The 144179-nt window shown below is 36.3% G+C and overlaps 4 protein-coding genes and 1 non-coding gene across 22 annotated transcripts; 1 reads left to right on the forward strand and 4 right to left on the reverse strand.

The window, feature by feature from the left end:
* Positions 1 to 2177: 2177 nt before the first annotated feature.
* On the reverse strand, positions 2178 to 19860 carry LOC18436432 (Plastid-lipid associated protein PAP / fibrillin family protein). Of its 3 annotated transcripts, XM_020668589.2 has the most exons (9): positions 18260 to 19860; positions 18064 to 18171; positions 12141 to 12272; positions 11829 to 11924; positions 11010 to 11090; positions 3088 to 3174; positions 2943 to 2998; positions 2731 to 2850; positions 2178 to 2596 (listed from the first exon to the last, which is right to left on the reverse strand). In XM_020668589.2, the coding sequence occupies exons 1-8, from the start codon at positions 18503 to 18505 to the stop codon at positions 2733 to 2735; spliced, it is 924 nt and encodes a 307-aa protein (XP_020524248.1). In that variant the 5' UTR covers positions 18506 to 19860; the 3' UTR covers positions 2178 to 2596; positions 2731 to 2732. The 3 variants fall into 3 exon arrangements, 2 of the variants coding, with proteins under 2 accessions (XP_020524248.1, XP_088702800.1); XR_016040705.1 differs by lacking the exon at positions 2178 to 2596 and having other exon boundaries at positions 2598 to 2850; positions 11010 to 11104; positions 18260 to 18846; XM_088846674.1 differs by lacking the exons at positions 2178 to 2596; positions 2731 to 2850; positions 2943 to 2998; positions 3088 to 3174; positions 11010 to 11090 and having other exon boundaries at positions 11829 to 11985; positions 18260 to 18846.
* A 2110-nt stretch (positions 19861 to 21970) lies between these two features.
* On the reverse strand, positions 21971 to 24812 carry LOC148780448 (uncharacterized). Its single transcript, XM_088846673.1, has 3 exons — positions 23296 to 24812; positions 23076 to 23203; positions 21971 to 22989 (listed from the first exon to the last, which is right to left on the reverse strand). The coding sequence occupies exons 1-3, from the start codon at positions 24119 to 24121 to the stop codon at positions 22930 to 22932; spliced, it is 1014 nt and encodes a 337-aa protein (XP_088702799.1). The 5' UTR covers positions 24122 to 24812; the 3' UTR covers positions 21971 to 22929.
* A 2564-nt stretch (positions 24813 to 27376) lies between these two features.
* Positions 27377 to 33643, reverse strand: LOC18436433 (cyclic AMP-responsive element-binding protein). 3 transcript variants are annotated; one of them, XR_016040706.1, is made up of 4 exons: positions 33474 to 33643; positions 31272 to 31344; positions 29503 to 30032; positions 27377 to 27730 (listed from the first exon to the last, which is right to left on the reverse strand). XR_016040706.1 is itself a non-coding variant. In XM_088846675.1 (2 exons), exon 2 carries the CDS (start codon positions 31291 to 31293, stop codon positions 30847 to 30849), a length of 447 nt encoding a protein of 148 aa, XP_088702801.1. In that variant the 5' UTR covers positions 31294 to 31344; positions 33474 to 33643; the 3' UTR covers positions 30578 to 30846. The 3 variants fall into 3 exon arrangements, 1 of the variants encoding a protein (XP_088702801.1); XR_016040707.1 differs by lacking the exon at positions 31272 to 31344; XM_088846675.1 differs by lacking the exons at positions 27377 to 27730; positions 29503 to 30032 and having other exon boundaries at positions 30578 to 31344.
* An 11427-nt stretch (positions 33644 to 45070) lies between these two features.
* LOC148780449 (U6 spliceosomal RNA) lies at positions 45071 to 45172 on the forward strand. The gene has a single exon (XR_016041810.1). It is a non-coding gene; the product is annotated as a U6 spliceosomal RNA (small nuclear RNA).
* A 7197-nt stretch (positions 45173 to 52369) lies between these two features.
* Positions 52370 to 120527, reverse strand: LOC18436434 (uncharacterized). Of its 14 annotated transcripts, none has more exons than XR_016040717.1 (9): positions 119206 to 120527; positions 117265 to 117552; positions 113553 to 113644; positions 98147 to 98282; positions 84323 to 84660; positions 83801 to 83930; positions 81324 to 81388; positions 81171 to 81215; positions 52370 to 52861 (listed from the first exon to the last, which is right to left on the reverse strand). XR_016040717.1 is itself a non-coding variant. In XM_088846676.1 (5 exons), exons 2-5 carry the CDS (start codon positions 117501 to 117503, stop codon positions 84529 to 84531), a joined length of 687 nt encoding a protein of 228 aa, XP_088702802.1. In that variant the 5' UTR covers positions 117504 to 117552; positions 119206 to 120527; the 3' UTR covers positions 84147 to 84528. The 14 variants fall into 14 exon arrangements, 1 of the variants encoding a protein (XP_088702802.1); XR_016040716.1 differs by having other exon boundaries at positions 113553 to 113727; XR_016040710.1 differs by having other exon boundaries at positions 83855 to 83930; positions 113553 to 113732.
* Between the last annotated feature and the right edge of the window lie 23652 nt (positions 120528 to 144179).

Raw genomic sequence — 144179 nt, forward strand, 5'->3', positions numbered from 1 at the left:
TAAGAAGGAGATTTTCTTTGAATCAAGCTCGAGGTCGAGTTTCTCCCAACCCCAAGAGAATGATGTAGAGAAAATAATAATAATAATAGTTTTTTATTATTATCAGGATTTTTTAGTTTATCTTTAACTTAAGAATAGGAGGTGCGTAGGGATAATTAGGTGAGTTTATTTTGTCGTGAGTTGATGTCGATCAATTGGGTTGGTTAGTTTAGAAGTATAAATATAATAAGGTTAGATCTAGGGGTTTTATCTTTTCAACAATGGGTAAACGTAGGTGGCACATGAATTTAAGAGAAAAGATAGCGATGAGAGAAAATAGACTAAAGGAGATAAAATAGGAAAGTCAGATGTTTATCTTTTTCTTCTTTTTTTTAGTCTATTTAAAGAGATGTTTTCCTTCATTGTAAAGATGTGAATAAGTTAATAAAATTTGGTCTCGTGAAGAGATTATTTTTGGGGTGGATTCCCTTGCAGACCTTGAGAGAGAGCATATTCCCTCAACCTTTCTTTTAGTATTTTTTTGGTTTTTATTTTCTCTATGCATCAATTGGTACAAGAGTTGCATCAAAAACCCAACCCCATCTATGTTGGATTTACATCATATAGATTTCTAGTGTTTTCAAGCCATCTCTCTCACTCTCTATGGGTTTACATCTATGGTTCCTCTGGAAAGGAAGACATTAATGCTCTCAACCCAACCCATCTCTCTCACTTTCTAGGGGTTTGCATTATGGTTCCTCTGCAAAGGAACACATTAATGCTCTCAACCCAACCCAACCCAACCCAACCCATCTTTCTCTCTCTCTCTCTATCTCCTCTACAAAGGAATATATCAATAATTTGAAACCCAATTTTCTGTTTGTTTTGGTTTTTTTTTTAACAATCATTTTTTTTATATTACAAATATTTACACATATAAACCAGGCAAATCTCTCATGGATGGAAGCTGAGAAAAGTGCATCCAAACCAAAAGAGTATGAAATCATCTCTCCATCTGTCACCAACAATCAAATCCCTTCTTGTCTCTTCCGATCACAAAGTCTGTTAAAATAGACATCGAGAAAGCTTGATAGGGGTAGAAAGAGAAGTATGTGGATGGAAAATTGTATTGAAAAATTGCCATAAAACTGTTACAATGCTACACAATATATGTGAGAGAGGTGTTATAAAAAAGAAGAGTGGGAATTTCAAGATATTATCTGAAATTGCAGTAGTGTGCATGGCCCTTGAACAATTAATCATCTGTCGTGGTGATTGATAATGGGTAAAACTTTTGATGTTATCTGAATTTCAAAATGTTACCTAAATACATTAAATTAAATTTTGTCGGGAGCTCTTGAGGAAATCCAAAGTTGGTCGGGATGGGTGGAGTAGTAAGGGACTCAGGTGGGTAGGTTTTGTTTTCCTTTGCATGTCCTTATGGTTACTTTATTGAAAATATGGCAAAGCTCGATGCTCTTTTGCAAGGTCTGAAATTGGAGACGAATAGAGAAGCTGGGGCCTTTTGTGTAGTGGAATGTGACTCCCTCAATGTTATAAATTGGGTGTAACAAGAGGAATAGACCACTGTGGATGTTATTGTCGGTTGAGGCAAAAGTTTCGGATATTGGTTTGGAGACTTCTTTTCATTAGGTGTATGTATAGAGAGACTAATGAAACAGTGGATGGCTTGGCTAAGAGTGGGGCATTTTTATATTCTTTGGAAAGAACTTACATATGGGCTTGAATTAGTTGGTATGTTTTTTGTATTTGTTGTATCCCTGAGTCATCATTATCATCGCAACCTTTTTCCAACTATATGGAAACAGCAAATACACGAATCCTGATTTGCCATTCTGTTCTGTCAAGAGCTATACCCTTGATGATGTTATAAGTCTCCATATCTTTTCTCAGTATTTCTAACCATGTCATTTTTGGCATACCCATTACCCTTTTTGAGACTTCTACTTGAACCAACTCACACCTCCAACTGGTGTTGTATTGAATCTGTGTTGCAAATGGCCAACCCACCTAAGTCTAATGGCTCTCATATTATCGCCTATTAGAGCCACATAAGTTCTCCTATATGTATTTATTTCAAATTCTATCTCTTCTTGTATTGTCACTCATCAATCTCCATATCTTCATCTCAACTACATTCATTCTATAGTATGTTGTTTCTTGACCGCACAACATTCTGCCTCATAAAGCAAAAATGAATCTCACATTACCCTTTCAGCTTCATTAGTATGCGGCGAGCACATAAAATCCTGATTGCACATCTCCATTTCGCCCACCCAACTCTAATTCTAAAATTTTAGGCTACATCCCTAAAATTTGATGCTCAAAAAATTACTCTTCGCCTGTGTTTTATCTAAGGAGCAAATGGATAATATGCTCCTGCAAGAGCAGCATATCCTTTCGTTAATACAGTTTTCACATACAGATGGTGCCGAATACATATCAACCCTATATTGTTAACAATGGACTGCTGAGGGTGCATTCCACATACGAGTGGTAGATTGTGTGTTGGTAATATTTCCATTCTTTCTTTTTGTATGAAAAAGAATGGTAGAAGGATCTTCGTTTGACACTTCTTTGTTTGTGTGAGAGAGTACTGCACCATACAAAATAAAATCTCATTACTTTCCCTCAATATTTCTGATTTAATCTTACATACTTTTGATTATGATATGTTGATATATTCACAAAATGACTGCAAAAGAACAAAAAAATTAGAATGTATTCTGCCTTCATAGCGTGTGAGGTTGCGCTCTAGTGAAAACAAAAACACCCCCGCCACCAAGTGCGCGACCCAATAGCATATCTCTATCCAAATATGAAAGGTAATACAATCCTCCGACTGATCGCCTGCCATGCAATTTGATATCAATACAAATCTTTCTACTCTTTTTCCTACACTTTAATCATTATTAATTGACTCCTTTGAAAAAAAAGTGTACCTGTCTGGGCTGCTTAAAGGAATTTGTGCTTTGAAACTACGAATGAACTGCAAGACCTGTGGAGTTGCACATTAATTTTCAACGAACAAAGTGAAACACGATACTCTCTCTCTCTCTCTCTCCTCATACATGCCATTTATAATACCTCAAAGGTAAAATATGTTCTTGGGAGAAATGCAGGGGCGATCAGAGCCTGAAGCTCTTCGCTGATCCTTATATCTTCAACACCCACCTGCAAGTAAAAGTTCGTTCGAGTAAAAGCCATTTCTATTGTCAAAATACATTGCACAAATAAGACAAATTGCTAGTAGCGACACAGACATGATAATGTAGCATCAAGACCCACTATGAGAAAGCAAGTGTGATGTCTTCAAATGGACATGCTCCATGAAAGATGCAATATGAAATGTGTAAAGGGTTCTGGCTGTAGGTACATGTAATGGGACATCCTAGTGGAACCGTCTAAGAAAATTCTGCGTAAAGCACATTACAAGGGGCAACCATATCCAGTTGATCTTTGTTATCTTTGTTTCATTTTACTGTTCAAAGGCATTATCATCGGCTTTAAGAGTTTGCAAATGTGTGTATATACACATTCTCAAACTTGAATGAGTGGTAGAAACATTTCTCCAAGCATAGTTCATATTTACAGGGTCATTTCAATCCAGATAGTTTAATATTCTTTTGCCCTTTTTAATCAATTTGTCTATCAGGGGAGGTTCTTTGATAAAACCCCAGGAGGACTTGTGTCATATTCATGAGGAACCAAACCACTTGAATACTTATAAACGCCCATGTATTTCATGTGAAACGGGAAGCTACTGCTAAGAAGTAAGCAAGACTTTCAAACTGTCCAATGGATGGGGAGTACCCAACCACAAATACCCTATCAAAACTTAGTGCTTTGAGAACAAAGAGAGGCTTCCAAAGATCAGGACCGGTATTAGGAAGTAAGAGTGAAGCCCTGACAGCAGTGGCATACAAACTGCACTATGAAGTTCACCAGAAGGAAGTGCATGATAAACTTTAAAATGATATATGAGCAGACCTTAAAACTATGCCACAAAATTTTGTACTCTCTTTTGTCTTTTTTATCTTCTTTCAACGAGCTCCGCTCATATATCATGCCATCACAAGGCTTTCCTACACCGAAATTGCATCTTTTGGCATAGTTTTCAGGTCCACTTTACTTTGATTGTTTAAGTGTTTACAGCCAAATCCCGAGAATATTTCTGCTTATAATCCCCTTTAATTTATCCTCTGAATCAATTAATTTAATAAATTCGAGAGAGACTCATGGGATAGTTGAATTACAATCCGGAAATGAATTAATCTTGAGAGACCAATTGCTCTTCAGATTGTCAACAGTGTTGTCTAATCTTTTAGGCCAAAACGAACATTTCTAAGATAATTTAAACGAAATAAATAAATATTTCTTAATAGAGCAGGCCCCTATTGGCCTAGGCTCGTATCAGGTTGCAGGTTGCTTTACACCATTGCCTTCTCCTCGTTGAAAGAATTTGCTAAAATAATTGTTGACTTGAAGATGAACTAGCATTTTAGGGATTAGGTTCCTAGGCCTAGGATTTGTGGCTGCTCAAGGTTTTCTAGGGTTTTCATGGCTATGAGGCTAGGGTATTCTCTCTAGGTCTTCTTGAGATTCTTTTAATCGCCCTAGGGTTTGTGACGTCTTTTGAATGCCTATGAACTGCTCTGAACTTTTCTAAACTTCTATCAATTGGACTTCTAAGTCTAGAAGAGGGTCCTTTTCTAGGTTGTTTTACCCTGCTTTACGCATTTTTGTATCATTCTAGAATCCTAGAACAATCAGGGTTAATATGGTGCTATGCGATTTGTGTCGTTCATTGTACAGCACCCACGACGTGATTTGCTTCGCTATCTCGTTTCACCTCGTTTTGCAGGACGTGTTAATCCTATCTTGATAGGGATGTATTTTGGATAAATTTCTAATGTGATTTGGATCCGACACAGTTCTAATCTCATTTGAGTCCTAATTGTTTCTATCCTAAAATGTTTTTGGATAAATCCTAATAGTTTTAGGATACCTCCTAGGTAGCTTTTAGATTTTCTAAAAACTATGGACTATGGTTTAGGTTTTTAGGGACTATAGGTGAAAGCACCCTAAGATCTTCGATACTAGTATGGTCCCTAATGGCTTATTAGGCTATTTTAGGTTATTGTTCCAGTGGTTTTAGGAAATGATTGGCTTAGGCTTAGGATTTGGGGTTCGAATAAGGCACAAATTTCAGGTTTCAGGCTAAAGGATTTTAGAAATACAACCAATTTCAAAAGTGGTGTCTACATTAAGGTTGATGCCTCGTACAAACCTCACCCTTTTTGGAAAGACGTTCTAATCTTGGGAAGGTTTTATAGTCTCTGCACAGAGTAGTTCCCAAAAAGAATCAAAAGGGACATTTGAACTTTTAAATATGCCAAATAAGTGGGTACAAGTAGAGAGGTTTTAAAGTCCTTCCCTAAATTCTATTATTTTTGGAGAAATATATTTTAAAGAACTGATTTTGAAAGTTCATCCTAGATTAAGTTATACACTGTAAAACTCATAGAAATCTTATTTTGGATGTTCCTTTATCAAAATGGAAAAACCTAGTGCCTTATAGAAAAGAGAAACGTAAGATGTTTTCTAAAGAGAAAAACCCGGGTTTTGGGTTGAGAAAGAGGAAACACAAAATTGCTACCATTTTGTCATGAGGTGTATGGTTTCTAGAAAGAAACATGGCGCATAAGATGATCATGTGGAGTTAAGTCTACCTTTAGGTTTTCTGTAAAGTATTCTCCTGTGAATTTCTTGTAGGAAGAAGTCATCCTTTTCTTTCAATTGTACATTATATTCTCTCTTTTTTTATAGTTATAACTAGTGGTAAATTTTTTGTAGGAAGAAGTCATCCTTTTCTTTCAAGTGTACATTATATTCTCTTTTTTTTATTGTTATAACTAGCGGTTGAAATCTTGCAGTGTAGTTATAGAATATTTTATGGTATTTATTTAAAGTTAAATCCTTTCCGAGCCTAGTGTTGTAGTGTGAATCAATCATGCCAATTTTTTAAAGCAGTCTTTCAATATCTTATGGACAAGATAGTTACTCAAGACGCCTCATCCAGTGTCGGTCACAACTTACAAATCTAGAAGCGACTCAATTAAGACAGTGATAACATGTATGTACCCCACCTTAATGGCTTCTACCATGAATCAATTACTCTAACGTGGAGAATCTATTATTTCTCTATCCTTGTTTTCCCCCTTATAATGAACAAAGCATTTACCAAATCATTGAATAAAATATCAAGTTGCATCAAGTGCAGAAATACATAACCAAATAAAAAGAAGAAAAAATGGAATCAAGGAAGATAGAGCACAAGAAGCACATAGGTCAATGAGTAACAGTCACAATAGAGGAAAGGAGTTCACAACCTTTGGCACACAATCAAATCACACAACTCTGCAGGACTACAGAACATGACTACAACAATCATGCTGTCCTGGAAGCTACCCCAGATTTGAAGGACCTATTTCCTCAAGAGCAGTTCCATCAAAGTTGAGCTTCCTAGGAATGACACCTCAAGATACCCTATACTCATCTTCTTTTTTGATTATTATATCTTATTGTAGCTTCCGAGGAATGGTATGCATTTGTTCAGATATCAATTCTCTTGTAAGGATTACAAGCTTTCAAAATGAACCCTTAAGAAAGAGACATATGGGTGAAAATGGGTTCATGAGACAAGTTAGGGTCTGCAAAACATACAGGGCAAAAAACATAATATGGTTGCAGTGGAATATCCACAAGATTCAAGAATACATTACAAGAAGGCTTCCACCCCGTAGCAGCAAAAATGGCCACAGTGAGAGCAGAGATTAATATAGGAGTGATTGAATAGTGATATGTTTGTCAGCCTTGTATTGAATCTAAGTAAGTTGACCATGGCTCCATTTTGAGTTAATGTTTGTCACCCTTCCATATGACTTTGATAGTCTTGAACAAAGGACCCTGAGTTAAACTTGATAGATTGTAATCATACCAATATGATTTAACTAGCAGCATAAGAGATTTTCATGATGGGAAGCATGATTTTATGAGGTATACAAATACTTCTAGATGTGGTGCTATTTTGATAAGGGAAAGCTTTGTATGTAACCCTACCCACATACAAAATAAATGTGACCCCACTTCTCAGCCGTTCGATCTGAATGGATGGCTACGATTGCCTCGTGTCTTGATGTCACGCCCAAATACTGTTTAATTTTTAATATTTTTCTACAAAACATTTTTGAGTGAAGTTTGGGGCATCCCCTCTTCTTATTGGGGTGCACCTAGCAAAAGAAAAAAAAAAAAAAAAAACTTCTCATGGAAATAAAGGATTAAAAAGGCCCTGCAAGTTTCAGGGGTATTTTGGTAAATTTTCATCATAGAAATATTTGTTATTAAGTTTAATCATGTGTACTCCTGTTAGATGTACAGATGCTTGAAATTTTGCAGTAAAATGTTTTATAGAATAAATTAAAAATCCAACACTAAGTTGTCAGATATAGATTTGACAATCAAGAGCCAACTCTACTCAGATCGGACAGTCGAAAGCAAGGGTCACAAATACTTTATATGTGGGTGGGGTCACATATAAAGCTTTGCTTTTTGATAATATGCAGTAATTCCATACACATGATTCCACCAAGCTATCACATCCAAAAATTCCAAAGCTTCTTTTGACATTGAGATGGCTGACACCAAGTTGTCACATCCAAAGATTCCAAAGCTTCTTTTGACATTGAGATGGCTGACATATGTTGTCTCAACATATGGACATAATTTGATTTCCAAAGCAAGACTCACCAATAGCAAGATATGGAAACCATACTTAAAACTGATCCGACATAGCATGTGAAGGGGATCATCATCTGGATTGCATTGAATACAAACATCTGATTGAAATGGAGGCTTTTGCTTTGTACAATCATTAGCATACGTACTCCTTAGTAATGGTAAATTGGCTTTTCATGCCAAACTTAATCACCTACATGATACATCATCATCATCATCATTCTCTAAGGCTTATCCCAAGTATTTGGGGTCGGCTACATTACTCGTGTTCCTTTAATCTTCTTTATCAAGGCCATACCCTCAGTAAGACCAAAAGTCACCATATGTTTTCTCACTATTTCTATTCATATGCTTTTGGGTATTTCTTTTGCCTTTTTAGAGTCGTCTACTTGAACCAAATTGCACCTCCTAACTGGTGTTGCATTAGATCCACGCTGCACATGACCAACCCATTTAAGTTTACTTTTCCTCATCTTATCTGAAGCCACACCTAAGTTCCCTTGTATATATTCATTATAAATTCTATCCTTTCTTGTCTTGCCACTCATTCATTTCATCATCCTCATCTCAGCTACGCTCATCCTATAGATATGTTGTTTCTTGACCGCCCAACATTCTATCCCATAAAGCAGGTTGGTCTTACAGTTCTACATAACTTCCCCTTTAGTCTCAATGGTATGTGGCAATCACATAAAACTCAGGATCACATCTCCACTTCCCCACTCAGCTCTAATTTTATGTGCGACATCTTCCTAAATCTCTTCTTTCTCTTGGATTATCGAGCCTAGATATTGAAAACAATAATTTTTTGGTATTTCTTGATGATCAATCTTAGCTACTCACTTTTTTTTCTTATTATTACTAAACTTGCATTCCATATATTCTGTCTTAGTCCGGCTAATTTTAAAACCTTTAGATTCTAAATCATCCCTCCAACATTCTAACTTTGCGTTGACACAGCCTGTAGCTTCATCGATCCAACCGTCATCTGCGAACAACATTTACCATGGTACCTCTTCTTGTGGGTGCCTGGTTAATTCGTCAATAATCAAAACAAAGAGATATAGTCTTAGTGGTGACCCCTGATGTAGGCCCATTGTCATGAGAACTCACTTGTTTCTCAACTAGTTGACTGCACACTAGTTAACGCTCCCTCATACATATCTCTAACTATGTTAATATAGCTTCTAGTGATGCCATTCTTTTCCAATACCTACCAAACTAAGTTTCTACGCACCTTATTGTATGCTTTCTTTAAAACAATAAAGACCCTGTGGAGGTCTTTTCCCTTCACTCTAAACTTCTCAATTAGTTGCATAAGTAGGAAAATGACTTCAATAGTTGACCTCCTTGGCATAAAACTGAATTGATTTTTTGATACAATCGTTTCACACCCTTGTCATTACAGCACCACTCTCTCCCATAGCTTCATAATGTGGCTCATAAGTTTAATCCCTCGATTGTTCGTACAGTTCTGTATGTCTCATTATTTGTTATAAATAGGTACCATAGTACTTTTTCTCCATTTGTCTATCATGTTCTTTGTTCTCAACACCTTGTCGAACAGTTTAGTAAGCCAACATATGCCAATCTCCTCCATGCACTTCCAAACCTCTATCAGGATGCCATCTGGTCTTAATATCTTTCCTATCTTCATCTTTCTCAAAGCTTCTTTCGCTTCAGATATTATAATCCTGCGAATGTAACTATGACCTCCACCCTCATTGTGTCAAAGGTTTCTTCTAACATTGTGTTCCCAAAGCGTTCGTTATTTAACAATTTTTTAAAAGTATTCTCCACCTTTCATTGACCTCATCATCTTTTACCAAGATCCTCCGATCCTCACTCTAATACATCTAATATGATCTAGAATCCCTACACTTCCTCTCTCTCATTTTTTCCTAGTTTGAAGACATCTTTTTCACCATTCTTGTCCCCAGTTTATTAATAGATTATCATATACTTTAAGCTTAGCCTTAATATTTTCTTAGCAATTTTTTAGCATTTTTATGTTCTTCTAAATTTTGATAATTTCTATTATATTGCCAAGCTTTATAACATGATCGTTTTTTGCTAATAGCCTTCTCAACCTTCTCACTCCACCATAGATTTCTTTGTCAAAAATATTTTTCCTCTAGTTTCTCCTGAAACTTCTTTTGCTACTGTCTTAATACAATCGACCATCTCATTCCACATAACAGTAACTTCGTTCTCAGAATTCTATTTTCCTTCTTTCACCAATTTATCCATAAATAAGTCTATGTTCTCATTTTTTAATTTTTACCACCTAGTTCTTGGACAACTATTAGGGTTCACTATTACCACGAGCCTATGTTGTATTGTCAAACTCTCTCCTGGAATAACATTGCAGTCATTCCATGATGGTCGATCTATCTTCTTGATTAGAAAGAAATCTATCTAGCTTTTATATGACCCACTCTTATAGTTATTAAATGTTCAACTCAGTTTTTAAAGTAGTTGTTTGCTATTGCTAGGTCATAGGCTATAGCAAAATCCAAGATAACCCTTTATATCCTCTACCATCTTTTCCTAAATGACCATTTAACTCCTTTCCTGAAAGGTCCTCTCTCCATTTGGTATTTCTTGGACCAGTTCATCCATGTCCTCCAGAACTGTCTGTTAATTCTATCCTCTAGTCCTACCTACACATAAGAATTAATTACATTAACTATCTCCTCCCTTAGTACGATTTTTTATTAATAGGGCTTATCACCTACTCTCTGGACATTTACTATTTTGTCTTTTAAATCTTTGTTTACTATTATGCTTATGCCATTTATATTATTATCTTTTACTATAAAACAAAGTTTATATCGATCACTTCTCTCTCAAAAAATATATCCACCAATTTCCTTAACTTTTTCCCTTTTCCACTAAATGAAATTACGATAGATAAAATCGATATTATATGAGTGTGCCTTCGAAATCCAAGATCTATTTAAGTCATTAAGATTGCCTTTAAGTAAAAACTACTGTGTATCTTCAGACCCATAACAAATTATTTCTATGAAGCTAAAATTCTATATAGAGAAAAAACAGTGAAACCGCACATTCAAAGAAGAACAATACTGTAACTTGGTGCCAAAACTCAACATTGTATAATCATGATCCAAGTGTGGCACTTTCAGCAGAATATGCTTCGAAACATAGTGTACTGACGTACAGATCAACACTAGAAGCAAGAGACAAACCTCTTCAAATCGAAGGTGTATATTTCGCGTAGAGACAACTGAAAAGTTTGCAGTAACCAACAAAGTTGCTCCTTCGTTTTTCTGCAGAAAATAAACTTTAATGATAAATAGAGTCAATTATCAAAACTTGCTCAAGTCTTACAACAATATTTGCCCCAATAGAACAAACAAAAGAAAGGCAAACAATAATGGTTGTGAATAATTCTGATTCGCCGAGAATGTAAGATAGCCTAGAAAGCAAGTTTTCTGAACCACCAAATCCTTTATTATGTGGAATAGTGGAAGTGACCACAACAACACCTACTTTGGGCATTTTAATAAATTCACCCACCACTTTCAGACAACCAAAATGGACACAAGTAGCATGAGTGGAAATAGCTCATTTTTACAAATGAGTAACTGAATAACTGAATGTACCATGAAATTAAATAGTATTTTTCACAATTAAATATTTAAATTGATGTAAGATTATTGAAGGAGGCAATCTTATTGTGGTTGATCATGAAACTATTGAAATGATTGCAAGTGAGTGACCAACCATTTCAAAATGTAATAGAAAGTTGTACTCACTCCAAAATTAGAACACATGTTACTCATGCCATCTAACATTCTGTGAATGCTCAGAATTCTCTAATTACCTGGATTCTGGATGGGTCCATGACTAAGAATCTAAATAACTTAACAGATGCATTTCTTTTCCTTGCCATAAAGCATGGCTTTTTTTTTTTGTTTCTCCTTACCATCAATCAATGATATTCCCATGTGAAGCTAGGCTTGAAATAGAAAGTGCAAAAGCATTTAAGTTAATGAATGACTCACTTCGAAAACCCCTGAAATGCTCCAACGCACAACATTTCGCACAATTCCTCCATCATTACGGTCTCGGCATTCAAACTTTTGGAATATCTGTCCCACCTAAAAATATAGTGCAGTTTAACTAACAGGGTCGCTGCTTGCAATACATAGATTTTGTGCACTACAAGGTGCCCCATCATAAATAAACAAACATCAATATTTTATTTTTCCAAATAATTGCAGCTGATCAGTTGTTCATCATTCATTAGTTCAACTTATGAAATCAAGATCAAGTGGGAAAAGCAATGGTTTATGAGAGAAACAAAGATTTAAAACCTGAAGGAATGGAAGTTTTGCGGACTCTAACAATACAAGGACATCAGAGGCAGAAGTATACTGCAAGCGCCATGTGCCATCTAGCTGGGGAAGATCAATTGGAGACCCAGCATCAAACCCTTCAACACTAACCTGCTCTATCAAAAACCAAAGGAAATCAGAAAACACTCCAGAGCATGAATTACACAATGTGAATTTAAATTACCCAACAACTAGATTCTCAGGGAAATAACCAATTTACCACTAATCTAAGAAAAGGACAAGGGGGCCACCCGCCTTTCAAAAAAATGCTCATGAACCCAAATGGAAGAACCCAAATTAATTATCTTCCAGATTTTGACAAGACTACTTCAAATTCAAAACAATTCTGACAAAGAAAACACTGAATGGAATTGTTGTAAAATCGGGATAACCCAATCACCCCTTTTGAGCAAATCGGGATATCTCAAATCCCACTAGAAGTAGTGGGCACTATGCCACAATGATTTTAACACTTAAATAACATGCCCAAGATGCAATAACAAGTGCACTATAATTGAGAAAAATATAGAAACAATAAAACAAGCAATATGGGAATCTTCAAAGCACAACACAAATGAAAATAGAGAGGGGCACGCACATTTACGTGGTTCACCCAAGATGGGCTACGTCCACGGGCTAGACGGCAAAGATGTGTTCACTAGCAAGAGGAAAAATTTACAAGATTGGGGTTATTTAGAGTTACCTCATATAATCTCAAGGAAAGCTCAAACAAAAGAACTTCCTACCACAAAACCACCTACAATAAACTTCTTTTTTCGACTCACCGATGCCGCGAAGAAATGTCGAAAAAATGGCCTAATATGAGCCCCAAATGGTGGTGCTAGAGTTTTGTTGCAATACCTCCAATTTCCAACCCCAAGCTTCTCTCTCTACCACTTCCCTTTCTCCCTCACTCACCCACGTTTTCCTTTCTAAAACCCCTTTTATGGGCCTCCACTAAAAAACTTATGTTAGTGACAAAAATACCCTCTAATAAGAGGGAGAATACAATACGGTGTGATTTTTTTGCATCATATCCCAACAATCTCCACCTTGATGCAAAATCACAGCCTTGCCTTGCCAACCCTTTACTTCTTTCCTTTCTTGAAACCTAGAGAAATTAAGCTCCATTCTAACTTCTCTACTTGGATAGTCTTTGTAAGCATATCCGCAAAGTTGTCTTCGGTCTTGATCTTGACCAATCGAACTCTTCTATCTTCAAAAACTTGCCGGATATAATGATATTGAACCAACATATTCCTTGACCTATTGTGGTGAACCGGGTTCTTGGCTAAATGAATATCACTCAAATTGTCACAAAATAGTTCCATTGGCTTGCATACAATGCCTATCTCACCCATCAATCCTTGAAGCCACACAACTTCTTTTCATACCTCTGTTGCCGCCATGTACTCGGCTTCGGTAGTTGACAATGCTACCATGTTTTGGAGCCTTGACATCCAATTAACCGGTCTACTTGCAAACCGAAAAATAAATGCGGTAGTCGACCTACCTCGATCAAGATCACCGGCTACATTTGCATCCACAAAACCTTGCATTTGGGTTGAGCCCTTGCCAAATGTGATTGCATAACTAGTTGTGCCTCTTAAGTACCGAAGCACCCATTTTGTTGCCTCCCAATGCACCTTTCTGGGGTTTGCCATAAACCGACATAAAACACCAACCGCATACGCAATTTCCGGTCTTGTACATACCATGGCAAACATTTAAGTTCCAATCACATTTGTATAAGGAATCGTAGCCATGCTTCTTCTTTCTTCTTCTGTCTTCGGACTTTGCATTGAAGATAATTTGAAGTGAAGCGTTAGGGGTGTCTTCACCGGCTTTGTATCTTTCATGCCAAATTTTTCAAGCACCATTTCTATGTAACCCTTTGAGATAATGACAAAATTCCATTTTGTCAGTCCCTTTCAATTTCAATCCCAAGGATTTGCCTTGCTGGCCCGAGATCTTTCATCTCAAATGTTTTGCTCAAAGAACTCTTGAGCTCATCAATTTTTGCCTTATCTTTGCACACCAAAAGCATGTCATCCACACATAAGACTAAAATCAAGTATGTACTATCATCAACAAACTAATAGATGCAATGGTCATACTTACTTCTTGTGTACCCAAAGCTCATCATGAACATATCAAATGTTCTATACCATTATTTTGATTCTTACTTCTTCAATTTGCACAAAGTCCTTCTTTGCCCTTCTTTATAAAGCCTTCCGATTGTTGCATGTACACTTCCTCTTCAAGTTCTCCATGCAAAAAAGCCTTTTTCACATCCATTTGCTCAAGCTCTAAATCATGCATAGCAACTAACCCAAGCACTAAGCGAATTGATACCAACTTGACAACTGGTGCAAAAATTTCATCAAAATTAATTCCTTGTTTTTGTGAAAAACCTTTTGCCACCAATTTTGTATTATATCTTTCAAGCTTTCCATTGAGCCCCTTCTTTATCTTGAACACCTATATATAACCAACGGCCTTTCTACCTTTTGGTAACTCCACGTAATCCCAAGTCTTATTTCTTTGAATGGCCAATATCTCCTTCCATAGCTCTTTTCCAATGCTCGGTACCATTGCTATCAATGGCTTCACAGAATGATGTTGGCTCTTCATTTTCGGCTATCAAAGCATGCAAAGTATCTGGATCCACATAATCTTTGTTCACCCGGGTGCACAAGTTACTCTAGTAGAGTACCTATGTGCCAAAGACACAAGTTCATCATGATGGCCATGTGGTTCTTCATCTTGACTTCCTAGTTCTTCATGCTCTTCACTATGATCAATGGGTATATTCTCATAAGGCATAGTTGCACTTGGTGGAAGTATTTCGGGGTTGCTTTTAAATTCTTGGCTCTCTTGTTGCACTTCTTGACCATTGTCCGTCATCATCATCCCTTTTGCCAATACTTTGGATTCATTAAAATGCATATCATGGCTAATGATTATTTTTCGGGTACTTGGATCCCATAACCAGTACCCCTTCACAGCCTTGCTATAGCCCACAACGATGCACTTCTTTGACCTTGGATCTAATTTGTTCCTTTGGCAACTTGGACCAAGTGCATATGCATCACAATCAAAGAATTTTAAATCGGAGTAGTCACTTGGAGTTCCATACCATCTCATCAAGAGTTTTGCTTCCCAATACTACCGAAGGTGATCGTTTGATAAGATAACAAGCCTTTGATATGGCTTCCGCCCAGGCTGACATTGCTTAACATGCACCTCGCACACTCCAACAAAGTGCGATTCATCCTCTCGACCACACCATTTTGTTGAGGATTGTAGGTATTTGTGTAATGCCAAGTAATTCCCTGGGCCTTGCAAAAATTTTCGAACTCCTTTGATACAAACTCTCCACCATTATCGGTCCGAAGGACTTTGATGTGATGCCTTGTAGATTTTTCAACTTCGGCTTTAAAATTCTTGAATACACAAAACACATCATTTTTAAACTTGATAGTTTTGATCCATACTTTTCTTGAGAAGTCAACAACAAATGAAATAAAATATAATGCACCTCCATAAGATGTAGTTGGTGAAGGGCCCCATACGTCCGAGCGAATGTAATCAAGTTTACACTTGCTTGTATGCTTCCCGGCCCTGAAAGGTTGTCTATGTTGTTTCCCATAGACACAATGTTCACAAAATTCGGATCCATCAATTTTAAGTGTAGGAATAAATTCCTCTTCATCAAGACCTCCATACCCTTATCACTCATATGCCCCAATCTTTTATGCCATAGGCGAAATGGAACTTCCTCACCTTTGACCACAAAATTCACTTCATTATTTATTATTGTGCTTCCTAATAACTTGTACAAGCTCCCAATTAGGACTCATTTCATCACAATTCGTGCCTCTTTTGATATTTTGATTACTCCATGTTAATCGGTGAACTTATAACCTTCCGAATCTAGAGAAAAGAGGGAAATCAAGCTCTTTTTTAGTTCTGGTACATGCCTAATATCCTTAATTGCCTGAATAGTCCCATCAAACATCCTTAGGCTAACCGAACTCATTCCAACCACATTGCTAGTGGAATTATTATCCATGGATACCGATCCTCCTTTACATGACTCACATGAGTCAAACAGTGATCTATAGGGGTACATGTGATGGGTGGCTCCACTATCAAGTACCCAATTTTGATAAAATATTGAATTATATGCCACTATCAATATTTTATTTTCAATGAACCCGGATGTAGACTCTTCAACTTGATTTGCTTCATTCTTGGATTCACTTGGCTTTTCACCTCTTACATTAGGAGCTTTGGAAGAATTCACTCTATTTCTTTTAAAACAATTCTTCCTTATATGACTGGGCTCCCACAATGACAACACACATTCTTATTATTGGGCCCTTTAGATTTTAATCGAAATCTTGAATTACTTCTTGAATGATTCCTCAATGAATCACCCCATTCATTCGATTGACCTCTTGCCACAAGAGCTTCCATCTTTCATTGTACCAAAAATACCTTCTTTTGAAGTTCATCGGCAAGTAAGGCACTACACATCAAGCCCAAATCAAGAAAATCCTTTTTACTACAGCTCAATATAGTAACAAGGTTATCATAAGATTCCGACAATGAACAAAGTAAGGTGACCGCCTTATCTTCGTCATCCATTCTTACACCAATACTCTCAAGTTGACAAATGATGTTATTAAACTCATTCAAGTGTTCCGACACATTTGCACCTTCTTTCATTCTCAAGGAATATAATTTCTTTTTAAGAAAATTTGGTTTATGAGAGATTTTGTTTAATACAAACTTTTCAATCTTTCTCACAAATCTTTTGCTGTCTTTTCACCAACAATATTAAACAAAACTTCATTCGCTAAACACAAGCGACTAGTGGTCGGTACCTTCATATCGAGTTCGTCCAAATCATCATCGGTCAGATTTACCGGTTTCTTATCTTTTCCAAGTAATGCTTTGTGTTGCCCTTGATGTATCAATAAACCTTGTATTTTTAATTTCCAGATTTCAAAATTATTTTTTCCATTAAACTTCTCCACCTCAAACTTGTGAGATGCCATTTTCCCAAAAATACTAAACTAATTCCTTGAGCTTTGATACCACTTCTTGTAAAATCGAGATAACCCAATCACTCCTTTTGAGCAAATTGAAATATCTCATATCCCACTAGAAGTAGTGAGCACTGCACCACAATGATTTCAACACTCAAATAACACGTCTAAGATGCAATAACAAGTGTAATATAATTGGAAAAAATATAAAAATAATAAAACAAGCAATATGAGAAATCTTCAAAGCACAACACAAATGAAAATAGAGAGGGACACGCACATTTACGTAGTTCATCCAAGATAGGCTACGTCCATGGGTAAGACGGCAAAGATGTGTTCACTATCAAAAGGAAAAAATTACAAGATTGAGGTTATGTAGAGTTACCTCATACAATCTCAACGAAAGCTCAACCAAAAGAACTTCCTCCCACAAAACCACCTATAATATACTCTCTTCTTTTATTCATCGATAACGCAAAGATGGCGAAAAATCAGCATAAGATGAGCCCCAAATGGTGGTGCTAGGGTTTGGTTAACAAAAACCCTAATTTTCAACCCCAAGCTTCTCTCTACCACTTCCCTTTCTCCCTCACTCACCCACGTTTTTTTCTTAAAAAAACCCCTTTCTATGGGCCTCCACTAAAAAAAACTTATTTTAGGGACAAAATACCCTTTAATAAGAGGGAGAATACCTTGATTTTTTTTTTTTGCATCACATCCCAACCTGAATGTATGTGAAAATTGGAGATTCTCCAAATAGAAAATGGAAAAAAGAAATACATAATTGAATCTACTACCATAATGAAAGTTGTTATGGCATTAATGCGGTAGAGAGAAAAAACAACCAGAATTTCTTCAATTTGAGCGCGTTGATCGGGCGTGGCCACAAGCCCGCGCTGTGTGTCCTGCACGGCTGTCAACAAGTCGAACTTGCTTTTCTCCACATTCCTAACCTGTACATATAAATACATCAAAAGCACCCCCAATATGTGATGTCAATTCTTTACAGGTTCAATGCTAATGTAGATAGAGAGAGATTACCGTAGTTGGGTTGGTGGCAACACATTTGAAAGACGGGAGGCGTTGTCTCTTAGCAATTTGAGTGAAACGGTAGCCATGGCGACCCGCAGTAGAACACGATGTAATAATTCTAACACAAAAAAAGTTTCCCTCCTGTCTTCCTATGAGACTGCTACTAATGGTAGTTGGACGGTGACGATGACCCCACGATCTGGTCGTCCTTGCAAAAACAAAAGACGAAGAGCTCACAACACAGCAGCAATCCATGGAATCAACCCGCAGCTGCCATTCGTGATTCACTGTACTCTTATGCTCTTCTTCTTCATATCCCTAATCGACGGCCGTTAAGCAGTCAGAGTACCTACCAACGGATACGATGTCATCGGCGCATCTAGCGAACAACTGGCACGAGGACGTCGACGTTACCTCAACGGCTTTGGCTTGGTAGAGATGGACGGCGGTGTCCCCACTACAAAAAAGTTAATTGAATTGCACGCACCATCTACTTCTCTTCACCACCGTCCATTGCATAAACGGCGATAAGTATGCTTGGGCATTCATAATTTGGAAAATTATTTCATGGGGCTGCACTGCGTTTCTACATATGCGGTCCAAAAAATGTAAAGCATCTTTTTTAAAGATGAATGTAAATAGGTGTTTCATCTAAAAATAATAAAAATCAACGGTAAAAATGTTTTCTTACTATAAATATTATTTTTAGTTTTTAAGATTTATTTATTTTTTATATTCATGATCTTCATGTTAGAGATTACGTGTCCCTAAAATTTAAGTCTTAAAATCTATCTTAAAAATAGATTTATTAAGAAGCCCGCATTTCTACATATGCGGGCTTGGCCTTATAAAAACCAAGCCCTTATAATTTTCCCCAAGTCTCATCCTACAAATCTTATCCTAATGATTTGGGGTCTCTTACATAATCATATTTCTCCATTCTACTCTATCAAGTTTTATATTCTCAATAAGACCAAAGTCACTATTATCTCCCCTCATTATTTCTATCCATATTATTCTCATTACTTCTATCGGTATTAATTTTTCCCACCATACCTCTTATAACTGTCCATCTCAAAGTTTCCCATTGTCTAAAAACGAGAAAGGTAGTAGTTCCTGAGGGTTCGATCGTATTTAATGCGCTAGTTCGTTGGGGTTGTTATTCTTCTGACTTATTAAGGGCTCAAACAGTGTATTTTATGTGCATTTTCGGAGATTCAACTTGTTCAATTTCGAAGGTATAAACTAACTCCAATAGAAAAAAATATTCCAAATTGCACATCACTAATACTCAAAAAAAAAATCCCAAAAGATTGAACAGGACGCCCATTTTTGAAGGTTGAGATCCATGTGCTCAATGTTCATTTTATTTTTCTTTTAAACATAACCAGGTAGAATTTTTAGAGACCGTCCGGTTTTGTGAGGCTGCAATCTACGCATTAGAAAACTCAAGATATAAATACATAATCGGAACCTCGCATACTGATCTTCTAACGGAGTAGCTTATAATATTAATACACGCAGGAAATGGACTGCCTCGAATCGCTCAATCTAATCTTCCCCGCTCTAAGAACCTGAAATTTCCACGCGATTCTCTATGCACACAATTTTGTTAATGAAAATTATATAAAAAAAAAACACCTCAAGATTATACTTTGTAGCGATTCTCTCTCCACACAATTTTATTAATGAAAATTATCCAAAAAAAAAAAAAAACACCTCACGACTGCACTTTGTATGTAACTTACTCGGCCTAATTTTTTCTCTCTAATTTTGTCACTCACTTTTTTCTCTAAAATACACTTTTTATTCAAATACCCCCAACCAAATAAAACATAAAAAAATGGCTAAACTCCCCTCTTTATTATTTCCCTTTACCCACCCCTAGCTCTCCTCTATCCAACTGAAATAAGAGATCCAACCTAATTTTTTCTCTTTAATTTTGTCTCTCACTTTTTTTTCTCTAAGATACACTTTCTATGCAAATACCCCCAACCAAATAAAACATAAAAAAAATTGCTAAACTAGTCGCCTTTATTATTTTGCCTTACCACACCTCTCTCTTCTATCCCACTGAAATAAGGGATCCAACCTAATTTTTTCTCTCTAATTTTTTCTTACTTTTTTTTCTCTAAAATACACTTTCTATACAAATACCCCTAACCAAATATCTCCTCTATCCCACTAAAATAAGGGATACAACCTAATTTTTCTCTCTAATTTTGTCTCTTACTTTTTTTCTCTAAAATACACTTTCTATGCAGATACCCCTAACCAAATAAAATATAAAGAAATGGCTTAACTACCCTCCCTTATTATTTTGTGTTACCGACACTTTGTAAATACGGTCTTGTAGTAAAGGGTCCGGTCCGGTAGTAAGGGTCCGGTATTGTATAAAGTGAAATACTAAAATACACTTTCTATACAAATACCCCTAACCAAATAAAACATAAAGAAATGGCTAAACTACCCTCCCTTATTATTTTGCCTTACCGACGCTGTGTAAGTACGGTCCGATAGTAAGGCTCCGGTATTGTGTAAAGTGAACTAAAACATGTGTAAGTACCGTCCGGTAGTAAGGCTCTGGTATTGTGTAAAGTGAACTAAAACAAGGGATCCAACATCGTGTAAATACGGTTCGACAGTAAAGCTCCGGCATTATATAAACGGTCTGACAAAAAGGCTCCGACATTGTGTAAGATGTGAACTGAAACAAGGGATCCGACACTGTATAAATACGGTCCGACAGTAAAGCTCCGGCATTGTGTAAACGGTCCGACAATAAGGCTCCAACATTGTGTAAGATGAGGTTCCGGCAATGTGTAAGGTGAGATAGGCTCCGGTAAGGCTCGAACATTGTGTAAGCTGAGGCTCCGGCATCGTGTAAGGTGAGATAGGCTCCGGTATTGTGTAAAATACGATCCAGCAGTAGGGCTCCGACAATGTGTAAAATGCGATCCAACCGTTGCAAAGGACGGTCCGACAATAAATGTTACTAGATTCTAAGGCTCTGCCACTATATAAATGGCGGTCTGGTACAACTCAATTTCAGACTCTGATACTATGTAAAAAGCGATCCGACAGTACTCAATTTCGATCAAGTAGTTGTTCACTCCGACATGGTCCAATAGTCATCTTAGGGCGGTCCGATACTTGTTCGCTCCGACCATGGTAGTCCAGTGTTACTCAATTTTGGTTGTTGTCTTAAGATGGTAAACTTGTGCACTATGGTGCGTTTCGACAGTGTGCTACTGAGGCTCAAAAATCAACATCAAATAGAGAGACATTTCCTTCTAAAAAAATAACATTTTTTCCTTAAGGGGTTATTTGCATGGAAAATTCGTTTTGAGAAAAAAGTGAGTAAAAAAGTTAGACTTAAGGTTTAAGTTGATTTTTTGCAATTTTCTCATTTTTTATTATTCTACTTGTCATGCATAAAGCGAACAGTTTTAGCCAATGGTTTAAAAAACGGATCGGTGACCTGGATCGGACACCCAAAAAACCGATCTGGATCGGCGAATCGACGATCCGGATCGGGAATCGGGTGAATCGGTCAGAATAAAGCTTCAAAAAAATCCGAAAAAATTATTAAAATTCATTATAATTATTGTTTTTTAGGAATTCAATAAGAAATGAGGGTACTCCATTAAGAATTTTCATGTTTTTGCATGAATATGCGAATATTGATATTTCTTTCCCTACATGAACTACTATTTAGCATTTAATTTACATCACACAAAAGGATAAACATAGAATTATCATGGAATAAGTATATCAACATACATGCACTACAATAAAGCATAAAATTAGTAACATACGATCTAAAAATAAAATGATAGACAACGTTGTTGTTCTTCTTGGTCACGCTGGTGCCATTGGTTGAATTTGTTTGACAATTCATTGATTCGATCTAAAAACGAATCATCGATATTAGCAGGCGTCTGACTATTCCCAAATCCCTGAGTGTTAGTGTATTGTTGTGTTTTCAATCCAAAATCCCCGAAGCTTGTCCATCATTCATGCTCACCTACATTGTCGTGCTCATCCCTACACTGTTGCTGTTGGGATTAGATATGTGAATAATATGGTTGGGATAGGGTGGCCTCAGAATCATCATCTCTCTCATTTTCTCTTAGATCCCCTTCCCACTCTCCCTCATTAGGTGCAATATCATCGACATCTCCGACGAATTGTGGATACGTTGGCTGGCTGCTTCCTCTTTCATGCTGCTCATCACTTTCTTCAAGATCTTCATCATCGATAGCCTCAAGGAACGCTCTCTTGTGCAACACTGACTCCTCCTCTTCTACTACCCATTGGTCTGCTGTGTTTGTGACAAATATTATGTCTAAGTCTATCGGCCCATAGTCTTCAAGCTTCCTTCTTATTTGTCGCTCTCGAAGGTTTAAATTCTAATGAGCGTAGACTAGTTTATAAAGTCGATTCCTCTTAGTAGTGTGCAACCATTGGAACGTACGCCAGTTGCGCTCACAGCCAGTAGCAGAACATGTCTGGGAGAGCACGTGATTGCTATCCTTTTTAGGTGAGGTGCATCAGTACCATATATCTCCACCATTCAGTTGGATTAAAATGCAAAAAAGCATTATAAGGGCAAGAATAATTCATAAGATTAAATATATGAATGAACAAAATATTAGCGAGGGGATAACCTAGATCCATCATAGTTCGAGAATTCCTGGCAAGTCTAGTTCCGAAGGATCATCCCTATACATAGCAAGCTAAAACAAATATATTACGTTTTAGTGCATTATTCCATACAAATATAACAACTCAATGAAGTTCTTACCAAAACATTAAATAATACCTCTTGTATCGCAGCTACTTGGTTTCGATGGCTTCTCTTCAACCTTGCAATAATGTATCCGACCCCGTCCATAATCTTGTAGGGTTGTTCAGGTGTCAAATAGAAAAATTTTAGGTTGAAGTAGTAACCTACAAAATATATAGGTAGAAAAATGTCATTTACAATTTCATAAAAAAATGATTTAAAATGAAACGTTGTAATGATATAAATATATATTTACCAGCATAATGAATTGGACGTCCAAATTTGGTGTTCCACCTCCTTTCTATAATCTCGATCACTTTGCTAGCACAATTACACTTCTCCTTAATAGCTGATTTCGCCCTCTCAATACCTTCATAAATGATACCCATGGTAACTTTCTTGTCAGCATCCACCGTTCTTAACACCGTGACCAAAGGGGCAGTGGCCTCTACAACACTGGAACATCGAGACCAGAACCGCCTATTTGAGACTATGTTGTCCACTTTTATATCGGTATTGGACTTCGAGAGGCGGTTATTTAACCACTCTTCGCAGGTAAACAATCTCTTTAATGCACCTTCAGATTCTCGAATGGAGTCCACAGCTAAGTAATCGGTCGCAAAGAGGGTTATGGCAGGCCTGATTATCTCTTTTTTCTTAGAGTGTTCTCTAAACAGAAATAAAATTTTAGAGTGGTTGTATATAAATCTCGATACTAACTTTGCTTCCTCTAGAGTCTCCTTCACAATTTTGATCTCACCGATCTCTTCTAACGTAAGATCGATGCTGTGTGCAGCACACGGGGTCCATACTAGATGCTTCCTCTTATCCATCAACTTGATGCCCGCAGAAACACATGCACGCGCATTGTCCGTAATAAACTGGACTATATGCTTATCTCCTACCTCCTCCACTATCTGATCATATAGTCGTACGTAGAAGTTTGCATCCTTCTTCGTCCCTGATACGTCTTTGCTAGACAAAAAAGCTGTACCTTTTGGGGAATAGGCCAAGAAGTTTAAAAACTCTTTTTTGCTAACTTTATTCAACCAACCATCACTCGTGAGAGTAATGTCTGTCATTGGCCAACTCTGTTTCTATTCTTCAATCCACTTTTTAACTTCGTCCACCTCTTCATCTAATATTGGCCCACTGAGCTCATATGTCGTCGGGGGTTTTACCCCGGGCCGGACTCTCTGGATTGCACTGACCATAGGTGGAAAATATGGGTTATTGGCTGCATCAAAGGGAATCCCTTTATCGTAGAACCATTTACCAACATATCTCCCCAACATATTTCTTGTACCTTTAACCATGCCTTTTAGGGTCATCTGTTGTGACTTAGGCTTTGAGAGAAATGGGTATTTACGACCATGACCTGCAATACTGGCACTCCTAAGTAACCTAGAAACAATTTCTTCAACATCTGATTCTCCTTTATACATATTGCCACCAACCCCTCCATACATATTTGAGCTGGGCCCACCATACATGCTCGAGCTGGACCCGCCATGCATATCTGAGCTAGGCCCACCATGTATGTCTGAGATAGACCCATCGGGCATTCTAAACCCACGTTCCCTCTGATATTGTTCATGTAAACTCAATCTTGTGGCCCACTACTTATCTTGTGGCCCACTACAATATTGTTCATGTACCCCACTACTTATCACTGTTTGACTGTAATTACAAATAATTTTGTCTTTTTTGTTAGGATCAAGTCTGACATCATGTTGCCATGCAGGGTCTTCTGCAGATCTTGACATGATTCAACTGTTTTAAGACGTAAAAAATATAAAATTAATCTGACAGTTCAAAAAGAAAAATAATCACCATATGTAGTGATGATATGTTGCGGTAGTTCATGTAGTCATATTTGTTGTTTTTTGTTATTGCAAAATACCTCTATTGACAATAATATTTTCGTACATATCAATTACAAATATTCAGGATAATATAATACAAAACGCAAGCTCCAAACAAGTCTACAACTCAATTATCAAGAACATATATTTTTTGCATTAAAAAATTAATAATAAAAACAATTCTTCACAGAGCCAGCTAACATCAGTCATTCCAACTAAAAAATACATGAACAACAGATAAAAAAAATACAATTTTACATTAAAAATATAATAACATGCATTTTTTTGCATAAATAATCTATCAACATACAATTTTTTCAACAAAAACTTTAACAATAAAAATTTAAAATATGGTTTAATACCTCATGATAATTAAAACCTTCTCACGATTTTCACATCTTTTTTTAAAATCATCATTTTTCAAAAAATTCGATCATGGATAAAAAGAAATGGAAAAAAAAAAAGTACAGCAAATTTTCAAAAAATTCAATCATGGATTAAAAAAAAAATTCGATCATGGATTAAAAAAAAAAATCACAAATTTTCAAAAAATTCGATCATGGATTACAAAAAAAAATTCGATCATGGATTAAAAAAAAAGAATTACAAATTTTCAAAAAATTCGATCATGGATTACAAAAAAAAATTTGTTCATGGATTAAAAAAAAAAATCACAAATTTTCAAAAAATTCGATCATGGATTACAAAAAAAAAATTCGATCATGGATTAAAAAAAAAAATCACAAATTTTCAAAAAATTCAATCACGGATTACAAAAAATTCTATCATGGATTACAAAAAATTCGATCATGGATTACATAAAATTCGATCATAGATTACATAAAATTCGATCATGGATTACAAAAAAAAAAAAAACATCAAAAAACATAAAATTCGATCGTGGATTACAAAAAAAGAAAAAAACAATTCGATCATGGATTAGAAAAAATCAATCATGGATTACAAAAAATTCTATCATGAGTTACAAAAAAAAAAAAAAAAAATCGATTATGGATTGAAAAAAACAAACATTTCGATCATGGATTACAAAAAATTTGATCATGGATTACAAAAAATCCTATCATGGATTACAAAAAATTCGATCATGGATTACATAAAATTCGATCATGGATTACAAAAAAAAAAAAACAAAAAAAAAAAAAAAATTCGATCGTGGATTACGAAAAAAGAAAACAACAATTCGATCATGGATTACAAAAAACTCTATCATGGGTTACAAAAAAAACAAAAAACAAAAAATTCGATCATGGATTACAAAAAAAAAACAAACATTTCGATTATGGATTACAAAAAATTCGATCATGGATTACAAAAAATTCTATCATGGGTTACAAAAAAAAAAAAAAACAAAAAATTCGATCATGGATTAATAAAAAAAAAAAAAAAAACAATTCGATCATGGATTACAAAAAATCGATCAAGTATTACAAAAAATTCGATCATGGATTACAAAAAAAAAAAAAAATTATGTTCTTCACAGAACCATCTTACATAAGCCATTTTAACTAAAAAATCCACCTTTAAGTGAATAAATTACATCCAATTGAGTACATTTTCTGATAAACAACAATATAAGGAATCAAAACCCTAAATTTTGAACCCATTATTTCTTATATATCATGAAAAAAAAATCAAAAGGCGGAAAAAAAAAAAAAAAAACAACGAAAATTTGATTCCATAGACATCTCTGTGTTCATCTCAAATTTCATGCTGTAATTGACCAAATTACATAAAATTGAATATGTTAAATCAAAATAGTTACAATAAAGATTAAAAACCCTACAAATTGAATTCATTATCTTCAAAATATGCAGTGAAATTAATCATATGACGGAAAAAAAAAAAAACCCAAACTTCTTACTTGATTTTGTGAACCGGAGCCTTCAATCTCTAAAAAACTTTGTTTTTCTCAACGATAATCACAAATTAATAACAAAAGGTTTTGATGAACACCTTTAAGATCAAAATGCCTACAAAATTTGAAAGATTCATACCCTATTTGACATGAAACACGAGGAAAAACAGCAACCCTAAAAATGCAAGTTTCGTGGTCCAAAAACACCAAATTTCTCAACCATTTAACCCGTGTAAAAGCTGAATAAAATTGTTTAAAACCTGTAAATTAGATCACATGCCAAAAAAAACAAAAAAAATGATCAAGAAATGACAAATTTCAAAAATCCCGTAAAAAACACTGTGCAGCCCATATTCTTCACGAGACTCGCCGATTCCGTACAGTGAATTGACGAGTCACTGTGCAGAATCGTCCAGTTCTCTCTAAAACCGGACGATTACCGATTTTTTTAAGGGTTTGATCCCTCCATGACGAATCTCGAGTCGAACCGGACGAATCCGATTCAACTCGACGTTTTTTTAAACACTGGTTTTGGTTTTAGTATTATACAAGCGAGTGAAGAAAATAAGAATTCGCCCACAATGCTTCACGAGTTCTACTTTAAAACTGCCCACCTATAAGATTGAAGTCTATGCGGTTACAATGAAAATGCCATCCAAAGTTTAGTTCGGAAAAGCCACATATTTTTGGCTCAAATTACAAACAGTTGACACTAGTTTCACATTCTTCAAATAACAGTTTGGGCTCAAATTACAAATATTTGACACTAATTTCACATTTTTCAAATAACAGACGCAAGGTTACAATCAGTCTTCCCTCAAATGACGAGTGTGTGCCTCTCTGTCTCTCTCTCTCTCCAAAGCATCTGTAGCCAATTCTACATAAAGCACTTGCCTGTAGTTACTTGCATCAGCCACTTCGTTACCAGCACATATCCCACGCTTGATTTGCTTAACAACAGAAAAATATATACATCAGGTATCGAGGGAGAGAGAGAAACCACATGGACATCATATTACCACCAGAGTCATGCAAATGAGAACAAATAAAATCCCGCTTCGAAGATGAAACAAAAAAAAAAAACCTTAAGATAAGCCACTATGAAATTTTTTTTTTCATCAGTACAATATCAACACTATTTCCCCCCCTATAAAAAATGCAGATGATATGAAGCACCTCAAATACACAAAAGGTACTTACTCACCTAATCCAACAGAATGTAAAAATATCATGAGTACAGGCTCAATTCATCAAGAATCAAGTTCATTTCTAGATCGCATACATGAATATAGATGAAGGGATCTAGCTTTTTTGCCTAAAATGGGCTTTTTAAGAACTGGTCTAGCACAAATGTTTCCATAAGAAATAGATTTAAAAGCAAAAAAGACTTCCATGGCTATAATTAATCGCTCAGATTTAACATAAGAGCGCAGTTTTTATAAGATATCAACATCAAACAATCAAAGCAAGTCTCACTGCTAGATCTTGCTAAAAGATGTACTTTTGGTGCCAGAAACCCATAAAATGGCCTAAAACTCTATTTTCCTTCCTAATTATTTCCAAAATTAGTGTAGATCTTAGCAGATCTATGAATACTAAAAATTTTGAAAACAACGGTCCAGAAAATATGTCACAAGATGTAGTATTTTTTGACCTTAAATCTTTTTTTTCGCTGATGTCCATATATCTTGAGGTTGACATGATCAATTGTTGGGCAGTTCAATGTGGGAACAACTTTTTCCTGTGGATGTTTGAAGTACACCTTAATCGTACAATATAGAGTTGATTGGTTATATGGAACTTTTTCCTCACCAAAAATGCAACCGAAATAAAAGAAATGCCTTCAATATTGATAAATGTCATGCCATTTGTGGACAAGATGTATAATAAATTACGAAAGAGATTCTACAAACGGTCAAGCTGATGCAACAGTGGGCTGTTTTCAAAACACAGCCACATAAAACTCATTAGCTAGAGGGGTTTTTAAGCTGAATTTCCACATCATCTTTCTTTGATTAAACAAATAATAATTAAACAAAATGAATGCAAAGAAGTGTTGGGATCCTTAACAACTTGAGATTGTACAAGTCCATTGGGCCATGGAATCTTTTCTTTATATATATGTAAAAATGTTACTTGCACAAACACAAATATTAAGGTAAATAAATGGGTTCTCTCTCCTCATATAATGGGTGGCAAATATGCAATGGGGCAAATATAAAAAGAAGCTTCCCCCCTTTTACAAAATATGGCTCCAAATGGGAAGATAAATATCAGGTTCTCCCCATCTCAATAGAAAGGTAATAGTACAACGAGAAAAAAATATTGAGCAAGTAGTTTATTAAAAGTAAATGGGTGAGTTTTTATGAATTAGATAAAAAGTGAAATTAGATTAAATGATAAGAGCTAATTTTTTTTATTATCAACAATGGAAGGTTAAAGAGTTTCTTATTTTAAAAAAAATAACAAGATCAACTTTTAGAAGAGGCATAACAGCTGCATGTGACAATGTTTTAGAATAATCTCTTATTTTAGTTGTAAAAGCTGCATACTAGTTATAGAATAGATGATGCAAAAATCATATAATGAGCATAGGCACAATACATGTTACATGATGTGTATCACAAAGAGAGAGAGAGAGAGCTGACAAAACCAAATCCAAAATACAATACAAAGAAATTAATAAAACCAAGCCCCAAAATAAAAAGATGATGAAACTCACCTGCTTCCCAAATAAATGTTAAGGGGTTGTGCTTCTTATTTCCTTCATATTTCTTAGACATCTCTTTCCCATTCTTTTTCTTCCTCTCCATCTCCTAGCCTCGCCTTCTGCTCACACTTCTCTATGATGTATTCTGGCTCTTCATCACTCAAGCATCTTGCAATGCTCAAATGGGAAGTACAATAGAAGCAGGGCAGGAGGATGAGCTTTCATGTCTCTCAAAAGCCTCATTGGGAAGTTGTCACATGCAACTTTGAAATATGATCACACAACCAGGAGCATCTTTTGCACAAGCTAACATAGAAACACGCAATGGCCTCTCCTTGAGCATAAACATCGGAAGATGGCGCTTCCACTGAATTGAGTAACGTATATCATTCCATTTCAACAGCTCACAACAACCGACCTTTCTCTGTAAGCCATGGGCCAGAGAGCCTATAGAGCAGATCCAAACAGGATAGGTTTTACATACAATTTCCAATCAGACGAATATCCAATGGTTTCCAATCAAGTCAAATGAATTTGTCAGCCTGCACAGATGCATGAACAAAGACTGTCAGTAATAGGCAGTTTTTCAAGCCCAAAGTGTGCAATATGACAAAAATTTTCTTCTGAGTAATAATACTAAAATATAAGTATTCAGTCCCAGCAATACAATATTTTTCGCAACCCATGGCATGCATATACCTGAACTCCTGCAAAATAACATACATTTCAGGCACCTCATTTCATTTCAATGGAAAGAGAAAAAGGAGCAATATGGACAAGGAAATGTCCAATATTCATCTAAAAAACAGAAAAGAAGACTACCAGTTCAACCCATAAAGTGGCTTTTCTTGAATTTGAAAGAACCTGCACTCTTATTAACAAGAGGCCACCAACAATACATATAAGATAGCATAGGAAACCACCAGTTGTAGTAGCATAAACAGAAATTCAAAAAATGCAAACAAGAGATTGATGTAACAAACAATGAGTAGCAGCTCAATTGATACATACATGACTTCCATGAAGTAATTTAAGAAAGAGCAAATAGCAGTTTGAACAATGCATACAAGATAAGGTAAACAAGAGGTAGTCAAGCTAATAAAATATAAACTATATGTCCGAGAATTGGTTAAAGTTACATGACCAGAGCCCTAAATAAGTGAAACATAAAAAACAACATAGTTGTTGCTAGAAATTATTCAGGAGTCAGAGCGACCCATTCAAAAGTTCCTCTCTAGACCCCAAGGTCATCTTATGAAGTTCTTTTCCCTAGATCCCTCACCCAAGAGTGAGTAAAATCAAAACGAAAAAAAGTACAGAAAAAGAAAGCATAAGGGTCCTTTAATATGTACAGTACTAGCTCATATCCATGCCATCTCCCATTTGACTACAGATTGGAGACATGGCAGTGAAAGACCTCTCAAAGGGTGAAGGATGCAGACGAGCATCCCTCCTACGCTTAAAGGCACACCCATCAGTATTCTCCCCCCCTTCGAGCCTCCTCCTCACACCTCTTACTGCCTGCTCTTCAGCTGGTGTAAGAGGGAAAATTTGCCCACTAACTCTGCAAAAAGAGCTATGGTTGTCATATACAATCCTCTGATTACAATTCTTATCGCAAATGTGGGTGAGCCCAGTCAGTTTGCATCGATAAATGTTCGCGCACATATGTTCATTTTGACACCTTCTATCACACTTGTGACTCGGAATAGCTTCCTCCTGGTTCAAAATACTGGATAAGTAAATAACATTTGATGACTCGGCAGCATTCATCAATTTACCATAAACCTCCATGGTCGACATTTTGCGTGAGCTTCAGCTTTCAGATACTAGTTAGGTATGGAAGTCTCTACTCTGCAGGTCAAGAAGCGGTAAAGACGTCAATCAAAACGTGTTTATTTAACTGTACACACAGGAGAAAGAATGTGTATGCCAACCCATTACATTCTTTACTAAAATGACAAAGAAAGATGCCTGTAAGTCGTAATACTGCTTTGTTAGTCAAATCCTCCAAAAACATGGTACTCTAATACAAAGACAGGCTAATGAAACACAAACTGAAAGTAAAGAGGAATCCAAGAGGATGCAATATGGAATGGATCTCAATATGATAACCACACTCAACTATCAAACACCTTCTAAAACTCTTGAAGGAACCTATAAGGTTTACAAAGACCAAACAGCATGATTAAAACCACAATCCCAGACAATTTCACCAGAAAAAGAATGTGTGTATGACTTGCCTTATAAAGTCGCAGCTTTCCATCTTCACAACTCAACATCAAGAACAAGTGCTTTTTTTGAATTATATTGATGAGAACATGCCATAGAGGAGAACTTTTCTAGAAGAATAAATTTATATGGAACGTCAAAACACATTCTCCATTAGTCCTCCATCGAAATAGAAAAGCCACAGATCAAACTACGGATGCTCTTTGAAGAAACAAGATAGAAAACGGCGATGTAAAACACATTTTGTCCTCTTAATTCTAGGAGCACTCAGTATCCCACTCAGGTCCGTCAACTTGGTTTGTTGAATAGCTACAACACTTTCTAACTTCTCTCCCATTGATTCATTCTGAACGAATGGAGCTTCTTGAGAAAATAAGCAAGCAAACAAAATGAAAGTATTTATCCTCTTCATTCCAAATACACTAGGCACATCAGTCACCTAGGAGTGTTGCGAAAATAATAAAAATCCTCCCTATCCCATGTTCAGTTTCTTTATGATCTTGCATTGGTGTTGTTGAAATAGGAGATGAGTGAGAGATGAAAACACTAACTATTTCAGAAAGGGTGCAGTTGGCATACAGATGCATCAGTAGCTGTAGATGTAAGGTGCACCTTCAAATTTTATCATGGTATATAATTTGATGTAAAATGTTCTTAGGATTATCTCAAAATCTATTTTTATATCTAATTATAAAATTTTAAATTTCAAAAATAGTTAAAATCAAGTAGATCTATAAACATATGAAAAACTTGAAAATAGACAGTGTAGATAATATGTTGTAAAATGCACAATTTCTGAGACTTAAAATCTTTTTATTTTTTATGGTCATACATCTTGATGATCAATCAAAGGGTTTTTCAACATTAAAACGACCTTTTCCAATGGATTTTTTAGGTGCATCTGTAGTTCTACATTATAAGGTTGCATCCTTATATAAACTTTTTCTTAAATAAACTGACTGCAGCAGTCGGAACCTCCCATTAAAGATAATCCCGTAAAAGCATCAAATCACTATAAGTCCTCATAAAACGAGTCAATTGACTCAATTCTCTATAAGCACAAAAGAAAAATTCAAATTGACGCATGAAATATCCAAACAGCGGGAAAAAGGAAAAAAAATTGGACACAATGCAAGCTCTAATCAATATCACAAAAGCAGGACGGAACCAATTGCGGAGATAAAGAAACAAACCAAGAATTACAAGTGCAAACAAATAATGCACGAGAAACCCCATTAAGATTCAATGTCACGAAAGAAAGAAAAACAAACTACAGATACCCAAAACTGAGCATCAGCAAGTTGACTACAGTACTGCACAAGAAAACCCTAAAATCAGACCCAATGCCTCCAATTTCACACAATAATATAAGAAACAATCTCCAGCCAAACAAAAACCTGACAAAAGCAAAATCCTACAATGACAAACATGAACCCTAAAACCACACTTTCATGCAGCTAAAAAAGCAGAAACTATAATAACAAAAAGAAACTCTAAAACTATACTTCCATGCAACTAAAGTTGAAATTACAGTAACTGAAATTAATGCCCTAGAACCAGAACCCATACGCATAAACCCAAACAACAGCATCATCTAGCTATAACCAAGCATGCATTCACCCATAGAACAAAAAAAAAAAACATAAAAACCAAGTAACTAAAACACCAAAATGAACAAATTTCAATGAACCTCAGCAAAAGGGACATAAATCATATTAGCAGTACAAGAATCAACAGCAAAACCTACACACCTCTGCAAAAACTCGAGCTCTCTCAGAACTGGAAGCCGAAACCCTAATTTTTCAGCAAAATAAAAAGACGAACTCCACCTCCACCTGCTCCTCCGAACTCTGACCTAACCTAACCCTAATCCTAATGCTTAGGACACTGACACCGACCGGATCAAGCAACTGAGTCGTCCACCGTTTCCGCCCTGAGACCCATATTTATAGCTCTCAGGGAGCGCGTAGATGAAATGGATGTGAAATGAGAGTGAAATAAAAGTGAAACTCACGTCGGACAGGGGTTACGAATAGATCGCGTGAGATTTGAGCGAAATTTCGGTGGGACCCGTAGAAAAGTTCCCATTTCACGATTAAATCGGCGATGTTTTGTGGGAGACGCGCCTAATCGCCGCGATGTGTTACACGTGGGTCGAGTGTAAGTCAATGGGAGACGTAACAGTTCGTTCAATTTTTGGAGTTGATGACGTGGCCGAATTTGTATTGGCAAGGTGATGCCACGTGTGCACAGCAGGGCTCAAGATTTTGTCTCCTCTCATAATTCGGAACCGGAGTGTTTGGCCACGCTTGTTTGAGATGTCTCCACTCATGTTTTGGGTGGCAGAATCAAATTGTCACATCTTTACCAAATGATTGATGGTGCCACGTCTAATGATAATAAAGGATTATCAGCACCGTCGAGTTAAATGAGTCGATGGTGATGGGTCGATAGAGGGACCATATCTTACTATTGTGACGCGAGGTAATATCATAAATCCTTATCACCGTCCAAAAAATGGCTGCAGTAGCTCATTTCACACGTGGTGGGCTCCATGCGTTCTCTATCAGCGTCCGTTAATAGATTGACGGTGATGGCACTTGTTACCGTGGATTTCAATATACTCCCAAATTCACTCGGATACTGTTCAGATACCAGAAAATATATTGTCTGTGAAATATATTACGGGTAATACATTACCTGCAAATCGATTGTCGGGTAGTATTTAGATGTAACTTGAGAAATACATTGCTACAGTTTGGCTATGTTTGGAAGGAATATGAAAAATGCATTACCATCTAAATATGAAAAATATGGCTATGTGTTAGCTAACAAGATTAGATTTTGGTTTCAATATGATAAGTCATTGGAATAATATGATTGGAATAACATGATTTTATTGTGATCGCTTTATTTTTATTTATTTTTTATAGAAGTCTTTCAAATGTCTCCATATATAATTTCAAATAAGCAATAAATTTATGATACCAAAATCAAAATCTTGATGGTACAAGTTAAAAAATGGGAAAAAGTTTGATTAGTAAGCTACAAGGTTTAGTAATTGCTGTAGAAAATTTTGAAGCATTGGAGAAGACTAAAGATGTATCTTATTTCAATTGAGTTTTTACTAATATCTTGTGATGATTATGTTGTGTATATGATTGTGTTGTGTAATTTCTCATTGATTACCAATTATTATTTTCATTACTTTTGTTTTTATACTACAATCGGCTACAACCCAAATTGGGAATAGAGGGATGTATGAATTTTTTTATTATGATTGCCGTAAAAAATTGTCCCTCATTAAGTTTTCAAATCAATTTAGATTTCCCTTTACTTTCACGTACCGATTATTAAAAAAATTTGTTTTTATAGGAGAGTCATATAAGGGCTACAACCGAAATTGGGGATAGGGGATATAGAATTTTTTTTATTATGATTGCAATAGAAAATTTTCATCCTACATCTGTTCAAATCAATTTAGATTCTCCTTTTCATATTCTCTATTTTCACTTTGTACTTACCTTAATAATTATACAATACCCGTATACTTAAGAGGAGGGGAATGTTTTTTTTAAGCGGGAATAAGGCAGAGATGCACGCGAAAGATTTGTAAAAGATTACCCGTCAACCTCATTATAGATTTTGCACCCCTCACCGACGTAATGGATTTAATGATTTTTGGGAAATATTGGGTAATGTCTTTCCATTTCCTTATTATTAAAGTGTACCCAAATAGTGTAAATGTCTAGTTTCGTTGTAATTTATTTTCATGTAATAGATTTTCATATACCCAAATAACTTTTTAATATTATAGCCAATATTATTATTTTGAGAATATTATAAATAAAAAAAAGATACAAACAAACAAACAGCCACGATTACACTTTCTATGCAACTTACCCTAACTTAACTTTTCATCTCACTTTTTTACCCAAACTACACTTTCTATGCAAATAAAAAACAACCAAGACTACACTTTCTATGCAATTTACCCTAACTTAACTTTTTATCTCACTTTTTTACCCAAAGTACACTTTATAGGCAAATACCCTCAACCGAATTAAAAAATAAAAAATGCCTAAACTACCGTCTCTTACTTTTTATTTTATACATGCCTCTTTGACGTCTATCCCATCAAAATAGGGGCTTCAGCATGATCCGGCATTGTGTAAAGTGCAGTCCGCAATAGGCTTCCGAAACTGTGTAAAGTGCGGTCCGACAATTGAAAGGGTGGTTCGACAGTTGCAAAAGGTAGTCTGGTGTTATTGGATTCCAAGGCTTCGACGTTAGGTAAAGGGCAGTTGGGTAGTACTCAATTTTTGTCCGATAGTTGTCTTAGAGCTGTCCGGCACTTGTGCACTTTGGCAATGTGATAGTGCGCTCCAACAATGTGCTATTGGGATCCAAAAGTCAACGTCAAATCTGACCAAAATGATATTTGTGTATGGGGATGGGCGTTTCCATTTAAAAAATAAACTTTTTTCAAAAAGGTTAGTTAGGATTAAGTTGCATAAAAAGTGTAGTCTTTGGGTTTTTTTTTTTTTTTTTTTGCAATTTGTCCTATTATTTTTTGTTGTTTTTAAGACTAAAATACCCTTCTCATCTCTTACTCTCTCTACCTATCACCTCTCTTATTGTGTTTCTACCGTCCTCTCTCTACCACTCTCTACTCGCCCTCTCACTCTCTCTCTCTGTGCCCCCACTCTTTCTCCTTTCCCCACCCTCTCTCTATCCTTTCTCTCTACATACCCTTTCAGAAATTATAGAAACCTGTCATTATTTTTTGGTACAATGTTTTCCTTCTTTTTTTGTGTACTCTATATTAGAAATATAATTTATTGTATATGTTATTTAATAGTATACAACTTTATAACCCAATAAACACATTTTTCATGGTACTTAAGGCTCAAATATACAGAAATACAATTTCTCACATGTTATGAGAACCAAGTTTGTCTCGGCTAGATCGGGAACTACTACTTTGCAATTTGTAACTCTAATTTCTAGTCTACCATTATTCAACGCAATCTTCAACACCTCAAATCCTAAAGGCCCCTCAACCACTCCAAATCAACGGGCCCCTATGTAAGTTGTTCCTTTATTGAAGGTATGTCTCCCTTTCCAATTTCAATACAAATTTTCATCATAAATTTCGTTGCAAATTTGCAACTTTCGTTGGTTTTCTCTCACCAAAATCTCAACCTTTCAAATTGCAAAACTTCCTTTACATCGTTGCAAAAACTGTTACCATCGTTGCAAATCGTCTTTGAAATTTTCGTTGTTGCAAAACCTTCTAAGGCCCCTTATTTGCAAAATCTTGGCCTTCTTGTGGCAACTTGAGAATCTTGTTGCAAATTTCGTCTCGTCTTCTATATTTGCTCAATCCAACATCAACACTGTGTGAAGCGGCTAATGCCTTTGCAAAGCTATATAGATTTATGTACGGTTGGGTTCAATCCCGGTAGCTTAGGATCCAGAAATATGCAGCCCTCCAAACACTCCATGATTAATGATCAAGAAGGCAGTACCAATTATGCTAACATCCGAGCGCAAGCAAAAAAAAAAAAAAACTTTTGGAACAAGAACAAAGAACCTAAAACTCTCTTTCTACAGCATGAGCAGATTTCCAGCATCAAAACCCTTGGTGAGCCGGATCTGAGACCAGCCTTTAAATCCGCTTCTTAAAATGACATTTGAAAACTGCCAATCTGCACCATCTGCGAAACAGCCACCCAGTCGTGTTTCGACTCTCTGATCTGCCTCTTTGCTGAGTCGTGTTTCAACTTTCTGATTTGTTTTGGATCTTTCAGTTATCAACTCTGAATCTAAGGTCCAATTGTGCTTGTTGATCCACCGTTGATTTTTGTTGGCTCTTCCAAGTACGCCCCGTTTGATGATTGAATTTCTCGATCCTAGTTGATGATGAAGTTTTCCGTTACTCGATCATGTTTAATGATTGAGTTTTTCGTTGTTCAATACTATTGGGTGATGGAGTTTTCTGTTACTCCATCTCATGTGATGATCAGGTTTTTTTTTCGTTATTCAATTCTGTTTGTTCCATTGTTTCGGATGACTATTGATTTGCTGTTATCCGAGATACCTCTGTTCGAGGCGTCGGTTTCTAAAGATTGCTAATTTGTAGCTGCTGAAGCTTCTTTTGTTCATGCTTTGTTTTTAGGACCTGCCTTTGGTCGTCCAAACTCAAATACTCAAGTTGCTCTTCCCCCTCTTGAGTTTGAGGGGGAGTGTGGAAATTATAGAAACTTGTAATTGTTTTTTAGTACAATTTTTTTTTTTTTGTATCCCATATTAGAAAGGTATTTTATTGCATATGTTACTTTCTTTAGTAGTAACAACACCAAAAACTGAAGTTTATAATGTTTTAAATATCTAAAATTTTATGAGATCATAGATTTCCGCATCGTGCCTATACCCGCTTGTATATTTACTTCAACACCCAAATTTCAAGCGTTACGCATTTAAAAATCTTGCTAATCCAAATGATTAGAGCCATCTTCCTCACTTTTCACCATTTGTACTCCCCTATTACACTACCTGCATCATTCATCATAGAAGCCTCTGATATTAAACACTGTGCTTGTGAGGCTTCAATCAATTCTCTTTGTGGGCAGCTGCAAAACCCTGGAAACAAAACTTTAATCAAACACAGAAGCAACCAAAACCCTAAAAATAACCAGCTGAAAAACTCTAAAAAGTAACCAACCGAAAAACTTCAACCCCAAACCACATCAAGGACTTTAAACTAAACCTAAGCAACACAAACCCTTCTAATTATCAAGCTGAATAAACACGAACATCAATCTTTACTGATCTTAAGCAATTGAAACCTCATATAAGTTAAAAGGCCCCATATAAGTAAATTATAATTAAAGGGAAAAAACATATAAAAGAACAAGGAAAACGAAAAGAACAAGAAACGATACCTTGTGTTGAAGGAAGACCAAAGGGATTATTATTTTGCCCAAAAATCAAGTGGAATGAGATGAAACCAAGAGGAAGGCTGGGTATATTTCTGAGTTTACAGCTCCTAGGAGTGGAGAAATGCGTCGATTTCCATGAGAGTTTGGTACAACAAAAACGAATGATTTCTTGATCCTGAGGGACCATATGTTCGCTTGATCCCTCAGTAAAAACCACGAGAGAGTACTTGTAGTTTTGGGATTCCACGCCTCTTATGCTGAGTGATAAACTTTTCTTCGTTTTTTTGGGTGATTCAGTGGGGATGACACCCCTTTACCCATTTTAAATCGGTTTTTTGAATGTTTTAGGAGAGAGTGGAAGCTTAGAAAGTGCAGTGCCGATTTGGGCTCCTACTTTTTTTGATGAAAATGGAGGAAGAGACCTCCTCATCATGGGCCTGACAATACTATCCCCAACTTCAAGCTATAAAATTAAACATTGGATGGTTATAAATAATTATGACTGCCTTGTGCAATAAAATGTCTCATTGTATGTCTTCTTTTTATTAAAATAACTATAAGACATGAACTATTTAATATTTTACCAGTTTGATACTATTCTAATATAAACATAAGATCATGTAATTTTTATGGGCGCGGTTTGTATAGAGCCGAGGCTCTAAACAATCAAAGTCAAACACACTTTCAAATAGTGTCGAGAAATGTAGTTTCAATATTATAAATCTTTGTAATAGCCTTAAAATATATTTTCATCTTTAATTATAAAATTTAAAGATTAAAAAATACTATAGATCAAGTAGATCTATGAAATCTTGAAAATCTCAAAATTTGACGGTCCAAAATTGCATTACAAGATGCACTACTTCGAAAACTTGAAATCCATTTTTTTCTTTTGTCCATGCATCTTGTGTCGAGATGATTAATTTGGTGATATTTGGCCATCAAAACAACTTCTTCTAGTGAAAATTTTGATGTGGGTTCTAATTTGATTGTTTAGAGCGTCGGCTCTATGTAAACTTTTTTCATTTTTATAGTTGTTTTTAACTAAAATAAATAATTATAAATGAAGTGTTATATTGTTCATCTCCCATAGGTAATTGGATAATTTTTCAAAAGATATTCAAATTACACTCTCTATGTACATCATTACTTTTTTTGAAATGTTACTAACTTCTTGTTGCATAATCAGTTAAGCACAACAAAAAAGAACAATAAGAACTATATGAACAATTAAAGTTGGTGGAGTTCATCAAAATACATATTACAGACCAAATATTTAACACTTTACCGATATCGTTTTTCAAAAAAAAAAATTCAAAATACCTATTGAGTTGGAATAGAGTTGAAAATGCGTAACGTGCTGGATTGTTCAAAAGTTAGACATATTTTGCTGAATTTCCCTTAAATTTATGCTCACAGTACCTTGTTCATTCGCGTTGAAAAAAATTAAAATACAGTAAGATCTAAGCATAGAAAAACGTAAAATCCAATTTTCTTTCCAAATAATCATATATTAATTAATTCCTCCTTGGATACCAAAATTTTAGATAAACAAATCCCCTAAGTAGTTCCTTTACATGAGAGAATAAATGTATAATATGATCCTGCGAGAGCATACTAGACAAAGATTTACAAAAACCACCCTTCCCGTCGAAACTTGGGAAATATTCCGTCTTCTCTTGAGATGCCCTTTTTTTTTTATATATATATATATAGACAAATACACAAAAATAAAAATAAAAATAAATTATAGGTACCTTTACCCCAGATTTATAGAGAATATATAGTTTCCTTTCACGTATGTTAACTATATATTCCCTTTGGTAAACCCAATTATGGGGTAATTTTAGGTCCTTAAAAATTTGAGATATAACCTTCAAGACTCATAGACTAACCTCAGAAAAAAAAAACAATTGCATGGAGCTTCTTTATACACTTAAAAAGAAGAAGATTTCTCATGAACAAAGACCGTCAAATTTGTGACAACGAAAACATTGGAAAGCTTAAAATTCAAAATTTCTCATTTGAAAATGATCATTTAGATTTTTAGGTGGACCTAATATTTTCAGATTGAAAGAAGGGTGTAGTTTGCATACGGATGCATCCGTAGTTCTACATATAAGGTAGCATCTTTATATAAACTTTTTCCTAAAGTGGGTGGCCTAGAGAGTGGAAGTATGGTATGCTCCCGCGGGAGCATAGCACGCGCGCTCCTCTCAGATGCTTCTCTGAGATAAAATTATGGACGGACTGGGAAGAGAGAGTGCTCACTGTTGGAAATAGACACATGAGAATGACAGGGGTACGGTTTCGATGGGTTATGGCTTCATGGACGGTCAAGATTGTCAAGTGTTCCCCCATTTGGCCCATAAGCGCCAGCTAATAGGCCCAAGCCACCAAATAACTATTCAATTTGAACAAATTTTATAGGTTTAAAATTGCTATAACAGTCTTGATGAAATTGCAACTTTCAAAGAAAATGTATTTGTTTATTAATCAAAGTCTAAATGAGGTTTTTCCTTGATTAAGTATTATTGGCTGAGTAATTAATTAATCTTTTTCATCTTTTATTTAGTAGGTGATAAGGATTGTGTTGGAGTCCTCACCTAGTCCAGTGAGACTTGGGCTCCCAAATTATACTCTCATGTACTTCTATGGGAGCGTTATGTATAATTATTCCCCAGGGCCAACAAACTATTGAGGGGAACATTTTTTATTTAAAATTTTAAGATTCACTTAAGAATCATTGGATGGCCATACAAAAATAAAATAAATAGATTTTAAGTTATAAACACTTAGACCTGACCATGCAAAAGTTAAACAGTTTCTCTTGAGTTTTAGAGAAATTTGTTTTTAAGTATATACAAAGTATGATTTATGATAAGATGTGGTAAAGTTTTATATTAGCTGTTTATCTATTGCAACCCACTTCTTTGACCCTGGCTTAGGATAGGTTAATGGAAAGTTTAAAGTCATCCATCACCTTTATTATGGGATGGAATGTTGGACGGTCACGAAACAAGACATCCATATGATGAGTGTAGCTAAGATGCAGATATTGAGATGGATAAGTAACAATACAAGAAAGAATAGAATTTGGAATGAATACATATAATATAATTTCAGTGCATCAATAGGCGATAAGATGAAAGAACGTAGACTTAGGTGGGTTGGCCATGTGTAGCGTAGACCTAATATAATATCGGTTAGGATGTGCGATTTGTTTCCAATAGAAAGCTCTAAAATTGCAAGTTGAAGACCCAAAATGACAAAGATAGAAGCAGTGAAAAAAGATATTGTTACTTTTAATCTTGGCCTTTGATAAAATAAAAATAAAGGAAGAAGATTCATATAGTCAATACCAAATAATTAAGATAAAGCTTGGATAATGATGATGATGAAATATATATAAAAAAAATTTAAAATTTCTTTAGATTGGTGCTAGGTTGAAGATGTTACATCCTTAATTCTGGGGGCTTAAAAGCACCATGAGATTCGGTTTTACTCCAGGAGTGCATGCAGGAAATGCTTTGGGATGGATGGAGAAAATGCTCCTTTAAAGGCAAAGAATCTTTTGACCTCTAATACCTCATACATCATGAACTTAATGGGGGTATTAAAAAAAATTCACCCGGTAAGATTATGGCTGAATATTATGTTAGTCATCTAACTAATGTATCTGTCTTGATTTTCAAGGGATTTAGGATCGGAAATACGTCTCAAATGATTAGAAATCGATTTTCGCTTCTATGGATCTCTAAAAATAATGCAGAGATGGCCTTCGAATAATTAAAATAAATGATTTAAAAAGAAGCACAAAATAGACCATTTTTAATGTCCATTTTTAGATGAAAAAAGTTTATATAAAGGTGAGGTCCTGAACAATCAAATTAAAGTGCACTTCAAAAACTCATTATAAAATGTTGTTTCAATGCTAAAAAACACTCAATCTGATCATCTCGACATCAAGATATATAGACATGAGAAAAAATAGATTTCAAATCTTGAAAATAGTGCATCTTGCGATGCAATATCTAGACTATCAAATTTTTAAGATTTTAAAGTGTTAATACATCTGTTTGATCTACACTATTTTTTAACTTCAAATTTTATAATTAGAGGAAAACAATTTTTCAGGCCATCATACATATTTATGCTACTGAAACAACATATTTTAGCACTACTTGAAGGTGCGCCCTACTTTGATTCTCGGATACAAAGATATCAAATGGGATACATCAAACTGGCATATCCAGTGACCCATGTGTGGTATTTGAAATGTCTTCCCAGTTATATCGTGAATATTTCAGATAGACATCTTAAAGAATTAGAAAGCCTAGTATACTGCGATGTGTGATTTGATCAAAATTACAATTCTACAGGTTCAAAATGAAAATTTCTCATCTCGTTCAATCTAATTGGGATGCCTTCAGCTCTAACATATCTCCTAGGAGAAGTAACATGAAGCTCATAATTAGGGGTCTATTCAATACTTCCAAATGAAAGAGGAATTGATCCATAGTCGATTCCGTAGCGGATCAATCAATAGGGAATTCTAATTGTACCCGTAAAAAAAAGTCTTTCGTAGAACTAGAACCAGCCATTGTATTTCTTTTAGTTTAAAAAGATGTTTTGTTCAAATAAGCAGATATTACGATTGTTCCGTGCTTTGGCCTTATGCAAACCACACTCGTTTTGGATTTATGATCATAGTGGTTGAGAAGACAAACTTATACCAATGTCATTTCTAAGATAGGCTCACTATGACAGGCACGTCCCCTTGTGCACAAAATTCATACCCTTAAGATGAGCATATGATTTTTTTTATTTTTTATTATTTTTTAATAATAACACACCAAAAAGCTTGTCAAAATACATTTAAATTTTTAACAATGTAACCATGTATCCTTTGTCAAATATTCCAACTCATGGTCATATACATTCTAATGGACATTTGAATTAAATAACAAATATTTTAATAAATTTCCCAAATTATTACATACATTCATAAGAGGAATGGCCAATAATTTACATAAACAAAATAAATTTCATAAGATTAAATAGCGTTAGCCTCTTTGGAAAGTCCTCCACTTTTTTTTCTCTCTCCAAGTTTGTGATTTTTAGAGGGTTCATGTATCTAGAACTTTAGAGAGAGAGAGATGATGCATGATTCAAGAGAGAAGAGCGAAACAGAGATTTGGGTCATGATGTAGAGAGAGAGAGAGTAGAGTTTTGATGGGGACAGATTTGATGTTCTGATTAGAGAGAAGGGAGTGAAAGTTTTGATGCCATGACATCATGGTTTTTTTGGGAGAGAGTTTTTTATTTCGTGATTATTTTAGAGGGAGAGTTTCGATTTAACGATGTCTAATTAGATGGGTACAATACATGAGGAAGTTTAGTCCCACATCTACCTTACTGAAAATCATTGATTAGTTTATAGGAGTAGGGTTTCGCACGCTTAGCCGACTCTAGGTAGACCTCCGATAGAGTTGGAACGAGGCGAGGTGGATTAAAATTGCTCTACACGAAAGATGATACGTTCAACTCAACAACTAGTTGAACTGATTTGATTTTTTTCATATTTTACTTTTGACCTTTTTATTATATATATATATATATATTTTTTTTTTTCATATTTCACTTTTTACCCGACAAATCGCCCAAAATTTTTTTGTTTTGGAAATTTTTCTTTTCATGTTTCACTTTTGAGAAATAATCCTATTTTTAATTATTTTCATATTTTAGTTTTGACCCGAGAAATAGTCCAATACTTTTTGTTTTGAAATTTTTTTTTCATATTTCACTTTTGACGTTCCTATTATATTTCACTATTTTTCTTTCATATTTCACTTTTTACCCGAGAAATGGTCCAAAAAAAAATTTTTTGGAAATTTTTTTTTTTTCATATTTCACTTTTGACTTCCTTATTATATTTCACTTTTGAGAAGTAATCCTATTATTAACACTAGTAACATTGCATTACAGGTGATATTTATTATTAATAATTGAAACATATTTATCATTGAAAAATATTTTTAAAGTTTATATTATCTATTTTTCTTTTTTTCTAGGTTTTTTATTTTTTATTTTTTTAATTACTTTTTTGGAGATCAAAATTAATTATAATTATAAGATTCAAACAAAACATATATGATTTTTTACCAATATCTAATTTTAATAATTATTAAAGAAATATATGTCTAAAGAAATCGTACTTAACTTGAGGGAATCAAATATAATTTATAAATATAATATTCTAATAAGAATAAGTTATTCTCACTTAAATTTAATTTGTTTTTTATTATAATTATAATCACAATACACGAGGAAGTTTAGTCCCATATCTACGTTACTGAAAATCATTGGATACTTTATAACAGTAGGGTTTTGCATATTACCTCGTCTTTCAAGAGACATCTGATAAAATTGGAACGATACAGAGAAGATTAGAATGGCCCTGCGCAAGGATGACACGTACAAATCAAGAATTAGTTCAACAATTTTTTTTTTTTCATATTTCACTTTCGACCTTCCTATTATATTTCACTATTTTTGTTTTTATTTTTATTTTTTCATATTTCACTTTTAACTTGACAAATGGCCCAAATTTTTTTTGTTTTGGAATATATTTTTTTTATGTTTCATTGAGAAGTAATCCTATTTTTAATTATTTTCATATTTCAGTTTTGACCCGGGAAATAGTCCAATACTTTTTGTTTTGGAATTTTATTTTCATATTTCACTTTTGACCTTCCTATTATATTTCACTATTTTTTTTTTTTCATATTTCATTTTTTACTCGAGAAATGATCCAAATTTTTTTTTTTTTGAATTTTTTTTTTTTTTTTTTTTTTTCATATTTCACTTTTGACCTCCTTATTATATTTCACTTTTGAGAAGTAATCCTATTATTAACACTAGTAACATTGCGTTACAGGTGATATTTATTTTTAATAATTGGAACATATTTATCATTGAAAAATATTTTTAAGGTTTATATTCTCTATTTTTCTTTTTTTCTAGGTTTTTTATTTTCATTTTTTATTTTTTTAATTGCTTATTTGTGGATCAAAGTTAATTATAATTATAAGATTCAAACAAAAAATATATGATTTTTTTACCAATATCTAATTTTAATAATTATTAAAGAAATATATGTATAAAGAAATCGTACTTAACTTGAGGGAATCAAAGATAAATTATAAATATAATATTCTACTAAGAATAAGTTATTCTCACTTAAATTTAATTTGTGTTTTATTATAATTATAATCACATTACATTATTTTAAATATTAAAAAATAATAATTACAAATATAATATGAGTAATGATCTTATGAGACCCTCCCACTTGAATTTTCTAGATATCTGTGCCAAATTTAATAATGATCCTTTAAATTCCTACACACATGGATGTGGGGAGGGTACTCATATAATATATCATATTTATTATCCAATAATGAATATAAAGAGGAGAGAGAGTATTGTTATAATTATCGAATCTAATCTAATAAAAATAAATTATTCTTACTAATACCTACTATATTGTTTTTACCAATATGTAATTTTTATAATTATTATAGAAATATATTTGTATAGAAATCGTACTTAAACTTGTGAGAATAAAAAGAATTATAAATATAATATTCTACTAAGAATAAATTGTTCTCACTTAAATTTAATTTATTATTGATTATAATTATAATTATATTATTTTATCATTTATTATAATCATAATTACATTACATTATTTTATAATTGATTATTATAAAATAATAATTGTAAATATAATATCTATCATATTTATTGTCCAATCATGAAGATAAATACGAGAGAGCGAGTACGCATGAAAAACTAATAATTTTTAAACAGTTTTTTTTAAAATAATATAATAATTACAATTATAAAATCTAAATATAACTATCACATTCTAATAAAAGTAGATTATTCTTACTAATACCTACTTTTTACAATTATTATAGAAATATAATACAAAAAACTCATCCAAAACATAGTAATTTACTGATTTCCTAAATTCAAATCCTACACAATTGGAACTTTAAACCACAAAAGCCATAGAGAGCAACTCTCTCTAAGAGAAGGTCATCATCATTCAAGACTCAAAGTCTTTGACACTCTGACATGATCTGGTAATATAACCACCATTCATTTCATACAATCACATAAAGAAGAAAAGTAGCTACCTATATTTGAGATCTAGTTAAGAAACAATTTAAGACAAAAATTCCATGGCATTAGATACAACTAGGAAGCTCACAAAGACATAAGAATATGAAATATTAAGGAACATAACCTAAGTCTTAAATACTTGCAAGTTATAGAGGACTAACATAAAATGTTATTGGGTGAGCACAAATATTTAACATTAAGAATGAGCAAAAAATTTATGCAATATAAGTTGCATTACTTAGTATCAAGTCCAATTTGGATGGGTAGGTCGCAATCAAATTGATGGTTTCCGATGCAGCACGTTGGAGCTTTAAATCATAGGTGTCGAGATAGCAACCAAAAATGTTCTTTACCTACAATGAAATAGAGAATAAGAAATCAGTAGAGAGGGAGAGAATTTAGAAAACCATAGAGAAAAAAGAGAGAAATATAAGGCGATCATATAAATAAGAGAGAGAACAATGAAATACAGAACGAAAAAGTAGTAGATAGGGAGAGAATTAGAGAAAATAGTAGAGAGAGATGAGAGATATTAAAGACAATCATATAAGGAAAAAATTTATATAAAGATGCTACTTTATAATGTTGAACTACGGATGCCCCTAAAAAATCCATCGGAAAAAGTAGTTTTAATGTTGATTGATCATCTTGACTTCGAGATGTATGACTATGAAAAATAAAAAGATTATAAGTCTAAAAAATAGTGCATTTTACAATAGATTAGCTACACCATCCATTTTCAAGATTTTCATATGTTTATAGATCTACTTGATTTTAACCATTTTTAAAATTTAAAATTTTATAATTAGATATAAAAATAGATTTTGAGATAATCCTAATAACATGTTACATCAAAATTATATACGATGATAAAATTTGAAGGGCACTGTACCTCTACACCTACGTAAGCGTCTATATGCCAACTGCATCCATCATATAAATATGAGGGAGGCAGTGGGTGACACATCTTAGGAGGGAGATATATTTTTAAAATCCCATATAAATAAGAAGAGGAAAATTATACTTATCTCTATAAAAAAAAAGTATGGGATTTGATGCGTGGAGAGAAAGAGATTTAATATGCGGGGAGAGAGGGAGAGAGATGCGTGGAGAGAGAGGGGGAGAGAGATGCGTTGAGAGAGAGGGGGAGAGAGATTTTAGAAAAGAGGGAGTAAGAAATATAAAAAAACTATAGAGAGAGAGAGATAAATTTTAAAAAAGAGAAAAAAAATTATGAGGGAGAGAGTGAAAATTAGGAGAGAGGAGATTATAGGAAAGAATATCTAATATAAATTTGAAAATCATGTTTATCTCTTACTAAAAATGAATTTCACCATCTATTAATTCTCTCTATTAAAAAAGAGAGAGGGAGAGAGAGCATGTATAATTCTCTCCATTCCAAAGTCCGTATTTATATTACTTTTTAAGCAAATGCTAATAATATTACGTATTTTTTCATGACCGTTTATTTGTATATTTTGGTAGAACCACCCCATTTTAATATTCATCTTTAAAAAGGATGTTAATAGCTTCGGGGACGCAAATATAGAATTTCGTCCCTGGTGCTAGCTACAATTTTCTATATTTCATATCACGTGATACGCCATAATAATAGTTTTATGTAGGTGCTCAATACATGATTGAGAAGTGTCCACTTCTAAGATTTCAATGTCATACAACTACTAAAAATAAAATTGAAAAGTAAAATGTAATCGTAACCATTTTTTTCCTTATATCTAATCTTGACCGACCGAGGTTGCCTATGCAATAGGCAAATTAAATTTGCTACTTCAATATTTAACGAAAACTCTTGGGGGAAAATTTTCATTAAAAAAATAGCATTTAAGGCGTTGATCCATATTTTTGGGTGCATTACGCTAAGGTCTAATGCTTGGGTGGTGGTGGTTTTTTTCTCCTCCATGTTTGGCTTATGGGTCCTATGTTCTCAACATCGGATAGATAGAATATTTTGGTTTTATTTTTTTGGTTTTAGTAGTAGAGATATTTTGTTAGATATTTGGGATTTTTTCAAGTCTGAAACATTGGACAATCCTAAACTTGCGTAGTCCAATGTCCAAAACATTGGACAACCCTATTATAAGTTATTACCCCTAGTTTGGGTCGGTCCAATGGAGGTGCGCCTTAATTGCATGGTTCAAGGTTGCAACTTAAATATTGAACTCGTCAATTTTTTTTTCGTTTGGAGCAGTCTGATGTTGATAACATAGATAGCTGTTAAGCCTATCTTTTAATTAGATTTATTTTGAGTGATCGGATATTAAAAAAGAGAAAAATTACATATATATTCATTATTTTAAGTGTTACTACAATTTCACCTAAAATTTAACGTTAGTATTGCTCTACCCATTTTATATCCGTTATTACAATATTTTGTCAAAATTTTTAAAAATGACCAAATTTGAGATAGTTATTTTTTTCTATTTTCCTTAATAAAGATGCCCAAAAAGTAATTTTTATTAATTTTCATTTTTTTTAAAGAGAAATAACACTGAAAAAATCAATTCAACTTTTCAAGTTGGATTAAGGTCCTAAATCTCCATCTACTTTTGAATTACTGGGCGCCATGTCTTTTTTACTTTGGTATTTCTCAAATATAAAAAAAAACAAGATAAAAGAAACCCAATTTGTAACAGAATGATTTATTACCAATATATTGCAATGGGAAAGTATAGAATGCGACAATTACCTTTAGTACATGGTGGTTACAATTGATATTGACTATTGGATGTAAAATTGGATTGCTGCATTTATTTCATTGACCAAGCTCAAAGTTCAAAATAAAATTTTTCAAACTTTGTGACGCACCCAGTAATTGTGACATTTTTGTACAAAAGATAAATGGTCTCATTGTATATTATTCTTTTTTTTTTTTATGTTTTTTCTTTTTGGGTAATTCATTGGGGAAGATAGACCCCTATCCATTTTTTTCAATGAATTAGGGAGTTACATTTTGAAGGTGTTAATTGGGGGGTGTCAGCGGTAGGAATGGATACCATGATATGATACCATTTATTTCAAAATATATATTTTGAAATTTGAGTTTTCAACATTTAGATCTCACCATTTCAAAATGGCATGATCATTCAATCTCAAGACATCTTTTTTACCTTTTCTTTTTTTGTGTAATTCAATGGGGAAGCAGGCCCCTATCTATTTTTTAAGTAGATTAAGAGTTAGCTTTTTGAAGGTGTTAGTTGGGATGGTGTTAGTGGTGGAAATGAAGTTAGTAGATGGTGTTAGTGGTGGGAATGAAAACCACAATGTGGTGACTAGGGTGTGGGATGCTACCACCAAGACCTAGCCGTTTCGCAAACAAATGAATTGCATGAAATTATTATATTTGGTCCAAGCCTTTTGAAATGTTAAGGGTGGGAATGGAGGGTAGGACAATATGTTTTTCAAGTGCATAAAGGGGACAATCACGAATTTCTTTTTATCGAGGTTAATCTATTAGCCGAAGAGATTACATCCCCAAATTTTACGGCCCTAAAATGAATTCTAAGTGGGATTAATTTGGTAAATCTCTTTGTATTAGGTTAGAAAATGGATATATTGATAATTCAAATTACTACATCTACCAAAAAAGATCATCGTCATATCCTGATTCTAATTTCAAGAAAGAGATGGGGTTTTACTGATTAACCTACTTCCAAGCAGGTAGCCGGTGACCCACAAGAACTTTGTTACAATCTATTAAAAATCTCTCTCTCTACACGAGCAGTTCTCTCTCATAAAAATGGCGAGTTAGAGTTCTCTCTCTACCAAGCCAGGAAAAACCAAGACAAATCTCCTCCGCCTTCCCTGCACGAGTTTCTCTCCCTCTACGCGACCAGGGATGAGTTCTCTCTCTAAAAACTAGGATAATAAAAAAAGAAAACAACTTTTTCTCTCTCTAAATATCATGGCAGAGGAGGCGTGGAAGTTCTCTCTTTAGAAGAGCAGCTCTCTTACAATAGCCATGCAAGGCATACAGGAGCTGTCGCTCTAAAAACCAAGGGAAATGAGAAAAGCAATATCTTTCTGTCTACAAACCAGGGCAAAGAAAAAAAGTGAATCTCTTTCTTTCAAAAAACTAGGGCAAAGAAAAAAAGTGAATCTCTTTCTTTCAAAAAACTAGGGCAAATGTATTCTCTATCTCTATCTTAATATTATGATTTCTTTCTTTAGTTTCAATGAATTACTAATCTGTGAAATGGAAACACGCAAGGTTCATGTGCCTTCTTCTTCGGTAGAGCCACAGATATTCGAGAGAGATGTACCTTCCTCTCTATAAATTGTACACGAGCAAGACATAAATTTTGGGTAAAAAAATAATTATTTTTCTTTATAACATATAAAACCTACTCATGATATTTGCAATGGGTATTCTTAAAAAAAAGGGTTATAACTAGTGGGTTGTGGATCTCTTTTTTTTTTAAATTTTTTATGTTGTGGATTTTTTGAGTTTCCAAAAAGAGAAACTACCAGTTGCAGCTTAGCTGATTTTGAATGGCAAAGTATCGGTTGTTGCTTGGAATTTTTGTAGGTTCTCCAAGTGCCTTACAGTAGAGGTTCAAGAAGGATGAGTTGCTATCAATTCTATTGCTGAGAAAGACAGTGCGTTACCGTAGAGGTCCAAGAAGGATGGGTTACTATGAATTCAGAATTCTACTACCGAGCTAGGCAAGGTCTTTTTTTGAAGAAACTGAGCAAGACAATGTCATATGTCAATCCATTGTTAAGGATATCTTGTGTTTTGGTTGCTTCTTAATTTGTAGTGGATGATTATCATCAATAGAAATTTGGTTTTATGCTTTCTATGTGCCAAAATTTCCTTGGCATTCTTCTTGTTGATGTGTTTGTGGGTATTTGTGTGAGAGAGAGAGAGATGAGCAAAGAACTAGTTGTTGATGTGTATTTGAGAGAGAGAGAGATGAGCAAAGAACTAGTTGTTGATGTGTATTTGAGAGAGAGAGAGTTGCCGAATGCCCTTTGTATGGCCCTTCAAGGGCCATTGTGCATAAGTACTTACGCCTTTTGCACTGATAATCATTAATTTGGCGCTTGGCATGAAATTGGATGTTTGTCATGGTGACATTTCTCATATTGTTGGATCTCTTGGTGGCTGCATCAACATGAAATCCAATGCCCACGATGCTGCAACCAAACCTGGCCAAACTTGACGGCATCTCATTTGCCATTCCAATCCCCTGATTGTTCAGTGCCCAAAATTTACAAGGAAACACGCAAATGAAGAAACCAATGAATTTTGTGCTTTGCTAATATTCCCTAATGCCTCTTTTAAACAACATAAATCCCAAATCTTGTATGCAACTTCTAAATCGATATATAATAATTTGAACAAATCAAATCAGGCTTTGTTATTCATAACACAAGTAGTTCATCAACTTTGCACAAACTAATTACCAAGAGCACAGATTGCATTAAATGAAATATATAAATGTCTAGGAAAAGAAAGAGACGTAAAGTGATCTACATTTGTGGAGATGTAATAAAACATATGACCACTCTTTTTATAAGGAGAAGAAAGGCCGGTCTGAATACCACGTGACTATACTTATCATAGTAAGTTTCACAAATACAAAAAAAATGACGCCATGAAACAATAATGTAGGTAACTAGCTTGCAAATATATGCTATGGAGAAACCAATTAGTAGCTCCCACAATAAAAGGAAAATCCATCCCCACATAGGCTACTGCTCTTTTTTTTTTTTAATGTGTTCATTGTTGTAATAATATAAAGACTAAACCAACTACAAGTGTTAGGCAGCCCACTAATAGGTTGTTGTATGCAAAAACCCGTAAAGGGGCTCAACAAATGTTTTACATCCAAAATATAAACAACATATTAATATACGAAAAATGGGGGACCATGTGCTCAAAATGTTGCCACAAATCCCCTATTTGTTGTCTTATGTTGCTCCCTATTTAGCGAGAACGTCGGATGGTGAGTTGGGCTATATGTTGTGGTTGTATCAAGCTGCATGTAAAGAGTAAAAATAATCATCACCAAGCAAAACTAATAATAAATTATCATTAAAGGGCTCCAAATTTTATGGCCAAAATAAATCACAGATATATAGAAAAATTGATCATGTGAAACAAAAGACATTTATCTAGCTTGCATGTATGTCATTGGGAAGAGTACCATAATATTTAAAGCTATCCTATTATGACATTTAGTATGATATTTAACTTGCTTGCAAGTATATCCATCTATTCTCTTTTCTTCTCTATAGAGAACTTCAGAATTTGAACTCCAATTAGAGTCATACATGTTTAGTAAAAGAAAAAGGCTAGAGTATGTATCTAGAAAAAAAGAAGCAAAGATGATCTTAGTAATATAAAGAAAACGATGTTTTTCCTCGATGAATTGAAACCTACAAAAGCAACATCACAATAGAAAATCTAGGTGACCAAATTTAATTATCATAAGGTAGAAAAAATTTAAGCAAAAGGATAGCAAATCTTCCATTATCAAGAATAAAAACTGTACCGCTAGAAAAACCTCCTAACTTCAACCCAAGAGATATTTCTCGACATTGTATCGTTCATTTTACATTAAGCCCATTTCACTTGCAGTAGAAGTTATTGTTGTGCGCGGAAGCTCTAAACCTAACAGGTTGATTTTTGGCAAATAAAATACGAGAAAAAGAATCGACAAAAAAAAAAGCAACAAAAATAAGGTAGGAAATAAACAACATAAAAAAGAACAACAGGATTTACGTGGTTTGTCACAATTGTGACTACATCCATTCGCGAAGATGATCAATGTTTTTCATTAAATCAAAGAAAGAAAATTACAAGGCAATTTACTTGAGAGAACTAGAGATTTAGTCTCCCACAAAATCAAATTTTCTCTTTCTGCAAAACCCCCAAAAGTTTCCCTCTATTTTTCTCTTTGCACTCTCTCTCTATAAGAGATGACCACCCAAAAGTGCACCTATGTATGGCCTACTTTTCCACAAATGCTTTTTTTCTTTTGAAAAACATCTTTTTTTTTAGAGAGAATAAAGCCCCAAAAAACAAGTAGGTCAAACCAATTTCAACTTTCATAACTTTATTAACAAGAAACTTTATCTCTATCTATATGGATCTAAGGCTCTATCCTAATACAAGTAGGATTTATCCATAAACTTAGATCCTAAATAATATGCTCTTTTCAAATAAATAGAAAACCTAAATTAAAGGAAACCAATCCCTTAAAATTAGGGATTCAATAATTCAAGATAAATATCAACAAATCTCCACCTTAGCTTGAATTCCAAAAGAAATTCTCATCAACTATCTTCTCCACACACGTCCTCATAGGCACTTAGTTGGGCAACACATTAGTCAAGTCCAAACATAGCTTGAACTTCTATAATGGAATCGACTTTGTCAACATATCTGCAACATTATTATTGGTTTCAATCTTAAGCAACAAGATATCACCTTCAGTTATGATTTCACGAATAAAATGCTATCTGACATCAATATGCTTCATCATTGCATGATATACTTGGTTCTTTGCCAAATATATTGTACTTTGATTGTGACAATAAATAACAGTCCCATCCTGTCGTAGGCCCAAATCACTTGCAAGCCCTCTAAGCCAAATGGCTTCTTTTACTGCCTCATTAACAATTATGTATTCTGCTTCAGTCACCAATAAGGCAACAACGGTTTGAAGCATCGACTTCCAACTGATTGAAGTTCCTACAAGTATAAACACATAACATGTAGTAGATCTCCTACAGTCTAAATCATATGTAAAGTCAGCATCAATATAAGCAACAATCTTATCACCAAACTTGCTATCTCTATCAAACGTCAGACCTACATCTGATGTACCATTTAGGTAATGCAGAATCCAGTTTACGACATGTCAATGCTCCTTTCCTGGATTAGCCATATAAGTGCTAACAACACTAACGACATGAGAAATATCTGGTCGAGTGCAAACCATTGCATGCATGAGACTTCCAACTGCACTCGCATATGGAATACATGACATGTATTCCTTTTAAGCATCTGAACTTGGAGATAATGTTGCCGACAATTTGAAATGTACAGCAAGAGGAATACCCATGGGCTTCGAATTTTCCATCTTGAATCTAATGAGGACCTTCTTAATGTACTCTTTCTGAGATAACCACAATTTATGTAACTTTTGATCTCTATGAATCTCCATACCCAAAATTTTCTTTGCTGAACCTAAATCTTTCATTTCAAATTCTCTAGCAAGTTGAGTGTTCAATTTACTGATTTCTAAAGAACTATTTGCAGCAATAAGCATGTCATCCACATAAAGCAATAATAGATGAACGAACCATTAGTAAATTTATTAAAATAGACACAATTGTTATACTTTCTTTTGACATACCCTTGTCCAATCATGAATGTGTCAAACCGTTTGTACCACTGCCTAGGAATTTGCTTTAGGTCGTACAACGACTTCTTCAACTTGCAGACATGGTCCTCCTTTCCTTTGATAACAAACCTTTCTGGCTGAGTCACGTAAATATGTTCTTCTAACTCTCCATGAAGGAATGCAGTCTTGACATCAAGCTGCTCTAATTCCAAATCAAACAATGCAACCTTAGTTAGTAAAACCCAAATAGAAGTGTGCTTCACAACAGGAGAGAAAATATCATTATAGTCAACACCTTCTTTCTGCGCATAGCCTTTTGCAACCAAACGTGCTTTAAATTGATCACCACCAGTCTTAAGTGACCCATCTTTCTTCTTATAAACCCACTTACAACCAATGATTCTCTTGCCTTTAGGCACCTTCACAAGATCCGAAGTACGATTCTTTTGAAAAGATTTCATTTATTTATCCATGGCTTCACTCCACCTGTTACTGTCACTATCATGTGTAGCTTCTTTAAAAGTGGATAGCTCTTGACTTGTGGCAACCAATGCATAAGCCTCCATGTCCTCAAAACTGTATCGCACAACTGACTTTAAAAAATATTCTTTCTCTTTCCAAACTGAGGCTCTTCCTCAAGTGGAGTAGATTTAATGACCTTCTCATGGTCAACATCTTCCTCCACTCTCTCACAAGGAATTTCTAGCACATTATTTGGAGTATTTTCTAGAGTTGTGAACTCCACCTCCACTGTATCACTGCTGCAACAATTTTCCTTTTCAGCACCCTTCTGAATGTGCTTAAACATGACATACTCAATGAATTTGACATCACAACTGACAATAAACTTAAGCGACGTAGGATCTGGGCACCACATTCTATTGCCCTTAAGCCCATACGCATAACCAAGGAAAATATACTTCTTTGATCTTAGACTCAACTTATCATCATTCACATGAACATAAGCATGATAACAAAAAATTCTTAAATGAAAATAAACAGCAAGTTTACCAAACCATACATCTTCTAGTGTTTTGTAACCATACCTCTTCAATGTGTAAATCCACACCTTCTTAGATAAATCATCTATGAAGGAAACAATTGTGACTACATCCACGAGCGAAGACAATCGAAGTTTTTCATTAAATCAAAAAAAGAAAATTACAAAGTACCTTACTTGAGAGAACTCGAGACTCAATATCCCATACAACCTTATTCTCTATAAGTTTCTCTTTCTGCAAAACCCCCAAAAGTTTCCCTCTATTCTCTATGCTCTTTCTCTCTCTACAAGAGAGGACAAACTCAAAAGTGCACCTATGTATGGCCTACTTTTTCACACATGCTTTCTCTCTCTAGAAAAGCATCGAATAAAGGCCCAAAAACAAGTACAATCAAACCAATCTCAACTTTCTTAACTTTATCAACAAGAAACTTTATCCATATCTATGTAGACCTAAGGCTCTATCCTAATCCAAGTAAGACTTATGCATAAACTTAGATCCTAAATAATAGACTTTACTCAAATAAATAGGAAACCTAAATTAAAGGAAACCAATCCTTTAAAATTAATGATTCAAGAATTCAAGATAAATATCAACAATTATGATACTTGACAATGACTAGAAGTCTACAACTATAGTTGTGCCATTAGCTCAAGAGTTTGTTGATTGGGAACTAGAAGAATTTTAGAGCTGAATAAAAATCAAGCAACCCTTCAAATAAAATCCAATCATCAGAGGAATAGAATCAAATACAATGTTGTTCTACAACTGCCATTAATCCAATAAATAAAATCAACTGCACAATATTCAAATATGGTCATTAGCTGCTGCTAATCCAAACACCCCTTTGATTTCAACAATATCCAATCTTGTTTATTTTCCATAAATTTTACACCCAGAAAATAAAAATGTATCAGAAATATCGACAATATATCAAAAAAAAAAAAAACCTTAATTGAAAATTGCAATTACCATCTTGCAAGGGTGCAAAATCCCTTAAAATTTGAAAAAAATTTGTGCATATGAGTTTTTTGGCACATTCATCACACCACATCTTGCTGGCTAATTCACATGTGCATGTGTGTTTTTCTTTAGAGAGAGAAGGGGTTTTCTTGAGACGGAGATGGGGTTTTCTTGCTGAACCAACAACAACCACGGGTGAGAATATGAATGGTGAGCATAGGACAAGGAGAGAGAAAATGGAGAGAGAGGCATGGGATAGCGAGAGAGGGGTGGCACAAGATTAATATCAAAACCCAGGGAGAGTGTGGTAAACACTCCATATAAAAATTGGCAAATTTCGTAGTTTTCCTGAACCCATAAGACCACACTACTTCAGTAGGCCCCTAAACCATAAACCACCACAATCTATGGTCCCATCTTATGATTCACACCTAGTAAATCTTATAGTTTTAGTAGTTATCCATTCCACACCTAGCAAATCCCCATCTTTTTTTAGTAGTTATCCATTCTACATCTAGCAACTCTCCAACTTTTAGTAGTTATCCATTCCACACTTAGCAAATCCCCATGTTTTAGTAGTTATTTATTCTACATCCCTATTAGGTCTTTAAGGAAAATAAAACTCATGTCCCTTTTTTTTGGGAAGGAGGTGGGACGTGGGAGACTTGGGGCACCTCTTAAAAAGGTGGAATGTGTAGGTTAGAAGGAAGGAGTTGGGATGTCGGAGGCCAGAAGTTAGAGAGAGAGCTCAGACAAATAAAATCCTAGACCTAAGAAACCCTAGTTCTAAGCTATCTTTATATCAGAAAAACCATTTAACCAGGCTAAGGCCTGGTCAATACTTGGAGAAAGAGAGAGAAAGAGGACACCTTAGCCTGGTCAACACTTGGAGAAAAAGAGACAAAGGGGATACCTATTATGATACGGGCGAGTCCTCAAAAGCTCGGGAGTCCCAGGCCATCTGGCCTTGTTTGGTATCGTTTCTTACTCTTTTATTATTTCTTTTTTGTTTTATTATATTTTAATTAGAAATAGTTAGTTTACTGTTTTTTATTCAGTGTTTCTTATTTCAGATCTATGTTGGCTTTGCCACTTATCTGAGAGCAGATCTGCTCATTTTTTAGTAGTTCTTGCCTCAGATCAGAATTCGATTTTTGCCACATTCTCTATCACTTTTTAAAATTAGTTTGTGGTGTTCAAATCAGAGGGATCTTCTGAAGATCCCTCTGATTTTGTACTATAAACAATTTGGCGTCCACCGTGGGGCATTTCGAGCTAGATCCGTTCATAAAAAATGAAAATAAAAAGTAAAATAAAAACAGTCCCCGATCTCCTTTTGAGGGCCATTGTTTTTAAAGAAAAAAATCCAAAAAAAAAAAGAAAGAGAAAAAAAAATCTCTTTCCATGGGAAAATCTCATTTTATTTATTTCTCATAATATTTTATTTATTTTATTTTATTTTTTTTGTTTATCTGCTTGTCAGTAAAAAAAAAAAAAGGGAATTTTAAAATGCATTTCTTTTATGTTTTGGGATCGGTTCATAGTATGCACCACTATCACCATTCCCACTTTCATTGAGTCTCTTCTCTAGAATTATTTATTTGTTTATTTATTTATTTATTTTATTTATTTTTGTGGATTTCTTTGTTGTGACATTCTCGTCTTCTCTTTCCAAAAGATGTCCATGCTCTTTGTTGCTTATGATTTGGATGGCTAAAGCCTATACATTCTTTTTAAATATATTACTTTTTGGTGCTTATAATATGGCTAGATTAGTTTTGTTGGTGTTTTCTGTTGCTTACAATTTGGTTAGATTAGCTTTGTTCGCAATAAAATTTCTTATCTCTTGTTGAGAATTATTTTGTTAAAAAAAGAAGAAAAAACCTTATTTCCGTTCTTTGGAGTTGATTTTTGTAAATGGTTACCAATTTTAATCTTCTTTGATATTCACGGGATTTTGTTATCAATTTTAATCTGGTTTGATATTCACAAGACAATTTTTCATATCAATACATGACTTCATATTAAGTAGGAGAAGGTGTGTGGGTTGTTAAGATAGCAACTAATACCTTGAGATGAGATTTACTTAGATAGCAACTAATCCCTTGAGAGGAAATTTATGGAAGATTGAGATAGAGATGGATAAAGAAGGAAGATTGAGAGAAAAGAAGGAGAAGAGACAGGGAAATAAGATTGAGAGAAAAGAAGGAGAAGAGACAGGGAAATAAGATTGAGAGAAAATAGGGAGAAAAAGATCTTCGGAGGGAGATCGAGTGAAAACAGGGAAAAAAAAAAAAAAAAGGGAAAGAAGACTGAGAGAAAACAGGGAGAAGAAAAAGGGAAAAGAGATTGAGAGAAAGTAGGGAAAAAAGATCTTTGGAAGAGAGATCGAGAGAAAATAACGAAAAAAAAAAAAAAAAAGAATGTGAGAGATAGAGAAAATTTTAAAGGCGTGGGAGAGAAAAAAATCTTTTTTTTTTTTAAAGTAACTTGTCTTCCAAAAAAACAAAAAATAAAATTAAGGCCTTTCTCATTTCTAAAAAAAAGAAAATTTGCTTTGCAAGAAAAAAATAATCTTAAAGCTTATTTGGTTTCAAAAACAATAAAAATAAAAAAATATTTTGCTAAAAATTACTTTTTTTTTAAGCCACTTTCTTTTTCAAAAACAAAAAACCAAAAAAAAATCTTTTAAGGGCATCTTGCTAAAAAAAAAAACGTTAAAGACCTTTCTCATTTTCAAAAAGGAAAGTTTATTAAGAATAAAGTTTTTTTTTGGAAGTCTCTTTGTTTCAAAAAAAACAAAAAAAGAAACCTCAACAAAAAAAAAAAACAGAACTTTCAAGGCCTTTGTTCTTAACAAACAAAAAAATCTCTCCAAAAAAAAAGAAGAAAATAACATTGTGAAGTCCTATTTTGTTAAAAAACAAAAGAAGTCAATTTCGTCAACTAAAGTTGTTTTTTTCTAAAGCAACTTCAGTTTCTACAACAAAAAAGAATCTTCACTTAAAAAACAAAAACAACTTTATGTCTCTCCCTCTTTCCAAAAAAAAAAAAAAAAGTCAAAAAAAAAATTCTCTTGCATTTCTTTGCTTATGATTCAACATTTGCCGCTTCTCTCTATTCATTAAAAAAAAAAAAAAAATCCAGGGTCACCTGCACTCTCTCTCTAATTGTACCCTGATCGAGTTGCCCCTCGACTCGGGGCACACTCGACTAGGCACGGACTGTGCCTGGTTTCACTGTTTTGACTTAATACTTTCTTAGGGGTTACTTACCCCCACATCTGAATTGTGCTTTTGGTCAGTCAAAAACCCGACTCGAAGCACCCCTCACTTGACCTGATTTGTGCCAAATGCTCACATTTTTCTTGCATTGTGTGTTTGCCTTTCTGCTATTTTTTTTTCTTTTCACTTGCATGCTTCTTTACACACTCTTGCACACACCGGACAGGGAATGCTCGGGAAACCAACAAATATTTTTGAAAACCCCCAAAATCCGTAATAACTGCACGAGGGGAACCTAGTATTGAGAGCTGAGGCGGTTGAGATTCGCGTAACTTTAATTGTGAGCGCCCCTCCGCACCGATCTCTGGGATGAGATCTGCTCAAATCTTAACAAAAACTGAGTTATTTTTTAGAAGGTATAGAAAGTGGGGTCGCTTGAATTATGGGCTCAGAAAAATCCCAAATTTATACAGATTCGGTCTTTTTTTGAGTCCATTGGTAGCGCCAGCTCCAAATCTGTATTTTAAATTAAAAATACTTCTAAATTTAATTAAATCTAATGTTGAATTAATTTCCAAAAAAAATAAAATAAATCAAAGAATTAAATAAAGAAAAACAAACTAAATAAAGCAAGGAAGTATACTTACCTCTAGGGACCCGAAACCTGGAGTTTCGGGCTTGAATCAGGTCACTCTTCCAACTTACCCACCATCTCCGTTTTTGGATGCTTTTGCTTGTTGGAATTGGTATATCTAAGGTTCTTTTGACCTAGATCTAAGGTTCCTAAGGCAAGGGAAAAATTTGAGAATTTTAGGTAGGGCCTACCTAGGCTTTTCTTAGGATTGGAGGATAATTTCTTTAGTTTTCTGAAAGTTTTGGGATCTCTAGAGGTTGAATATGGCTTTTGAGATTTTCTCTAATTTTTTGAGATTTTTGGGAATTTTTTCTAATTTTTTAAGAATTTTCTAAGGGTTTTCGTAGTTTTGGTATTTTTGAGCTGTTTTTCTAATTTCGAGAATTCTAAGGGATTTCTTTGTGGTTTCTTCTCTTTTTCTTTTGGTTATGAAGAGGGTATTTATAGGACTTCATTGGTGATTTCTTCCAATTTTTTTTGGAGTTTGTAGGATTTATCTTGAAGTTTTAGCTTTATCTAATTAAAGAAAACACGTTTACTGCATCATCAGATGCGTTGACTACATCATCAGCCCACACGGACCAAATTGTCATTTATTATATATTTTTATTTGTAGGTCTGATTCAGGCGAATCTTGAACTGTTGGAAACCTATTGAGCTGTACTTAAAGTTGAGATAGGATTTGGATAGTTTTGGGTTAATTAAATTGGGTCTAGGTTGCCTATGATCCGTTAGGGTTTGTGTGATCCTTTAGGACCAAAATCGAGGTTTTTAGGAGTTCTCTTCACCGGAATTTCGAGGAGGTGTCTACAGTTGCCCTTCTTTTGCATTCACCTGAGGCATCAGGTGAATGACAAAGAAGTAGACACCTGAGACACAGTGAGAAGGAAAACATTTTTCGAGGGATCATTCTTTTGAATGACCAGTACCCTTTGGGTAGGCAGTATGCCGATGGATGCTTTTGATCTGTAAGACATCGAACTGACACTGCTATCTTTGAGTCAGTGCGGTTGAGAGGTCTCCGACAATCAGGATCCGAAGTAATAGTCAACAGGAACCGAATTATCTTTGAGCCGGTGACACTCCTTGTTGTGGTCACTCCAATGCTACCTGGGAAGATGTCAGTGTAGTCATCTTCGACTTTAGACCTTTTTCTTGGGGTCTGATTCTCCAATCGAATGGGACTTTGATTTAGAATAAATGATGGGATGATGAATTTTTAGCTAATTGAATTTCTTGTTCGCCTTCGATTATGATTCTTGGGGTCTATAGGTTCAGGCTTTTTGGTATGGGAACCTATGGGTTGGTCTCTGTATTTGGTGGCTGCGGACGCATCATATCCAAGCCTTCATGAAACTTCTTCGTTTTTTTAAAAACATTTTAGAACGTTTTAAAGATAGATTGAATTTTGAAACATAAACAGAGTTTCGGACTACGTTTAACCAAAGAAATTAAGGTTTTTGAAAACTCAAAAAACACATAGGGGAAATTTTAAATATAGATGAGAAATTTTGAAAGGCAAGTTTTTGGTAAGCAGTTTAGGCTCATGCTACAATAGAGCTATACCTTCTTCTTCTTCTTCTTCGTCTTCTTTTTCTTCTTTTTTATTTTTATTTTTTTATATGAGCTTGTTGAGCCTCTATTTGGGACTTTCAGGACGAAGAATCACTAAGTACTTCCTCATCTTCCAATCTTGTCTCTTATGTCACAATACAAGGAAGACCTTTTCTTGTTTTTTCGAGCAAATTGGTGTCTTGGATAATATGAGATGTGCCCCAGAGTGCTCAAAATATCCTTGGACTTCCAATTTTGTTCTTCCACTACCATTCTTTTGAAGTTCAGATAGTCGAGCCTCTTCAATTTTTACTTAGACTGATGCCTTCCTTTGCTTTCTGACGCCATTTTGACTTGAGAAGAGAAAAATTTCTAGAGATTTTGGAGAGGAGATGAAAAGATAGAGAAGTTTTATTTTTCTATCGCCCCGGGGTCCCTTTCTGGTGTTCAGCCCGATAGCCTTTTTTCCAACGCTCGGGATTCTTTTCGGATTTTCAGCCCAACGGATTTCTTTTTTTTCTTTTCTCTGCCACTAGGGTCCCTTTCGGGTGTTCAGCCTAGTGGCTTTTTTCCGACACTCGAGATTCTTTCGATTTTCATCTCGGTGGATTTTTTTTTTCTTTTGAAGAAGAAGAAGAAGATGATGATGATAATGATGAAGAAAGAGGAGGAGAAGATTCAGTGGCATTTTTTGTTTTCTTTTTGTGGCGCTTCGTCCTAAAAAACATATAAGAACTCGATCGTCATTCATTCTTCCAAATGGCAGGGAGGTCCTAGTCATGGTTATCCTTAGATTTTCCTTGCCTCTAGTTGGTATCTGATACTTCCTTGACAAAGGTTGTCACATTTTTATAATGTCTTTCCTCCTTGGATTGCTCCACTCGAGCCTTGATCTTCAGACTCGGAGTCATTTTCAGCTTCCTAGTCCTTCAATCTCTTGTTGGGGTTGGCTAAGCTCATCTTTTTTCCCTTTTTTTTTTTTAACTCCTTAGGTTGTCAATACCACGGAGTAGACTGCCTAAGCAGAGCATGGATGCCCCACTTAGCTTATTTGAAAGGGAGGCAAGTGATCATCCCACATCTTTTCGGTAATCTTTTTCAGTTGCAACTTCATATTGCTCTTGAGGTCTATATCGTTTCAAGGCGTTCTGGGAGTCGTCAGATAAGGTGTGAGCCTCGCCGATTACCCCTGCTTTATTTTCATCATCAAGTGAGGGTACCCTTATCAAGTGGTTTTGCATGGCTGCTCCTGTAGGCTCTTCTCCATTTGATGAGACAATCAGTATCTTGGATGAGACTGCATCTACAATATTTTCATCAGATGGGGCAGTCCCTATCAAACTGGTGGATAGGTCTACTTCTGTTGGATCTTCTTCTTTTCTTTGAATATGGGGTGCCCCAAGTAGTGGAATCATGCCTCTGCCCCTATCATTTTATTGGGATCATTTCTCTTTAGGGAATAGTATAATTTTATCTTTAATGTCTGGTTCTTCATCCCATATAGGCGCGTTATTCAAGAAATCATGTGAAAGTGGCCCAGGTGGTCCCCTTAGAATTTCTAGGGGTTTGATTTCTTTTAACTCTTGTAGAGGTGTTGAATTGAGTGGCATGGAAGAAGCATGTATGAGATCCTCATAAACTTAACATTTAGGATATCTCTTCACATATTTCCAACAGTCTTCGACCATAGTAGTCCAGTAGGATCCTTGTCTTCTGACTTTATGAGCTAGGAGTGTTGCCTCTGAGTATCATCTTCCGTTGTGTAGTTCTTTCAGTACCGCGTTGACCTCTGGTTGGTCAATACACCTTAGGAGGATTCCTTCAAAGGACTTCTTGTAGAGGATGTTGTCTTTGATCAAGCAGTTGATTGAGAATCTTCTTAAGACGTCCCTGTCTCTCTTTGAGGCTCCTTCGAGATACGTTCCTTCTTTGAGTAAGACTAATACATCATGATACCATGGCTTAGCTTTGACTATCTGATTGGCCTCGAGGGTGAACACTTCTACTTCCCTCTCTTATTCTTGTTCTTCTTCTTTCGAGTCCATCTTGGGAGGAGAAAGATTACTCTTGTGTCTAATGTAGAATTGTTGGACACTCATTTGGGGAGGAATGTTCACCATTGATGCGAGAGTGGGCAAGGTATTAGCAAACCAGTTGTTTTCCCGAGTCACATGTTGAAAGGTTACTCTTTTGAAAACTTTACAATTGAGTCTTGGTAGAGCTTGAGCTTTTTATCTCTAACCTTCCATTCTCTATTGATTTGATTTATTACAAGCAAAGAGTCACGCACGACCCATAATTGTTCAATTTTGAGTTCACGGGTATTCTCGAGACTAGCTATTAAGGCTTCATATTCTGCAATATTGCTTGTACAAGAAAAAATGAGCATTATAGCAGTTGGAAACATTATTTTCTCTAGGCAGCATAGGATGACTTAGACACCAGTGCCGTATTCATTCTTAGCCCCATTAAAATATAACTCCCAAGTGGGATCCTTAGTGACAAAGAGGCCCTCATCAGGGAAATCCGTTTTGATGGGGACACAGTCAAGTAAGGCACACTTAGCTAAGTGATCGGTAATTTCTTGCCCTTGATTGATTTTTGAGTAACATATTCGATATCAAATTCACTTAGGAGCATTCTCCATTTGGCTAATCGTTCATTTAGAACATGTCTTTCTAGTAGGTACTTGAGTGGATCCATCTTGGATATCAGCTGGATGCTATGAGAAAGCACATAATGTCTCAACTTCTGAGCTGCCTACACTAAGGTTAGACAATGTTTTTCCACATCCAAATATCATATTTTATAGTCAACCATTGTCTTACTGATGCAGTAGATGGTATTCTCTGTTCCTTGGTCATTATATTGTCCTAACATCGCCCCCATTGTCTTATCTGTCATAGCAAGGTAAAGGAACATAGGTTTATTGGGATCAGGTGGACTCAAGATCGGTGGGTTAAAAAGGCACTTCCTTATACAGTCAAAGGCTTTTTGACATCTCTCATCCTAGATAAATGGGGCGTCCTTCTTTAACAGATGATTGAATGGACCACATTTATGAGGATTCAGCTTTAATTGATGCTCTCGAAGTTGGTCAAATACTCTTTTCAAATTGGGAACGTACGCATCCTGAGTTTTGGATTTGACGAAGATGTCATCCACATAATCTTCCATAATGTCATGCATCAAGTCATGAAATATAGCAGTCATGACCCTGTGGTAGGTTGCCCCGACATTTTTAGGATCGAAAGGCATGACTCTATAGTAGTATGTCCCCCATTCTTTTTTGGGTCTTCTTTCGTCATGAGGATTTGATTGTAGCCAGAGAAGTCGTCCATGAAGGATAACATCCGGTATCCAGTAGTGTTGTCAACTAGGGAATCAATATTTGGAAGAGGAAACTCATCCTTAGGACATCTTTGTTCAGGTCCCTATAGTCGATACAAATTCTGAGTCTCTCATCTTTTTTAGGTACTACTAGGATATTGGCTAACCAATCCGGATGCTCCACAGGTGAGATGAACTTTTCCTTTAAAAGTTTGTCAATCTCTTCTTTTATCTTCAACTCCAAGTGAGGCTTTTGTCGCTGTAGTTTCTGTTTGATAGCTCTTGCCCCTTCATGGAGTACAAGATGGTGTCGTACTAATTCGGGATTTAAGCCAGACATATCTTCATAGGACCATGCAAATATGTCAATGTATTCTTTTAAGAGGACGATCTTGCCTTTTTCTTTTGATGACAGAGAGCTTCCAATTCTTGTGATCTTTGGATCTTTCTCAGTTCCTAGACTAATGTCTAAGGTCTCCTCGACAATAGCAGAAGGGCTACTATCGAATCTTGTATTAAACTGCTCAGTTTGAAACAGAGTTCCTCAATGGGAGGTTCTTCATCTACCTCGAAGTTTTCATCGGCGGGTGAGTGTTCATTTGTTTTATTTTCATTTTTTTCCTTGACTTCGTTTAAGTTTTTACTAGGTTTTTCTAGAGTCTTGACTGCATTTTCTACAATCGGAAAGGTAATGGTGTTAGAGAAGCTTCGCGCAGGATACCTGTTTTTTGGCACAGGGACTTGAAAGTGTCGTTGTATCCCCTTTATGGATTCAATAGATAAGGGAGTAATGCTTCAATTTTCAATAATTGCCCTAGTTTGCTTGGGAGTCGAGGAGGTGGTAGCCACAATATGGGCTCCAAGTGTAAGCCGAGAAAGTTGTCGTTCTAACAACTCTTCTTCTAGAGGAATTATGATCTTCGGTTTTGGAAGAGATTCAGTCTTTCGGTGGTCACGACCTTGAATTCCTCCAAGAATAAAACTTGGAAGCCAAGAAGATTTGAGTTTGTATTGAAGCTTAGAAAGTGTGCAATCCAACCCTCTTCGATCGTTGGTGTCTACTTTAGCATGAGCGGAATGAGTAATTACCGCAGCAATACCTTGCCCATTTTTTCCAAGGCCAGAGTCGAGGCAATCCCACTGAGCCAATAACATATTTCATGCTGTGGATTAACCGAAATCATAATTACTGTAACAAATTTTAAATTTTTTAGACACTTCAAGCGTTTTATGGATCATAGCGTAATTTTCCTTACATCTTAGAAGTGGGATCTCTTGGATTTTCAAGTTTTCAGAGAGTTTCTCTTTTATTGCTTTGACTGCATCTGAACGTATGCGAGCCACTCCTTCAACAGTTGGGAACTTCAGGCATTGGTGCAAAGTGGAGACCACAACAACATTTTCATGTAGCCATGACTCGCCAATGCGTATATTGAAAGAAGGTTCAATGTCAATGACATAAAACCTTACTATTTGGACCACCGGCCCAATCTTAAGAGTGAGAGGGATGATCCCTAAGGTTTTTCTTTGAGCCCCATCATAGGTTGCAATTGAGATGTCTGAGACCTCAAGCTCTGTTTGTAATAACCCTACTCTTAGAATAGTTTTCAAGGGACAGATGTTCAGGGATGCCCCGTTGTCACCCATCACTTTCCTGATTTTATAACCGCTCATAAAAACAGTGATATAAAGTGGATGGGTGTGAAAACGATCGAACCCCAAAGGTATGTCATCATGAGTAAATGTAATGAGGGTCGGTGCCGTTAAAAGATTGATCATGTTGCTTAGCTCTTTCGGTCTAATATGGGCAGTCGACTCAGTATCTGAGTAATCACGAACTCCAGACATGACTAGAAAAATATGCAACAAAAAATCTTCTCTTCTTTTTTTTTTTTTAAAGAAAAGAGGATAATGTCAAGAAAATTATAAGCTATGTAGATAAGGTTTAAGAAAGAGAGGAAAGAACATAAAGATGAAGACGAAGAAGGGAGAGAGAGAGAGACATGTGAGAGATAGAGAGAGGGAAAAGGAGTGGCTTAGATGTCACTTGTGACCTATACCTCTATGTAACATTAAATAATAATCCTAATTACAACTAATGGACAATACTGTCCTTATTTAGAGACATAAGACAAATAAGGACTAACCAAAAAATAAATAACAGTTCAGTCCATCAAATACAATAAAGCTTTTTCCTTTTATTTCCAACACTCCCCCTCAAGCTGGTGCATAGACATAAATCATGCCCAACTTGCTTGTGATATCATGTAACTTGTCTTGTCCAACGGCTTTGGTGAAGATATCTGTAAGTTGATCTTTTTACACTTCACATGAGGAGTTTGAATGATCTTGACAGCAAACTTCTCTTTGATAAAGTGTCAATCTACTTCAATGTGTTTAGTCCTTTCATGAAGTATATGCTTATTTGTCATATGAATGGCTGCTTCACTGTCACAATATAGATGCATGGGAAGCTTAACTCCAACACCCAAATAACAAAAAACACTTTTGATCCACATTACTTCGCAACTGCCATGATCCATTGCTCAGTATTTTGCTTCAGCACTAGTTCTTGTTTGTTTTTTGTAGCTATTAAAGGCCTTATGAGAGCATGTAATCAATTTTTTATATAGTGGAACAAAGAACTCCAGTGGGAGTATGGTCCAGAGGGATCGAGTTGGCAAATGTTGTTTGCTAAGACTTAAACTAGGCTTAATGAGCTAAGCCAGTCGAGTTACAAAACCCTAAATACCTGGGCATGGAGCACAACCAATGAAGGTTAGCAAGGTTAACCCCTTGATGAGGTTGGAATTGCCCAAGGTAGTGAACTAAGGGACTGTGTAAACCCTGTGTGTGATTGGTGGGCCTTCAAGGATGAGGGCCAAAGCCTTATCTTAAACCATTACACGACATGTACACATGATAGCTGTATCAGGAAGCAAATCACCATTGAAGGTGATACGTGTACATTTGTGAGAGATAACCCCCATATGCACCATATATGTTGTGTGTGTGCACAAGTCTGTGTGACCTTGGACTTATCCCTAAAGGGGAACCTATAATCCGTAGACTAGGATTGTGTCCCCTCACCTATTGGCTAACTTTAGTAGGTCAATCATGAACCCTCTATGATAGACTGTGGATCATGAGAACTACTGGGTTAGTTTGAGAAAATGGGAGTAGATTATAGTTCCTGTCATAACATGAAGTGCTTTAGTAATTTTGATATTCCTTAACACCGTTGGATCCAAATCCCATTAAATTAATTTAGAATTAATTAATTTGACCTTAAATAATTTTTAGATTAATAGAATGAATTTTTAGAAATCTCTGGGTATTTTTTCCTCAAAAAGAACCTATAAATAGTCTAAAACTGAATTTTCAGTATTTAATTAATCAGATAGAAAAATAAAACAGTAATCATTTTCTATAAATCATTTTCGTGATTTGAAAAATAATAAAACATATGGAGGCCCATTATGGTCCATAGGCCCCACCATAAAATTGCATGTGGGAGGTGCGTGGAGCCTACTTTTGCCTCATGAGAGGCACGCCCCACGTAAAGGAGCCTCTTTCCTATTTTGTGGTAGACCATCAAGGCACTCAATCAATTTGAAACAAATAGAGAAAGTTTTGCAAATTACGAGATTTGAATTTTCATATAAAGCATGTGTAAGAGAACTGTACTTCCAACTTTGCGGGGTTGGATCTTGGTCATCCATTATCGGATCGATCTAATTTTTGGAGGGTCTCCTTAGGGCACCTCAGATAAATAACTGACGATCAAATCATAGTTGTGTAGGTCTGACCAAAGTTTGATTGTACTCCGTTTCGAGCCATTCAATTTGGCTGTGCTCCTTTCTGAGCCATTCAATTGCCATCTTAAGCATACAACTTGCTCCAATTTTCTTCGTTTTCGACCAGGGGTTTCCTCTCATCACTTTAGGAGTCATGCTGATTTTGAGCTCAATCTGAAGCTGCTTTTCTTGAATATAACCAGTTCTGATGATTCTTACAACATTCCAATGGAATTCGAACCAAGTGGGGTTGCACTTGGCAGGCCACCGTTCCTGACTTATTTCTTTGTTTCTTTTAGTTTGCTGCGACAAAAGACCCTTTAGAAGGAAGAAATCCAGGGTTTCACTTCCATGGGACCGTAGTCTGGTACTGTGCTCCACAACCACAACCACTATCGGTCGGTGACTTTATCGCTTCAAAATGGCTCCAAACACGTGGATGCTAGTTAGACCTCACGAAACTCACTCCTTTCATGTCTCTCATATCTCTCTCTTCTCTTTTCTCTTTGTTGTCTATATTCTCGTTTTTTGAGAATGATTTTCTCTCTGACAGTCCAAACACCTGAAATTTGGAGAGAAGGCTTGAAATCCTCTAGATTACAAGCCCACCAAGTTTCATATCGATTAGAGATCATTATTTATGACCTCCCTTTATATGGTGGCCAGATCAAAGGGGCCTTCAATTCGCTAGCATTTTAGCATTTTTAAAGAACATGTAAGCCACTGAAACATTGAAACTTCATGAAAATTGACTGGAAGGTCCCTTTAGCTGTATCTTGAAGACCCTCCAAGTTTTATCCCATTGCGAGACCATATAGTGGATATTTGACGAGATGCTTCAAATCACCAGCAGTCCAGCTTCCAAAAGAAAACATACTACCCAGGTGTCCAACAATGATGAAAATTGGTGAGAACTTTTCCTGCCTTGTATCCAAATATTTCCCAAGTTTCATTCAATTTGGGGATGGTTTGATGTGGTTTCAAATAGACTGGCAGTCCAATTCATACAACATGTAGGTTGCCGAGTGTTGGGGTGTTCAGCTTTCACTATAGAACTTGACCTTAAGTCGCTTGTACGCTGTGAAAGAATTGAGATGTATGCCCCAACGATTTGTGCCATATTTTACGGTAGACGTGCCCACATATGTCGATTCCCAGGATTTTTTTGTGATGTTTGGGCTGATAAGGCCTTCCGATTAATGTCCTATTGGGCTGTCTTAAACCCTCATGATGTAAAACACAGACACACAGAAGTAACAACATGGAAGAGTAGCTTCTTACCTCTTAGAGGGTGAAAAGAATTATCAAAAGCAATCTTGTCCAACAATACCGTCAATTATATGAAACCTTTTAATAGCGTTTAAAAACTCAGTGAGCCTACCTTGGACCCACCCTGGTCATTTAGGCTAAGAAGGGTACTGGTTCTGAAGGCTTTCCAACACATACACACAGAGCCCCCCACCTGGCGGGGGGTTGTAAGACACCAAAAAACAATTGTAGCCCTATTATGATGCCTGCTTTGACATCCAAGCAGTAGATCTACAAAGGAGAAACTAAAAAGCCTAAGATTTGACAGTTCTTGAATTTGAATTTTGAGTTGATGAAAGAATTTGGAAAATTGGATCAAGTAGAACCAAAATTCAAGGATTTCAACTTTCAGCAAGCATTTGAGAATCGATTTGCAATAAATGAGAGATTTGCAGCCTTTCTTATCACCATTTACAATTCTTTCCTCAAGATGTTTGAATTTATATAGTAGTTTTAAATTTGGTATTTTATGCAGTAAATATAAAAAACTAACTATTTTGGCACTTGTTTCTTCCTTTTTCTTTCCATCTTTCAAGAATTATGTCCAATTTTTACAGTTTTAATTATTCTTTCCATGTTTTTGCCCATATGTTTCTTTTTTTAGAGACCAGGGTGCGTCTCGCCAATCGAAATTTTTAGCCTTTTTTTAGTCCATTGGCTATCTCTTTATTTATTGTAAGGTGGCCACATGGATTTAGACCTTCATACGAAATTTGTTTGTCTATATTCGGGTTACACCCCTATCAGTCCAATAGCCCTACCGCATTTTTCTCCTCTCCCCCCCCCCCCCCCCCCCCCCCCCTTCTCTCTTACCTCCTTAGGCCAAGTTTTATGGCAGGCTACTTATTTGGCAACTACTTGGACTATTTGGTTGGAAGCAACTGCACTATTTGGTTGGAATGAAACAACAAAGCTTTCTAAAGCAAAGCATCCCACACCAATGCAACAATCAACGGATTAAAAGAAACCATTATTTTTTGGACTCGTTATAGCCAAGAATTTTGCTACTTTTTTTGGTGGCTCCCCCACCCGTGCCCCTCTTTTCTTTCACATCCTCAGGCCTGGTTCTATGGCGGGCTACTTTTTTGGCGACTAATTGGACCATGTGGTTGGAAGTAATTGGAGAATTTGCCCCAAATAAGGCTGTAGCCCTATTTTGATGCCTTCTTTCACATCCAAGCAGTAGATGTACAAAGGAGAAACTAAAAAGCCTCATATTTGAGAGTTCTTAAATTTGAATTTTTGAGTTGGAGAAAGAATTTGGAAAATTAGATCAACCAAAATTCAAGGATTTCAACTGTCAACGAGCATTTGAGAATCGATTTGCCGTATAAGAGCGATTGGCAGCCTATCTTTTCCCCATTTACAATTCTTTCCTCAAGAAGTACGAATTTATAAAATAGCTTTGAATTTGGTATTTAATAGCTTTAAATTTGGTATTTTATGCAGTAAATATAAAAAACTAACTATTTTGGCATGCTTTTATAAATGTAATTTTCCTAATGGCGCTTGTTTTTTCCCTTTTCTTTCCATCTTTTAGGAATTATGTCCAATTTTTACATTTTTAATTATTCTTTCCATGTTTTTACCCATTTGTTTCTTTTTTTAGAGACCAGAGTGGGTCTCGCCAATCGAAATTTTAAGTCTTTTTTTAGTCCATTGGCCATCTCTTTATTCATTGTAAGGTGGCCACATGGATTTAGACCTTCATCCTAAATTTGTTTGGCTATTTTGGGGTTACACCCCTATCAGCCCAACAGCTCTATCGCATTTTTCACCCCCCCTTCTCTTACGTCCTTAGGCCTAGTTTTACGGCGGGCTACTTTTCTAGCAACTACTTGGACAATTTGGTGGTTGAAAACAACTGTACTATTTGGTTGGAATGAAACAACAGAGCATTCTAAAGCAAAGCGTCCCACACCAATGCAACAATCGACAGATTAAAAGAAACCATTATTTTTTGGACTCGTTATAGCCAAGAATTTTGCTACTTTTTTTGGTGGCTCCCCCACCCGCCACCCTCTTTTCTTTCACATCCTCAGGCCTGGTTCTGTGGCAGGCTACTGTATTGGCGACTAATTGGACCATGTGGTTGGAAGTAATTGGACTCTTTGCCCCAAAAATGGTTGTAGCCCTATTTTGATGCCTTCTCATCCAAGCAGTAGATCTACAAAGGAGAAACTAAAGAGCCTCAGATTTGAGAGTTCTTGAATTTGAATTTTTGAGCTGGTGAAAGAATTTGGAAAATTGGATCAAGTAGAACAAAATTCAAGAATTTCAACTTTCAGCGAGTATTTGAGAATCGATTTGCCGTATATGAGCGATTTGTAGCTTTTCTGTTCAACATTAACAATTATTTCCTCAAGACGTTTGAATTTATATAATAGCTTTAAATTTGGTATTTTATGCAGTAAATATAAAAAACTAACTATTTTGGCATGCAATTATAAATGTAATTTTCCTAATAGCACGTGTTTTTTCCCGTTTCTTTCCATCTTTCAGAAATTATGTGCAATTTTTACATTTTTAATTATTCTTTCATGTAAGCCTATTTGTTTATTTTTTTAGAGACCAGGGTGCGTCTTGCCAATCGAAATTTTTAGCCTTTTTTTAGTCCATTGGCCATCTCTTTATTCATTGTAAGGTGGCCACATGGATTTAGACTTTCATCCTAAACTTGTTTGGCTATATTCGGGTTACACCCTCATCAATCCAATAGCTCTACCGCATTTTTCTCCCCCAAACCCCCCCCCCCCCCCTCTCTTACTCCTTAGGCCTAGTTTTATGGCGGGCTACTTTTCTGGCAACAACTTGGACTGTTTGGTTGGAAGCAATTGCACTATTTGGTTGGCAAGAAACAATAGAGCTTTCTAAAGCCAAGCGTCCCACACCAATGCAACAATAGATAGATTAAAAGAAACTATTATTTTTTGGACTCGTTACAGCCAAGAATTTTGCCACTTTTTTTGGTGGCTCCCCCACCCACCACTCTCTTTTCTTTCACATCCTCAGGCCTGGTTCTATGGCGGGCTACTGTATTGGCGACTAATTGGACCATGTGATTGGAGGTAATTGGACTATTTGCCCCAAAAATGGTTGTAGCCCTATTTTGATGCTTTCTTTCACATCTAAGCAATAGATCTACAAAGGAGAAACTAAAAAACCTCAAATTTGAGAGTTCTTGAATTTGAATTTCTGAGTTGGTGAAAGAATTTGGAAAATTGGATCAAGCACAACCAAATTCAAGGATTTCAACTTTCTGTGAGCATTTGAGAATCGATTTTCCATATATGAGCGATTTGTAGCCTTTCTGTTCAACATTTACAATTCTTTCCTCAAGATGTTTGAATTTATATAATAGCTTTAAATTTGGTATTTTATGCAGTAAATATAAAAAACTAACTATTTTGGCATGCGATTATAAATGTAATTTTCCTAATAGCGCTTGTTTTTTCCCTTTTCTTTCCTTCTTTCAGGAATTATGTCCAATTTTTACATTTTTAATTATTCATTCCATGTTTTTGCCCATTTGTTTCTTTTTTTGGAGACTAGGGTGGGTCTCGCCAATTGAAATTTTTAGTCTTGTTCCATTGGCCATCTCTATATTCATTGTAAGGTGGCCACATGGATTTAGACCTTCATCCTAAACTTGTTTGGCTATTTTCGGGTTACACGCCTATCTGACCAACAGCTCTATCGCATTTTTCTCCCCCCCACCCTCCCCCCTCCCCTCTTACCTCCTTAGGCCTAGTTTTATTGCTACTTTTCTAGCAACTACTTGGACTATTTGGTTGGAAGCAACTGCACTATTTTGTTGGAATGAAACAATAGAGAATTCTTAAGCAAAGTGTCCCACAGCAATGCAACAATCGACAGATTAAAAGAAACCATTAGTTTTTGGACTCTTTATAGCCAAGAATTTTGCTACTTTTTTTGGTGGCTCTCTCACCCACCCCCCTCTTTTCTTTCACATCCTTAGGCCTGGTTCTATGGGGGGCTACTTTTTTGGTGACTAATTGGACCATGTGGTTGGAAGTAATTGGACTATTTGCCCCAAAAAAGGTTGTAGCCCTATCTTGATGACTTCTTTCACAACCATGCAATAGATCTACAAAGGAGAAACTAAAAAGCCTCAGATTTGAGAGTTATTGAATTTGAATATTTTAGTTGGTGAAAGAATTTGGAAAATTGGATCAAGTACAACCAAAATTCAAGGATTTCAACTTTCAGCGAGCATTTGAGAATCGATTTGCCGTATATGAGCGATTTGCAGCCTTTCTTTTCACCATTTACAATTTTTTCCTCAAGATGTTTGAATTTATATAATAGCTTTAAATTTGGTATTTTTTGCAGTAAATATAAAAAACTAACTATTTTGGCATGCGATTATAAATGTAATTTTCCTAATAGCACTTGTTTTTTACCTTTTCTTTCCTTCTTTCTGGAATTATGTCCAATTTTTACATTTTTAATTATTCTTTCCATGTTTTTGCCCACTTTTTTCTTTTTTTAAAAACCAGGGTGGGTCTCGCCAATCAAAATTTTTAGTCTTTTTTTAGCCCATTGGCCATCTCTTTATTCATTGTAAGGTGGCCACATGGATTTAGACCTTCATCCTAAACTTGTTTGGCTATTTTCGGGTTACAACCCTATTAGTCCAACAGCTCTATCGCATTTTTCTTTCCCCCTCCCCTCCCCCCCCGTTCTGTTACCTCCTTAGGCCTAGTTTTATGGCAGGCTACTTTTCTGCCAACTGCACTATTTGGGTGGAATGAAACAACAGAGCTTTCTAAAGAAAAGCGTCCCACACCAATGCAACAATCGACAGATTAAAAGAAACCATTGTTTTTTGGATTCGTTATAGCCAAGAATTTTGCTACTTTTTTGGGTGGCTCCCCCACCTGCCCCCCCCTTTTCTTTCACATCCTCTGGCCTGGTTCTATGGCAGGCTACTTTTTTGGCGACTAATTGGACTATGTGGTTGGAAGTAATTGGACTATTTGCCCCAAAAAAGGTTGTAGCCCTATTTTGATGCCTTCTTTCTCATCCAAGTAGTAGATCTACAAAGGAGAAACTAAAAAGCCTTCACAATTCTTTCCTCAAGATGTTTGAATTTATATAATAGCTTTAAATTTGGTATTTTATGTAGTATATATAAAAAACTAATTATTTTGGCATGCGATTATAAATGTAATTTGCCTAATAGCACTTGTTTTTTTCCTTTTCTTTCCTTCTTTAAAGAATTATGTCCAATTTTTATATTTTTAATTATTATTTCTATGTTTTTACGCTTTTGTTTCTTTTTTTAAAGACCAGGGTGGGTCTCGCTAATCGAAATTTTTAGTTCTTTTGTAGTCAATTGGCCATCGCTTTATTCATTGTAAGGTGGCCACATGGTTTTAGACCTTTATCCTAAACTTGTTTGGCTATTTTCGGGTTACACCCCTATTAGTCCAACAGCTCTATCGTGTTTTTCTCCCCCCCCCCCAACCCCTCTTACCTCCTTAGGCCTAGTTTTATGGCGGACTACGTTTGGTTGGAAGCAATTGGACTATTTGGTTGGAAGCAATTGCACTATTTGGTTGGAATGAAACAGCTAAGCTTTCTAAAGTAAAGCATCCCACACTAATACAACAATCGACAGATTAAAAGAAACCATTATTTTTTGGACTCGTTATAGCCAAGAATTTTGCTACTTTTTTTGGTGGCTCCCCCACTCGCCCCCCTCTTTTCTTTCACATCCTCAAGTCTGGTGCTATGGCGAGCTACTTTTTTGGTGACTAATTGGACCATGTGGTTGGAAGTAATTGGACTATTTGGTTGGAATGAAACTAAGAAAGCTTTCAAAAGGGAAGCATCCCATACCAAGGCAACCATTGATAAACTGAAAGCAACCATTATCATTTTGGCTCGTTATAGCCAAGAATATTGTTTTTCTTTGGTGGCTGAGTTTGATAGAACTGGAAACACCTTCTTCGATCCAAACCAATGACTACTTCCAAATCCTCTCTTTGGACCCCATCTGTTACAAGTTCTGTGAAACTAAGATTTGATGGCTCCTTTCTTGGGAACCCTGGTTTGGCTGGTATGGTGGCATATTCTGAAATTGCTCAGTCCAAACAATCCATGCTTTTTCATGCCTAACAAGACCATAGTTACCACGATCTTCTAAGGAGGGGTCGCTTCCGCTCCGGGATCTTCTTTTGGTGCTCCAAAACATGGGATCTCGATTCCCGGTGATTCCTTAATATTAAGGATCTAGATCTGGAAAAATCATAGATCTCGATCCATATTTTAATAAGGACCAGATCCGTATACCATAAATCGTTGTTTCATGAGTAAGCGGAACCACAAGATCTCAATTCCTTGTGTTTCCTTGATATTAAGGATCTTAATCTGGAAAAATCAAAGATCTTGATCCATATATTGATGGGACCCAGATCCCTATACCAAAAATTATAGTTTCAAGAGAAAGTGGAACCGCAATTCCACCAACATAGAATCAAGTATTATATACTTTGGGTGCTAGTTTTAACAACACACTCCATATATTAATGGGACCCAGATCCCTATACCAAAAATCATCGTTTCAAGCGAAAGTGGAACCGCAATTCCACCAACATAGAATCAAGTATCATATACTTCGGGTGCTAGTTTTAATGACACACTTTTTTGTTCATATAGAATGAAGTGTAGATCTCCATTTTTTTATGACCTACAAAACTTTCTAATTCTTGATTTCTTATATATCTTACAGTTCAATACTTTACACACCTTGTGAATTGTGACTTGTGTCTAATTTCAAAGAAAGGCAACAAGAGAGGGCAAGGAGAGAGAAAGTCCACAATAGAGGAGTTGAGATAGTTTGTTCTTGACTGGTTTCAGTGCACCTACAATTGTTTACAGAGCAAATCAGAGTGATCTTCAGAAGAAGATCCCTCTAATTTGACACCTTAAACTGATAAAAATAATGTGTGGTAGAGAAAGTGGGACAAATAGAATTCATATATGAGGCCAGATCTGCCCGGAAACGAGCAGATCCAATCTCAGATCTGTGGCAGAGTCAGCATTGATCTGAGAATATGAAACACGAATTTAAAAAGCACTGAAATACTAAAATACCAATTAAGATAAATTAAACAAGAAAAGAAGTAAGAAAGAGTAAAGAAATATACCCGATCGGGCCATCTGGCCCGAGATCCCGAGCCTTCGAGGGCTCGCCCGTATCAGAACCGACGTCCTCTTTGCCTCTCTGATTCGGATGTTGACCCGCAAATCTCTGGTTTCAAATGGTTGTTGTGCCCTAAGGATGGTTTAGAATTAGGGTTCCCTAAGTCTAGGTTAAGATTTCTCAGGCTTAGGGTTAGGGTTTCAGGCTTAACTTTCTCTAAGAAAGTCTGGTCTCCCCTCTATGGCCACGAAAATGAGGTTTTAAAAGGGCCAAGGATCTGTTGGGAAGGGCATCTTTCCATAACCAAAAGAACCTTCAACCAAAGATACCATTTTTGGGGATCCGGATTTGGGAGACACGCCTAGTGTCGCTCAAACAAACATGGTAAAAATAACACAAAAAGGCAAGAAAATCAACGTACATGGAATTTTCTAATTTGGGGCTGAACAGGGCTGGGTGTCGCCCAGGTCTGGGCGGCACCACTCGTGTCACCCAGTCTAGGCTGGCCGACACTCCCAGTGTCGCCCAAACCAATATTGGTCAAACTTTGAAAATTTTCACTTTAGGTGTGTTCCTCAGCCTCTTGTGAAGCTCTCAGATAAATTTGGATCAAAAAGGATTTTTCTACTATTTTTAATGATTTTTTTGGTAAAACAGGGCGTTTGCAAGATTTTGGATCAAAACAGGGTATCTGCAAGGTTCTGGGTAAGCAGAATGGTTCTGAGTCACAAGGTAGGCTGTGTGGGCTATGGATTTAGTTTACTACGATAAGTGTGGTCCTAAGGGTTCAAGAAACTACAGAATTTGCCAGATTTAAAATGGGGTATCTACAACAATAGGGGAGTTAAGAGAGTTCATTATTGACAATGTTGAGAGGGAGAAAGACCACAATGTTCCCCAAGGAATTTCAAGAGAATAAGAGCCCATATAAGTCCCCAATGAATGGATTTCTTAACCAGTTGAAGAAAGCTAAGAGGAGAGAGAAAGAGAGAGATCGCAGACGACACAAAGTTCCATTCGTGCCAAAGGACTTATTAGGTATTACATCATCATATAGGTTTTTAGTATCACTATTCCATTGATAACAAAAAGTCCAAGAAATTTTCAATAACATGATTCTTATATACATTGATACTTGGGTTTGTGAATTTGGAAAAGTTAAAAATACTATTAAACAGAACTCACTCCTAGATTACAATGCAGTGGATATTTAGACTTCGGGAACCTAGATCCTAACAGAGTGAAATGCGATCCCATTGCGATAGGGATCCACTCCTTTGCAGTTATGGAACTTGATCCCTAAAAGTCAGGGATCTCGATCCCTATATCTATGGAAGTCATTCCCTCAACCACGGAACTTTGCGGCTTCCTTGCTATGCGCTTCCGCTCCCGATCCCAAAGCATTTCTTTCTCCCACCCATGGTAACTATGAAATAGGACATATAAACTCCACACTGGCCTAGGATATGGCTTTGCTCAGCGAGCTAAACTATTTGAAGCTAGCCAGGGCACCCCTTTGCTGGTTGAAGGGAATTAAGTGAACGTCAAAACGTGGCTAATAGAATTACTTCCTATTCTTGGAGGCTGCAACCATCTTCGATCAAAGTTTCAATCTTAGAAGGAAAATCCTTTAAGACATATATGGCATGAATCAAACTTGGATGTTAACTCTCTTGCCGAAGATGGTGCTTCCTAAACCCACCTCAGAAGAAAGTTTGTTTCCTTTTGGGAATTTTTGTGCAAATGACCCATGTACCATGGTCATGTAAAGTGCACACCACTTAGCATTTGTAATTTGTATACTTTTATACACTTTATTAAATACAAAAAGCTACTTTGCGCCAACCACACCCCCGCCCCCCCCAACACAAAACACAAAAAAAAGCAGGCTTTAAGGCTTCTCAGTCTCTGATCTACACAACCAGTGGCATGAAACAGTAAGCTCAGCTCCAAGATGCCTTCAATGATAGAACTGGCAACCTCCAGAAGAAGTTTCAACTCAACTTCGAAGGAACTAGCTAGGACAAGCTGGTTAAAGTGGTGTTTTTTGCACCGACTAAGGTGACATAAATTCAACAACTGGGGACCTGTTGAAGTAGGTGATTCAAATGACGCTGAAACATGATCACTGCTGACTGATCTTCACCTCCAAACGATGCAATGGCAGTCAGCGGTAGCTAAAAGGGACTCCAAGATTATGATAGCATGGGCCACCAAGGTAGCAACCTATCCATAGAGAGTTGTCCGCCATATTCCAGGAGATTTTATTATTGAGGTAAATACAGACATGGGTTTTGCTCATATATTGCAAGAATTGAAGTCAATTGCTGACTCGTTGGCCAGAGTAGTTATGCAAAGATAAAATGCAGTTTGATCATGGGAGTTATTTTTCCAGAATAATTGATACAGGCTAGCCTTACCATTTTTAAACACACACAGTTACAAAAAGAAATAAAAATGGTGACTTATCAATAAAAAAAAAAGGAAAACGAAATGGACACAACAACAGCATGCATTCAGCAAAAGCATCGTTAGAACGCTAACAAAGTCAAAATTGCTAGAGAAAGGTTAGGTCTTCAAAAGCTAACAAGAAGCAAAACATTGGGTAGATTCTGATTTTAGAACAAAGTTTGAATCGAGATAGTTGACAGCCTTTAATTCCATTAGCATGTTACTGAAATAACAGCAAACAATTGTTCGGTTCTTTGTCATTGCATTTAGCAGAAGCCATCAGAGTAAAACAATGAAAATCTCCAACACTTGAGAAAGTTAATCATTGTCCTTCATAAATAGAACTCTATAAATGACGATACATACATAAAAGCGCAATCAATAATATTCACATGAATCATGATATCAACTTTTCAAGAGTTTCATGAACATAATTATGAAAAAGAAACAGATTAATTCATGTGAAATGTGACAAGATCACTAGCTAGAGCAATAAAACATACCGTATCTAGTATACGAAATGAAAGTCTTGTGTGAGGAAAGATAACCTGCAATACATTAGTCAGTTACTTCGTGATATACATGTATAAGCATTTTAAGACTCTAAGGGATCAAGAAATCAAATGTGATTCTTCTTATGACATGCTTCAACGTACTGGCAGATCAGGAAGGGGAATCCTCTCGTATATCTTAAGTTGCAAAGAAGGAAGCTCGTCGCAATCTACACCACATGTATGATCCATTTGGTCAGTATAAAGTAAAATTAATTCTTCGAATGCTGGCTCCTGGAGCAAATTTTGAGCATGAGAATTAGTAATATCTCAACAACAGGATATACCTTTGAGTACTGGAGAATCATTAGTAACCACATTTACCACCGAGATCATTCGATATGGACAACAGTAGAACAAAATAGGAAAACTAGGGCACCAACTTAATGTACTAGGTATATGTTTTCTATTGTACTCACCTTGGTTATTTATCTTGGGGGCTGAGACTTGTTTTGATAGATGTAGAGCCGTTAATATGTTTCCACAATGACTTTTCACCATATTATGATATCATTTTAAAGATATTAAACATTTCAAATTCATCCTTAAAGAAATTTACCAAGTGTATACAGTGGATTCATCAGGAGCGAAAACATAATATAAATAGGAATGGGTGGCTGAAGACCCAAACAATAAAATTAACAAGTATAAAACAGCAAGAACATAAACCAATGGAGAAGCTCTGAGCTTCCTTAATCCTTTTCCAATCACCTTCCACATCATTTGATCATTTACCTATCATACAATTAGAAGCAAGACAAATGTTTTCCCTTGTGCAGTGACCTTGATCCTGTGCCTCATTGAAAACATGATTGCAAAAACTTAAGAATAGCTGAAAATACTCATCAAAAAGGGCTTATACATTCGTATCCAATGATGTCAATAGTACTTTCTAAAAAAATAACAATTGTATCAAACTTAGGTGGAGGTAAATTTTGACCAGGGTGAACCAGATCCACCTAGTTGTGAATATGCGGGGAAAACATGTAGGGTGCTGCTTAATTGGGAAATATCAGAACTCATACCAGCAGAATAGAATAAAAGCCCCCAATCAATTTCATCTACTCAGATCACAAGTGGCACATATGAATCTGGTCTAATAAGTGCAGGTACCAAGAATAACAGCAGCGACTTCAAACAGAGTCAACTTGTGGCATTAGATGACGACATGAGTTCATCAGATAATGATCTTGCAGAGATTTGACTTGGAGTTAATTTGGCAAGGGAAGAGAAGTGATTCGACTCTTCTGTCAAGTAATCTTTTTAGAAATAATTTAAAAAATAAAAATTCACAAATATATCGATAAAAAAGCAGTTTTTTGGCCGGTAAGGGTTGAAGAAGCCAAATAAAATAGTATAGTATTTCTAATCAAGCTTTTCTGGGATAATGTTTATTTGGTATTGATAATGCCATTGACAAAGAAAATCATAGTTAAAGAAATTTAATTGTGCAACAAACTATGTATTTGTGCTATACAAGTATGTTCAATCCTCCACAAATTTTAAATTTCAAGAGCAAGTTATGTTGTACTTTATGTCTTCAGGTAAGCTAACAATGAAGAAATTTCCTTTGAGTTCTCAATTGACATGCCATTATCAGTGTTCATGAAGAACTTACAAGCGCACTCTTCTTCTCTCCATCATACTTATGGCACTTCTTCTTTCTCTCTAATATGTGTCCCCTCTCTCTCCCCAACAGATGCTTCTCACTCCATTGTCCTCTCTCTTCCCTATATCTCCATTGAATTTATTGCACTCTCTCCACATTTACGGCACTCTCATTCTTCATTTCTATATGGCTTCTCTTTAACCCTCTCTCTCTCTCTCTCTCTCTCTCTCAAACCCCACACTCTAGGGCTGCCCAGGTATCTAGATGCCTGTCTAGGCGGCAAAATCCACCTTTTTGAACATTGGAGAAGATTAGGAGGAACATAAGGAGTGAATGAAGTTCATTATTTCATAAGCTGGGTAGAAAAGGATTTACTTTTATATTTAAATCTAAAATTCTTAGTAATTAGAGGAAAAAGGCAACCCTGACCACTCACCAAAGAGCCCCTAATGTTTCTTTATAAATTACAGACTCAGGTCCAAGCATACATGTGCACACTCACACTCACACATACACATTTAATATTGTATTTTGCTAAGTATCAAAAAGAGCCTGGCAATGCAGCAGGACATGCTCTCCCAGAAGCATGTTGTCCTTGCAGAACACTTTTCTTTAATGATGTAATGGGGCATGTTTTTGGTTTTCATGTTAAAAGGAGAGATGGTTTCTCCACAGATTCTGCATATGGATCCATACCTTTTGCTATTGCATCTTCCAGTTACTCTATTGTAATCCATAAAATTCAAATTATAACAGGCAAGTAGGATACCACATACCAAAAATTGCTAAATCCTAATTCTTAAACAACTCTAGTGGATATATAAAGCATGATGATAAACTTGTTTAACAACTAGGATTAAAAATCTGAAACTGGAAGGTTTCCTTCTTTAATTCTACACAAAAGGCCATATTTGGGATAATATAGCAATAAAATGAAAACAAAATATTTCTTAGAACATATTCAATGGTATACCTGAAGAATAGATTGTGAGAAAAGAACAGATATTGCAGCCTTAAGAGTCCTTACAATATCATTTCCACAAGACTCGCTCGTTGCAGGTTTCCAGATATCACTAAGTGAAACCCTTGGCAAGAAATTTGGCCTAATGACAAGAATTGTTATAAGAAAGAGACTTGTCCAGTTTGTAAGAAATTTCAATCTCAAATATACATAATATTGCCACAAGAAGGTCAAGTACGTAAATTAAAAAATCCTAACTCTGAGTTAAGATACCTTAGATTTTCTACTAATAATACTGCAAAAGTAAAATCTTTCCAATAATATTCAAAACTAGAAAACTAAAACTATAGTTAACATGGAACATGCAAAACCTTGACCATTATATTATATTTCACCAATTATCTTGCTCCTAATATAGGAATCACTCATCCATGACATAGAGACCAGGAAGCCTTGGGATGGGGATGAGAAGAGTGAACAAGAGGCAAACTATGTTTCTGAGTACGGTAGTAAACATGATCTAGTTACTCAAACCTTAGATGAGGCTCTGAAATTGTACTTTCACAATCAAGCACAACAGACACAGTTGGCAATGCAGGAAGGAATCCGCTCCAAACGAGCAACTTCCTAAAAAGTATTTCACGAGGTCCAACTGATGACAAAAAGTCTTCATATCGAGAGACAGCTTTTTGTGCAGCAAACCATATTGGGAGGTCACTATCTGATTGTAATTCAGCTCCTTACAGGTCACCATGGGATGACCTTTCATTTTCTGAAAACAATTCCTTTAGACGAGAAGGCGTCTTTAACCAACTCCGGATTCCCTTAAACAAAACTTGGAATTGTTCCATATCACCAATTCTGCACCATGTCTGACAAAAGGAGAAAAGGAGAATCATTAGCATGAGGCCACAACAGAATCCATATATTGTTATACACAGAGGTTAAAACAAATATGGCAAAAATAGATGAAAACCAATATCACATTTCATGTAAGAAGAACAACACTGCATATTCTATTTAAGAAATAAAGAGATAAGCCCCCATTTATGCATTTGTAATCCCCAATAAACCCTTGGGTCCACAGAAAGCCCGTGGATCCCTCAATAGCTTAAACTTGGAAGTGAAACCCCCTCCTATCTTTTCTTCCATCCAAATTCCCATCCTAACAGTTTTCTTTTAAAAAATCATCCATACTACCCCCCCTCCCCCTCCCCCCAGCCCCTCCAAAAATGATGTGACAAAGTCAAAGAAGCACAAGAGTTTCATGTTAAGAAGCCAATCTCTCATAATGTACAAAAGCGGTTGACCGCAGGTCCAAGCTTGAGATGGAGATCTTGCATCATCAAATTGTCAGAGACTCCAATTTTCATTTGTTGGGCTTATATCCTCCAATCCAAAGTCAGCATTAGAATCAAAGGTATCCGGCTTTTGAATATCCAAGAAATTGATTTTTGTTTATTTAAAAATCCCATTTCAATAAAATAAAATATCCAAAGAGGTCCAACAATTCATTTTAATTCTCTAAAATATAATTAAACATATTTAAGTTGATGGTAATTGGATGAAAAGAGTTAGGAATATCACAAATATACTGAGGACCCCATCCTTTTTAGAAAGGATGCATCTGTCATCTTTTCAAACGCACCCAATAGTTTCCATGACTCAGAGCCCTTCGCAGGGGCTCATGCTTGAATAATCAAAGTCAGTCAATAAATAAAGTAGACACGTTTTTAGCCCATAGATCACAGGTTCCTCCCTAAGGACAAGTCCAAACACGATACCTCATAGGTCCTTCCAACACAGTTCAGTGTTGCAGAGAGACATCTCTTCGGCACATGTACACGACACACACCCTCACTCAGAGGATTGTTTCCCGGACGGCTATCTAGTGTACGTGTTGTATGATGGTAATGATGAAGATTTAGCACTTGTCCTCTACGGCCAACCATCGAATGCAGGGGTAACACTTAGTCCCCTCACCAACCACCTTGGGCACATCTCCCACCTCATCAAGGGATAACCCCACATTGAAACCCTTATCGGTTGTGTATAAATGCCCAGGGCTATGGGTTTTAGACATTAACCTGAGCCATAGCCCATCAAAGCTCAGGTGAGTCACGATACTAATAATACACCTCACAATCCACTCTGGAGCATACTCCCACTGGAGCTATGATATCACTATATAAATAATTTCAGTACATCCTCTCGTAAGGCCTTTATATGGCTACATAACCCCAACATTTCTAACCTTACAAGGTATTAGAGATTCTACCCACCTCTTTAGAAGTTTGATCTCTTCATCTCGAGCATCAACCAGGTGATTTCATGTGCAATACCTTGTTAAGAGCCATAAGTTGAAGTAGCAGTCTTAGGGCAACATCGATCTGCTCTAATACCAATTGATGCATCCCAGAATGATTTTCTATTTCTTTATGAAGCACAATCAGTTCAGATATGCATGAATGATAAAGAACAAGGAAGTTATAGAGGGAAGATCAAGTAGAAACATGTGAAAGAGGGCTGGAATCCACCCTAGAGATCACACCCCCCCAAAGGAAAAGGGAGAGCGGGAGTCGTGGATTGTCCCTCCTTCCAGCTGTATCTCATTCAAAGTCAAGCAAAAGTTGGCCAGATATGCCTTATATAAGATTTTTTTCCCTCCCAAAACCTGCATGGTGCAATACCAGCCCTTAGATAAAAGGTAGAAGTACTACAATGTACCTACAACTAAAGTGACTTATAAAACGACCAAACCAATTTTACTTATTATAAATAACCCCTTCTACTGGCTCCCTTTACTAAGATATATCACATTTGCAACTTATTTGAGGCCGCTTTCTTCCTCTTGTATTGTTTCTCTCTCTTTTCTCCAAGTACTCATTAGTTACTGCTACTACATCACCTTCAATGGAGTGAGAGAGAGAGAGAGAGAGAAATCTAGTTTGTAGAGGAGAGAGAGAGAGGTAAGATTCACCCCAAGGAAGAGAGAGGGGGGGAGAGAGGTGGAATACTTTTGGGTGGAATGTATTGGAATTATGTCCTTTCAAGGCCTTAAATTCTAATATTTTCAATGGATCTAGATTTCAGTGGGAGTAAAAGAGCGACATGACTCTAGGATCTTGGCACAATGGGACCAAGAGTCATGGAACTCCGATTAACTTATGAGAAGGATTTATATGCATGGGAGGTATTGAGAGGGTTACCTCTTAAGTCAGGATCGATTGTAATGTCAGTCACTCATAACTAAGTGATGGACCATGGTGGTATGATTTTTGTGTTTATATGAGCTCGATGACAAAATAGCGTTGTATGGGAAGGTGAGGGCCAATAAAGGACATTGGCTTAAATCCCTAACTCTTAGAACCTTCTCGTAGCATGTGCGTATATTGTCGCAATGTATGAGAAGCCGCTCTTCCAGGGATCCACTAGATGTATGCACATGTGCCAAGAGAGCAACCCCCACACCATGTGTGCATGTCCTCTAAGGTGTGCACTTGAAATTCACTTATACTTGGAGATTCAGGATTACACATTGGTTTGACTTTGATAGGCTGAGATCATGAGCCCTTGATTATACACTATGGATCATGAGTCTGCTGGGTCAAACTGAGATGGTGGCTTTGGATTCCGAGTCTAGCCGAGTGGAGCCCTCCAATTCATAATTCTACTCCAAGGATCCTAATTTCCCTTGTAAATTTTTTTAAACAATGCTAAAATGATTTATTTTGAGGGAAAATCATTAGAATATTTTTCACGGATTTTTGAGAATATTTTTGGATTTTTGGGCAAGAAAATCATTTTTAGAATTGTTTGGGGTAAATGACAAAGAAGGACAGTACCCCGAGACCCACATGGGACACCTAAATGGCCAATGGGTGTCCACGTGGTGGCTTAGGGGGCCCCACATCACCCCACATAGAGGATGACGTGGGGGTGACATCAACCCCCCTCAAGGGACCCCCCATGTCATAATGCAGTTTTGTTTTATGCTATGGGATAGTTTTATGTAATTTTGTGAAATATTGAGATTTAAAAAAAAATCTTTTTAGCACATGCTGAAAGCAAGGGGTTTGTGCACATGTGTGGTGAATTAAAGGAGGATATAGGCGTTTAAATCCATACCACACATCTTTATGGCATGATGGTGGATGGTGGGCTAGGATCAAGCCTCTCTTGTAGCTTTTAGTAGATAATATGGAGGGCCAAAATTCATTAATCTAAAAGCATCTCTACACTTAAGGGTTAGAAAATTATAAACACCCCCTTGAGCCTTCATTTCACACATGAGTTCACTTCATCCTTTCTCTCTCCAAAAGTGGTACGCCATAGTCTCTTTGTCTCCCATTGTGTGGTACGCCCAAGCTAAAGTCTCCTCCTCCTTTCTCTCTCTAAGTGTGGTCTTCAAAGTTAGGATGAGAGAAATCTCCATTGAAGCTTCTTATTACTCCATCAATGGTGATACAAAGCTCAAATTTAAGCCATGGATGATCTAGTCTTCAATCCTTCAACAATTGAGTACAATCTCTTTCTTTTTCTTTAATCCATTTGGTTTCTCCTTTCTATAAATTCTCAATTACATAAACATCCCTTCATCCTTTGATAATTAGATCTTTGATCCCTTGAATCATCTTTGATCTCCCTTTATCTATATAGTTGAAAGCATCTTCTATACATATTTTGACATAGTTTTCATGAGCTTTCTTCCTTGAATTTTGGGGTAATTTTGGCTGATATTTCTCTGAGATTTTCATGATCATATCGATCACTTAGATCTTCTTTTTAATCCCTTGAATTGTTGGTTTCATAAGAGGAGACTATGCAGAAATTTTGTGAACCGAATTGTGAACTCAATTGAATTGCTTTTGTGATTTAAGAGCCCAGTTTTCTCCCATGATTTTCCCACTTGATTTGATCTTTAAATATCTACAAATCATTCCATGTTTTAAGTGTGTATCTGTAGATGCTTGACTTCCCACTCGATTGATGATGTGTTGGCCCAATTTTGAGGTATGCCCTCGCATGTCACCCAATGGCACATAGCTAAACCAAATGCCAAAAACCGGGCACCCGAGAGCTCTGATTAGCTTCCCATGGTCATGATGCATTGCACACTTGAGCATATATATGTTGAAGTAATGGAGATCATGTTGTGATGAGTTTTATGAGTTCATTGATGTATAATGTTTCCTTGTAAGTTTGAGTGGTACAAAATTTCCAAATGCACAATATACATGTATAGGTTGATAATTTCCTTTCGTAGCTTGTATTGTTCATGTGTAAGGGACTCTAATTGAGTTGTATCATCTCATTTGAGTGTATTTTGAAGTCAATAGCTCACTATTGTTATAATGACATTGCTGTAATTTGATTTTGCAAGTTGTAATTTCAAGTTTATTGGAAAATTTAATGTATTGTCTACATTGTAGTCCAAGTCAAGAGAATTGGTTTTTATACACTCACAAGTGGTATCCGAGCCAAAATTCTAAGAGAGGTCCCTTTGAGTCATTTTGTGAGTCCATGTCGATAGTTACTGAATTGCTTAAAGAAGAGAAGTTCAATGGGTCGAATTACCTCAAATGGAGGAGGAAAGTGGGCTATGTACTCTATGAGGAGGGTCTCATCCCTATGATCACTTAAGACCCTCCAAATGTGCCAAAATCTAATGCCACTCAAGCCAGATGTGATGCCTATGAGACATGGAGCTCCAAAAATCAAAGTGCTAGGAATGTGTTCTTAGCCACTATGTCCTACACTTAGGAAAGAGAATATGAAGAGTGTAGGACAGACAAAAAAATCATTGAAAATATGAAGAAAGCCTTTGATATTCAATCTTACTCTCACAAGGTGATGAGCATGAAGAAGATCATGGATTGCCGGATACCAGATGACTCGAAAATTGGTGATCATGAGAGGGATTTTTGCAATATAGTGAAGGACATTGAGTAGGCCGGCATAGCATTTGATATGCCAACTCAAGTGACCGTCTTCTTATCCACTCTGTCTCCCTCATGAGAGAATTTTACAGCCAACTTGGTGGCACGTGATACCCCCAGGACTCTTGATGATCTCACATTCTCCCTGAAGCCAAGGAGGAGCGCTGGACGTGAGCATGCATAGACCTAGGACTATGGTCCATATGATAAACTCTAACCGTTCCTCGTCTTCTATTCCTTCCCATCATATGCATGTGAATGTGTGTGGGAATGCGCTAAATCAGAGCAAGATAACGAAACCAAAGCAGTTTACATCAGCACAAATATAAGAAACATCATTTTATAGGCATTTAAAACAGAGAAAAAAAGTAAAAATAGCATTATCAATAAACACTTTACAATCAGTAGTTCAGTAATAAGCAATGTTGCAATAAGCAACACAAACTCAAGAAATTCCTTCTAAAATACATGCCTTAAAAATAACAATACCCCCTTCTAGTACACATGGTGCCTAATGCTATGGTTTGGGATCTTAAAGCATGATATCCACTTGAAAATAAAACATTACTTTTACTTTTGTGGTCATTATTAACAAGAAACTATTAAGTCTTATTCAATGAATTATATAGGTATGCATTGAATTTATAACTCAAAGGTCATAATCCTTTAAGTATCTTTTGCGAGGTGTAGTAAAAGGAAAATGGACTAAATTATACAAGGTCAACGAAAAAACAAAAAGGGCGATTTGTTTGAAAATAGAGCTAGCATATGTTCTGGATGTGTCATTGGTGTGCTTCTATGCATTCAATCACTATGATGACTATATTACTATTGGAAACTATCTATGAAGTATTAAAAGTGCATAAACAAGTCCTGCTGCTATAGGAAATTGTCTATAAACATTGTATAAACAAGTCCTCTTACTAATTGGTTTCCAAGTAACTGAAATCATAATCCATAGATTATTGAGATGAGGTTACACAAACAAAATCATACTTTGTGATGGAGATCAGGAATGCAAACTAGTTTGGATGGAGATTTCATGGAGGTCGAAACAAGATTCTATATTGAATGAATCACACTTCTGACTTCTCTACTCCTATGAACCAATGTTCTATACGGTGTAGAATCTTAATTCAAAACCCTAACGAAACAAGATTCATTACATGTAGAATCATGTATCAATTGACATGGAATCAAGATTTAATCCTCGTTAGAATCCAGATTCGATCTATTTGGGAGCATCTACCCACAACTAGTGGGTTCAAGTTTCTTTAGATATGTTGGATCGAGATTCCAAAATTAAGGAATTGAGTTTCCTTGGGTCCAAAAAATATTTTCTAAAGAAGTGTTGAATCGAGATTCTAAAGGAATCGAGTTTCTTTGGATTAAAAAAAAAGGGTTTCCGTGGAGATTCCTTAACAGAAATGTGGAAACGGGATTTGAAACCAGAATCGTGAGGTCTGAGAAGAGATTCCGGTAACTATGGTCTTAACCTTGAATGTGGATGATATCCTTTTGGCTAGTAGTTCCTTAAAACTAATAAGGGAAACAGTCCTTGTTATTAAATAATTTTGATATGAAAGACTTGGGAGAAGCATCTTTTGCATTGGAATTAATATAATAAGAGATAGAGCAGACCAGATTCTCCAATTATCTTAAGCTACTTTTTGCAAGAAGATTCTTGAAAAGTTTAATATGAATGAATGCAGGCCTATTAAAACACCTATGGAGAAAATAATTAAACTAAGCCTTTGTATGAATGAATAATGATGAAAGAAAAGAAATTGAAGGTCAACCTTATAGAAATGTCGTAGGTTCCCTTATGTCTATAACTATGGGAACTAGACCCGATTTGGAATTCGCACAAAGTTTAATGGGTAGATTCCAAAGTAATCCAAGAATGGAACATTGGAGAGCCATTAAGAGAATGCAAAGGTACTTGAAAGGAACTTGTGATTATGCTCCTACATATGGGGATGTTGATATTCTTAATGTTTCGGGCTATTCCGATGCAGATTTTCAAGGAGATCCGGATGAGCTTAGATCCACTTCGGGATATCTATTCATGTATGATCGTGGTGCCATCTCTTAGTTGTCTAAGAAGCAAAATTCAATTGCATTATTGACTATAGAATCTGAATTCTTAGGGTGAGATGTAATCCACATAATAGGACTGTGGTTCCAATATTTATTGGCCAGCTTTGACAGGCCAATCTTGACCGCTTGCACATGACTGTAGGCCATGGCCTCGTTGAGTTAGTTTGAGAAGATAGTTGTGGATCACAAATCTTGCACAGGTGGAGTGCCCCGACGATCATTTTTTCTTAACCCATTGGTACCAATCCACTTCTAGAAGTATTTCTGAGTGTTTTAGATTTTTCTTAAGAACACCAAAAATATTTTTTCAACTTTATTTATGCTCCTGTAATTTTTAATAAATTGTTTAAATGGTTTAAACCCTAAAAGGACGTTTTCAAAACTTCTACAACATGTAGGGCATAGTGGGACCGATGTTCATTTGTTTGTTTTTGTTGGGGGGGGGGGGGGGGGGGCGGTTGAGGGCGTAGCCCCCATACGTGTGGGATGCACAATGATGTGGGATGTGGGGCCCACGCGCCCCACAAAGATGGACATCCCCAAATCTCCCAGCATTTTGGGAGATCTTGTGGGGAATCCGAGAGATTTGAATAATAATTGGCTTGTTACAAAAATATTGGAAAATCATAAGAAAAGATTTTGCGACAAAATTTTGTGGATGTACAAAATAATTTGTTTGTAAAATATTCTTTCAATCTTTCAATTTTGACTAAGACTCTTTGAATTTCTACAATTCTTTTGTGAGAGAAAAAGGAATTAAGGAGAAGAGTTTTGATTGGTCATATTCTAGATTGATTCATGGGATAGGATTATTAAATTCCTCTATATATTATGATGGCTGATTTCAAGAATGGATGGCTCTGTTTTGTTTCTCTCTCACCTCATAGATTACTAGTGCACTAATCTCAACATGTGAAGCATCACAATCCAACTAGAAGATAAGCCAGAAAGAGCCAACATAGGAGCCTCTGTCATCTTTTGCTTCACTAACTGAAAGCTTCTCTTGGCCTCATCCATCCATGCAAATGCGCCCTTCTTCAAACAATCAATGATAGGTGCTATAATCAAACTCAAGCCCCTAATACACCTGTAAAAATTCACCTACCCATGTAAATTGTGAACATCATGGATGGTAGTGCGATTAGGTCAATGCCTGATTGTTGCTACCTTCTGGTGACCAACCTCGATGCCCTTAGATAAAATAACTTAACCAAGAAAAACCATGCTGCTTCAGGTTCATATACAACTGCTGCTCCCATAACAAATGAAACACTAATCACATGTGCTCCATATGTGCTTGCTCACTAGTGTTGCACACTAGAATGTCATGAATAGGCCACCACAAACTTTCCAAAAAAAAGGCTTAAATGCCTGATTCATCACTCTCATAAAGAAACTGAGAACATTAAAGAGGCCAAATGGCATCACCAACCACTCAAAAAGGTCTTCCCGTGTCTTGAACACTGTCTTTCATATATGATGGTACCCATACCGTAAATATATCTTCAAAAAAATCATAGCAGCAGCAAATATATCCAGCTTATATCCAGACAAAGAATCGGGAAGACATTTAATTGTAATATTATTAATGGGCCCTAGTGTCCACACACACACATCAAGCTCCATCCTTTTTTGGTGTCAATAGAGTCTGGACGATTCATTGTCACTCAAATGTACCTCTTCTGCAAAAGCGTTGTAACCTGCCTTTGCAACTCTTCATATTCTTTTAGGCTCATCCTATATGTTGCCTAGTTTGGAAAGCTAGGCCATGAACAAGGTCTATGTGATACTGGATGTTTCGCATAGGAGGTACTCCTTAAGGAAACTCATATGGGATGCATCACGATAGTCTCTCATTAATGGCTCTATCTGTGGTGGAACTAAACTAGTAGGCTGCTGCTGCAATCAGACCGTTACATACAACATCCTGGACTTGTCCATCTCCTCCATAAAGTCCAACAAAAACGATTAGTACAACCTTCATCTGATTTGGATGCACTTTCCTTCTTAGATGGACATAAAACTACTTTAACCCCATCTTGAACATAAGAGTAAGTCTTTTAAACCCACATGTATGGTGCACTAGTTATACTGCCACGGTCTTCCAAATAATAAATGACAAGCATCCAGAGGCACATCATCCCATATGTCATTTTTATAATGCTTCCCAATTGAAAAAGAAACTCGACAGCATTTATAAATTGTTATCTCTTTACCCATCTTGAATTGAGCTATCTTCCATGGCTTTGGATGGTTTTCCCTCTTCAACTTCAACTTGTCTACCATCCCTTGAGACACAATATTGAGATTATACACCTTCCCTTACACAGTGCATCATGTGTGGAAAATCTTTGTGTGACCAATATTTTTCTTCCACTAGCCAAGGTGTCATCATACTATGCAAATCACCAAAACTTTCCCATGGTCACTAAATGAACCTCAGGCTCATCTTCTTCAAGCACCTCATCATAAACAGGGTCTTCATTGAGTGAATGCTCGGTCCTCTTCAAGAATTTCATTAAAAAGGGTGACAAACTTCCTACTATGTCGAGAAGAGACACATCCAATTCCTGAACACCTATAGCACTTGATAACATTGTTGTTTGGTCGATTAGGGAAACTATACCTAGCCCTGTCACCCATTCTTTTTGCTGTTTCAATGGACCAGCAAGTCGAAACCCCAACCAGCCACTGTATTTGAAAGTTGGACAGGGTGAATTAGCATGGTATATATAGTTTTTTAATTTTTCACTTTTCTACCGGTTAGAACATTTAAATAAATCCAAATACAACAAATAAATCTCAAAATAAACGATGAAAAACAACAAAAGAGGTTCTCACTTGCTGCCACTAATAAAACTTTTTCATTCAATAAATACAAATTACATACGACTCATGGGAACAAGAAACATAAACTGCATAATATAAAATTAAACTTGTCAGAAGATGACCTCAACTGGACTTGGTATACCCCACTCCAGGTCTCTTACTCCGATGGCGCACGAGATAAAGGTCTATCTCAAATCTTCAAAGTACGGGAAACCTAGGCTGTCAACCATTTAATCAGAGAACAATGGTGGAACACAAAACTAGGCCTCAATACCTACAATATGGGGCATACCCCTCGGTTTGCACTAGGGTTGGAGTGTGCCCCCTATTTTTCTTTCACAAAATATTTTCGAAGTCTCTCGAGAGGCTTGGAGAAATAAGAGAGGGAGAGAGACATGTAGCTTTGTGAGGGAGAGAGAGAGATTGAATTCAAGGTGTAGAGATTTTGGTACCCTATAAAGAGTATAGAGTAAGCCTCAGGGTTAGGGTTTTCGAGGGTTAGTCATCCTTATGGAGAATAAATCAAGACCTTTGATCATAAGAGACATGTGGAGTGAGAGATCTTAGCCTTACAATCCTTAGATCAGCCATCATGATAGAAAGGAAGGTACTAGAATCTTATCCTTCAACTTCTTTAACCTAATCCCATCAAATATACATAATATAAAAAATATCTCTTTTTCCTTTCTTTTTCATAATCTCTTACACATGCTTTATTTAAAAATTCAAATCTCTTAAAATGCAAAACCTTCCAGATTTGTTTCAAATTCTTTGAATGTCTTGATAGCCTACCGCTAAATAAGAAAGTGACTCCTTTAAGTGGGGCGTGCCTCTCATGAGGCCATAAGTGAGCCCCATGCACCTCCCACATGCAATTTTATGGTGTGGCCCATGGACCATAATGGACCCCCATGTGTTTTATTATTTTTCAAATGAGGAAAATGATTTTTATAAAATGATTAGTATTTTATTTTTCGCTCTAATTTATTAAATACTGAAAATTAAGTTCTCGACTATATATAAGTCCATTTTTTAGAAAATAAAATACCCAGATATTTCTAAAAGTTTATTCTACTAATCTAAAAATAATTTCAGGTCAAATTAATTAATTCTAAGTTAATTTGATAGGATTTGGATCCAACTATGTTAAAGAATGCAAAATTACTGAAGCACTCCATCTTCTACTAGAGATTATAATCCACACCCACTTTCTCAAACTGACCTAGTAGTTCTCATAACCCATATTCCATCACAGGGGTTCATGATTGGGCCACCAATGTCAGCCAATAGGTGAGGGGACATAATCCTAATCTATGGATTACATGTTCCTCTCTAAAGATAAGTCCAAGGTCACACATACCAGCGCACAGGCAACTCATATGATGCATAGAGGAGTTATCTCTAGCACATGTACATGTATCACCTCAATGGTGATTCGCTTCCGGATATGCCTATTATGTGTACATGTCGTGTGATGGTTTAAGGAGAGGCTTTGGCCCTCGTTCCTATAGACCCACCAATCATACACAAGGGTCACACAGTCCCTTAGCTCACTACACTGGGCAACTCCGACCTCATGAAGGGATAACCCTGCTAACCCTCATCGGTTGTGATCTATGCCCAGGTATTTAGGATTTTGTAACTCGACTAACCTGCCTCATTAAGCCTATCCAAAGTCTCGGCAAACAACATTTGCCAATCTCGGTCCCTCTGGACCATACTCCCATTGGAGTTCTTTGTTCCACTATATCAAAAATTGATTACATGCTCTCGTAAGGCCTTTAATGGCCACAAAAACCCAACGGTATTGTCACCTTTTCCTCTAAAATTTCCACCACAGCTGCATGTACCACCCTGGGCTGCTTTCCACCTTGATGAGGTCGCTTCTATTGAGCTTCTATCCTAATAATAAGGTCGTACACTTTATCCAATGTCTAATAACGTTGTAACACGACCACGTCTTGTGTGGATGTTTTCAGCCCCTTTACATAACGAGCTATGGATTTCTCCTGTCTTTCAACCGCATCACCTTGGGCCATTAACTGATGAAATGTATTCATCCACATTCCCCTCACCTTAACGGATGTTATCAACTTTAAATAAAGGGGCCGCAAATAATTTTCAAACAGGTGCTTTTCCTTCAATTTACTCTTCATCTTCTCCCAAGAAGTGATTTTTGGCTTTTCAATTCTTTCACTTCTAACCCTAAGTTGTTGCCACCATGCCAAGGCACCCTTGTTTAATTTATGGCAATAGTTTTCACTTCTTTGTAGTCAAAACCCTTTCTACAATATTCAACCAATAAATAAACTTTTCGGGTTCAGTCTTACCGCCAAACTAAAAAAATATCCAACTTCAAATTGGAATCCCTAGAGTAATTCTTCTGTCACTTTGCACAACGGTAAAGAGAGTTTTCCTCGACATCTTCTTGGGTGGAAAGATCACCGGCTTGCCCATGATTGAAGTCCGCAAATTCTTGTGCAAGCTTCTGAACCTACCTCATGAGATCCTCAATCTCATAATCTCTGGCATCATGGGCTAGGTCAATGAGAGCTCCCTTTCCATGATCCCTTCATACTGTCATAGATTCTCTGAAATCACAAACCCTAGGCTGAATTCAGCAAGTTCTAGGCGGAAATCAATAAACACTGGGCAGAAATCAGTAAATTCTTGGCTGAAATCAATAAACCCTGCTCTAAATTCAGCAAACCCTATACTTGACCAAAGATTTCCGCCCTTGCTGCTCAAGAATCATGTGTTTTGATACCAATTGAGATACATTTTTTGATGAGGAAAACAGATAACAGTACCAAGGGCAAACACACACAAATCTGAAGAAACCTATAGTTTCTTCTTCAAACCCAAATTAGGGTACCAAGTTAGCGCTTTTCTCTCTCTTTTTTTTCTTCAAATCACGTGGAATGATCCCATAGAGCCCCAAGCACCTCTTTTTATTTAAACTTTAACTACAACAGTCAGTAATGCCCCTAACTAAAAGAAAACTTGACTCACACAGTCCTAACTTAAAATAACTTAATTCACAAAAAAAAAAAAAAACTTAAAAGTAACTTAAAATTAAATTTGAAGTAAAATAATTGAATGTCACACACTCAATTAGAAATTTAAAATAAACAGAAAATTCACTGAAAAAATCCCAAAATAAGCTGAAAAACTTCCAGATCAGATATTGTTCTTCGTATTCTTCTTAGTAGCTCGCCTGGGGTTCACACCCTCCAAATAATTGCACATATTAGAAGGAACCTGCTGGTCCGATAAATAATAATTTTCGCTTGCTCCACTTGACACATTTTGCACGTCATTAGAAGAACTGCTTCATATAAACTTATGGCTTTTAACTAATTTACATCCCAATAAATGGCGACAACAGCCCATTTATTTCTATGCTATACATGTAATACCAAATGCATTACGTATAAGTATAAATTTATAATATAGGAAAGTTCACCGCTGCTGTAAACATTCAACCAACCTCATTTATCCAGACGCCAACTTTTTTCAGAGGTTTTGCCAAGTTGCGGAAGAGCTCTTGCAGAAGTTTTGACTGAAGATAGTCCAATTTTTCAACAAGAAGTAGGCCCCGCTGCCTCTCAGCAGCATATCCACGCCTGTGCATTAAGAGAAAGGGAAACAAATACAAGAAATAGTTAGTAGCATAACCAGAAAAAAAGGAGCTCTATGACTGGAGCAGCATAAGTGATAAGTAAATATAAAATAGAAGACAAGATTCCATTGGAAAACCATTCATTGGGGAAATCACAACATTCTTAATATTCAGTCCCCAATGGTTCTCATAAGGATCATACTATCACATGCTTCATAAATTCAAAACTCCAAATCGACTAGGCATCTTATTGGGCCCGCCCAACCAGGCAACCTCGACTTGACTTGCTCCCTATGACATGGCATACATATATGTAGATCTATGTATGTGGTGGTCGTGGGGGGGGGAGGGCGGGAGAGAGAGAGAGAGAGAGAGAGAGAGAGAGAGCTACTTCTATATTAAACAAATTATATGTGATATCGCTATTTAAACGCTAAACAGTGAATTCGACATCTGATGGTACATATTTGGGGGCAAGAAAAATATACATGCCCCATAGTAAAATAACATCTCTTCATGCCATATTGTTAAAAGCAAACATGGGTGAAATTTTCGTCACTTAAGTTCTTCATATTTCCACCTATGTTTTGGTTGGAAATAACAAGAAAAAGAATGATGTGGCCAAAAAATAGGAGAAAATATTGATAGTGTCCTACTCATAATTTGAAGCACTCTAAAATAGAAAATTCATAGTAATTAATTATTCAAAACACATGTTCGAATGTGATAATTATGAGCAACCAGCTACACTTAATTGACAAGCGACCAATTAAATACATGAATTAATGGCTGGTTTTACTTGCTGATAGAGTTGGTTGGGTCTAGCACTAGATTCAGATAATATGAGATTTCAACCTATCCCAAAACTTGTTGGGTTTTTGTGGTCATTAAAGGTCTTCTGAGAGCATATAATTTTGATATAGTGAAACAAAGAACTCCAATGGAAGTACGGTCCAGAGGGACCGAGGTTGGCAATATTGTTTGCCGAGACTCAGCCTAGGCTTGACAAGCTAGGCCAGTCGAGTATCAAAACCCTAAACACCTGAGCATAGAGCACAACCGAGAAGGGTTAGCAGGGTTATCTTTTAATGAGGTCGGAGTTGCCCAAGGGTAGAGAGCCAAGGGACTGTGTGACCCTTGTGTGTGATTGGTGGGCTTGAAGGGACGAGGGCCAAAGCCTCGTCTTATACCATCAGTGTGATTGGTGGGCCCTGAAGGGACGAGGGCCAAAGCCTCATCTTATACCATCACACGGCATGTACACATGATAGCCGTATCAGTAAGCAAAGCACCATTGATGGTGATGAAAGCACATGTGCGAGAGATAACCCCCATATGCATCACATGCGATGTGTGTGCACAGGTCTGTGTGACCTAAGACTTGTCCCTAAGGGGAACCCATAATCCATAGATTAGGATTATGTCCCCTCACCTATTGGCTGACTTTGGTAGCCCAGTCATGAACCCTTGTGATGGACTGAGGGTGATAGGAACTACTGGATCAGTTTGAGAAAATGGGTGAGGATTATAGTCCCTAGTAGAAGATGGAGTGCTACAGTAGTTTCACTTTTTTTCCTTAAATGATTTTTAAATTAATAAAATGCATTTTTAAAAGTCTCTGGGAAATTAAAATTTCTCAAAATAGATTTATAAAAGGGTGCGGTTTGTATAGAGCCTAGGCTCTAAACAATCAAATTAGAGCCTACCTTCAAATAGTGTCGAGAAATGTGGTTTCAATACTGAAAATCTTTTTGATAGCCTTAAAATATATTTTCATCTTTATTTATAAAGTTTAAAGCTCAAAAAATAGTGTAGATCGAGAGATCTATGAAAACTTGAAAATCTTGAAAATTGACGGTCCAAAAAAGTGTTACAAAATAACTATATTCAAAAGTTGAAATCTATTTTTCTCTCATGTCCATGCATCTTGATGTCGAGATGATCAATTTGAGGATATTTGGGCATCAAAACAACATCTTCTAATGAAATTTTTGAGGTAGGCTCAAATATGATTGTTTAGAGCCTCAGCTCTATATAAACTTTTCTCTTTATAAAAAGGCTAAAACTGAATTTTTAGTATTTAATAAATCAGAAAATAGCAATCATTTTCTAAAAATCATGTAATCATTTTCTAAAAATCATTTTCTTGATTTTATAAACGATAATACATAGGGGGGGCCATTACTGTCCATGGGTCCCACCATAATATTGCATGTGGAGGGGCTGCGTGGGGCCCACTTAGGGCTCCATAAATGCGTGCCCCACTCCACCTTCCTATTTGAAGACCACGCAAGATGGCATTTAATTGAAAAGAGATTTTAATTGTCAAATAAGCATGTGTAAGAGAAAATATGGAAATTAAAGGTATCTGCAATATATTTTTTATATATGGAATATTTGATGGAATTAGGTTAAAGAACCTAAAGGATAAGGTTCTAGCACCTTCCTTTAGATCATGATAGCTAAACTAAGAACTGTAAGGCTAAGATCTCTCACCCCGCAGGTCACCTATGACCAATGGTCTGGATCTATTCTCCATATGGATGGGTAACCCTAGAAACCCTAACCCTAACCATGATTCTATAAATAGCTTCTATGGGGGGTCATATTCTATATGCCTAAGATTATATCTCTCTCTCTCCCTGTCTAAGAGCCACACGCCCCCCTCTCTCTCTTGGATCTCTCTCATCTCTCCAAGCCCCTCAAATACTTAGAAAAAATTTTGTGAAAGAAAAAGGGGGCATGCCCAATACAATTAGCATTGAGGCTTGCTTTTAGTTCCACCATTGCTCTCTGTGATTGAAGGGTTAGCCTAGGCTTCCCATACTTATAAGATCTTAGATGATCACGTGCGCCATCAGAAGAGGAGACCTAGAGTGGGGTGTATCAAGTCCAGTTGAGGTAATCTTTTGGCAGTTTATTTTTATATTGTGCACTTTATGTTTCTTGATCCCTACCGAGTCTTGTGTAACTTTTGGTTATTGAATGACAGAGTTTTATTTAGTGCAGTAAGTAAGAGTCTGTTTTATTATTTATATTTATTTACTTTGAGTTTATTTTGTTGTATTTGGACCTTTGTAAGTGTTCTAGCCTGTAGAAAAGAGAAAAATTAAAATCCACATATACTGTGCTAGTTTGACTCTGTCCAACTTTCAAAACTTAAGAAAGATTTCTGATAGTATATGAAAGATAAATTCATGTTTTCTCCCTATTAATTCTTCCTGAACCTAAGCATTTATTCCTGGAAATTCTAGCAAGAGCTTCTGCAAGGTACAAAGATTAAGTTGACTAACCCAGCAACCAAGTTAGCAAACAGCAGTACATTCCACTATCCGGTTATCTCAGTCACTCAAGTGAGAGAGACAGAAACTAAGTTAATTAACAGGAAATCTTTGGAATGCTTTATGAGTCTGAGTCTAAGGCTGCAGGCTTTTGCATACAACCAGCATGAAGCAAAAAGAAAGCCAAGGTAACAACAAACAGTGAGCACAACCAAATGGCAGGCTACAAAACTTATGGATTATCAACGCATTCTGTTACGACCAAATTTTGAATAGCAGGATTTGCGCTTTACCAAAATAGTAATGTCCCTGGACTTTTGAACAAACCTAAAGAAGAAATCCAAAGGATTTAAACTTTTGAACGAACTTAAAGAAGAAATCCAAAGGGTTTAAACTTCCTCAAACAACCTGAAAGTCATTCCAGGAAGACAAATTTTAAGAAGTTTAGTAGGTCCTCCAACCAAAACCTCAATTCCATCAAAAATAATTACAGTGGTGCTGAAAAATTATCTCCAGTTCATGAAGGACTACAAGATTTCCAACAAGTTATGGAGAACCAAAGGTATGTGTGCAATAAGAAATTATTAAAAGATTCCAAATTAATCAAACCCCCTGCAACTGGCATAGCAGGAAGAAAAAACCCCACTAATGTGATAATAGGGGAAGATGTTCCCTTTAAACACTTCAGTGGAAAATCATTTTCTTGACTTTGAAAGCCAAAAGTGCAGCAGTAGCATGATGCCAAAATATTGTCACAAAACACCTAGAGGGTGGTAGCAACGTCCATGCCACATTTAGGGATCTTAGGATTGTTGGTAGTATAAGACCAAGTGGCTAGGTACACAATCTTTAAAAAAAATTCATTGTATTAAAACTCAAAGGCTTAAATACATGAATATCTCAATACAAAACCATAATCCAGCCTACAAGCTTCGTTTATTCACATTTGAATAATAAAAATTCAACCCTAATAGGTCCCTTACAACCCCTAGCTCAAAAATACAATTAAACTTGATACAATGTCCAAATATTCACAATATACATCTAGACGACATATTACATGACTTGCACTTAAAATTCTTCATTATATCAAAATTACACAAAAAATTCATATTCATCCTCATCATATATCACAATGTCTCATACACATCATACACTTGATTATAATAAACCAATGAAATTTCAATTCACATAAACAATAAAACATAGCAATAAAGCTCATACTACAATATTAAAAGCACAATTCTATTTTTCACTTAACATACACAATTTCTTCAACCATGAATCATTTAATAACTGTAAATACAGTAAATAAACATGCATACAAACATGTAGGAAGCCATGCCCTTGTGCCCGGGGAACAAATTCGAGCCTTTTAGGAACTTAATTTTGTCCCAGTGAATAGTGCAAGAGTAGTTTATAATCTCAAGGGTGTCTAGTCCAATTAGGAAGCTCTTTCACTTTTAAAACTACTTTTTAGAGTCCACAAAATAGATTTAAAAACGTTTGCAAGAAGAATGGAGCAAATCGGATCAATATAGAGCAAGATAGAGCAAAACTACTTGTGGTGGTCCACCACAACAACTTTTCATGCAAAAGTTCCCACTCTAAATGACCAAATACACTTCTAAGAGGATCTACATATCTCTGGAATTTGAATAACAAGATTTAGAAATGCTCAAGAGAATTCGTACAAGGTAGATCAAAGGAAACTATGCATGATCAAAGGTTTATCGATGCATAAAACACATAAACAAGTGAGGGATCACACTTTGTAAGAATGGCATGAAGATAATATCAAAATGGAGGTCTAAAGAAGCTAAAACATTACTGTAAATAAAATTTCAAAAACCTTTGATTAAGGATAAAATGATCTTTGACATAAAACAACTTAGCGAGATAATACCTTAATTCTTGATTTATGCAATGAAGGACCACCATCAAGCTTCAAAGATCATCAATGGAGGATGGGAACTCTCAAAGGAAAATGGGTGGCATATGGAGGTCTCAAGGTTTGCTCTCTCTCTTTCTCTCTGTACTCAATTCAAGCAAGATCCAATTTTCAAAGTGGGTTGGGTTTGAGACTTAAAGAAGTATATGTACCTAGTAAAAGATTGGATATCATCAACACCCTTGATGCACCTATCCAAAGGTACATGAGAGGCCAATATACCCTAGCCACCCATCCCCATCCAACCACTAGGATGAAGGGATGGGATTTAGAACCCTTCTCACCACATTAAACCCTAAGTAAGGTCACTTTACTATTTTGTCCTTAGATCCATATTTTTATTCCAAATGAATCCAACTTACCTTTACACAAAAGCCCTTAGTTTTAAATAATCAAATAGTGTAGAGATCCATCAAGGGCAATGGGCAATAAAGCAAATAGTAAAACTCACACATGAGGAAAGGTACACCTTTATGAAAGCCAATTACCTTATAAATCTAATATTTCAAACCAACCACAATGAGCTTAATGTCCCATTCACACGTGTGAAGATATTTTTTAAATTCAAATTCAAATATCAATTTTACTTTGGATTCAATATTTAAATTAAATTAAAATGAACCTCACACATGCCAACAAAGGCACTTGTGTGAATCAAATAAACTTGTAACAAAAATGTACTTTAAGTTATCATATAATATAACAAGTCAAATAACAATATATAACAACATAACAAAATAATATAATGCCATCCACGTCCCCCACCTTGAGATTAGTACCCAGCTAGGCATTGATCTTATGGTGGGGCCAAGGGTGCCACGTGGCCACCCTATGGCCACTCAGGTGTGCCACGTAGCAATCCTCAAATGGAGATAAGTCTCAACAAATATTAAAAGTATATTTTTGCAATAAAACAATTTCGAAAAATTCTCCAAAATTCACAATGAATATTTAAAATATTTATGAAGATTTATTCATCATTTCTCATCATAATTAATTGGACAAAGGGTAAGTGAGATCTCATTGCCTTGACCCTAGGTATCGAAGTATGGCTAGTCCCAAATGATGTTCCGTCGGTGTCTCAAGCTGATCCAATAGACCTATGCTCTACAGTATATGGCAGGGACACATAATTGGTCATATCAAAGTCATTGATCCAAAGCTTCCCATTATCCGACTCTCAATAGATTACAGGTGCACCCCTATGGGACATATTCCAACACAAGTACAGGGGTCCTCTAAAAGCACATGTGCATTGGCTCTTCCAAACTTGGATAATGGATTTGGAAGAGGGGCTTCCCATGCAAACGTTAGTGCACATGCCATGGAATGATCTCATATCAGAATACGGACTTATGTCCCATAAGTCATGACCATCCCATACAGGGCCATTACTCATAAAAGTACTTGGGTTCTATTTTCTCGATTAGATACTCCAGGCCCTGGCTAATCACAACAATCATGAGGCTAATATAAACAAGATCCTGACTAAGAGGTGACCCTCACATCTCCTTAAGAAATTGCTTTCTTGAACATAAAACTCTCATAGCCTCAAGTACTCGAGGTGTAAGAATCTGAACTCCGTTTCGCAAAGCACTCAGATTTTATCTCTCAATCATTCCCACTGAATGAGATACTATTGGTATTCAGGCCTTGAAAGGGCATATACCCAACAAGGATATCCCAGCTAAAGTGTTTAGAATTAAAGGGGAGGACAATCCCCTCTGGAAATTACAAATGATCACATTGCCCTATTAGCTAAGCAAGGGACCTAAGCATGCACCCCATCCAGTCCATAAAAAAGCTCCTTCTAGGTCTTTCGTTTTGTGGCCTGTCATAGACACCTTTGAGATATAGTTTTGTTTGTGAAACTCTAGAAGCAAAAAAGGGGCCAAGAACCATTCAAGTTCTAGTATTTTAAGTATGGAAAAAATTTATATAAGGTTGCAACCTTAAAATGTAGAATTACAGATGCACCTCAATATGAAGAAAAAAATATATTTTGAGTCCCAGAAATAGTGCATCTTGCAACACATTATCTAGACCATCCATTTTCAATATTTTCATATGTTCATAGATCTACTTGATTTTAACCATTTTTTGAGTTTAAAATTTTATAATTAGATATGAAAATAGATTTTCAGATAATCCTAATAATTTTTTACACCAAAATTACAAGGTATGATAAATTTTGGAGGTGCGCTTTAATTGGATTGTTTAAGGTTGTAACCTTATAGAAACCACACCCTTTAAGTATTCATGATTTCGAGAATTCACCTTTGTGGTTTACAGTTAAACTGTATTTTTTACAAATGAATGTCCTGGTTAATTGTCATTTAACACTATATTCTTTAAGATATGACAGCCCCTTAGATATGTCAGGCCTTCGATAAGGCAACAGACATGAACCTCATCTATGAACCCCACCTATAGATTGATAAAGAGGCTCACAAAGGGACCTCAGGGCATTAATATCAACAGAGTTTTCGCCCATTCCCTAAGAAAAAAACTCAATTTAACCAGCGATTATCGAGTATCGAGCCCACAATGACCCTATCCAGTTCTGCCCTGATTTCTCCTAACATCTTTAATGGCAAATCCACCCACGCTTTAACTACCCATTTCTGTTTTGGTTCTTAAGTGCTTCGACACGGTGGATGCAGCATATATGAGCCAGAAGGAAGCAAAAGAATCCAAAGGTAGTAAAGCCCCACTCCTCTTGATCATGTGGCTTGTCATGGTTCACCATCAGATAAAACGAAGCAAAACAAATCAAAGAGCCTAATAAAAAAGCAAGTATCAGAACTCACAATTATCACAAGCATAAGAGGAACAATTACTCTATGGTTCACCTAGTTTGCAGCCCTCTAGCTGGCGTAGCAACTTTTCAAATGTTGACCGATCAAAAGTGACGAAGTATACTGTTAAATCACATGTATTGGAACATTCTGTACTCCTAAAGATTTATCACCGCTTTGAGATTTTCCTAAAGATTTATCACCGCTTTGAGGTTTTCTTTTTAGTAAAAATAATTATGCAAGATACCTGTATTGATTGGACTTATGTTTACCAAGTTCAAAGAACAGTTATTCCAGACTTATTAGAACTGCTAATCAAAAGTTGAATTCTGGTTATCAGGATAGAAATAGGTAAAAGGGAGATTTTCATTGTTTGCAAATCATTCAGATAACATGTAGTGGATAGTGACAAATGGGGTAACCTATAGTAGATGACTACATGATTCATGCAAGAGGGAGTTGCTTCTTACTCATAAAGCACCCTCAAAACACCCAGATATAATACAACATATCTTTCAGTGAGGTTTTTATAAGGCACCCTCCTTATAACATAGATGTAAGGTGTACATCTAAATTTCGTCTAAAGATGTACTTCCAGTGTCAGAAACCATATGATGGCTTGAAAAATATAGTTTTATCCCTATTTATAGAATTTAAAAAATGGTACTAATCGAGCAAATCTATAAACACGTGAAAATCTTGAAAATAGACAGTCTAAATAATTGATCATAAAATATACTATTTTTAGGACTTGAAATTCTTTTTTTCTTCGTATCCATACATCTTAAGGTCAAGATGGATCAAATCGGACAGTTTTCCAACATCGAAATATTCTCATTTGGAGGACTTTTGAGATGCACCTTACTTCGATAGTATAAGGTTGACACCTTATATAAATTTTTTTCAAATATCTTTTACATGATTTTCAATAAGGAACATCAACAAAGCAATGGGGGGAAACCGTCTGCCAAAATGGCTCAAACAGAACTCAAAAGAGATTTTCTATTTCCCTAGCATTGCTCGATGTGTGCTAAAAAGTAGTGAATTTTTGCAAAGGAAAAATAAGAATATTGTTGCAGATCTATCACAAACAAAAGGTAAGGAGACAATACTACAAATACCAAAACATCAATAATTCCTCCATTATGCATCCAAAACATACAATCTAACCATCCAACTCTTGTCAAAATTGTAGAACGATATATGGCCTTTCAAGGTCTTGTATGCAATACCAGCACTACTCAAAGTCAAGTGGGAGTGACCATGAAAGTTGTGGCAACTGGAGTCTCTTGTGTACTGGGATCCAGATAGGCCAAAATAACCCCATTATGAACCGAGTGGTTTTAGGGTTTTTCGTCTAGTCATGGTCAGTATGACTAGTTTCGCCTCATGTCATGTGAGGGATCAGTGGACCTGGGTTTGATTGAAAAATGTTGCGTATGAGCCCTGTGTGAGCATAGCTGGGCCGTAACTGAAGTGATACAAAGTCTAGGAACACTTTAATTAAACAAAAAAATAACAATACAACTCGATGCTCGACTACAAAAGTTTTGCTTATACAAAGCAAATACACACTCTCAGTACTTTAACACAATGATACAAGCACTTTTAGACTTTAGATACCACTGAAAATCAACTCTAAAACAGTCCCCTTATGGGGCAAACTACATGCCACTCACGCCAACTCAAAATGGAAACATTTAGTTATATACAACCAAAATACACCATCGCATAAACAAATTACATGAACAAAACTACCCCAATTGTAATAACAGAGAATAAGAACAATAAAACAGAGATGTTAGAGTGCCAAAATACTCGGGAACCCAATGGTTCGATCCCCTTGTGCCCAAGCCACGATCGGGCCTTTGAAGGACTTTATTTTGTCCCAAAGATGAGTGCACGAGTGGTTCAAGTATCACAAGGGTATATAACCTTTTGGGAAGCTTATAAACCTTTACAAATACTTCATATGGTCCACATTCAATGATAAAAAAAATACACGGCAGTTTGCAAAAGGAACAAGAGAGATCGGATCAAAAACATGCAAGATAGAGCAAAACTATGTAGTGTAGTCCACCGGTCCACCAAAACGGGATTGCATGTAAAACTATGAACTCTAAATGATTCAAAAGGTGATGATAGATCTCTGGAATATGGATATCAAGTATAACAAATGCTCCAGAAAATTCGTGCAGAGGAAGTCAAGATAAACTATGCATATTCAATAGATCATCAAGGCATAAAACTCATAAACAAGTGTGGGACTACACTTTTCAAGGGTAGCATGAAGATCACGTGAAGCAAAGGGTAAATGAATTCTAAGGCTACTGTAACCACAGATTTACAGCAAGCTATGAAGTGGAAGAAGATGGAAATGATGAAGAAAAACTCAATGAAAGATTACCTTGATCATAGCTTAAGGTGGGCTTGATCTCATATGATGAGGGAGTACCATAAAAACTTCAAAATATGATCAAGGGAATGGTAAAGCTCAAGGTGTAAAGACTGGTGGGTGAAGGCTATGGAGGGATGGATCTCTCTCTCTCTCTTAGTTATTTTGCTTATGAAAATATGTTTCTCAAAGTTAAGGTTAAGTTGGACCTTATGATGGTATTTATATGAAGTGTGTACGTAGGACCCTTGATGCACATCAATGGCATATGAGAGGTTAAAATATCCTAGCCACTCATCCCCATCCACCGCTAGGATGAAGGGATGAGATTTTGCCACCATTATCACTCACTAAAACCTAAATCAAAGCCACATTACCATTTTTGTCCTTAACCCCATGGTTTAATTCCAAACTCATCCAAGTGTGCTTACATAAAAGCCCTTAATGTTTATTAAATCCGATAGAGTGTAGAGATTCTACAAGGACAAGGGCATTTTCGTAAAAAGTATCAATCACATGGGAAAGGTGAAAAGGGGTTATGACACCACCAATAGAATTAACTCAACCCACACCCTTCACATGGGCTTCACACCCTTCACATGGGTTACACCGATGGGAAAGTACTCATGATATGTTCACATAGCATATATCCCATGTGGATAATTGTTTTAAAAATAATTTTTTTTAATTTCAAAATTGCCTTGGTTTCACACAAGCCAAGCAAGTCACATGTGTGGCAATTAACCATGTGATTAAAATCCAACTTTAAGTCGTAACCATAAATAACAAAATATTATAAGGTTTGAATAAAAGGTAAGTGACCAAGTGCCACAAGGGCCCCAATGCATGGGGATCCACACCCAAACAAAAGGGGCCCAACGTGAGGGACCCAAGGTGCCATGTGGCAACCCTATGGCCACTCGGGTACCACATGGGATTCACATGGATGTCCTCACAAGGAATTTAGCCCAAACAATTTTGAAAATTACATTTTTGGTGATTTAAAAAATTCAAAAAAATCGTCAAAAATCCCAATTAATATTTGAAACATATTTATGCATATTTACATCATTTTTTTATTATAATTACATTGGACCAAAAGTATATGTGAGATTTCAAGGCTTTGACTCAGTAATGAGAGTACTCTATTGGGCTAGTCCTGAATGATGTTCCACCAGTGTCTTAAGTTGACCCAATAGACCTATGCTCCGCAGTTTATGGCAGGGATACATAATCACATCAAAGTTACTGAGACAGAGCTTCCCACCATCCGACTCTCAATGGATTACAGGTGCACCCCTGTGGGACATATTACTATTCTATTACAAGGGCCATCTCAAAGAACATGTGCCCTGGCTCTTCCAATGTTAAATAATACATTTGGAAGAGTGGATTCCTATGCAAATGATTTGTTTATATGCCATGGAATGGTCTCGTATTAGGCTACAGACTCATGTCTCTTAAGTCATGACCATTCCATACAAGGTCAGCTCTCATTTCAATCACTCAGGTTCTTTTACACTCGTATGGTTTCTCCGAGCCCAGGCTAGTCACATCAATTATGAGGCATCCTAACCTACATCGTCTTGACTCAGAAGTGACCCTCACACCTCTCTAAGAGATCACTCTCTCAAAATGCAAACTCTCAATGCCTCATAAATACACAGGGTATTAAAATCTGGGCCCCAGTTCGCAAAGCACTCAGATTCTGCATCTCACCCACTCCCACTGAGTGAGAGACTCTTGCCATTAAGGCCTTGAAAAGTCATATTGCCACTAGTAAGATGACATAAGCCTGAAACCCTAACATATATAGGTTGCTCACAGTATGTGCACTGGCAGTCACATTTTGAGAAGCCATTTTGATAAGGTAAGATCCACATATAAGAACTATGCATGCATGCTAAGAGAGGGGCCAAGCTCCCACAAGAGTGCATGTCCTTGGGGGGCACCTGTACTCCACTGAACAACCTTGGAGTCCATCCAACTATCAGTTAGCTTTGATAAGTCCACTCAAATCCAAACTAAAGTCTGTGATGCATAAGGGCTTGTTGGGTTGGTCTGAGAAATTGGATTGGGTTTCCGTGTCTAGACCAGTGGAGTACCACACAGCCCGACCTCCTATGGAACCGGGTTTTTCCACCCAGGATTTATGAGAATTGTCAAACCTTAATGTTTGATAAGAAATGATGAAAAATGTTTTATCATAATTTTATATGATTTTTGGGAATTTTATTTGCCAATGAAAATGCATTCACAAATTTGTTGTGTGCTAATTCCAATTAAGGACGTTCGCACATGTAGTGTGTGGCACACAAACGGCCAGTGTGTGCCCATGTGCATCCCATAGGTCAGCTATGTCATTACCCAATGGGCATAACATGGAAACCCTAAAACTAGATATGGGATCCTCGTATGGATATGATATAAAACATTGTTACGTATAATGTGTTTTATGGTATATATGTAAAGCACGTGTGAGTTCACATGTGGGAATGTAGAGATTCTATATTTCTCAAATTAATTTATCTCTTAATTATTTGATTGGATTATCTTTTAAATATTTAAAATGAAGGTTTCTAATTGGTGTGAAGGGGATAACAGGACAAAGCATGACACATGATGATGTCATGAATGTGACCGTTCACTAAGCTTTAGTATGAAGGAAAATTCACCATAAATAAACTTAATAGGTGGCACGCCACCCCTTTTTTGAATTTGAATAGGAGATATTTTATTAAGGGTTGTGATTTGGTGATTAAAAGATGAATGGTTGGGATTCATTTATTTTGAAAATTAGGGTTAAAGGGCACAAATAATATATTGTTGGAAATGTTGTGAAGCTTTTATTTGGGTATGGTGATAAGGGCGTACTCATTCATCACCATCCATGTGATAGCCATCAATGGTGATTGAATAAGCTAGGTCTTAAACCTCTCTCAACCCTTGGATCACTCTATGGGTGGTTTGAGATCTAATCTAAGATGTGTACCCCACATGAGAAGTATAAATAGGACCTCTTGCTCTTGGCTCAAAGCTTGTTAGTTCTTCATTTTGAACTCACAGCTCTTCTCCAAAAGGGCCTCACGCCCCACTCCTTGAGCTCTTCTCTAACCCACTTCAAAGGTCTTCTTTTGTGTTGCCTACCCATTTGATTGTTACTAGCCTATGACCCATGCTGAAGGCCTTATACTCTAAGCTTCATCTCACACCATCTATTGCATCATGGCTGCTGTTAAACCAAGTTTTGGCTGTTGTTATGCCTAGCAAATGTTGCTGGAAATTCTCATAACCCTCTTTGCTCTACCATCTCTAAGATCCTAAATAGACTCACCCCTTTCATGCTCTTCTCCCATGATGAAGTGTGATGTCTACCACTTCATCATGCACTTTTCTCAATCGAAGTTTGGTTGTTGTTGTGCCAATCAAATGCTGCTGAAATTTTATGACAACAGTAAGCAACTCTCTCTCATAAGTTTTCTTTTAATGTGGTTAAGCGTTAGAGAGATGAGGGCCTTTCGACTTGTGCTTTTGTAGATATAGTTTCCATGTTATCTTGTGCAAACTGTTGAGACTTTTATGTTGCTAGAAATGCTAGCATAAGAAGCATAACAGTGAGCTCTCCATTAGCTCCACGCACCAAACTTGACTTTTTGATGTCATAATGGTTTGGACCTTTGAATTAAATCCTAGGGCCGAAACTATTACTTTTCAAGCCCATTTTAGCTCTGAATTCTCCCCATTTGCTTCACATGGTCCTATGCCCAATCTTAAGTTGTTTTTGGGATCTATGTGAGTATGAGAAATATGTCATGCAGCAGTAAGATTTATTTGCATCCCGAGATTAGATCAAAACCGGACCCTTGTTCTATCGAGAGTGAATGATAGTCAAGAGTTTTAATTATACCGTTGCGGTGTTCGTACGGTAATTATGAAATTGGCCTCCCATTGGATACTTTAAGCTCATGCACGTTGTTTTTTTTTTTGTCTTTATTTTGTTCTATTTTATTTCATTTGAATTGTAAGAAAGTATTCTCAAATTATAAGGGCATACTTGTGTTTAAGACTATTGTAATTTTTTTTGTTATAGTGTGTAGTAAGTGGGGGTTTTCCCAATGTGAAATGAAAGATTGTATAAGTCTTTTGTAAATTTTTTATTTTACATACCTCATGTGATTCCCTCGATACTACTTCATATCTACTTCCATCTTAAATATATATTGAGCAATGAAGAAATCAGAGAGCATGAAAGTTAACAAGTGAAACTAAGTTGTGATAAGTTGATGCCAAAAAGATTGCTATTCTGACTTCCAACAAATTTAGATCATAGACATCCAACATGGAGAGTACACCTAATAAGTATATCTATTGTTAAAAGTATAAAGCAACAAGATACGTTCTAACACTGCAATTTCAGCAAGACAATCCTGTATACTAAAAATTTCTTGTTGAAATCTTGATTCAACTGTCAAATTGACCAATACTATAATTTTGCTGAGAAATGGCTAATACATTTTCAGTGCAGGTTGCAAAGGCACATCAAATTATGCATGTACACATAGCATTCTTCAGGATATCATAGAACAATTAATGAAGATTGCATGAATATAACGTAATGTTTTTGGTATAGGTAAAATCTTCTGGAACATGTTGATATTTACTTAAACCAGGAAGAAAGTTTATAGATGAGTCAAATTAAGCTTCTTAAGTTGTTTCTGACAGAACTTCAAGGAGATCGTAATATAAAAATCATTTAGAGTATATTGACATGAATAAGAAATTTTATTTTCATGAAACCTTATATGCATTGAGGGACCAAAGAAAACTGATCATAATATCTAGATCTTACCTGAATATTATTGCATTGGATTCAGATGCTTTCTTCCAGTCAACAAATATTGGCAAAGTCAGCAGATAGTCAGTGTTTAATGCAGATCTCAACTGTAAATCACGAACCGAAAGTTCTTCAAACTCCGCATTTCGTAGAAGTTTAATAAAAGTTCGCCGGAAGCGAGTTGCAACAGCTACTCTAAATAGAATTGCCTCCAATGAGAGAATTGTATGAAAGATATTAGCTCCAGCAAGACAAGCATAGCTCAATGATTATTATCTCATAATCACAGTTTGAAAGTAAATAAATTACTCACAATACCAAGTTTAAGCATAATATATCCTCTTCTAAGAGTCGATCTGAGGAAGCCTAGTCAGATATATCACAACATTACCCATTTAGATTCATAATAAGATGAACTATTAACCTTACTCCACAAGAGGACATCAAAACCCAGTGCAACAAAAGGGGATTGATTGTCAATAGAGAAACAACAACATGAAAGGATGCATGTTCCACCACTTGCAAGATCATCAGTAGATGACCATCTTTTCGTTTAAGGATGATATTATATTAAATAAATGAAGAAAGAGAATAAAAGAAACTTAAAGAGGACCTTGGGGGAAAAAAATAGAAAGGGCAATACATGAGTTATGAGTTATAACAACTTTAACATTGCTCATCGCTCACAAAAAAGAAGTATCCCAAAAAGCACTAAACAAAATTTTCTTTGTCGATCAAAGTGAATCAACAGATTAGCATTTGGGGATCAACTACATTGCATCCCATTCACATTCCCTAGGACCACAGACTCAGAGTCCTAACTCCTTACCATCATGTCTGAACCTACACTACCTCTTAATTCCTTAATAGCATTAATTCAAAAACCAGCCAAAACATTGTTAAGATCTATGAGTCTATAAGGTCAAACCACTTCATCAAACTGTATGCCTCCTTAAGTAATTGGGTTTTTCCAGCACAATTTTGAACATCTCAAACAACTATGAATTTTACCGTTGAATAAACCCATCACAGAATGTTTGAACCCAGAAGAAAGAAGCAAAAGAAATAATTCATAATGTGGACAGGCTATCCATAGAAGCACTTCCTTGAAGTTAGGTCTCAAACTATTCATGAGGTTCGTTATTCACCAGTGTTTTAAAATGCGGGATGCGGCCCGGATGCGGTGGGGGGCCGATGCGGCCCGGATGCGGGTGATCGCGATGATGTGGTCAATAAATGTAAACAAATTCTAAAAAATCTAAAAAAATAAGTTAATGCATAGAACAAAATATGACGGTGACATATATGATAGTAGGTATTTTAGTTTAATGATTATTTTCAAAACTATTAGCTGTCGGAGATTCTGTATCCAGTTATCCACTCATATAGGTATTTCCACAATGCAAACATATCACACAATTTCTATCTTTGGGATTTTTTAGTTTAGCATATTTCCAAGCCGGATCCTTATTACTAGAAGATTGGGAAGAAGACATTGCCCCAAAAATATGTATAACAGTAATATTGTACAAGAAGGAAAAAAAATTTACCGACTTTGTGAAGCACTGCTCGATTTCTTCACGACCTCTGAAAACCCCGATTTCTTATCACTAATTCACCCTAACATGTCCAAATCAACAATCAAAGGCATCTAATGAACATCCAAGTATCAAAAAACCGCTAAATCGAAGATTTCGATGAAAAACAAAATTCCTAACATTTGGATAGTCAAAAAGACCCTTTTACCCCTCCCCGAGGGGCAAAACAGAAAACAATTTCAGCAGATACTGGGATGCGGTGCGATGCAGCCTATGCGGGATGCGGTCTGATGCGGCCGCATCTGTCAAAAGCGCATATGCGCCTATTTCTTATGCGGATGCGAGCGCATCCCACATGATGCGGCCCCATTTTAAAACACTGTTATCCACTAAACAAGATTACCTTTCAGTTCCAGACCCAGTCCTCCAAAACCAAACGTACTCCACCAGGTACCATAATTACAACCCAAATGTTACGTAACATTTTCCTCAAAGCCTCAGAGACCTTCCAATTCTAAGTTGCAATGCATGTATCATAAACCATGATGCCTCTCTAAGTTATTTACCAAGAAAAATGGAAGGACAACCTCCATCACTGCTCAACAATCTTCATCTAGGACAATTAGCTCTAGCATCCTCTCCAAACTCTCTTGGAAATAAAGATAAAACAAGATTCTCAAGCTATCCTTTATGTGATGCTTCTCAAGGAGACTTAGGGTATTCGACAAGCTGGTGGTGATTGATTCTAACCATCTATAGCTCACATGAAAAACCAGTTGCTTTTTTGAGACAACACGAAGGTCACTAGTCAAGGAAACGTGTGAGCAAGAAATAAAGGAAAGTTAGTGAATCTTGCATTGGGGAACTTTTAAGTGCACGAGAAATAACGCACAACGAGACAACAAAATTGAAGAAAGATGTACCTCCATGATGCAAGAGCACGTAGAAACCCCCTTAAAGAAGAGTTGAAGCAACTTTGGAAAGACCCCACAATGAACTCGAGGTCGAGTCTTTTCGAGAAGGGGTGAATGATGCAGTACCCAATCAAGGCATGCTCCTATTCGACACTCTTACTCAGCACCAAGGTGGATGCTCTATTAGTGCGCGTGCATGTGCATTGGAAAAATGGTTAAGTGTGCATGACATTTATTATATTTTTTTGCTTTAGAACGTTTGTATGGGAAATAGGTTGCATGCATGAAAACTAATGTATTTTTGTTCGGAAAACTCATATAGGAACTTGATTTGCATGTGCATGTGCATGTGGTTTCCATGGGAACTAGATTTATGAAAACTTGAAAATCCTCACAATGAACTCGAGGGGTAACTTTGGAAAGACCTCACAATGAACTCGAGGTCGAGTACCTTTTAAGAATGGGTGATTGATACAGTGCCCAGCTATGGCATGGTCACTCAGCACCAAGTTGGATGCTCAGTTAGTGCACATGCATGTGCACTAACTGAAAAATGGTTAAATATGCATGATATGTAATTCTTTTGCTTTGGGAATGTTTGTATAGGAAACAGGTTGCATGCCTGAAAATTAATACATTTTTCGTTGGAAAAACTCACATAAGAACTTGAGTTGTGTGCACGTAGATTCCATGGGAACTAGGATTGCATTAGAATAGTTGTTGCATGGGTCATAGGTTTGTTTTGCATGTAATAATTGTTTTAAGAGTTTCAAAGGTGGGTTTTGGTCTTCCAATGTATAGGGACTTGATTAGGGGGTCCTTGGATGCATGTAGACTTATGTTTTGAGTTTATAAAAGTGTTATACCATGGTTAAAGAGAGACGACGAATTTTGAATGAAATTATTGTTGGATGCGAGCATTTTTCTGTTACTCCTGGAGTAGAGTGAATCCTCCTACTAGGAGTTGGGTGATTCCTCCTTCCTGGTGTGAGGAATTCCACCCTACCCAGCTAGTTGAGTAATTTTAAGCAACATCTTGCAGGCACGAGCCTGCATCACTCCACCTGGATACAGACAAATGGAGACATATACCATGCATGTGCATCTTTTATAGAGAAAGAATACGATATAATTCAGACTCTGTATATGTTTCTGCCTATTAAACAACATACCCACACTCGATAACAAAAACCATTAAAGCTTTTACAACCAATAATAATAGGTACTATTACTGAAAGAACGACTACACACTCCATGAAAGACAATGTCACTAACCTTGACTCCCCAACACGGGATCTGTCACATGAAAGTGTCAATAATCCAAATTCATCTATTTCTTGCTCGTTTGCTTGATTTTGAGCAAATATATTTCTTCTGATGCCAAGAAAATCAAGCCCCAAATGCCGCCCATTTGGAAAAGTCTGATCCTCCAATTGGCTGATAAAGCGTTCCTTATAAATTTCTTCTCTTCTAGTGCCCTCCTGCAAATGGGTAAGGCTATAGTCAAGTCGCATCTCAACGAGAATTTCCTTGTGCTCAGCATGAATAATGGAGTCTAAACACCTGCATTCACAAGGATCACAACAATTGCCAAATCTCCGCTTCACATACAACAACTGTGCAATATGCACAGCTTGATCCTTGACGAAAAAACTTACAATAAAATGCAATTGAAACTACAAATACCGTACACTCAAACAAATAAAATTATGAAAAATAGGAAAATAATAATAAAATAACATAAATTGACACAAAGACTCGCTTGGACTTTGGAGAACATATACAATAGATCATTTTCATAGAAATAAACCAAATGTTCCAGACAGAATCAACAATTTGTTTCTTTAGCGCTTCTCAAATGATAATTCCACCATTGCTCACAAAACAAACACAAGAAAACTCCAAAAAACAAAAAGAAGACTGAAACAACTAGAACACATGTTTTTCATGGAGGATAAAAAACAACTTTCATAGATCAAGAGAAATAGTAAATGGGTCATTGGACTTGGTACCAAAAGAATTAAGAATATCAACATGTCCCTAATAGCTAAACTCGCATGGGAAATTTTTTTTTTTTTTTGATGAAATGTTTAACTACTTGAATGGGAATTTGTTAGTGAAAGATAATCCTTGTGGTCGGATTTAATGAGAAAAAACTACCTTTGGAGACACCATATATGGACCTCTAGAGTTGTAAGGAGAGGATATTAAGCTTGGAAATATACACATGAAATACTACTCTGATCAAGAGACATAGCCAATCGCAAGTGAGATGATTCCAATATCAACTTTTTGACCTTTGACTCAATGAAGGGCATTTCATGAATTGTTTGAGTAGGAAATTATAATGGATTTGGGGCTTGAAAGAACCATTATCATTTCTAAATTTGGTATGAGAATGGGCCAACTCTCCCGCCTCCTACAGGCAGGAAACAATCAAGAACTTGGAGTCTAATTGAAGAAGTAGCCTACCAGCAAAATGTGATTGAGAATAGGCTCACACAACACATTGATAGCCATATGGGAAAAACCAACCACCTTAGGGCCTCTTGGTTCACATGATCAGCCTATGGAAAGAGGCTAATTACCATAGATAGAATTCAAAGATGGATCTCCAATGGGGTAATATGTATGGCTGATAGCGAGCGCCAAGACCACATCTTCACCGCATGCGGATTTATCTTGTGGAGATTCAGCGTCAATTGCTATATCTGGCAAAAGTATCCAAAGCCTCCTAAAAAACTATGTCCCAAGTAAATTCACCAACAAGTACCTAGTCAAGCTATGCCGAGTTTCTGTCCCAGTATAATCCAGGTCACCAAGCAAGAAGGAAATAGGAGGGCCAAAGAGCACCACAATTAATCTCTCCAAGGATTACTAAGGGAGGTAAAACGGAAGATTAGAAATAGTAACCTGGAAACAATGATAGCCCCATCAATGAATGTACCAGTAAGAATCATTCATAGAAGATGGCAAATTGGACATCTCAAACAACCTTGAGTGGCTAGGAACATAGTGTATATGTCGTGAGGACCCTATCTACACAGAGAGAGTGTTGACAAATGTAATTGGTACTTCTTCTACATATGTTCATACATTAATACAATGGATGGGATGCCCACCGAAGAACCTCGCTAGCTTCGCTGAGAGAGAGAGAGAGAGAGAGAGAGAGAAAGAGAAATTTAGAAAAAGAAAAGAATGAAACAAAAAACTTACGAAGACAAGCGAAGAAACTCGTCAATTTCCTTCTAAGAGTCAAACATGGAAAGAATTCCTCCCAAAAGAGTCCTCTTTGATACTGGAACATACCGCTGCCTAGGCACTGGAATTCCTGAAATGTTCTTCTCTCCTCCATCTGAATTCGGCTCAACACTACCAGTTTTTAATTCTGTGGGTTTAGAGAGAGGATCTGTGGATGATGGTTTGGGGACAGAATAAGAGGGCGAAGATTTAGAGAGCGATTCAGAGGACGAGAATCTAGGGAGCGATTCAGAGGGCGAGGGTCTAGGGAGAGATTCAGAGGGCGAGGTATTGCAGAGGGAAGCAGACGGAGAGAGCTTATACAGAGAATTGGAGGGTTTAGAGTGAAGATATGGATAAGCTCCCTGAGAATTCAAAGAGACGTGAATGATAGAAGGGCTATTGAAGAGACGACGGCGATGATGACGAGGATGATGGGTGGAGAAGAGACAGTGATGGAGATGATGGTGAAGAGAATTCATGGGAGCAAGGAACTGGGCTTAGCTCTCCTCGTTGTGAATTTTGAAGCGCGTAAGGAGCGGTTTTAGAGCGGGAGATGCGGTTTATCCGGAGGAGGAGATAGTTTTGTCGTTTCATTTTCTTAAGTGCAATGTAAGTGCATATAAAGATTCGACGCATGGCAAAATCGAACTGAACCGTTAACCGGATGTGGCCCTCGAAACGGTTTTGAAGGGCATTATTCGTAAATCGGCCGACGATATAACCGGATAAATTTTTGGTGGTCAAGAGAATTATTAAAAAAATATAAAAATATAAAAAAAAAATCTACTAAAATATAAAAAGCTTATAAAGAATGATTAAAACAAAAGACGTTTTTGAAAATTAATAAATAAAATAGATTTTAACCCATTTTATATTTTCCAATAGATAATTTTAAAATTTTTTAAAAAAAATAGAAAAATATAAAAGTGAGTTTTAGTAACCAAAACAATTTTAATGCTTACTATAATATAAGAAATATTTAAAAATACATTACAAATTGAATTCTTTATTTTTTAGAATTTATGAACTTTTTTTATTTTTTTTTAAATACTGGTTGACCTGACCGGGCGATTAGCAGGTAGATCTGACGATTTTGTAAACAATACACATAGACATCTATTAATTTTTATTTTATTTTTAAAATTATAGATACCTATAAATCAACTTTGTTGACATCTTAACTCCCAATACTTTTCCAAATTAGGATCGGGTCAATTAGCAAATTACATACCGATACTTTTGTGGGTCAATTACTGAATGAAATGTCATTTGTTCCAAATTATAAGCACCACCTCCCCGTGTTTTTTTTAATTAAGTTGTTTTTTTTGTCAGCTCTCTTCACTCCCACCCAAACACTCTCGCATGCCTCTCGCTCCCCCCTTTCTCTCTCTCTATCGCATCTCGTTCGCCCCTCTCTCAATCTCTCGCTCCCCCTCTGCCCCTCTTAACTAAAGAATCGTCTCTCTCCCTCTCCGACACTTGTAGCCCCCAAAATCTCTCCATCAACCTCTTTCTAGAAGTTTTCAAAGTTCTTCGTTTATACGTGAGAGGAGAGGAACACAAATTCTCAGATATTTCGTCTTTGTCAAACTGTTGGGCTTGAAATTTAGTCCAATTAAAATGAAAAACTAGCCAAATTCCTTTGAATTTGGGCAAATTTCAGTCCAAAAATTTGAGAAAAAATGAAAAAGCAGAGAGCCCCATATGCAATTCTAAAAAATATAAATGCACAAAAGATTGTAAGTCTGGTCTAAACCAAAAATATTATAGAGGATCTGCTTGAACTTCCATTCTTAACTACTGGGAAGAGAGAGAGAGAGAATCATGTTCTGTTCTTAATTACTTGGAAGAGAGAATCATATTACTGTCTGTGAGAGAGAGAGAGAGATTGAGATTCATATAGGGAGAGGAGAATCAGTGGCCTTGAATTTGCCTTGATAGAGGGTTGAGAGCTGCAGCTACAACCTTCACAGAGAGAGACATTTATTTGGTTAAGAGGGGTAGAGAGGATGAGCAAGAGATTGAGAGAGGGGCAGCGAGAGGCCCGGAGAGTGAGATGAGCGAGAGGCAACAGGAGAGAGAGAGAGGGGCGAAAGACTGAGAGAGAAAGGTTGGATGGGAAAGAGGCAGTGGGAGAGAGAATTTGATTTGGTTAGTTGTTCTGTATTGAAGTACAAGACAACAAATAAGCCCTTGTCTGGTATTTGCAGTTATGAAGAGGGGCAATTTATGACAAAAAAAAGGCTGTACGACGAGTTGGTGCTAGTAATTTTAAACAAATGACACCTCATTTGATAATTTACCCCTCTAAAACGTGGTAGACACTCTTTTGAAATTTCGGTTAAATGAACTCTTAAAAATCTCGATTTTGAGCTTAAATAACCATAAAATTTTTAGTAGACCATAGACAATCTAGACCCAATATAACTGCCTCAAAACTACCCCAAACTTATCCCAACTTGAAGTAGATCCCGAGAGCTTTCTAACGGTCCAAGAATCGTCTGAATCGGACCTACAAATAAAAAGATCCAATAAATAACAATTTAATACCTGTAAGACCCAAGTGTCAGATCGCGGGCTAGGCCGTAATGCGGCCCGGCAGATCTAGACGAGCTCTAATAATGCAGTAAACGCGTTTTTTTTAATTTGATAAGGCCAAAACATGAAGATAAATTCAAAAAATTCTAATAAAAATATTTCAAAAGAGTAAAAAAAAAAAAATCACCAATTAAATTCTATAAATACCTCTCTCCATAACCCAAAAATAGATCATAAAAGAGATCAAAAAATCCCTTAGAAATTATCGAAATTAGGACAATAGCCCAAAAATGCATGAAAATATAAAAAAAACCCTAGAAAATTCCAAAAAATTTGGAAAAATTCCCCAAAAATCACAGAAATTTCCAGAATTCATATTCAAAATCTTCAAAAATCACTGAAAATCCCAAAATTCATATTTAACCTGAGGAGATCCCAAAACCCTTAGAAAAGTAAGAAAATTCACCTCCAATCCCAAGAAAAGCCTCTCAAGAAAAAGCTAAATAGACCATACTTAAAATTCTCAGCTTTTCATCCTTCTTTAGGAACCCTAGATTTAGGGCAAATAACCTTAGATCTGCCAATTCCAATAAAAAAATGTATCCAAAAAAGAGATGGTGGACCATATCGGAAGAGCAGCCTGATCCAAGCCCAAAACTCTGGGTTTCAAGTCCCTAAAGGTAAGTAATTCTTTTTTTGCTTAATTTAGTTTGTTTTTCTTCATGTAATTCTCTTATTTATTTTATTTTATTCTGAAATTAATTTATTCTTTGATTTAATTAAATTTAGAAGTGTTTTTTAGGTCAAAATATATATTTGAAGCTGACGCTTGCAGTGGACTCATAAAAAAATCGGATGTATATAGATCTGGGATTTTTTTAGCCCATAATTCAAGCGACCCCACTTTCTCTATCTTTTTAAAAAATAACTCGATTTTTGCTAAGATTTGAGCATATATCATTCTAGATATCGGTGCAAATCCGAGTGTAAACAAAAGTGTCTGTACGAAATTTGTTCTACTTTTTGTATCACACCATAAACCCAAATATTATTTTTCTTATATTTACCGCCACTCAAAAAGTCAATAAAAATGGAACAAAAATATTATTTTTCTCTCTTTTCCCTTATGTTTTTAGTCACATGCTATTATGGCAACACTTTCACATGCTATTATGGCAACACTTTCTCTCTCTTTCTCTCTCTACCCACCCTCTCTCTCATTTTTTCTCTTTACCTGTCATCTCTCTTTCTCACTACCTGCCCTCTCTCTCTCCACCCACAATCTCTCTACTCGCCCTATCTCTTATTTCTCTCTCTTTCTCTTTCTCTTTCTCTACATGCCCTCTTCTCATTCTCTCGTTTTCTCTCTCTTTGTCCGCCATCTCTCTCTCTCCCTCTATCTTTGGAGTAAATATTTATGTTTTTTTTTTCTTACGGTCCAACACCCAGTGTGCCAAAATGATTAAAAATCCAGTAAGTTATATAGGCATGTAATGCGGTCCAGCACTGTTCGATTTATGTGGCCTTTATAGGCCTTATGAGGGTGTATTGAAATACTTTTATAGTGAAACATAAATTCAATGGGAGTATAGTCTATCGAGGACCATACTAAGCGAATGGTGCTTGCTTATACCAGGCTGTACTTATCGATCTAGGCCAGTTGGTTGGAAAACCCAAGGTACCTAAACAAAGAATTAACCGATGAAAGTTTTGGATTAGCCTTTGATGAGGTCGAAGCTTATGCCTAGATGAGTGAGCTGAAGGACTATGTAACCCTTGTGTGATGGTAGGCCCACTGAGACGAGGGCCAAAACCTCATCCATGTTCCATCACACGACATGCATATCGATAGATCATTCGAAAAAGCCAGATATCCACATTTGGGTGAAGCATATGCATGTATGAGAGATATCCCTATGCGTCATAGAGATATGGCCGCATCAGGTCGTAGTGACATTGACTCATCTTTGGGGGCGGACCTGTAATCCACATACTGGAATTACGACCCCTTGATTCATCAGCCTGACTTTGGTGACCCGCTAATAAGCCCCTGCTTGGACTGTGGGTCATGGGAAACACTGGGTCAATTCGATAAAGCTAGTGTGGTATATAGTCCACAGTTGAAGGTCGAGTACCCTGTAATTACAAATTGAATTTCTAAAACCATATGGATCATTTTCCCAACATATTAATTTAATTGTATTTATTTTATTATTGAAATAATTTTAGTTTTATTATTTGAATTTTTATGAATCTCTCAATATTTTATTTATGATTTTTGGACTTATAAAAATACCGTTATTGATTTTACAAAATTGAAAAAATTCAAATATATATATATAATTGTTTTATTTAAAACTATTTATAAAATTTCATGGGGGAGCCCAAAGTGCACATGGGCCCACCATGTGGCATATGGGTGGGGGGCCCACATGTGCCACATAGGGGTGGCACGCCCCACCCATTGGATTCTTGTTTGTGTTGCTTTGTGTTCAAGACTTTGAGATATGGTAACTCTATCTTGTAGCATATGGTCAAATATTGATTAGGAAATATTGACCATATCTTATCTTGATTATTGAAGGAATATCTTGACTTGATATTATTGAAATATTCTTATGGAAAGTATGAGATGGAATATGCAATTTTATGGTATGCATTATATCTTTGAAAGATTTAATTTATTTATATATTGATGGAAAAATGGTTTAAGGAAAGGGGGATAATGGTTCATGCACCTTCTATAATGTTGATGGCCCATTTATGGAATAGATGGCTTAGATCTCTCACCCCACAAGTCACTTTGATTAACGGTTCATATTCAATCTCAAGAAAGAGGCAAACTATGGGAAACCCTAGACCTAAATTTTACTATAAATAGAGGTGTTCTCCCCCCATCTCTACACACCTCTCTTTCTCCCATAACGTCTCTCTCTCTCTCATCCCTAGGGGCTATACCCCTCTCTTTCCTCTCAGGCTTTCTCTCTCTAACCCTCTCTCTTTCTTAAGACCCATAGGGGGCACCCCCCAACCCTAGGTCTCTTTTTCTCTCTGTTGATCTAAAGATTTAAGGGTTGGGAAAATTAGGGTTCGAGTCCAATTATTTTGGAGTTATGATTTTGTAGAGATTTAAAGGTGGTTACTTAGTTTGGCCGAAATTAGCTTTCTCGGTTCGAGATTGAAGCTAGGCCGCTGATCCCGCAACATTAGATGTGGTGACTCGGTGTGAGGTGTAATAAACCCGGTTGAGGTAATCTTCGGCATCTTCTCTTTTACTTTCTTGCTCTTTCATTTTATATTCTCAAGCATAGTATTAAGTTATAAAAATGACATCAAGTGGTTGAGTTTTATTTTATTGTTGTGATGTTTTATTTTGAAATATTTATTGATTGTAATAAGACCATCGGTAAGTGATCTTTTTGCCAAAATAAAAAAGGAGTGATTATTATCATTAAAAAAATATATATATTCCTTGGCAAAATATCACATAGATATTTCTTCTATTGGTATCAGAGCTAGTTTTACTTGATTGCCATTATGAGTTTTTTATTATTTTTGCCTGAGAATAGAAATAGATGGCTGCTCGTTCCTTCATCTTAGAGATCCTGAAAACCAAAAGGTATGATGGGACCAACTTTGTTTCATGAAAAAGAAAAATCAAATTTGTACTCTATGAGGAAAACTTGCATGAGGTACTCTTTGAGGACCGACCTCGTCGTCCAATTAACGACTTATCTCAAGTCATTAAAGATAAGTACGCCAATTGGAAGAGGAGGAATTTGAGATGCAAACAAATTCTTTTATTTACCATGACTGACTCATATGCTTTTGAGTATGAGTCAATCTATACTGCAAGTGAGATTTATGATAAACTTGAGAGAGAGTATGTTGAACCCTCTCTTATGAAGCAAACCATGGCTATGAGGAGGTATAATGAGTTAAAGATGGCAAAAGGTACCAAGTTTATAGAACATGTGCATGTTTTTCGTGCGCTAGTCAGAGAGCTTGACGACACAGGCATAAAACCCAATGAATCTATGCAAGTGGTTCATCTTATGAATTCACTTCCTAACTCATGAGAGACTTTTATATCTGCCCTTTCTGCCATAAGAAAGGCACCAAAAGTGGAGGAGCTCATCACGACAATCAAATCAGAAGAAGAGAGGAGGAATTCAAGGCAAACTCCAAGGGATATTGTGCAAATGGTAAAATCTCCACCCTCTTTTAAATTTAAGAAAGGAAAGGGAAGAAATTATTTTGGGAAGACAAGAGATTTCAAAAGGAGATATTTTGGAAATAAGGGAGCAAGGAGAGAGACTCGAACTTGCTTTATTTGTAAGAAAGTGGGCCACAGAGCCAATAGTTGTAGGTTCAACAAATCTGGAGGGACCAACAAGGAATTGACATATGTGGTTTTTGAGTCTATGATGGTTGACCCCAAGGGAGCCTCTTAGTGTCTTGACTCGGGGGTTACGACCCGTGTCACAAACACAATGATAGTTTCCGTTCTTTCACTCCCATGGGGCCAGGACAACAGCATATTTACATGGGAGGAAATCAGAAGATCGATGTACTTGGAATTGGAGATTTTGAGCTGAAACTAAAGAGTGGGAGCACCTTGATCATAAAGCAAGTACTTTATGCTCCTGATATGAGGAGGTGTTTGGTTTCGGTTCCTAAGATGTCCATAGTTGGATTCATAACCACTTTCATTGAGGAGAAAGTAGTGGTCAAAAAGAGAAAATATGTGATCATGACTAGACAACTTGTGGATGGACTATTTACTATTGATATAAAAGAGAATACTGCTTATGTATCATCCCCTAATGAATTGGATGCTACCCTATGGCATATGAGGTTAAGACACATTAATATCAAACGAATGAAAAGATTAAAAAAGGGCGGGATTCTTCAAAATTATAAGGGAAATTTATCGAAAGTGTGTCAGTCTTGTGTGCAAAGAAAATTAATAAGAAAAAATACCACCAGGGAAAAAAGAGCTACTAGCGTATTGGAAATCATTCATAGTGACATATGTGGACCTACGAATGTGACCACCAAAAGTGAAAAAAGATATTTTATCACTTTTATAGATGATCACTCTCGATATAACCATGTGTACCTTATTCATGCAAAATCGGAAGCCCTAAAAAAATTCAAAGAATATAAGGCTTAGGTAGAAAATCAAACCAACCTGAAAATTAAAGTCCTTAGAACCGATAGAGACGGGGATCACTCATCTGACATTTTCAAAGAATTGTGCATTGAAAATGAGATCATCCAGCAATACAATATGCCCTATACTTCTGAACAAAATAATATAGCTAAGAGAAGGAATATGACCTTAGTGAAAATGGTAAGGAGTATGATGAGGCATACGAATCTCTCATTGGAGTTTTAGGGAGAAGCCGTATTAACGGCATGTTACATCCTTAACCGGACTCCCACAAAAGCTGCCCCACTTACTCCTCACAAAATTTTCACTGATCGTATCCCTTGAACACCTGAGAGTTTGGGGGGTTACTCAGCCCATGTCCTTATCCCACATCAAAATAGAACCAAATTGCAACCCAAAACTATCAAATCCATTTTCATTGGTTATCTAGATCATGATAAGGGGTATCGATTCTACAAACTTGAAACATGTGCGGTTATTGAAAGCCACAATGCTGACTTCTTCGAGGAAGAGTTCCTTGAAGCAAGGGTGAGTAGAAAATAAGTCGACTTTTATGAGGAGGCCCAAAACAATGATGTAGTTCGATACCCTGAACCTGAAACTTCTAAATCAACCCAACTTGATCTTGAACTACCTATAGAAAGTGAACCTTTGCCTAAACCAAGAAGAAGTAACAGAGTCAGTAGACCACCTCTTTACCTAAAACAATTTGTCTACCTTAGAGAATATTTTGATAAGGTTGGGAAGATCTAGATTCAAAACCTAAAACTCACCGTGAAGCCTTGACCTGTCTTGAAAGGGAATACTAGGTAGAAGCTATGAAAGATGAGTAAGCTTCCATTAACCAAAACCATGTATGGGAATTAGTACATCTACCTCATAAACGTAAGGCCATTGGTTGTAAGTGGATTTCAAGAAAAAGTTAAACTCTGAAGGGAAAATAGAAAATACAAAGCTAGGTTGGTTGCAAAGGGTTTCACCAAAAAAGAATGGATAGATTATGAAGAAACATTTTCTCTTGTTGCCAAATTTCCATCCATTCGAATCCTTATAGCTATGGCTACCCATTTTGACTTTGAGGTTCATCAAGTGGATGTCAAAATAGTTTTTTCAAATAGAGATTTAGAAAAAGAAATTTACATGACCCAACTTGAGGGATTTGAGGAGAAAGGGAAAGAGAACCCAGTATGCAAACTTAATAAATCCCTTTATGGCCTGAAACAAGCATCGCGACAATGGTATATAAAATTCCAAGAGACCCTTACTCTTATAGGGTTCTCCACAAATAATGAGGATTATTGCATATATCAAAAGGTTAATGGGAGTGATGTAGTATTTATATCTTTATATGTGGATGATATGGTGATTGTTAGTAGCTGAATTACCCTAGTAGTAGAGACGAAAAATTTCTTTGCACAACACTTCGATATGAAGGATCTTGGAGAAGCTTCATATGTGTTGGCATTAAGATAATAAGAAACATGAGAGAAAAAACTATCCAACTTTCCCATGCAACCTACTGTAAGAGGATATTGGAAAAGTTTGATATGAGTATATGTAAGCCCCTGTCTACCCCAATTGATAAAAAAACAAAGCTTAGTAATAAGATGTGTAGTACCGAAAACATAGATATAAGAGCCATGGAGAGAGTGTCATACAGGAGCGCTATTGGGTCCCTTATGTATGTCATGACGGGAACAAGGTTTAACTTGTCCTTCGTCATGAGTCTGGTGAGCTGTTTCTAAAGTAATCCAAGAGAGGAGTATTGGAAAGTTGTAAAAAGAATTCTCAGATATTTAAAGGGGACTATGAACTATGCGCTCACATATAAAGGGGGAACTGAATTAGCTATAGAGGGATATTCAGATGTAAGCTATCTCGCGAATTTTGATGATGCAAAGTATACATCTGGGTATGTATTTATGCTTGGAGGGAGTGTGGTTTCTTAGAAGTCAAAGAAACAAGATATTATAGCCTTGTCCATCATGGAATCTAAGTATGTGGCATGTTGTCTAGCAGCCAAGGAGGCCGTATGGATTAAGAACTTTCTTAATTAACTTAATTTTCATCCTCTATATTGTGAGGCAGTGTGCATTTTCTGTGACAACATTGCGGCTATTTGTGTCTCTAAGGAGCCTCATTTTTCACAAGAACTCCAAGCATATTAAGCCTTACTTTTATCACCTGAAAAATGAGGTGAGATTGAAAGAGATAGAGATCAGCTACATATTTACATATTTGATGATTGCAGACCTCTGATTAAGGGAGTTGTCCCTAATGTTTTTGTAAGACATTTGAGAGAGATGGGCATGAGAAAAAGTGAGGAAGAGAGAATTTAAGGCCTTCAAAGGCCAAGTTGGATATGTTGGGTTTATGTGGCCTTTAGAGGCTTTATGAGTGTGTATTGAAATACTTTTATAGTGAAACATAAACTCAGTGGGAGTGTGGTCCCTCGAGGACCATACTAAGCGAATGATATTTGCTTATACCAGACTATTCTTATCGATCTAGACCAGTCGATTGGAAAACTCAAGGTACCTGGGCATAAAGAATTAACCGATGAGGGTTTTGGGTTAGCCCTTGATGAGGTCGAAGCTTATGCCTAGATGAATGAGCTGAGGGACTGTGTGACCCTTGTGTGTGATGGGAGGCCTATTGAGACGGGGGCCAAAACCTCATCCATGTTCCATCACACGACATGCATATCGATAGATCATTCGAAAAAGCTAGATATACACCTTTGGGTGAAGCGTATGCATGTGCGAGAGATACCTCTATGCACCATAGAGTTGTGGTCGCATCAGGTCGTGGTGACCTTGACTCGTCTCTGGGGGAGGACCTGTAATCAACAGACTGGGATTACGACCCCTTGATTCATCGGCTTGACTTTGGTGACCCGCTAATGAGCCCCTGCTTGGACTGCGGGTTATGGGGAAACACTGGGTCAGTTTGATAAAGCTAGTGTGGCATGTGGTCCACAGTTGAAGGTGGAGTACCCCATAATTACAGATTGAATTCCTAAAACCATATGGATTCATTTCTCATCATATTAATTTAATTGTATTCATTTTATTATTGAAATGATTTTAGTTTTATTATTTGAATTTTTATGAATCTCTCAATATTTTATTTATGATTTTTGGACTTATAAAAATACAGTTATTGATTTTACAAAATTGTAAAAATTCATATATATATATAATTGTTTTATTTAAAACTATTTATAAAATTCCACAGGAGACCCAAAGTGCACATGAGCCCACCATGTGGCATATGGGTGGGGGGCCCACATGTGCCACATAGGGGTGGCACGCCCCACCCTTTGGATTCTTGTTTTTGTTGCTTTGTGTTCAAGACTTTAAGATATGGTAACTCTATCTTGTAGCATATGGTCAAATATTGATTATCAAATATTGACCATATCGTATCTTGATTATTGAAGAAATATATTGACTTGATATTATTGAAATGTTCTTATGGAAAATATGAGATAGAATATGCAATTTTATAGTATGCACTATATCTTTAATAGATTTAATTTATTTAGATATATTGATAGGAAAATGGTTTAAAGAAAAGGGGATAATGGTCCATACACTTTCTATAATGTTGATGACCCATTTATGGAATGGATGACTCAGATCTCTCACCCCACAAGTCACATTGATCAACGATCAATATTCAATCTCAAGAAAGAGGCAAACTATGAGAAACCCTAGACCTAAATTTCACTATAAATAGGGGTGCTCTCTCCCCATCTCTACGCACCTCTCTCTCTCTCCCATAAACTCTCTCTCTCTCCTCCCTAGGGGCCACACCCCTCTCTCCTCTCATGCTTTCCTTCTCTATCCCTCTCTCTCTCCTAAGACCCATTGGAGGCATGTCCCAACCCTAGGTCTCCTTTTCTCTCTCTCTTGACCTAAAGATATAAGGGTTGGAAAAATTAGGGTTTGAGTATAATTATTTTGAAGTTAGGGTTTTGTAGAGATTTAAGGGTGGTTAATTAGTTTGGCCGAAATTAGTTTCCTTGGTTCGAGATTGAAGCTGGGCCGCTGATCCCACACCATTGAATGTGGTGACTCAATGTGAGGTGTAATAAGCCCGGTTAAGGCAATCTCTGGCATCTTCTCTTTTACTTTCTTGCTCTTTTATTTTATATTATCAAGCATAGTATTAAGTTATAAAAATGGCATCAAGTGGTTGAGTTTTATTTTATTGTTGTGCTGTTTTATTTTGAAATATTTATTTATTGTAATAAGACCATCTGTAAGTGATCTTTTTGCCAAAATAAAAAAGGGATGATTATTATCATTAAAAAAAAAAAAAATTGTATTCCCTGGCAAAATATCACATAGGTCTTTCTTTCACAATGGGTGTCAGACCAGATAGAATTTCAATAAGGTTCGTAGCCCTGTAATGCGGTCCGGTACTAAAAAGTATCGGACCGCAAAAAAATTTCGGTCGGGAACCCGCGTGCCAAATCGGTTAGAATTCTAATTAGGTTTGTAGGCTTATAACATGGTGTGCTGGACTGAATTTTTTTTTAGAATCTGACACTATTTTTTGTCGGACTGCAAAAAAAATTCGGTCTGACACCCAATGTGTCGGACCGGTTAGAATTCCAATGAGGTTTGTAGGTCAGCAAAAACAATTTCCGTCTGGCACCCAGTGTGCCAGACCGGTTAGAATTCCAATAAGGTTTGTATGCCTATATGGCGGTCTAGCACACTGGGTGCCGAAATGAAATTCTTTTGAGGTCCGATTTTGTACCGAACACAGAAGAATTTCGTTCTAGCCGCCTGGTTTAACACAGGCTAGTGTTGATGGATGTCGATACCTTGTGTTGATCAAGTTGCATTTATGTAAATCTATAATTTTGTTTGAATATCACTTGCCACTAAAATAACAAGATTTGCACTACACAAAAGTATTAATCACTTGATCAATGAATGGAAAAAGTTCTTGGCTTTGAAAGGGTGTATGTGATGTGTAAGATTTGTGAAGTGGATTATGGATTTCATTGAAGTCTAGATCAACATTATTAATTGCTCAAAGTGATGCTAGTGTCCTGAAGCCCAGTTACTGTTTCCTTGCATTAAGGATTAATTTTTTATAATGCTCTAGTTGATGAAGCAAAAACTGGGCTTTTATGGTTCCTCTTTCCTTCTTTAGATAATTGACGTTGGTAGAAATAAGTTTAAGTAGTACTAGAAATATAGGACAGACTTTAATATTTGTTTTCTTTCGGTATTCATTTTATGCTCCAAATAGTTGTTGGGGAAGGAACTGTAATGGTTCAACATTGCATTGAGGGAGATTTTGGCCTTGAAGATTCCAAATAAATCCAAATGACCTTGTTTTTCCACTCAACTCTTTTTATGTTTCTTTCTTCAGGGCTTTTAGGAATCATAATTTTTCCATTGAGCTTTATAGTCTCAACTCGTGTAATTTACATCATATCAAGAAGGTTCAATCTATAGAACAAGTTGAATGGAAAGGGTTGGGACCCCATTCCAAATAGAATGCAAAATGGCACCAATAAATTTTAGAGATGTTACTACTTCAAACTAGATTTAATTAAATTTAGAAGTGTTTTTTCGATCAAAATACAGATTTAGAGCTAGCATTGCCAGTGGACTCACAAAAGATCGAATATGTACAGATCTAGGATTTGTTTGGGCACATAATTCAAGCAACCCAATTTTCTCTACCTTTTTAAAAAATAACTCAGTTTTTTATAAGATTTGAGAATATCTCATTCTAGAGATTGGTGCAGATCCGAGTGTAAACAAAAGTGTCTGTATGAATTTGCTCTATTTTTTGTATCACACCATAGACCCAAATACTGTTTTTTTTGTATTTACCCCTAGTCAAAAAGTCAATAAAATTGGAACAAAAATATTATTTTCCTGTCTCTTCCCCTATATTTTTAGTCACATGCTATTATGGCAACACTTTCTCTCTCTTCTCTCTTTAGCCACCCTCTCTCTCATTTTTTCACTCTACCCACCCTCTCTCTTTCTCGTTACCCTCCCTCTATCTTTCTCCCTTTCTCTCCACCTGCCATCTCTCTTTACTCGTCCTCTCTATCATTTCTCTCTCTTTCTTTATCTCTACCTGCCCTCTCTCTTTCTTTTTTTGTCCGCCATTTATTTCTCTCTCTATCTCTGGAGTAAATATTTAACTTTTTTTTTTTTTACTATTTAGTGTGTCAGAACGATTAAAAATCCAGTAAGTTATATAAGCCTGTAATGTTGTCTAGCACAATGGGTGCTAGATTGGTTAGAATTCCAGTAATGTTTGTAGCCCTGTAATGTGGTCCAATACAAAAAAGTGTCGGACCACAAAAAAATTTCGATTTGGATCCTGCTATACCAGATCAATTAGAATTCCAATAAGGTTTGTAGGCTTATAACACAGTGTGCTAGCTGAATTTTTTTTTACAATTCGCCACTATGTTTTTTTACAATTCGACACACTGGTCTGACACACCCAATGTGTCAGACCAGTTAGAATTCCAGTAAGGTTTGTAGGCATAACATGTCATTTGGCACTCTGCAAAAAAAATTTCGGTCGGGCGCCTAGTGTGTCATACCGATTAGAATTCCAATAAGATTTGTATGCCTATAATGCGATTTAGCACATTGGGTGCCGAAATGAAATTCTTTTGCGATCCGTGTTGGGTGAGTGTGGCCATTAAAAGCCTTATGAATGCTTGTAAAATGAAATGATATAGTGGAACATGAACTCGTGAGTGTGGTCCCTTGTGGACCATACTAAGCAAACGATGTTTGCAGATACTGGACTGTGCTTGACGGTCTAAGCCAGTCGGTTGGGAAAAACCCATATTACCTGGACATATAGTATAAACCGATGAGGGTTTTAATGGGTCATCCCTTGATGAGGTTGGAGTATGCTCAAATGAGTGAGCCGAGGGACTGTGCGACCCTTGTGTGTGATGATGGCCTTCAGAGACGGGGGACCAAAGCATCATCCATGTACCATCACACGACATGCATATTGATAGACCGTTTCGGAAAAGCAAGCCACCTTTCAAGGTGAAACGTATACATGTGCAAGGATACCCCTATGCGCCATAGGAGCTGTGATCGCATAAGATCTAAGTGACATTGACCCGTCTCTAGGGGAGAACCTGAAATCCACAGACTGAGATTGCAACCCCTTGGCTCATCAGTCAGACTTTGTTGAGCTACTAATGAGCCCCTACATGGACTACGGGTCATGGGAGACATTGGGTCGTTTTGATAAAACAAGTGTGGTCCGTAATCCACAGTTGAAGGTGGAATGCCCCAGTGTTTGATTTATTTAATTCCTATACCATATGAATCATTTTCCCATCTAATGAATTTAATTATGTTTGTTTTATGATATATATGATTTTAAAATTATTATTTGAATTTTTCTAGATCTCTAGATGTTTTACTTATCAAATATGGATTTATAAAATCAGAAGTATTGATTTTATATTGATTTAAATATTCGAATAAATTCTAAAATTATTTTATTGAGTTTTAAAAATATTTAAAACTGCATGGGGACCCATTGTGCACATGAGCCCACCATGCCCTAGATGGTGGGGCCCATGAGATCCTCTCATGGGTGGCACGCCCCACCCATTTAGAAACTTTCTATTTTTGTGATAAGTGATTTTGGCTTGTAGGCCAGGTTGCTATGTGCTTTGGAAATGTATTGACTTGATGAAGCTTTGATTGAATTTTTGGAATGTATGAGAAAGCTTGTGCATTATTTTGGTATACTCAATATTATATTTAGAATTATTTTATTTAATTTCTATTGATGGGAAAATGGTTTAGGAAGGGGGATAAAGGTTCTAACACCTTCCATTAAGTTGATAGTCTATCTATGGAATGGATGGCTCAAATCTCTCAACCCACAAGTCACTCATGATCAATGGTTTATATTGAATTTCACATAAGAGGCAAGTCAAGGAAAACCCTAAGAAATCTTAATCTTCTTTAATGGCTATAAAAAATGATCGTTTCTATCCAAAATCTCTACAGCTTATCTTTCTATCTCTCTTCTAAGAAAGTTTCTTTCTCTCTCATGAAAGCCCAAAGGGGGCACGCCCCTTTCTTGGCCTTGATATTTCTTGGCCTTGATATTTCTCGCTCTAAACGTGGTATTTACATCCATCTACAGAAGTATGCACTTGATCTTGTTTCCAGTGCCCACTTGAACGATGCGAAGGTTGTTGATACACCTATGAAACTCAATGTTAAACTTTCTACACATGTTGGAGATCATCTTCTTGAGCCTATGATGTATCGCAAACTCGTCGCCTCTCTCATCTATCTTACTATGACTCGCCAAGATATTGTATATACTATCCATGTTGTGAGCCAATTTGTTTTAGATCCTCGACAACCACATTTATCAGCAGTTCATCGAATTTTAAGCTATTTTTGAGTTACTTCCATTCGTGGATTATTCTTTGACTCCACACCATTTTTAGATATCAATGGATATGGATATGCAGATTGGGCAGGTGCTCTAGACACTTGCCGTTCTACTAAAGGATATTGTGTGCTTCTTAAGTCATCATCAATATCATAGAAGAACAAGAAACATGACAATGTTTCGAAATCAAGCACCGAAGCTGAGTATCGTGCTATGTCTTCTATTGCTAGTGAGATTGTTTAGGTTCGTGCTCTTTTCAATGAGTTTGGTATCTCTATTTCAAATCCCACACCTTTATATGTAAATAACCAAAGTGCAATTAAGATTTTATCTAATCCAGTTTTTCATGAGCAAAGAAAACATATTAACGTAGATTGTCATTATGTTTGTGATCGTTATCTTGATGGGACATTATCTCTCCTTTATATTTCTTCTAATGCGCAAACGATTGATATTTTTACCAAATCTGTTATTCGGAGCCACCATGATTTTCTAGTGGACAAGCTCATGTTTTCCTCATGTCTGAATTGGCTTGAAGGGGGTAATAATGTGTATACAAAAATAAAATGTATAATTTTCAGTTGTCTTTTTATTATCATTGTATATTTGTGTAGGATAATGTAGTCTACACTAAATATGTATTTGTATATAAACCCTTTTAGGGTTTCATTCCTTGTTAATGAGAATTGAACAAGATAGTTTCTCTCTCTAGATTGTTCTTGAGCCCTGCATGTTCTCTAAAACTAATATATACAACTGAAATACCACTAATGTAAGAAATGAATGAACTATTGTATCGATTGCTATATAAAAAAGAATATGATAAAATAATTAATAAATACCATTGAAGCGATAAATTAGAGTACCACATGGCTAGAAATTGAAATGGAAAGAAATAGGAAGAAACACAAAATCTAAGAAAAAAACCAAATTAAGGAAACAAGAATTAACAACAATAACTCACAAGGTAAGGAATTGATTTTATAACTTACAAGAAGCAAACGGCAAGGTAGAGTTGCAACGGTGTTGTGTCTGTTTTCTAGACCTTCTACTTTTAATTTTAGTTTTGTCACTGTGTTGAGGAATGAGGAAGAGCGTGAGGAAAAACGTGAGATTTCAGAAAGATTTGTTGAGAGGGAAAAAATAGGACATTTCAAAGAGATTTTGTAAAGAGAGGGGAAAAATGAGAGATTTCAGAGACATTTTGTAGAGAGAAAGAGTTTGGGCACAAAGAGAGATTAAAAGATAGCCAATCAGATTGGGCACAGAGAGAGAGAGAGAGTGTGTGTGTGTTTCGAAACAGAGAGATTTCGTAGAGCTAAAGAGCTTGGGATTTTGTAGAAGGAGAGAGTTTGGGCACAGGAAGGCATCTAGTGAGATTGGGCATGGAGAGAGTGTTTGGGCACATAGATTTCGTAGAGAGAGAGAGCTTGGGATTTCATAGAGAGGGAGTTTAGGCAGAGAGAGAGTATGGAGACAGTGAGATTTCGGTAGATAGAAAAGAGAGTTCAGGCACAATCAGATTTTGATGGAGAGTGAAAAGAGTTTGGGGGGAGAAAGACTGAAATTTAGGTCATATACAGGAGAAAATGAGAGATTTTGGTAGAGAGAGAAAAATTGTATTTTCAATTTTATTGATTTTTTATCTGGAGGAAAAATACAAGAACAAACAGTATCGAGGTCTAAGATGAGTAGGATGTCTAGAAAGTTGATTTTGGGGGTATCTATAATTTTTTCCTTTTTTTTGAAAAAATATACAAATATAAGAGACGATTTACTTTGGTACAAATTGGTCACAATTTTTTTTGTCCATCAAATTTTAAATGAGGCGATTATAAGTGTGGTGTTAATTAGACTCAATGTTCAAAAATTTCGCGAAGTTTGTGATATACCCCAAGTCATCCAATTTCATATCTAATAACTAGGAGTGATTTTGGCCTCTTTATATCTTTATAAGAGTGGTAAAAGGTCTTGTAACATACAATCCCTTAACACCAATCTCTCTCAGATAGCTCTTTTGGCATGTACCCTCCATCAAAATTCTTAAGTGATTCGTGATAAAAATGCCTTTGCGATCAAGCGAGCTTAAAACATATAAAATCAGCCACTCATTTTTTAGAATGTATACAATGAGGCCATTACCTCTTGTACGCGGAGGTCACAATTACTTATTACCATCCAATGTGAAATCTTATAGCTCAGGTGTGTCACAAAGTTCGAGATAATTTCTGTTGAACTTTGAGTTTGGTGAATGGAATAAATCCAATCAACCAATTTCACATTCAATAAACAAGATTTACTAAAAATAAATGGCCTCATTGTATACTTTTCCCTCATTTTTATCTAATCATTCTTCTCTCTTTATAAGCATTCCTTGTTTTTATTCATTTTACTCGCTTCTCCCTATAAATGTTATTTTTCTCTCTAAAACCACATGTCCCCTGATCTTCACCGCCCCTTCGGTATTATCTGTCCATTGTTCCAGCCTATTTTCTCACTGTAAAAATGGAGGAGAATTCTCAATCTTGTATAGAGGATGAAACAGAGATAAATAAATGATGAATGAAACAATGGAGTTTAAATCTCTCTGATCCCCTCTTGAGATAATTATTGTAAATCCTACTTTAACTAGGCAAATTTATCCTCGAGATACATGTGAGCAAATGATTGTGAAAACTATATTGGCAATACAAATGTCAGAGTATTGCGAGATTTAAAGCAACAAATTTACGTCTTCCTAGAGAGAGAAAGTTCTCATAAAATACTTTAGAAAGTAAGAAAACTTTGTTGTACTTACTAGATGAAGCACGTCCCTATTTACAAAGAGGGAGTGTCTTTTCAACTACTCCATTTGATTTTTCAAGTACACATTAGGTAGAGAGTTACGTCTCTTCAAATATCAACCATCAGAAGGGTACATCATTGCAGCTGACATGCAACAGGATAGCTAATAGTCACATGTTTTATAGGGAGTCTTTTCGGATTCTAATAGACTAACTGTCACGTTCTATAAATGCTTTTTTACTGGTGGGGCACATTTCACTGGGGTGCACCGAACCACCAGAGCGCATGCTTCATATATGTGTCTTCACTAGTGGGGCACAATTCACCCGAGCACATCAAACTACTGGAGACAAATAACTGGAATGCCCTTCATGCTGCAAACCACTGGAGATCACAAACTAATAAAGGCTTTGCGAGTTGAGGTAAAAAGGATCCAAGCCACGAACCTGACCTACATAAGTGCACAAGTTGAGGACTTCTCTTATGACTATGCCACCAGAGAGTACAAGTTACTGGATGCTTAAGCAAATGAGCCACGAGCTCGACCTATACACATGTCAGGCTAAGGTGTCTCTAGTACATGTGAATGTGAATTTCAACATCAAGTGCCCTTGCATACGCACATGTGCACTCCTACACTCTACGTGCTTTGCATAAGTAGTCTCTCCCTATAGTTCTTAAAACACAAGTGATGAAGATAAACTCATATTTAAGCAAGACTTCCCTCATTCAATTCTTAAACTAGAGACAATCTCATTCTTCAAAGCAATAGTTAACATCAAGCTTTGGCTTCAAGTCACAACATCGCAATATATAAATCCGCGACCTCGGGAAATCCGTAAATGTTGCATCATATATCTTATTAATATCATGCAAATACCGAGACAAATTAACAGATTACACGCCTCTTAAATTACTCTTCTCGTTATTGCATACATACAAGATACTCCTGAATGATGCATGGCCAACCTAAAATAATGCTAATGTTAATATGGCCTTAGGATTTCTTAAAGGAATTGTATACAATGAGACCATTTACCTTTGATACAAGGTGGTCAGAATTACTTACAACCGTCCGATGTGTAGTTTGATAACTTGGTGTGTCACAAAGTTCGAGAAAATTTCTTTTGAAGTTGGAGCTTGGTCAATGGAATAATTGCAGCCACCCAATTTCATATCCAATGGTCAAGATTAATGTCTCACCTTGTACTAGAGGTAAATAGTCTCATTCTATACTTTCCCTTTCCTTAAAACCCTGCGTAGATGCCCAATTTGGAATTGTTTATTGTTTGTAAGTCCTAAATGTTAGGGACGACAAAAACCTAGTAAATTCACCATTACATATAATATACAATCAGTCTTGACTAGTAAAACAAAGCTATAGAAACCTAGGAAAACTTGAATTAAGCTCCTAAAAATAGGTCAAATTTGAACTAGACTGCCATCTGAGGCTTAAAAAGATAGTCTAATTGAATCCTGTAAAAATTCCACGCATACTTGGTTTCACATCGTCTAACCCAAGGGACTAGACGATGCGAATTGTATCGTCCAATGTCAAAATGACATGAATCTCGTCAAGTGATTTTTTTTGGCAAACATTTTAAAATTTTGAGAGATAAACACTTGGAAACTTCTAGAAAATGGGTCGCATGCATAGAGGAGTCTATAAAATGATCAATTTGACATCTAATTCAACACTAAAGCCAAAATTTTAGAGCCCTAAACCCTAACCCTAGAGAGCATACACCTTGGAGAGAAACCCTAGCTTAGGAATTCCCTAGAAATCCTAGGTGCATTCAAAACCTAATTTAGATCAAGGAAACTCTAATGATTCTCTACATATTCAAAACCCTAATGTCATAATCAATTTTTTTTTTCAAACCTAAAACCCTAGGATGTAAATTCCCTAGGTACTTTCAAATTCAAGCAAAGCTATAGGGTTGAAGATGAAGGCACTTCAACCTCCCGTATAATGCAGGCCACCAACTTTGGGACCAGGTTAAAGGGATTAGATTCTTAGTAAGTTTTATTTTATTTAATTTTCAACTCATTTTTTTTTTTTTCCCCTTTCTTTCCTTTTTCTAGGTTTCCTGCTGAGGATTTTATGTGATCTTAAGCTGAACCCTAATCTTTCAAGATTAAGATTCTTTCTAAACCATAATTTGACAATTCTTAAACTTAATGACTTAAAGCATAAAATTGAGGAAGTATCATTAGAGATCTCATCCAATTTGTACTGTAAATAGTTTGGTGTCCACTGTGCACATGAGGCTTCAGATCATTAAAAAATTTATCAAAAATTACCTTGAATGCCCATTCCAGGGTCAGTTTTTGAAAACTCATCAACTCAAAAATCTTGATTGAAGAAATTTTGATATTTTAATATGGTCTGTGGATAGATGATGCAGTACATCATTTGAGATAGAGGAGCAAACAACACACTTTGCTTCATCTTTGGCCTTCTAACCTCGTCTAGCTCCAGACGATGCACAATGCATCATCTGCAACAAACAGATAGACGATGCATACTCTATCGTCTACTAAATCAGCCCCTTGAAACCACAATTGTCCCTATCTATACCATTTAGTGTCAATTCCAGAGTGTTTATGCCTTCCTAATATGTTATTTTTCAGTTCTACTTCAAATTATAGCAAACCGTTCTACTTCAAATTATAGCAAACCTTTGTTGTGTGGTTGCTTCTTAGACTAGGGTAGACTAGGTAAAAACTCAATTGATGTCCCATAACTGAATGCAAGTGTAGTTTAGCTCTTTCATTGAGTTTGTGGCTTCATCTCTATCTAGATCGGGGCACCAATCCGTTAGTCCAAGGGCCATCACATCCCTCGGACCATGATGCCATCATGATGGAGTCAAATCTCCACTCGCATTGACTTGCATCTTCCCATCATCACCAAGTTGGTGCTCCCCTTGAGGTCATGTTAGGGAACGTGGATCATCAGGTCAATATGGCCCATGGCACACTCAATAGCCAAGGGATGAATGCTTCTTTAAGAGCTAGTTGACAACCAATTTGTCAAGCCGAGGGTGAAACCTTAGGCAAACTCCATCTGGTTGGCCCCACCCATGTTATCCCCCAGTGGTCAAACACAATCAATCCTAAACCTATCGACCACAATATAGGAACTAATTCGTCAGAAAAGGAAACTTACGAACTCCTGTCCAAGCCTACCTACTCTCGATGTCGACATTGAAGTATAAGCTTAACCACCTTAAGGCTATGTTTATGTTAGAATTATATCTTTTCAAGGCTTTAAAATTCTGACATTTGGATATGTCTTAATTTTAGTGGGAGTAATGGTGCGACAAGACTCTAGGATCTTGGCTCACTGGGACCAAGAGTTATGGAACCCTGATTAAGTCATGAGGAGGATTTGTGTACATGGAAGGTACCAAGAGGGTTGCAGGTTATCTTTTAGTCATGGTCAGTTGTTATGTTTGAGCATGATGATATGATAGCCCTGTATGGGAAAGTTAGGGCCAACAGAGGGCATTCGCCTAAATCCTTGACTGTTAGAGCCTTCTTGTAGGATGTTCATAAATGTTCACAATGCATATGAAGCTTCTCTTCCAGAGATCCACTGGTAAGACGTATACACATGTGCCAAGAGAAGAACTCCCACACCATGTGTGTTCATGTTCTCTCGAGAGTGCACCTTAAATCCACTTATACTTGGGGGATTCAACTTATGGGTTTGACTTTGATAATCTTGTTTACAATGCAAATAGGAGAGATCTTCAGAGGAAGATCCCTCAGATCCGTACCACAAACTAATTTTAAAACAGATGTGTGATAGCGAGTGGGATCCGAGGTCAGATCTATTAAAAAATGAGCAGATCTGCTCTTCGATCAGTGGTAGAGCTAGCAATGATCTGTATTACGAAATACTACATAAAAAACAATAAAACTAATTTAATCCTAATAAAATAAACGAAAATATAAAAAAAACACAAAAAATAATAAAAATATACCAGAAGGGGCCAGTTGCCCCTGAACTCCTTAGGCTTCGAGGCCTCGCACATATCAAGACCGATTGAGTTTATTTCGTACATCCTCTTTGTCTCTCTTCAGGTTTTGACCAAGCCTTGGCTTGGTTGGATGGATTTCTTGATCTAAGGGTTGCAAGTGGCCTAAATTTAGGGTTTTCTTAAGTCTAGGTTTTTCTCAAGTCTCATAATCTTAAAGTTTTTTCTTGGCACACACAGGCTAATTAGGTTTCAAGAGTCTTTAGAATATCAGGAGTCTCAAGAGTCTAACCTAAAATGATCCTGAAATGACATTTTTATAGTTGACAATCATCTAGAATGGGTAACATACCATAACCAGAAGATTTCCCAACTTAGACTGCCGTTTTGTTGGTCCAAGGCTTGACCAAAATGGTCCAGGTTTATTGAATCCAGCCCAAAATGATTCGGGAGGTGTTGGCATGTGGAAACTGTGAATTTGGGACAGTCGGGTATGGGCGACACTTGGAGCATCGCCCAAACCAAATCTACTCAAAATTGGCAAATTCCAGTTCTAAGGGAATTAACGGGCTCTTGTGATGCTGCCTGTTAAAATTTGGGTCAAAATGAGATGTTTTTCTATTTTTATTGATTTGTTTTACCAAACAGGTATTTTGTATGTTTTGGGTTAGTCTGGGTTGAGAGTGTCGCCCAGACTAAATCTACCCAAAATCACAAAATTCCAGTTCGAGGGGAATCTTCGGGCTCTTGTGATGCTGTCTGCCAAAATTTGGATCAAAACAAGATGTTTTCCTATTTTTAATGATTGTTTTACTAAAACAAAGTATTATGTAGGATTTGAGTCAGTTTGGGCTGGATGACACTAGGAGTGTCGCCCAAACTAACTCTACTCAAAATCACAAAATTCTAGTTCTAAAGGTATCTGCAGGCTCTTGTGATTTTGCCTGCCAAAATTTGGATCAAAACGAGATGTTTTGCTATTTTTAATGATTTCTTTACTAAAATAGGGCATTATGCAGGATTCTAGATCACAGGGCAGGCAGTGGACTATAGTGGTTTATGGTTTGGGGGTTTATTAGGATAATGTGGTCCTAAGGGTTCAGGAATATCACAGAATTTTTCAGTTTTAAAAATGAGGTATCTACAGTTGCCCCCCCTCTTTGGGACTCTCTGTCCTTCTAGGGACAAGTGAGTGGTAAAGAAGTCGACACTCTTTGGCGCTCTTTGTCCTTCAAGGGGCAAGTGAGTGACAAAGATAATACAGACATTTTAAATTTCATCTTGATGTTTTATGGTCAGAGGGTACACTGACTATCCCTCCAAGACAGCGCTTATCGCTCACCCACCTAGGGCATTTTAATCCTAAGGTTTACGGCGTGAGATGTTTGTAAGTTACACAAGCTTAAAACTCAAGTTAGATTTTTTGGCCATGCCACTTAACTTTAGGGTTTTCACAATTTCAAATTCTTACACTTGACATTTTTTTTTATTCCCTTAGTCTTTTCTAAGGTCTTTTATAGGATGTACTTGTTTTGGAAAAGGTTTTCCTGGTCAATTCTGAAGAGAGAGATGAGACGGCAACGTGGTAATCATCATATACAGGTGTCCAAGCTCCTGTGTTTTAAGAGACATTTTAGAAATTTTGAAAATAGGGAGAGTTTTGAAATAGAACCAGGAGCTTTGGACATGTTACAATTTTAACAAAGAAATTAAGGTTTTTGAAAATACAAGGCATATAATGAATCATTTCGAAAAGAGATATATTTTGAAAATCAAATTGTTAGTTAGCAGTTTTAGCTCCTGCAACCATATAGCCCTTTAAGCAGTTTAACGTCATACAACGAACAGATATATACACCCGACCCTTTACGTCATATGGGGCTAGACATTTTTTAAATACACCCGACCTTTAACGTCAATTAGGTTAGACATATACACCTGACCTTTTACATCATATGGGGCTAGACTTTTTTTAATACACCTGACCTTTTACATCATACGAGGTTAGACGGATACACCTGGCT

This window comes from Amborella trichopoda, chromosome 9 (genome assembly GCF_054954075.1).
Source record: "Amborella trichopoda isolate Santa Cruz 75 chromosome 9, AtrichopodaSantaCruz75HAP2 v2.0, whole genome shotgun sequence".
Lineage (NCBI taxonomy): Eukaryota > Viridiplantae > Streptophyta > Magnoliopsida > Amborellales > Amborellaceae > Amborella > Amborella trichopoda.

Coding starts and splice junctions, on each gene's coding strand:
- LOC18436432 (XM_020668589.2), bottom strand. CDS start 18,505: ATGGATTGCTGCTGTGTTGTGAGCTCTTCGTCTTTTGTTTTTGCAAGG. Junction 3,175..11,009: donor TACACCTTCGATTTGAAGAG/GTTTGTCTCTTG, acceptor TTTTACTTGCAG/GTGGGTGTTGAAGATATAAG. Junction 2,999..3,087: donor GAACATATTTTACCTTTGAG/GTATTATAAATG, acceptor GCAACTCCACAG/GTCTTGCAGTTCATTCGTAG.
- LOC148780448 (XM_088846673.1), bottom strand. CDS start 24,121: ATGACAGACATTACTCTCACGAGTGATGGTTGGTTGAATAAAGTTAGC. Junction 23,204..23,295: donor ACGTCCAATTCATTATGCTG/GTAAATATATAT, acceptor TATATTTTGTAG/GTTACTACTTCAACCTAAAA. Junction 22,990..23,075: donor AAGTAGCTGCGATACAAGAG/GTATTATTTAAT, acceptor TATTTGTTTTAG/CTTGCTATGTATAGGGATGA.
- LOC18436433 (XM_088846675.1), bottom strand. CDS start 31,293: ATGTCGACCATGGAGGTTTATGGTAAATTGATGAATGCTGCCGAGTCA.
- LOC18436434 (XM_088846676.1), bottom strand. CDS start 117,503: ATGCGACTTGACTATAGCCTTACCCATTTGCAGGAGGGCACTAGAAGA. Junction 113,733..117,264: donor TCCCGTGTTGGGGAGTCAAG/GTTAGTGACATT, acceptor AATTCTATTTAG/AGTAGCTGTTGCAACTCGCT. Junction 98,283..113,552: donor TCCAATGCAATAATATTCAG/GTAAGATCTAGA, acceptor CTTAATGCACAG/GCGTGGATATGCTGCTGAGA.